Raw genomic sequence first — 139,837 nt, forward strand, 5'->3', positions numbered from 1 at the left:
TATGAAAAACTCCGGAATGTAAATAATGAAAATATGCGCAATATTACGTCTCTTTGTGCAAAATTTACATTACAATCTTCAACACAAGTCCCACACTCATTAGTTCAACTTAACGACTTCCTGTAGTCACCGATTTATGGGTATAAAATTACAGGACGCGTTTACAAACCACAGCGCAGCCAAAAGAAAGACCATTCGAGACTGTTCACCAGTTTATACAGCGTTTATTTTATGGGGAGATTAACGTATTTACAATGACAGGCAGACGATCGCCTTTAATGCAAACATCGTGTATGATTGGCTGTTTGACTCTCCTCCTACTCAACCCACCCTTTTCTTTTCAATACTGAAAACAAAAAGCTGGCAATCGCCGAAGAATAATTTACATATCAAATTTTACAGTTCGTTCGTGTAAAGTTCCAAGTAAAAAAAAAAGAAGATACGTAGACCACTGTTTAAAGGCATACTGACTGATGGTGCGCGTTATTTTACACAGCATAGGGTGCTACACACGTTACCCTGTCACAAAAGTCAATAAAATCTTTCTCCATGAAATCTTCACTTTGCATGACATCGTCTTCGGAAGGGAAGTATTGCATGCTCTCTTCTTGATGGATCTCGGTTAAACTCAACTGGAAATGCTGGCTTTTGGCCAGCCGTCGCGGACAAAACCTGGCAGGCGCTGGAAACGGATCAGGACCGTCCATGAGGCCGCCGCGGGCGTTTTCTAGCATGCCGAGGTACGAGTCCATGTCCGCGATGTCCATCTCGCAGTCCGAGCCGCTGTCCGTGCCCACAGAGTCCGATCGCATATGCATCATCTGGTACTTCTCATGCATGAGGAACTGGTTGGTGTTCCTCGGGGCTCTCATCCCCGGCGCCCTATTGCCTTGGTTGTTTACGGGACGCAGTGACAGTCGCGGTCCCGGCCGGTTCCGCCGTCCGTAGGGCAGGTGATGCCCAGGTCTGCACTTCTTCCCCCACCTCTGCGCTTTCCTTGTGCACTTGTGCCAGTTGCGCTTCGCGTCCCCGGCCTTGCAGTCCTCCAGGGGTTTGCCGTCGTCGCCTCGCCAATGACACATGAAGCCCCTGCCGCACATTTCGTCCACGAGTGGCATCAACTGCCAGGCTCGAGCTGTCCTGCTGCCTCCTGCGCTCATTCACATAATCTGCCCGGCTGCTGACAGCTGGTGCTGGGGGGCCAAACAAAGAGCTTCTCCCTCTCTGCTGACAGGGTCTGGGCCCGTCGTGGCTGACCACACGACCACCCCGCGGCAGGACTAGCCTACCTTTTGACGATCCGCTGCGCTTTTTTCTTCACCACGGGCTTTTTGTAGTACATAGCCTGGTGGTGCGCCTCCTGCAGCACAGGCAGCTTGACCCCCGCTCGGCGGCTGGCTAAGGCGCAAATCACACCCCTTTTTCTTTCCTCGGCTGTTTTTCCGATTTTTTAGTAACAACTTAAGTCACAGAATATTAAGCCGAGAATCAAAGGCAAAACAAGGGTGATATGTACCATATACTAAGCTTCATTTACAATTATAAAGACTAGCTCGAGCTCACTTATTTCTGTCAGTTACCAATAATTTTCCCCAAGCTGTACTCCAATATATATAGAATGGGCAGGTTCATCTGAGTCGGACGCATAGGGGTGTCAAGTATTCTGATGAACAAATTACTAAATGTAAATACCATTATATCCGCTTAAATTGTTAAGTAAAATACTCAGTTTTATTTTATATTACATATGGAGTACACTAATGTCACATTGTTCAGAGGTTATAGATTGACTTAATTAAATATAAATTTGTGTCCTCCCATTTCTGTAGTGGCTCGATCTGTTATTTTTTTGGTCCTTCCGAAGAGCCTTCACGTTAATCTCACGTAGCATGCTCTGACTTTTGTGCGTAACCCGTGCGATTCCCTGTGTAAATTGCTGTACTAGGTAGTGCAAGTACCTATCTGAATAACAAGAATCATGTTTCCTAGCGTAAGTGTATTACTTTTCCAAACAACAAAAAAATTATAGTATCCGTCTGTTACGCGCAAATCGACGGAACATGTATGTGTGGAATAAAATGGTTGTTTTCAACATTAAAAGCTCTGTATAAGCCTGTACATGTTCCTAAATACGAAATGATTGTTTTCGTGCAAGTACAACTGGGCATAATCACGTACAGTAGCAGCCAAACCGAGCTAGTTACGTAGGGTAAGGCCATATTTTTGTTGTGAGTCAGTCGCCTGCAGCATATGGGTTAGGTGAAAACCGATGCTTTTCTTTGTAAGCAAATTAAAGAATACACTTTAATAAGCATAACTGATATCAGAATCATGTGTAATGTGTCAAATGCTTTTCAAAATGCCCCTATCAAACGTTTCAATTATTAATCAAACCAAATATCATCAAAACAATAGGCAATATTGTTCACCATAGTGTTCCTGTGGTATGGTTTTTAAAAAATCTTTGTGCAACCTGTTTTGCTAAAAAAAAGTAGTGCAACCACAAATAGTTAAAATGTGTAACTTGTTAACACGTATACATATCAGTGTGTGCTTCTCAATTACTTTTTGCCATAAAAACAGAAACGGCAAGCTGAGATCATCATACACTACGACGGTATTTTTAAAATTTCATTAAGGAATAAATTATATCGTGAAGTAAAAGGGGAGAATAAGGCTGACTGGCAGATTCAGTGTACAGTGTACTGCAAGATGCCAAGCTTGGACAAAGGACGATGTAGAGCAAAGTTGTGCTTTATAGGTCAAACAAATTTCCACTTACACAGCTGATTGGCCGAACATGGTTCCAGCATGGTGTAAAGTAAATTTTATTTTGAGAATTGTGTAACATTTTCTGCATTTGATCTGACCGCAGGTGTTTTACGGCAGAAAAAAAAACAACCTACATAAAAAAATAACCTTAAAAGTTGCATTTTCAATCGTGTTTTCAATTCGCAAGTAGAAATGTATTTCTATAAAGTTATTTTTTCCAAATCAAGAAGTAATTTGACTGTTCAGATGTTCCTGTATAGGCCTACATTTAAACAACTCCATTAACAAACAAACCAACAAACCATGACCTAAAACAAATCTCAGTGAGGATAACGATGACAAGAAAAAAATAAGTAATTATGATAATCGAAAAGGCTGTTACGTTAAATGTTTAGTAAAATATATATATATATATATAAATAAATGAATAAATATCGTCCAAGTACAATATCCGTGTTATCCAGGGTCACGTGTCTGTTAAAACATAGCAGAGTTATCAATATGTGAAGTTATGTCATTATTTTCATAACCTGCTTTTAACAAAAAATCTGTCAAATTATTCCAAAAAGTGTGATTTGTCATCGCGCATAATTAGTATCTTTCTTTTTTATTTTTGTCCTTTCATTTTGTTAGCGTCCGCATAAATGTTTCATTACATGTAGCATATTTGCAATGCTAATTTATTGCTAGATTTATTTTGGCCCAATTAAAATACATATTTACATCATAACTGTTTCCCAGAGTAGTACGTTTCTGTCGCCTGTGTCTGACAATATCGATAGGCCTATATCTCATTAATAAATTAATATAGTTTTTGTAAATAAGCACCAAAGTGTTAAAAGCTTTTTACTTCCGGGTACTTAGGGTGCTACAGTTATTAATCGCCTTAAACTGTAGTGTCTGGTAATCGTATCGAAACGTGTAACTCGTAGTTGTTAAAAAACGGGCGTGGAAGCTAGTTTTAATTACCACCTTAATTCTCGCGTTTGACCGATATCTACCTAAAAGAGATCGAGCAACGAAATTAAGTACCATATACTTGTAGGTCTACCTTAACACAGGATGAATGATTAGAATGGCATAAAGATCTTAAAAACTGGTTTTTAGAGTTTTTTATAAGTATGTTAACAAACGTGCCCGAACTTCACTATTGTCTATGCACATCTAAATAATAATTCAAATCTATTTTTACTTAAGGTATTGGATACGTATTCCACAGAACGCCCCGGGCATTTAAGTAATTGGGTTATTTTAGTATTTTGCTATGATGTATGTCGCATTCAGAGTCCTTACGTTCTGCCTTTAACAATGCCATTTCTCAACATATGACATTTTTCATTTTTATCCTTTAATTTTCTATTGGATATTTCTCACGACGCCACTTGAATTGCACACACGCTTAAGGTTGTAGATTCTAAAAAAAATGTATAATCTGCAGGTGCTAAGTATGCACAGGCTGTCTGACACGCGCCTTCATGCCTTAAGTGGGCCGAAGGTGCGAGTGACGCGAGGCGACGGGTCGCTAAGTGCGTGTCCCGCTGCAGACGCTGCGAATAAAGTTTCTAGGATTGAATCATCCTTCAGCACAACAAAGATGGAACTGGGAAGGCCGTAATCTTCTCTCCCACCACTGTAACGAATACAGAAGACATGTCATCCAAGAAATTCCCCGCGTTGCCCGCACTTTAACTTTCTGCACATTGGGCGATGATGGACGCAGCCGCCTTCCACGACGAGCCCGTCGAGCGGAGGAAGGTCAGCATTGTGGGCTCGGAGCTGGTGGACAACTATACCGTACGTCCTTAACCCGGTGCATACGATTCAGCGCCTTTTTAGCAGGTCTTACTGCTTATATATAACACATCTGTGGTTTATTTAGTAAAATGTGTCCGTTTAATCGGGTTAGGGTTAGTGGCAGTTTACCAGTCCGAGAAAGGCTTATTTATGCACTGCCGGCATTTTCCGGCGCAGGGAGACTGACAGTTTTACTGCTAGCCTTATGCACGTAACAGTACACATTGTAAGGGGATTAGCCGTGCGGTATATTTTTTCGTATGTATTTTAGATGCAGTCACGTAACTGATGATCAACGTAGGCTCCAAATTTTGCACATAAGAATATGTGAAATGTAGCCTGTACACAGTTTGAGGGAGGTGTTGACGTGAGCTGTGCAGCTACATATCGTGCAGTTTAAAAGTCCAAATATGAATTTAAATGGAAATATTGCAGTGCAATGGGTATTTCAATGTAGGCATTTCAGATCGCTTTGTTCAGCAGATCTGGTTCACGTCACTCATGCACTCTTTCCCCTTTTCCCTAGGGTAGTTGATAAAGGTTATTTTATTTATACCACTGCTTCATATTATCGCTCACCTATTGATCCATGCATCCATCCATCCATCCAAAAGTATTGCTTGAGTACCATTTCCTGTTAAAAGTCTTGGCATGTAAATATTTCTTTAAAGAGTCTTCTATTATTTTAGACATATTATTACGGTATTTTACCTTTTTTTAAATGGGAGTTAGATTTGAAACTATCTTAAGAACTTCACTGTATTGTTTATCTGTTGTTGTTTTTATGTGAGTTGTGTCTGTAGGAGAATATGATTTATGTAGAATAGAACAGCTCTAAGACATGACAGCATTATCTCCGTGCCACTTTCTGTACTTACTTAAAATTTAACAGTCACCTTTGTCCGCTGTATCAGCAAATTATAAATGATTACCATGGGAAGTCACCAGATCTCTGTGCTTAATGATATGTTAAGATGTGTTCCAAACTGGATACTGTTTCTGTTTGTCTAAAGTCCATTTTTCTGGAAATTTGCTCTGTTCATAATCAAATAGAGATGCTGCCTGTTTTTTTTCCAGGTGTACATCATTGAGGTTATGGCGGGCTGTCATCAGTGGACTATAAAACATCGTTACAGTGATTTTCATGACCTACATGAAAAGGTGGTTTGTCAATACACGCTTTAGACTATGTGTCTTAGATATTGACTTTATTTAAAAAAAAAAAAAAAAATGTAAATTAGTATCATACCGGTATGGGTTTTTTTTTTCTCCCTCTTTGCTCATTTTTTGCTAATGGTTTATTCTTTACTCCACTTTGGTAATAATATATCGCCAAAGGGTCATACCAACTCTGGGAGGTGGGAGTTGCTTGCCATGGTGATTCTTTGCTCAGACTCGATGCAGTTATTTTAATTCCAAGTCACCTCGTGTTTTAGGTGTCAGATAAAAAGCATTTCCAAGCCTATAATTGTGTATCTTAGGTATAGCCTCACTTCACACTGTTTTAAAAAAATGAATTATGAGGTTGTTGTAGGCAGCGTACTTGTTGATTGAACTTTATTCTGCACCTTTTTTTCTCCTCCCTAGCTGACAGCAGAAAAGAAAATCGACAAAAACTTGCTACCGCCGAAGAAAATGATTGGCAAAAATTCCAGAAGCTTGGTTGAAAAAAGACAGAAGGATCTGGAAATCTACCTTGAGACCCTGCTAGTGAAATTCCCTGTGGCGGCGCCCAAAGTCTTATCTTGTTTTCTGCATTTCCACTTATATGTAAGTGTGTTTTTTTTTCCGATTCTTGCCTTATGATCGCATCCGCTTCAGTGGGTATTTTTAAACTGACAGTGTCCCCAGTAATCCGTGTTGTAAGTTGTTGACTATATTTACCATAATGTTCAAGAACGACAAAGTCTATCAATCCTTAAAAATATAGACATCTTCTATTTAGTAATATGTATCGTAGTACAACTAGCTGATTTCTTTTGGTTGTGTACTAGTGCAGTCTCCATTAATAAAATAAGAACATAGATATCATATTATAAAGTAATCCATATTGGCTGCTTGAGCTTCTGTCCAGTCATCATCACACAATGGCTACTTCAATCAGACAATCTCCACATGACAGATAGATTCCTGCTGGCTGGTGCTCAGCCAAACATGCATGTGATAGCAGTGAAGAGCAATAAACATGGAATGTCCTATGCTTTCCATTATTGCCTTGAGTTCTACCATACAAGGTGCATAGTCAGCCTGGGGATCCCACTGCCCAGAAGTGGACACCATCTGCTCTTCTACATTCTGCCTTGTGTTTCGTTTAACTGCCGTTATTGCTTTTACTGGAGGGTATCTTTCTGTGGCCTCTGGGAATCTTTCATTATGTCCAGGAAGTTTATTTGCATGACTGAGGAAGCTTAAGACCACAGCAAATATGTAAATTCAGAAATCCGCATAAAGCGGTAGAGAGGGGGGGGGGAGTAGTAATTAATTTATGCAGCATGTTTTGAATGTTCAGATGTTCTGCTTTGCACCCTCTTTTCAGGAAATAAACGGCATCACAGCTGCATTGGCTGAGGAGCTCTATAACAGAGGTATGTCTGGGAGGGCTTCCTGATATTTCATTTCAGCTTGATGTGAGTTGGCTTTCCGTCTCTGCTTTTTAGCAGCCAGTAATTGACTGAAAGGCAACGTTTGTCTTTTCTTTCACCGTGAGCCCTTGTGGGGTCCAGTCAGTTTTTAAATGTCGTCGTTAGGTGGCACAGCGATTGAAGTGCTGCTTTTGTAATGCCGAGTTGCTGTTTTAAGTCTCAGAATTGATGCCTTCCTTTAAGGTGCTGTTTCAGTAATGCTGGGCCTTGTGCCCATGACCTTCTGGTTTCAAGACGCTGTACTTAACCAGCATGGGATTATTTTAATAATAATAATAATAATTTTTAAATATTATTATTATTATTATTTGTAAGGGCCGATTCAGAATGAATTCTCCGGTTTGCCCGGTAAGGACCATCCAGAAGCTGCAGTGTCCCTGTTCTCCTCCAGGTGAACAGCTCCTGTTGGCAGGCGAGGTGTTTCTACTGCGCCCCCTACAGCTCTACGCTGTCACCCAGCAGCTGCGACTTGCCAAGCCCACGTGCGCCAACGGCGATGCCAGGGCTGACCTTGGGCACATACTAGACTTCACCTGTCGACTGAAATATCTGAAGGTGAAGCTACATTCTTGCTCAGTGTAAAACTGGGCTTTCCATCCTTCCCAATCTGGTCCTCAGGGACCCAGAGTAGGTCCTTGTTTTTGCTCCCTACCAGACTGTCTACATTTTTGCTCCCTGCTCCCAGACTGTCTGTGGGTCTCTGAGAACCGGATTAGGAAACCCTACTTTATTAAACTAGGGACCCCCAAATGAAAACAGGAACCCCCCCTACCTCTAATGCCAGATCACATACCTAATAATTCTATAGCATTTTTCATACATGAGATGCAGCTAAAAGTGCTTCATATATGGGACTGATATTATTATTATTATTATTATTATTATTATTATTATAAAGAATAATATTTACATTTATTTAACGGACGCTTTTATCAAAAGCGACACCCTTGAGAAACCATGGTCAGCCAGTCCCTGGAGCAATTGGGGGTTAAGGGCCCAACTGTGACATCACTCTGCCCACCCTGGGATTTTGAACTGGCGACCTTCCAATCGCAGACACAGCATCCAAACCCATTGAGGCACACACTGTCCCTCACGTTAGTAACCCTAATGAGCTAAGGACAGGAGCAGGGGGCTTGAATATTGAATAAGCAGACGCATCAGTTCTGTAAACCCCAGGCTGGAAACCCCTGGTTTGAGCTTTTAATAAAAGGATATTTATGGTAGGTTAGTGGTGTCGTCTGCACTGAGCATGTCCTGTTTCTGCTGGCAGATACCCGGCAGCAGAGGGGTAGTGGGCTCCAGCAACATCCAGGAGCACCTCCTCCTCTTTGACCTGTCAGTCTTCAAGTCCCTTCTACAGATTGAGGTGCCACCTCTTTCTCCGGTTCATTATTAGGCAGCAGTCGAAGGCACCGCTTTCCCATCGTCGTTGTCGCTATTGCCATTGCAGATCAATCAGTGCGAGTCCAGGCAGATCAAGGGCCTGCCGCTGTTAAGGCCAGCACTGGTGACCATGAGCGTGCACCACTCGGCGGCCTCCATGAAGGTACGGCCATTTTGGATTTCAGCAACATGAGGAAGTCTGGTGTAAATGGGCGAGGAGCGTTTCTGTATGAGTGGCGAGTTCAGCCCTGTGGGGATGACTGTTTGCTTTTGGTCTCAAGCCACATCCTTATTTAATTTAGTGTTTTGCATTTCTAAAGCAAGATTGTTATGTGTTGCTTGACTCGCTTAAACAAGGTTTAGGAGGGGTGTGAATGTGTTTTACCATTGTTGAGGTGCCACTGGATGAGACTGGTAGCTAATTTTTGCTAAAATGTCACTTGTATGATACCAGTGGGCTCAGTGCTTGAAATTTAGAGAAAAACAAGGAGCTGCTGGAACTGCGTACCGGGGAGAACCGGCCCACTTTAAGCACTGAGTGGGGCCCCCCATTGGGTTTGGGCTGTGCAGGCACAAACGCACACCTGTCACACCTACAGGATATCCTGGTTCCCGAGGCCTCCGAGTTTGCCCAATGGGAGGCAGAGGGTGTGGCCTCAGACTGTCCGGTTACTGCCGTCATCCCAACCTGGAAGTCGCTGACCACCCTGGATATGAGTCGCAATAGTTTGCAGTGTATAGACGACTCAGTGGTGAGTGAGGGGTCCATTTTGGCAGCGCAGGGCTTGTTGCGCTGATTCCTCTGAGACACAAATGGCATTGTTCATTCATTTGGACTTTCAATGGATGGGTGTTATATTTTATGTCAATGGTCTTATAGGGCAACCACATCTTCATGGTTTCCTCACAATGCCTGTGATTTTATGGTTAGGGGTCAGTCCCCTTTGGCATTACATTTGTATTTTACACATATAAATCACTTATTTAATTTAATACAGTTTAATTTAATTTAAATTACATACATTTTATCCAAAGTGACGTAAAATTGAGACGCAGCACCTGGACCTTAGGGGTTAAGCCCCTCAATAAGGGCCCAGTGGCGTCATCGCTTCCAGTCACGGGATTTGAACCATTGACCTTCTGATGACAGACATGTCCTCACCCACAGAGCCTCGCCCCACCCGCTTTTCTTTGGATTCACACATACCCGGTATTTTGGGAAACATAACAAGTACTCTCCTAATAACATACCCCACCCTCTTTAATCATTTTATTACTTGCTGTTTATTGTCAGCGTTTAAAGTTTAAAGATGTTCCACTCTCTGCCATTTACAGAAATTAATACCAAAAGTGGAATTCTTAGATCTAAGTTATAATGAGCTGACGATGGTGGAAAACCTCCAGGTAAGAAAATGGTCTCTTAAGTTTCATTTACCTCTCGTCGTCCATTCAGTGTGCAGTATGTCAACCAAGTGTGCAACAAATACCAAAAATGTTACTCCAGAAAAAACCCACAAAAAATTGCTGAAAACATTGTAATACAGGCACTTTTGTTCACTGTTTAATGAAATGGATGAGTGAGACGAATTGTAATTTTACATAGTGAATAGTTGTTAATTATTGCTTTTGTTAGTAGTATTTGTTAGGGATTCCTCTGTTAGGAGAGCAATTTTTAAATCATTTATAATTCTACCTGCTTTAATATCCCCTTGATCTTTTATAACCACATTCTCTATGGTCAGCTGAAACAAACCAAGACCTTGTTTGTATTTTATTGTTGGAATCATCAGGAGGGAAGTCCCTGATTTTAAATGTGTTTAAACTCACAAAGCCCTGAATAATTATGTTGAAGTGCTCACACTAATCAGTCTGGGTCTTCCTCTCCCTGCAGCATTTATATAATCTCATTCACCTGGACCTGTCCTATAATAAGCTCACTGTACTGGAGGGTGTGCATACCAAACTGGGAAACATCAAGACGCTGAACTTGGCAGGAAACCAGCTGGACAGTCTGTCTGGCCTCAATAAGCTTTATTCCCTCGTGAACTTGGATTTAAGCAGCAACAAATTAGCACAGGTACGGTTTTGCTGGGCTGTGTGCACTAAGCAGGGATTGTGAGGTGAAGGCCGGTGTGTGTAACCACAGCATACCACGTTTACTCTGTTGGGCAGGAATTCACCCAGAGACTGGGTTTATTTCGGTCTATATTTGCTTTATTTTTAAAAACACATAATACCAAGGCTCTGTTGTCCCAGTGACCAGCTAGACTCGAGCTTAGCTCAGATCAGAGTTTGACCAAAATCACTTCAAAGAAACGACCATTGTTCATGTTCATATATACTAAGCATATACCTAATAATATTTTTGCAGGAAATATTTGTGTTTAGTGACTATTAGCTGTTTTCCAGTTCTTTAACCAAAATAAACAAAAATACAAGCAGGATCACCTGTTTTTTTCTCACAACTTATAGAAGGTGCCATTCATTTTATGCAGAGCTAACACAGGACGAAGGTTAAAATGCCCCACAATTTTTCTCTCACTGGCAACAGCATCACTTACACCCCAATGTGATAGCAGCCCCTCGCGTATCACAAGCTGTGGCGAGTGTGCAAAACAGCCTAAGCTAATGACTCCCAAAGCATCCATTGCCTTTTTCATATTACCCGTGTTGTTTCACAATTACGTGCAATTTATTTTGCGGGATTTTCCGCTATATGCTACTTCCACCTCTTAAAAAAGACTGAAAATCCCTCTGCTACGAGTTGTTGCGTAAAGTACTTCCAGATCGTAACCTTCTTCTCCGATGTACTCTCCTCGTACTGCAAAAGGTATGTGCATGATATCACAGCAGGCGAAAGTCACTGCGCTCACACCCACTGAGTGGCAAATAGACTGAGTGGCAGCATTAGCGCAAAAAACATATTTAAAATGGGAATGACCTGTTGTGCAATTGATTGCAGAAATTGATTTACCAAGAAATAGGGGCTTTTCATAGACTACTGAAAAGTAAGTAAGTATCAGATGTGTATCGGTCATAGTTGTTCAAATATCGTATTGGTGCATCTCTATTTCTAATGCAAATAAAAAAAAATGCCAATGTTACCACTGAAGCAATGTCAATATTTTTGAGGGAGAGTTAATGTCTTGACTGAAAAAACTGCAGAGATGCCAAAATTCTTTGCCCCAGCTGTACATGCTCTTACCATGAGTGTAAGTTTCAGGAACTATATTACATGGTTTATCCCCAATTCCAGAACATTGTAGGGTCTCGCCCCACTAAACACTTACCAGCTCATCTACCCGACCTACCAAATCTAAGCTTCAATAACCCCTCTTTAGAGGCATGTAAATCTGTTATGATTGTAGCTGTTTGGGTATTCCTGTTATTACTGTTATTGTCACGGTAACTTGAAAGCTTGCTGACGACTTTCGGAACGTTTTCGCCCCAAATTCACACGGAAATCTCATTGCTGCTTCGCAGCTCGAGGAAATCAAAAATATCGGGACTTTGCCGTGCCTGGAGAAGCTCAGCCTCACTGGAAATCCCATGTGCATCATCCCGGACTACAGGACCAAGGTTCTGGCCCAGTTCTGGGACAGGGCTTCTGAGGTAGGCGTTTTGTATCCGCGGCACGCCGGTGACCCCGGCGCCGATGCTGAGGGTGACCAAGCTCACCGGTGCCCATTGTAGGTGTGCCTGGACAGCACCATCACCACGGAGAAGGAGCTGGACACAGTGGAGGTGCTGAAGGCCATTCAGAAAGCCAAAGAAGCCAAAGACCGCATGGCCAGCAGTGAGAAGAAGGTACACCCCCTGCTGACTGGCCGGACAAGAGCGGCAGCTCGCGCTGAAATGTCTGTCAGAATAGCAGGACAAAAGTTACAGCTGAAAGGGAGCTTTAAATAAAAAGAGCTCAAGTTAGTCTAAGATTATTATATCTGCATAACAGACAAATGGTGAGGCTTTTTTATAGAATTGTCATTTTTAGTGGTCATTTGTGTGTTTTAATTAGTAATTTATTCTTTGGTATAATTTGATAATTTTTAGAGGTATAGAGCTGTTACTTTCTCACAAACATTTCAGCTCGTCGGTTATGAGGCACTTAATGGTAGTGTAAGCTAAATGGATGCCATTTTTGGAACGATCCATTGGCAGGTTGGCAGACATTCCTCACGTTTCTGAGTTGGTATGGCCTGTCTCGACCTGTCCTGGAAAGTGATCTTAAGGACTGGATCATGATGTCACCCCCTGACCTCAGAGCACTCAGTTGCATTTTCACTGGGAACTAAACCAAAAACTTGTTAGTTATTGTTCTTTGGGACCTTTGCTAACAAGTAGTTTTACAGCTTAAGTTCTTCACAAACCAGTTGTCGATGCCACTGGCAATTATTATTATTATAATTATTATTATTATTATTATTTATTATTATTATTATTCCTGTGGTAGTTATAACGAGCTTCAGGCAGGTTTTAGTCCCAGGAGAGTCTCTTTTAGAAGGTTTTTTACAACAGTAAAATGAATAGCTGCATGAATTATACAGCTTTCGATAAAACCACTAGCATACATTAGCAATACATTGACACTTAGGCAGAAGTACTGTTTGACGCATGCACATGCAAAAACAATGAAACATTTAAAAAGATGAGTTTCCAGTTCCCAGTTTGAAAGGGTAAGTGGTTTGGCCTTAAGGAATGTGGGGGGGGATTCACTGACTCGTAACTTTATATTGATAGAGATACAGGGACATGCTGTCCTAAGATAGTTTCACTCGAAAGAGGATCTTTGAGGGGGGGATACCATGCAGCTGCCCCCCTCCCCCCGATTTTTCACGTTGAGGTGACCTCCCCCCCGTTTGTTATTTCATATGGTACGGTCCGGCAAGGCTTTAACCTCGCAGTGTTCCTGGTGTTTGAGGCTTTGGAAGCCTGATTAGACTCTCTTTGGCTTGTTTCTCTGAAAGCCAGTGTAGCATTCTGACGGCTAGCAGTCTTGCTGGTGTTTTGCTTCCCTGAGCTCTGGCCTCGAACCTGTTTCCACATCCTCATTTGTTGGGTCAGCCATGCTGCTTTGCTTGTTGTTTCCAGTCGCTAGTGACCTCAAACTCTGCTGCTGTCTCCCCTCCGTGAGATAAAAGAGGCTAAAGGTCCCACTTTTCTGCTTTAGTTCTACTCTAGTCCTCTGTTTCTTTTTTTCTCACCAGATCTATTAATAATAATAAAAATTCAGGCATATTTGAAATCTTATTGGCCAAATCTTATTTTTTATTCTGTTTCCATTATGGTTGAGAGAAATTTATATTAGTATCTGTAAATCCCTTTGGAATAGTGTAGCTATGGTCAGCTCTGGCTACAGTGCTCTTTCTGAAAGTCACTCGGTTTTTCTTGAAAGGGGGCTCATAGGCCTGACAGTTGGCGTTTTTTAGCAGACCTGCCCCCACAATCCTCCCCACCCCCATCATGGCCCCAGTCACACGGCGTCCTTGAAGACTGCTCTTGCACTTTCTCTGCTAGATCAGTGAGGACTCCAGACTCTCCGCGGGTGGATCCCCTTCGTCTTCCACCTCCTCCTCGTCCTTTCTTGCTGCCCCGCCCCCCTCTCCCCCTCGGCCCCCCCCGGCCAGCTCCAGCCAAGGTAATCATGTATGTATCTGGCCGCCGGGCGGGTTGCTGGGCGGGGCCCACTCCACACGTGCCAGACCAGGCGTTTCCATGCCGACCAATGCTGCATAGTCACCACCCCCTCCACCCCGCGGGCCTTCACCTCCTCTTACTCTAATAATATTTTACAGCCACTAGGCCAGGGGTGGGCAATCTTATCCGCAAAGGGCCGGTGTGTGTGCGGGTTTTTGCTGCAACTCCCTAATTAGATTACTAATTAGAGGACTGATTGGCTGAAGAGTCCTCACACCTGGGTTTGAACAGCTGACCTACAGGTTATCCCAAAAACCCGCATACACACCGGCCCTTTGCGGATAAGATTGCCCACCCCTGCGCTAGGCTAAGTTAGGAGGTGTAGTGGTTAAAGTCTCAGAAAGCAGGCCTTTCTTTGGGGGATGGTGCATGGCTCAGAGGGTTAGGACGCTGTGCACATGCTTTGAAGGGTGTGGGTTTGAATCCCAGAGCTGACAGAGTGATCTCACCTTAAAAAGCCTCTCACCCCCATTCCTTATGGGACTGTCTGATTCTGCTCTATCAAAAATGGTTTTTCTTTAAATAAAAGCATCTACCAAGTAAAAAAAAAAATAAACTTCTAGTCCTGGCTACTTTGTCTTTTCCACTCTTTTTGTGACCTTCCTCACTGTGCAGCATTGATCCGCTTAAAGGTGTCTCCCTCTCTCTCCTGCCTCGTACTCATGGAGCAGATCAGCTGTCAGTGTAGATATGCCTCATTTTCCTCTGCCATAGAACATCCCTGTAGCCATGATAAGCTGGAAGCTACTTAAATAGGGAACAAATTATCAGTGTCTGTGGTGGCAAAAATCATTGGCCAACCTCCTTTGAACACTGGGCAGGAGAGACATGTTTCAAGGCGAAACGGCAGTTTCCATTCGTCTGCATTTCATGCAGGTCACATGACCTTTACTGGTCACTCGTCTGGCCGGAGGCTCTAGCATGTGTTGCTAATCTTCTCTCTCTGTTTGCCTGTGTGTTGCATTTTCTTTAGGTTTCCTATTTTTAAAACCTTACAATCACTTTCCTTTTAAGCAAAATATTTTCTTTAGCTGCCTGTATACACTTTTTAGTGGAAAAACAAGCATGTTCGCATACATCTAATTATATAGTTAACATTATTTATATTATAAGATTATTACTGGAATATTTCACATTATTCTTATCAGTGTTACCATTATTACCTCTGGCCAAAATGCAAGTGTCAGTTAAAATAGCTTTGTTTTGCTGTTTTGGCCAGTCGAAGCAGTATGAAGCAAAAATTGCAAGAAGGCTTCTAAAGAGATCTTACCTGTTTGGTTTTTTATGGATATCTATGGGGTGGACTTTTGCACTGAATGATCTGCTGGTATCATGTGCTCCTCATTTACTCCGTTTCCCTGAAATACTCCCAAACTTCATTGCAAACTTTGGTTTACGCCTAAAGTCAGGGTGTTCTGCTTAAACGAGTCCCGTTATCTTTCCAGAATTAATTTTTAAAGAAGAAATGGTAGTTACCAATCAAATACTGACTCCTGTGGATTCATCAAATACCCAGCAATGCAAATTTATAGAAAACTCTTCTTGTGAGGAAACACTACAGGTATTGTAATTTAAATTCGCTGACTTAACAATGTGATAATCAAGTAAATGATCTCTGTGTACTTGATTTTATATCGTAAATAATTTTCTATGAATATGGCTGTGAACATATGTCACATGATATTCTTTCACATATTGCCATTTCCTTTCAGATTACACGCCCACTTCCTTCCTGCTTTTCAGTTGAAATTGTCAGTGATCAGCAGATTAGGTATGACTGCCAGTCACCCTGTGCTGTGTGTGTATGTTTTTGAATAATCGACACTTATTTGATTTTACTTGACATTGTGTGTGTAGAGCCCCCATCCCTTGGAGCCCCCATTCTGTGCAGTGGCGTCTCTGTGAATGTGGCCGGGGGGGGAGGGGTTGTGTTTGTGCCCAGGCCGTTAACTGGAGCACCGGCGCCCCTCTGTGTTGTCTTTACGCCCAGCTGCTGCCGCTGTGCGGAGGACCGGGCCGGCTGGGTGGGCGGGGCCAGCGCGCTGGTGCTCCCCTTCTGCCTCGTCTCCTACGCCGCCGACAACCTGGAGTTCACGGTGGAGTTGTCATCCCTCGTGGTGAAGGCGGCACAGGAGCTGGGGGGGAAGGAGCCCCTGGAGAGGAGTGAGAGGAGTGGGGAAGAGGCGGAGCCCGTGGGCTCCTTCTCTGGGGACGGCTATTTCGAGGTGGGCCTGGGCCGGCACGAGGATGGGCTCGGGGGCCCCAGCGTGTCTGAGGAACCGGCGCAGGAAGCCATCCGCATCAACAAGGTGATCTGGGCTCACGGCATCCGGGTCGGCCAGAGAGACAGGCAGCTGATGGCCTGCGTCGTCTTGGCGGACCCCTGGCTGGTAGTGCTCCGGGCTCGGTACCGTGAGCAGCCCTGGAACATTCCGGACCTGGTGGCCGGCCTGGTGGTGGAGCTGCTCGCGCCCTGCACTGACATCGAGGAGCTCCGCTTCGAAGTACCGGAGGTGTGCCTGTCGCTGAGAATACGGGGCAATGATGGAGTCCTCTACCTCTTATCCGACGCCCACAGTCTGAGGGACATGCATTCTCTGCTTTCTGCACTGGCATCAAGTTGTCCCTCCGAGCCACCAGGGGGCGCTGTCACACAGCAGAGCCTCATTCGGCAGCTCCTGAACTCATGGGAGTATGAGGAGAAGGACTGTACAGTCAAAGGGGCCTTCCTCGCTCACCTCACGCCCCCTGCAGCGGAGGCACCCGACTCCTCTTGGTTCCTCAGCCCCCCATATTCAGACATTCTGTCAGATGCGTGGCCCCCAGATGCGGACGGCCCCTCGGGCTCCATGCCTCTCATTCTCTTCCTCACCCCCCGTCACCTCTGCATTCTCAAGGTAGATTTCCTCTCCCTTGCCAAGGGCCCCATTACCGCCTGCCCCCCACGCTCCTCCATGAGGCTGATTCGCCTCCCGCTGGCCTCCGTGCTCCTGCACCCCCAGCAGAGCTGCTGCGGCTCCCAGGACAGCCACGCGCTGGAGCTCATGGTGGGCCCGGAGCCCGTCACCGCCGTCTTCCTCCTGCCCCACGACAAGTTCGTCTTCCTGCGGCAGTTTGGACAGCTTCGTGCCAGCTTGAGGGACATCAAGACTGTCGCCTTCCTGCAAGCGGCGTCCTGCCACAGGACTGGTGCCGGTCAGCAGGCTCCCTCCACGTGGACCAAGAGAGTGCCAGTGAACAGGTACCAGAACACTGAGGAACATTCTAGAACAGGGCTTCCTGACCCCCAGGCAGTATTCCTCTGGGTCGCAGAGCGCTGGGGTTTTAGGGGAGAGGTTGATTAATTTAATAAATTTACTGTACATTTCCAATCCACTTCTTTTTCACAACCCACATCATCAGTGCCCCCCCAAAAGTCTATCATCTTTACTGCAAGCCCCGCCCCCCTCCCCCACCTTTTTCCATGGTCGACAAACTTTACTGCACACATGCTATATAAAATTAATGGTGGGCATGCTAACTGAAATGTTAATTTTAATAACCACTAATCCACTAACTCTGAAGTTTAATTCGATAATACTAAATCAATAAGCTGATAAACCACAAAAAAATAATTTTGTGAAAGCTAATGATAATTAACTTTTATTATATGAATTTAGCTTCAGTTTGGTTTTGGGCTCTGAAACCCTTAAAAACATACCTAGAGAGCTGAAATTTTAACATCTTTAGCAATTTAGTTCTACAGGGCTGCAGTGATTACCTGGGTGTTTAGGACTTACCCAACTGAGGGTCACTGGATTGTGTAAGGTCTCTGCAATACATTTTCTTTCAATGATATTCTGTTTGTGAGATATAACAGTTTTTGTCAGAGGAGTCCTATTCCGCCACTGGCTCATGCTGACATTTTACCCTTAATGAAGCCACTTGTGTACTACAAACATGGCACTGTTTACCCGGAACTAGGAATGAGGGTCTCGGCTATTTACTGGTCTACAGCTCTGTCAATCAGAACCTGGAAAACAACCAGGGTTATCAACCCAATCATGTTTTGTGTTTACATGTAGTCAGCCATCAGTATGCCCTCAACAGATCGGAGCAAATATGTGTGATGTTAGGATTTACAAAAGTCTTTGACTGTTAAACTTTATTTACTTTAACTGTGGAAAAAAATGTTACGGGAGTATGGGAGCACAAAAATGTTAATCCGCTAATGAAAAAGTTCCCCCCGCTAACAAAAAAGAACCCCCCCAGTGCTACAATACATTGGTTATGTAAGTGTATCTATCTCTTTGTCTCCTCGTTGTGCTAGAACATTCCAGTACATTCCAGAAAGCCATGGTCTATAGTCTTATGAAATGAAATCTGCCTGACTAGGCTAAGCTCTGTGAAATTATTGTATTAGTAAAGGTACCACTGTGGTTAACTAAATGTTCCGATGTCACCAGCTGTCCCCTTGTCAGCGTCCCCCCAGGTGTGCAGAGGCCCCGGCTAACCCTGTCCCTGCTGTACCCTGACGGCTCCCTCATCCAGAAGCTCTCCGAGGAGAACCGGTGCCCGTCTCACCTGGTCCTCTCCCCGGCCCTCTGCTTCCTGGCTGGCCTGCGGGGGGAGCAGCTGCTCGAGTTCTTCTACACCAGTGTGGCTGAGGTGTGGTCCATCAGTGACGTTCAGCTCTGTCTCATGAACAAATAACAAAATCAGTGATCAGCCTATCCACAGCTGGTACTGATGGTTATTGGGGCAGCACAGAGGCTCAGTGGGTTAGAGGATCAAATCCCACTGTGTGTGTGCAGTTTGCATGTTCTCCTTGTTGTACCAGTGTCCTTTTAGGGTGCTTTTCCACCACACCAAGTACGGTACCTTTGGTGCGGTACTTTCAGTACTCTCGCTTTTCCATTGACTTCCGGACGAGTACCAGTACCGAAAGTTTCAGTACCGAAAGTGCCAAACCAGCTGGGGTACTTCTTTGGTATTTCTGTACTTTTGGGGTGGGACTTTCTTTGGTTATGCAAATAGCCGCTGAAATACAATACGAATGCCACCTTGAAAACAGCTGCAAACCTCAGAAAACTACGATAACCAAAGTAAAAAAAATAAATAAAATGCGATCTGGACAGAAGAACAGATACAACAAGAAGATCAGGATGGCGTGACAAGAAATTTTAAAAGTGTTTGTTTTATATACTAGTGATGTGATTTTGTTGTAATAAATATTGGGGCACTGATAAAACATATATATAAACTTATAAATTTCTCACAAACCTGTCTTTTAGTGATTTAAATGGCAAGGATGAAAATGATTGATTGTTTCAGGGAATGCATGCAGCGCTCATGCAAAAGCAGTGGAGGTAAACTTATTTTTAAAATTATAAGAATCTAAGAAGCAGGAATAATAATTAAAATGGCAAAGCTTGCTAATTTTCTTTTTCCTATGAAAAATTTTAGCGAAAATGTAACCCCCTGCGCTATAATGTCCATACAGAATTGAAAGTAAGAAAAAGCCTTATTTTAATATAGCTGATTAGCAATGTAAGAACTGCATATGCATAACATGTTGGTATTAATATCGCACATCGTCCAGCCCTATAATATACTACAGCCATTTTTCGATTTCAGTACAAAATACTCCGCCCCGTACTGTGATGTCATTTGGCGCCGGTACCAGTTTTTACGGTGAAAAACCAACACCTTGAAGTACTTTCTCAAAGTACCTAAAGTGCAGTACTTGGTGCCATGGAAAAATGGCCTTACAGTCCAAAGACATGCTGTTAGGCTAACTGGTGTCTCTGAATTGCCCAGACTCCATGATTGTGGTGCCTGTGTGTGACCTGTGTGTGACCTGTGTGTGACCTGTGCTGGACTGGCTTGCCATCCATGGTGTCCCTTGTCTTTTACCCTGTGCTGCTTGGGATAGGTTCCAGGCCCCCTGCAGCCTTACGCTGGTTAAGCAGACAGATCTGCAGATGAATGGATGGATGGATGGGTCCTCAAATTAGGTTAATTAGGCTGCTAATTTGCTGTCGTGTGATCGCCTTTGATCTGTGTGTTCCATTACGAAACGCGCAGGTAGAGAACGAGGAGCTGAAGCACATCCTGTGGTCGTCCGTGCTGTTCTACAAGATCCCCGACGTGGAGACGACGGCCTGCATCCTGCTCTCCACCAAGGCCGTCTACTTCATCCTGGACGACAGCGCAGCCGTGCTCAGCAACGAGGCAGGTGAGGGCCGCATGGACGGCTGCAAGGCCGCTGTGCAATACAGGTGGCGGCAGTGTTTACCACCATTCACACCATGCATTCGCATGGAGCCCTTGAGGTTTGGGGCCCCCTGTTGGCCACAAATAGTCATTACATTAAATATTAAATAAATTCCTTATTTAGATGCTGAAACGGCTAGCTAGCTGCGATCTTCTGACTCTATTGATTTGCTAACGTTAACATTACATGCAAGCAGTGACTTTTTGAACAGGGCAACCACAAACCCACCCCTGGTTACGGGACAGTGGATGTGATGCGAGCTAGCAGGATGTTCCGAAACAACACCTATGTGTGCAATGTTGGTGTCCCCTGCGTAGCGTTATGGAACTGGCGCCCCCCAGAGGACAAGGAAAGCGGCTTCATCATCTCCTACTGCCTGTCCATGAAGCTGAAGGACCTGCAGAGTGTCAACGTGGGCCTCTTCGACCAATACTTCCGGGTGGTCGGTGAGTGGTGTCCCCGCCACAGAACGTTCTGGGCTCTGAGTGTCGTGCGGACGCCGAGGGCCCCCATCTTGTGTCGTGTCATGTCGGCAGGGCCGTCAGCCGACCACATCGTCTCCTGCCTGACGAGGGATGGCTACAGCACGCACCGCTTCCTGCAGCAGCTCATGACCGTGCTCTCCTTGCTGGAGAAGGTGCCCTCGCCTGAACCCTCCGAGCTGGACTTCTACACCCAGTTTGGCAAGAAGAACACAGGTATGGGAGTGTGGTGTGTGTGACCCAGCTGCATATCAGGTACTCCGTTTAAAAAAATTCTTGTGCATCTTTTAGAAGTTTTACATTTCCTCAGTTACTACAGCTAGATATTTTAACTAAAGTGTTTTTAACTGGATGTCTCAGTAGGTAGCATATTCGTCTCATGCCTCTAAGGTTGAGTCCGAAACTTATCTCCAGCTCTGCTCGTGTGGAGTTTGGCGGTGTTGTACGGGTTTCCTCCCACCGTCCCAAAACATTTTTGGGTGACTCTAAATTATCCTCAGTATGTGTCTGTGGGCCCTGTGATTGGCTGGCATCCCATCCAGTATTTCCCCTGCCTCACACCCCATGTGTCTTAGAATAACCTCCAGACTCACTGCAGCCCTGTACTGAAGAAATGAAGACAGATGACTTTTCATCACACACCTGCTAGAACAGCCCTCAGGCCCCCGCAGATAGGCTGTGCTGTTCCCCCCACCTACACCTCTTGATTTTACTTGTCGGCTGATTATAAAGCCCTTGATTACCAGGCTCGGGAATGTAGGTCTTGGGCTGAACCAAAAATGTGGACTTGTGGGGGGGGGGGGGACTGAGATCTATTTACTTGCAGTACTTTTTTCGTGCAGGACCCATGGAGATTTTGGTGAAAGTCTAATTTGTTAATATGCTGTTATTTTCTTTCTGCTGCCCTAATTAACAAACAAACGGATGTTTTTTGGTAGGCAAAATGGAGAATTATGAGCTGGTGCACTCGAGTAAAGTGAAGTTCGTGTATCCCAGCGAAGAGGAGATTGGGGACCTCACCTTCATCGTGGCAGGCAGGAAGGGGGCCCCTGGACACTCGCTGGCCTTCAACATCCTGCTGTACGTGCTGGCATTCCAGGTGAACGGGCCCGGCCCAGCCTCTGAGGGGCCTCCGCACCTGCAGGCCAAGACGCTTGTCCTCACCAGCACCGACGTCTTCCTCCTGGACGAAGACTACGTTAGCTACCCGCTCCCCGAGTTCGCCAAGGAACCACCACAGCGGGACAAGTACCAGCTGACAGATGCGCGGCGCATCCGGGACCTGGACCGGGTGCTGATGGGGTACCAGCCATACCCTCAGGCACTGACACTGGTGTTCGACGACGTCCCCGGTCCGGATCTTCTCTGCCACCTCACCATGGACCACTTCGCCGAGGAGGAGGCTGGCGCCGCCAGGCGGTCGCAGTACCCCGGCGTGGACGAGAACGAGGTGCAGTGGTGCGTGTTCGTGCCCGGCACTGACAGCCGTGAGCGGTTAATCTCGCTTCTGGCCCGCCAGTGGGAGGCGCTGTGCAGCAGGGAGCTGCCGCTCGAGTTGACCGGCTGAGAGAGGAGGTTCACATTCCATAAAAAGGGAAAATATCCCCAAAGATTTTTCACTAACCCTCATTCTTATTTATGATTTTTTTTGTACTGTCTCCTCACAAAGCATTCTGGGAAGTTGAGTCCACAAGAGTTAGATATTTATTGTTTTTTAATTATTATTATAATTATAATTTTTTGGTCTTCTTGATTAGCTTGTCCCCTTTGCTGCTTCAAACCTGTGTTATGTCGCTGCTATGTACAATCTGCAATATGTAAATTATTGAAAAAAAAGCATGTTTGTCCATGTAATCTAGACTTTCTATTAAAAGAAACTGTATTTTATTCTAAGTATTAGGTTTATCAGAGTTTATGATGAAAGGTTGACCTCTTCAACCTTTTAAATTTTTTTTAAGAAAAGACAAATGTATGTTAAAGGTTAGGAGGCGTAGTGACTGAAAGGTGTGTGTTTTACTGACGAGTGTGTGCATTTAAAATGGAAGAGGATGTCGAGGTGAAACTGAAAGACTCACTTCCTATGTTTACATAATAATCGCATGTTAACACCTTCCAGGTCAATGTTTTCGAATACAGCGTTTTTGGCTCAGTGCATTGATTGGGATTTAAACATGCTTTTTTTAAAAAACAATAATTATTATTATTGGCATTTAAAGTCTAATAAACAGAGATGAGTATCTATGAAACACAAAATAAAGACATGCATTGCATCCCCTCCTCACTTGTGATGTGGTGTCTTGTTTGCTCTCGGCCCTGTTCATTGACTTTCTGTGCCTGTCTCTGCCTTCGCCATTCACATGCACACAGATAAACGGAAACAATGAGGGCACTCTGCAGTTTTGGAAAACTGGCTGCACTGTAACTGCTCTTGTCCTTTTTTTTTGTATTTTGCTGAATAACTCGAGCGAAGAAAAACAAAGACAGGAAGCTTTTTCTTTTTTTTTTTTTCCATCTGGCAGATACAGGACCTCCGTACGGTCAGCTACAACCTCATCACTCGGCCATTTCCTGTCTGCTTAAGATCCAGCTCCTGATGTGTATTGACCGAAAGTCAAACTGTGCTCTTCGCTGGATGGCTGATTCTGTGAGCTTCTAAAAGGTGTAGGACGATTTGTAAGGTACTGGTCGCTTTGAGGATCTCTTTTTTCTGTAGGCTAGGTATTTAAAAGCGGATTGTGTCACACCAGTTTAATTCTTCTGAAACCCAGGATGGGGCACCAACCTATGACAGGGCGCACACACACACATACACACACACACCATTCACACCTATGGGCAATTCGGTAACTCCAATTAACCTCAGCATGTTTTTGGACTGTGAGGGGAAACCGGGGTACCTGGAGGAAACCCCACAATGACACGGAGAGAACATGCAGCCCCCGTCCCAGACGTATGAGGCAAACAATGCTCACAATGCCACCACCATGCCACACCCTGCTTTCAAACACTGAAGTTACGATTCATTTAAAGATGAGGTCATTCATCATAACCAAGAATTGAAGGCAAAGGAACTGTCTGGATGGGATGTCAATCCATCCCAGGGCTCATACACACAATCATACTCTCCAGGCGACTGTGAGACAATTTGCTTTGTGTCTTTGGCGGGAATCCTCACAGCATAGAAAGAACGGACTCCAGCCAAAACCCCCAACCCCAGAGATGTGAAGCAGCAGTACTAATCAACGAGCCACTTTTAATGACGTTTCTACAAGCGCTTCAGGGATCCTGTTTCAAAAATTCTGCCATCTAACTTTCTGCCACTAGAAAAACAATCTGTCAATACATACGACAAAAAGCTCAACAACTGAATTGCAGGTATTCGACGTGGACAAAAAAATAAAATGTCTTCCATCCATCGAGACTGTGTCTATGACACTGGGTATATGGTATAAATAAAAAAGGTACAAACATGGCACAATGAAATGTTGCCAAGCTTGACAAACACAGAGTCCTTCAAAACAATTAACGTAATTGCAGTTGAGTAACAGTTTATTGTTTCCAAGCATGTGCTGATTCGTAGGGCCAATCAGTTGACAAACAAGGAAATCCGGCCAGACACAGAGGCAATTCTGGGGAGGAAATCCGTTTTTGTTCCCCCTCTCAGTAAAGGATGTTTTCCTGCAGTCATTTTCCTGAAATCCATAGCAATGACGGTCTCCTGTCCCTGGGCTGCCCGGGGGCCCGGCCTCCCCCTGACGCACGGGACCCCGTTTGACCTCCCAGTCATGAGCCTGCGGGCTCCGGCGCTGGTGGGTTTGTGGGCTTCAGCCGCCAGCCGCTCCGAGATCAACATGCGTCTCCTTCTTCTTCTTATTTTGGGATTGGTCATGTCGTTCAGCGAGGAGCTCGAGGTAAGCCAATAGGCATCCTGCTTCTCCTCTTACCCCATGATAATTCTTTCTCTAAAAGCCCGGCATTCAGTTTTTAACAATTTTTATTTAAAAATGTTTTTTTTTTCCCCAGTGGCTGGGAAGTTGTAGCTGATAATGATTATTGTTTATATTTTAAGTTAAAATAAGTTCGTTGTCTTTGCTTCCATCATATTGCTATTATGGTGAAAGTTTTCATAGGAAACCGGAATTAAAGTGGAAAAGAACACAATTTTAAATAAAGCATAGTGGTATTATGTAAACACCACATGAGGTTGCTGTGTGACAGAGGGGGTTGTGAGCGGGGTGACCGGTATGCTTACGGCCCCCAGCAGGACCCGAACCCCCCGAACCGCTGCGACGAGCATCGAGCCATTAGCGCAGTTACACCATGCACTTCCTGTGCCGCCTCCCCAGCCATGACCTGCCCCAGGGGCTTCAGGAACACCAGCGGGGACATCGGGGACAGGGGCTGCAGGTGGCACTCCGGGCCGGAATGTTAGCTTGGGGGTGGGAGAGTGTCGTTTTGTTCCTGTATTAGTGTGTTAGTGTATGTTGGTGAATTGTTGTGTTAAGGTGTTTGTGTATTAGTGTATCAGTGTGTTAGTGTATTAGTATGTTTGTGTATTAGTGTGTTATGCTGTCAGTGTATTTTTGTATTATTGTGTTAGTTGAAGAGTGTGTTGCTGTGTTAGTTTGTTGCTGTTAGTGTATTAGTGTGTTACATTATTAGTGCGTCAGTGTGTTTTTGTATGTGTTAGTGTATTAGGGTGTTTGTGTATTAGTGTGTCAGTGCGTTAGTGTATTTGTGTATTAGTGTGTTAGTGTATCAGTGTGTTGGTATGTTTGTGTATTAATGTGTTACGTTGTCAGTGTGTTTGTGTATTATTGTGTTTAAGAGTGTGTTGCTGTTAGTGTATTAGTGTGTTTGTGTATTAGTGTGTTGTTGTGTTAGTTTGTTTCTATTAATGTGCTGGAGTATTAGTGTGTCAGTGTGTTTTATATTAGTGTGTTACTTTGTTAGAGTGTTAGAGCTGTGGCATGACACCTAGACCCTGGTGAGTCGCTGACACACTCACTTAGGCTTGGTACCTCAGCTCTCAACAAATAAAAACCTTGGATAGATCCGTCATGGTTCATTCCTTCTCTGTGTCATGGTGCCGCTATGTGATGCAGTTACACTGTGAGCATCGGGGGGCGCCTGCGGGTCCTACCCGGCTGCCGGCACACCTGTGAGAAGAGGGTGTCAGAGCTCAGATGCTGCCCCAACTTCTGGGGGCCTCTCTGTCTGCGTGAGTGGCTCGTCCCTCTTCCAGCTTTCCCTGCGATGGTTTTCAGACGTTAGCTGGGGTCTCGACGCCCCTGACATGATTTTTTTTTTCACAATTCCCCAGCATGCCCCAGCTGGTCAGGTGAAGCATGTAATGGGCATGGCAGCTGCATGGATGGAGCCGCAGGAAACGGCACATGCGTCTGTGATGTGAGTCGTGCTGCTGTTTTTCTGTGTGCTGCAATTTAAGTAGCATAGGAAAACTGAAGCTATTTTAGCATAGCTACTTTTGGTTCATCCTGTTCCGCATCAAACACAGGAGTTTATATCCTTTCATTTCCATATACATTTAGAAGTCATGTATCAATCTGCTTTTTCATGTGAGTTTGTCATTAAATGACTAGTATGGAGCGCACCTTTAGTTTCTTAGTGACTATACCACCTGCTGTCTGTGTCACTAAAGTTCAGTCTATGTTATGGTCTCCTCTGCTTGCTCCTTGCAATCCAGGAAGGATTCAGTGGATTGGCCTGTCAAGACTGTCAGAAGAGCAGTGCTTACGGGGAGCACTGTGATTCAGGTGGGCAGTGGCTAAAGCATCAATATAATCCAAAACCAGTCAAAATTAAGATTATATTCCTGTTCATGCTAGCATTAATGACCCAAAACCCAGTACAAATCATCTTGTATTTAGGTACTTATATATTCTGCCAATCTAATTCCTATTAGCAATATTTAAAATTATCATTATGATTTCAGGAGGATGATTTCAGCTATCAGTCACTGTTTCCTGTTTCCATGTAAAAATATAAGCAGTTGGGCAATAATTCAGTGGAATCAGCAGGACATTAGCATCAGTTGGCATTACATGTTTGCCAGCTTATTCCTCAGTGCAGTAGCTTTCCATTCAGAAGCCCTCTAGCCTGTGTAATATCGCTGAATCTGGATGGATCTCCACCTCTTCCCTGTTGCTCACCTGCTGTAGAGTGCAGTTGTGTCCATGGACAGTGTAACAAGGGGCCGAGAGGGAACGGGGAATGTTACTGCCAGCCCCCATACACAGGATCAAGATGCGACACAGGTAAAGAACCCCCCCCACACACAAGGTCAAGATGTAACACAGGTAAAGACCCCCCATACACAAGGTCAAGACACAACATAGGGAAAGACCCCCATACACAAGGTCAAGATACGACACAGGTAAAGACCCCCTTACAGAAGTTCAAGATACGACACAGGTAAAGACCCTCCATACACAGAATCAAAATGTGACACAGGTAAAGACCGCCCCATACACAGGATCAAGATGCGAGACAGATTAAGACCCTGTACACATGAGGCCATGATACGACACAGGTAAAGAAACCCCATACAGAAGGTCAAGATACAAGACAGGTAAAGACTGCACACACACAAAGCCTAGATGCAACACAGATATAGACACATAAGGCCAAGATATAACACAAGACCCTGCACACACATGGTCAAGATATGACCCAGGTAAAGACCCCCCATACACAACATCAAGATGCGTTACAGGTAAAGTCCCTGCACACAAGGTCAGGATGCAACACAGCTAAAGACCCCCCCTCCCCCCACATTGCGCCATTTTGTCTTGTTTGCTATAAATCCTGGGATTGGCACAGAGATTCCCCTTTGCAATAATTGATGTAAATGACAAAAAGGTCTGGATAGGTGGATTTTTAGAGTGTGGTTTTTGGTTTGCTAATACAATGTCAGTCTTCTGTGTGCGTTTTGGTATAGACCAGTTGTTAATGTTTCACTGTATCCATGTCTTTCAGTTACTGAATCCTGCTCAAACTGTCCCACTAACTCTTACTGCAAAGGGAATGGCAGCAACGCAGTGTGTGAGTGTCTTCCTGGCTTTAAGACGAATGGGAGCATTTGCGCAGGTAATACTCTTAAAAATAAGATAACAGGCACCTTATTGATCCCATGAGGATCTGCAACAAATTTCTGTCAGCTGTATATAAATGTCCATGATAAAAATGTGTCAGTTAGTGTTTGTCCAGAGCTTCTTAGTGTGTTTTGTCCAAATGTTACTTTCTTTAGCAGCCAAACCTTCTCCTGCCCATGTGACAGTCTATCAGGTGACAATCTCAGCATAGCAACTTCATCGCTTTACATCTGCGATCCAACGTGCATTTAAATAGCACATTTGAAATAATATTTTTATCACTATCACGCTAGTCCTTCTTTAAGCGAATAAATGTTTTAATAGTTTTTCAACTATGTCTCGTGTTGTGAGGTATTTGTGTCCGCGACACATGCGCTGAGAACGCGGATTGCACCTACCTGGGTGGGAGGGGCCCCCAGTGCAAATGCAAAGTGGGCTACGAAGGAGACGGCAAAGTCTGCCTGCCGGTCAATCCCTGCTCCGTGGACCACGGAGGCTGCCTCGCCAACTCCACCACATGTGTCTATGTTAGCCCGGGAAAGGTGAGCCGCTCTCCATTTGTATGTTCTCAGCCAGCAGTCTTAGGGACATTCTGAATGCTGTTGGATACTGTAGATCATCTTCATCCATCCATTCATCCATCCATCCATCCATCATCGGTCCATCCATCCATCCATCCATCCATCCATCATCGGTCCATCCATCTATCTATCTATCTATCTATCTATCTATCTATCTATCTATCTATCTATCATGTACAGAGGTCTCATACAGCAGTCAGAAGTGAGGGCCTGAGACTTCCACTCTGGCGTCTTCCATAACCACGTGTCAGTCTGTATTGTATGTAACTTGGCTGCCTTGTGCTGCCCCCCGACAGTCCCGCTGCGCCTGTAAGGGCACAATGGGAGGGTCCTCACCTTCAGAGGGGTGTGCCCCAAGATCCGCCTGCACAGATATGACGTGTGACAGCGGCGCACGCTGCGAGACAGGCCCCGACGAGCTGCCCAGGTGACTGGGGGGGGGGGGGTGGCTTTTGAGACTCTTATAATTCATATAAGCCGCGTCGGGCACTGGGAGATTGGTGCATTTCTGTTCCAGCTGCACTTGCGGCGCTCACCAGGTCGGCGATGGGAGGCGCTGTTTTGGGAGCATCATGGAAAGGGTCCTGGAGCTGGACAGGAGTGGGAGGCAGAATGGAGAAATCACGGGATCCGTGACTCTTTTTGGTAACAGGCTTATGCCGGCCAGCTGGACTCCTCACGATATCACGAGATGCAGGATGTCGCAAAATACAATCAAGATAACATTCATGTGGCAGGGTACACTGTGGACAGAATGCTTAATATAAATACTATATAACATAAATAAATATTAATAACCAGACTTCTCGGCATATTGCCTGCCTTTACATTCATTTCAAGCTTCTAAATAAATGATGGGGTTTATCTAATTATTCATGCTGTTGTGTGCTGTTGCAGAAAAGGGCTGCCAGATTACACTTAGCAAACACGGTCCGTTTACTGCCTTCGTCCCACTGCTGAGAGCAGCACCCACAGTAAGAGCAGATTCCCTGCCGGAACTTTGCTACGATTACGCAAGGCTGAGTCTTTGTAACCGGACGGGAGATTATCGTAGTGCTGCTACATCCTACCATGCTTGTCTTTGTAATAGGGAGTCTCAGAGAGTTCCTTCTGCAGACACCACCTCATCCTCGGGCAGCATCTCCTTAGAGATCTGCAGGGCAACAATTTCTGGACCTTTGGAGGAGATGCCGTCAGGTTCAAGGAAGACAAGGTGCGGCCCACGGTGGAGGGGAGGAGGTCCTGCGTCTGCTTCAGATCCCAATGCGAACATCGAATGACATTTAATACTGCTGACGTTTGATGTTTCGGTGGGGAAATTGTTTTTATATCTTGACAGCAATTCTGCCTCATCCGTGACCCGGACATCTTGTACTCGATAATCCAGAGTGACATTCCTGCATCCAATGGCATTATCCATATCATTGACACGCCAATCACAAACACTCACTCAGATGTCACTTCTGTTCATAAGCAGGTAAAGCAGCAGAAATCTTATCTTAATGATCCACTGCTTGTCAGAGAAGTTTGCAGGAGTTCATATTCACACGCTCATCTTATTTCATGTTATTTCAAGCTTGCAAATGAAACCGTCGGGGAAATTATTGCTCAGGATCCAAGATTCAGCCGATTCCGCTCACTGCTAGACGTAAGTGTCACCGGGCCATCAGGAAGTGCTTGGCGGATGTGTGACGGTGAGCAAGGAGACTGAGGGGACGTTGTGGACACGTTGATGTTTGAGCTGCTTGAGTTTGATGAGCCCCTGAGCAGCATCCTTCTCTCTCTGACTCCTCAGAGCTGCAGTCTTCCCGTGTCTTTGCGGAGTGCTGGTCCCCTCACGGTGTTCGCGCCCACAAATGAGGCCCTGGACCTCTTTCAGGACGGCACTGTAACATACATGATCACCCATGTGAGTGACCATTGCAAACCCCACCTGTATTGGTGAAAATCAGCTATTGGGACCAGAAGCATTAACTGATTACCTTCTGCTTCACAAAAGTGTCACTAAACACGTAAATGTGAATGCAAATGTGCAAATAACAGTACAATCATCATTCTTAATGTTGATCCATTGAAGTGCATTGCATTACTTATTTAGCTGTCCAGAGCAAGGTGAGATACATTGATTTCAGGCCCTGACAGGCTCACACCACTGGATCCTTTACTGCAGATCCATTAGCAGCATCGGCTGCCTCCCATTCTGACTAATACAACCATCCTGACACTCAGCCGTGTTTGATATTGCTGTGTTTGGCAAACCGTTAGCCGTAAGGTCGTGTTCTAATTCTGAAGGCGCAGCACAAGCTACAGGAGCTCCTGAAACACCACATCTTCTCTGCAGCGGCATCGGTAAGATCACCACGTCTGGTGTGCTCATCTGGGCCAACCAAGGCCGTAACTTTGGCTGGAACATTGGGGGGGGTCGAGGTCTCCACCCATTACAGGGGAAACATGATTATTGGGGGGGGGGGTTATATTGGCTGGATCTGATTATTGGGGGGGTCATGACCCCCCCTAACCCCCCTGATTAGTAGCTTCTCATCAAGGATGTTCTATTCCACTGAAGGGAAGTCCTACAGTACCACCTCACTCAACCACCACATAAGACTGAGATATTGTTCTAGCAGGGTGCTCAATGAATTCATTACATTATCAGATTAAGCCTTTTTCTGATTTGGCTCTCTTACATCAATGCATGCCCTTATCAGTAAACTGCCTTTCCAGGTTGCATTAGACCAGCTGGCCAGCATGTCTGAATTAGAAACGATGGCCAATCAGATCATAAGGGTTAATGTCACCAATGACGTAAGTAACTCCATTGCTTTCGAAAAAATACTTTAGCAATGAATTATAGGAGTGTCAAGAACGATAAAGAGTGTGGTTTTCTCTTCATTTACTCTTTACACCCTTGGTTGCTTTTTTTCCAAAGGGAAGGATGTTGCTTGGAGACAAAGAAGTGATATTAGGAAGCAGCAGTATCATAGCATCCAATGGGATCGTCCATCTGATTAATGGTGTTCTTGTCCCGCCCTCCATTGAGCCCATCTTGCCCAAGCGGTGTGACGTCACTGAGAGCATAATCACCACGGTAGGTTAAGAGTCTCCCTGTACAAGCTGGCATTGAAGAGTGTCTCACCTTTAGACAGGTAGATAGGGCATTTACAGTACAATGTCGATTTACAGTACCAGAAAACATACATTTAGACAGTAAAAAAGACATTTAGACAGTAAAACGGTAACAATAAATAAAAAATGCGAAACATTTTTACTAGGGCTATTCAGGTGAAGTAGCTTTTTCAAAGAGACTGGGATGTGAACGAGCAACCTTTTGGTTAGCTTAGGTTAGGTTAAGTTCATGCCCTTCCTATGTCGTTCCCATGGTTATGGTAGATGACTGATAACTTGGCAGGAGGCAAGTATTTAAGTGACTTAATTTGTGAGTACTGGATTTCCGGTGTAATTAACACAAATAGGCAGTAATCCAGACACAAGATACGCGACTATAATAGATAACTGTTGAATATCAGAAGAATCTATAAACAGCTTTAGATCAAAGTGTCCCATAAGGAGCTAAGAGAAGTGGGTCAGTTAATGTCTATGTATGACTTCTGCTGTGTATCATAAACAAGTAATGTAAACTAAATTCCTGCTGGCTGTTCAGGGTCCATGTGTGAGGTGTGACCAGCTGTCTGAGACCCACTGCCCATCTGGAACCACAGAACTGGTAAACACAACCCAGACACGTCTGTGGGGGCTAATACTCTGTGGTAGAACCTGGTGTGTATGGACTCGGGGGAGGCAGTATGGACTGGGGGGGGGACTGGGGGGGTGGCTCAGCAGGTTAGGCCTTCATGCCCCTGATCAAAAAGTCACCAGATTAAATCCCATGCTTAGCAGAAGAGCTGCATCATCATCAAGCCCCTGATTGGCCCTCAGGAGAACAAGTTGGGATATGCAAAAAAAACACATTTGGTGTGTCTAATATTTGTACAAATAAAGCTTTATTAGTCCAAAGATGCCCTCTAAGTGCCTTCTTATCCAAGAAAAGGGAAACTTAAAATCATATTTTGTGAACAGAGGATGAAGAAGAAACAAGAAAAAGTCATTGTTATGTTTGCTCTTTATTCACAGAGGAGTCATATGGTGGACTGTGAATACCAGGCTTCTTCTTCAAGCTCTGCTTTGAGCGTCGGGGGCTGTGCTAAATATTGCAACCTGACCCGGATGGTTGGTACCATGGGGGGCCCTTATGCAGCCCAGGAAAAGGCCTCACCTGGACAGATTTCCAGCCTCTACCTGTGACTCTCTTGCTCCTTCCAGAGAGCCGAGTGCTGTAAGGGGTTCTATGGACCGGACTGCAAGCCCTGCTCTGGAGGCTTCCAGGAGCCCTGCTACGGGAAAGGGACTGTAAGCAAGTCCTCTGCCTGCCTCCGTGGGAAATCCTCTCTGTCTACCCGAGAAGGAAAAGGAAGCGGGGAAACTGACTGCATGTTTCTTCCTCGTTCTTGAGCAGTGCCTGGATGGGATTACGGGGAACGGGACCTGCAGCTGCAAGCCGGGCTTCAAGGGCACTGCGTGTCACATCTGCGCAGACGAGGCCAAACACGGGGAGGAGTGTGATGAGGGTGAGCATAGCGGCTTAAGGAAAGTGTGGCCAATTTACTGTATCACTCTGTCTCCTCAAACCCCCAAAACTGTCATGCTTATTTTATCTATCTTCAGACTTGTTTCTTCCTCTTGCAGTTCACTCTAAGTGCATGATATGACAATGCATTACAGTATAGTAATATTTCCTTACCTCCACTCCAGGGGTGTATAGAGAGGTGGGAACTTAGGGGCACTGGCCCCAAATGAAAGCTGATTGGGCCCTTCTCCTGTCACTCCTCGATTCAAAACAACATAAATGAAGGCATGATGTGCCCCCTCTGCTTCAAGCTCCATTATTCTTTAAGAAAAAAAGGCAAAATTACAATGAAAAGTGACTCCAGTTGACTCTAACTGCATGATATAACAAGGCATTACAGTATAGGAATGTTTCCTTACCCCCACATATTGGCATCTGGCCTCCTTCACAACATCAGAGCTCCTTTGAAATGGAACTCTGTAGAGCTGCTTCATGCCCATATGGTTACTTCTTAAGACGCGGTCAATGGTGGTCAGGCTCACGTTGTTGGTGCTCCTAAATATACCCTGATCTGCGAGCACTGCCATCCTGATTTCACCCTAAATATGCCCTGATCTGCGAGCACTGCTGCCCTGATTTCACCCTAAATATGCCCTGATCTGCGAGCACTGCTGCCCTGATTTCACCCTAAATATGCCCTGATCTGCGAGCACTGCTGCCCTGATTTCACCCTAAATATGCCCTGATCTGCGAGCACTGCTGCCCTGATTTCACCCTAAATATGCCCTGATCTGCGAGCACTGCTGCCCTGATTTCACCCTAAATATGCCCTGATCTGCGAGCACTGCTGCCCTGATTTCCCGCAGCCTTATGCCATTGTTTGCCACAACCATGTTCACAACAGATGCCTCCATCTGAACATTAAAAATTATCCCTCTACCGCTAGAGAATGCCAGCCTTTGGATTCTATAAAGAATACATGTAATGGGAATGAGGAAACAATTACATAAAGTATATCACTGAAGATATTTCTGTAGATATTGTACAGCAACATTACCTGTTCTCCTGTCGAAAAATCCTGACAATGGATGCAACAGTGCTTCTGTTTATAACAGGTTGTACTCTTTGTCCAGCCTCTCTAAGTGAAAGGCCATGATTGATAACGTGATCAATAACAGTTGCCCGAATTTCTTCTGAAACTCGAGCCCTTCGAACTACACCTCCACCTCCACCTCGCACACGGACTCCTCTTCCTCGGACCCCTCTACCTCTCACTCTCACTCTCACTTTCATCTGCCTAAGACCTCCTCCATCCATGCTGGTAAAGAACAACACAGACGTGGCACCTTTTAAGGCCTAATTGAAGATTTGTGTGAAACAGGTGCTTCAGTGATTTCATACTGATCTAGGTAGTTTCTAATAGTTAGGAATAGGTGATTTCTGTTTGGTTAGCATAGCTAAAACAATGGAGTTTGGACTGCTTGAATGACATCCGTGTTAACTGTTTTGCAAAAGGGTGGGGAAAATGTGTCAATTGAATGAGAAAGGGTTAACACATTTGCCAAAAGGTGTCTTCTGCTCTGCTGAGATAATGATGATGAAAACTGAGTGGATCCCAGTTTCTTTAAGCAGGTCAAAGCAATCAAGAAAAACTGTATACAAGTACCTTCATAAAGGCCCATGATAGGAAGTACGGAGAGGTCTGACATTTGTTTTAATTTTTGTTTTAGTGTGTTGTTGTGTGCACTTAGTTTTTCATAGTGTCGCTGTGTGCCCTGAGTTTGTTTTTATTTGTTTCAGAGTGCCGCTGTGTGCATGGAGTCTGTGACAACAGGCCGGGCAGCACGGGGATCTGCAGAAAAGGCTCTTGTCAGCAAGGATTTTCCGGGGAGTTCTGCGATAAGACAGTCAAGCCCTGCGACTCTGATGGCACCTTCCAGATCTGCTACATTCACGCAGACTGTGATTTCTCTGGGCTCCACCCAATGTTAGTTTCCTGTGTTAAAAGACTGTTCTAGAAGCAGAAGGCATTGTTTGATTACTGCATCCATCCATCAGTCCAGTTGCTGTGCAATATTTTATTTCATGGTTGAAAGGCATCTTTTTATATCATATATACTACATGTATATTTTATATTCATTATATTAAATTTTATGATAATATATTATACCGAATATTATACCACTTATATAATAACAAAAATACTTAATATGCTTTATATATTTACTCATATTCTAATGTATGCATAATTTTCTTTGGAAATATCACTCACTATTACATTTTATTGGATCTACTATGTACGATAACAATAACGGCATTCTACTCTTTTCTATTCTGCTCCATTCATCCATCCATCCATCCATCCATCTAACATCCTTCTCCTAACTGCCTTTGAACTGCAGGTGCGTCTGCAGAGCAGGGTACGAAGGGGACGGACGCTCTTGCACCCCCATAAACCTCTGCCTCAGTGCCAGCCGAGGGGGGTGTGATAAAAATGTAAGTCTGACAAGATCTGCACACAGAAAGTGTTTCTCCTCTCTTCCTGTTTCTGCTGTGTTCTGCTTTCCAGGATACATATGCCTTTCCTGTTTTTGCTTTGCTAAGTACCATGAAATATTCTGCTTAAAATACCAAATTTGAAGCCCCCTACAGAGGTCCTCTTATCTCTCCTCAGGCCCAGTGCATTTACGCAGGGCCTGCAAACGTCTCCTGTGTCTGCAACCAGGGCTGGACTGGAGATGGGACGTACTGTGTGGAAGTTAATAACTGTTTACTGGAAAGTCATGGTGGTTGTCATGGAAACGCCAGCTGCATTTTTGTGGGCCCTGGGGAGGTAGCTATAAGCACATGATTTTAGCCTGACAGAAATTTGCCTTTTGGGATAAAACGGCACCATACAAATCCAGTCTTTGACTGGCAGCTCTTAATTACTTAACCCCGAATTAAGACAAAGTAACATAAGATAAACTTTGTTCATCCCAGCAGGAAATCCTTGTGCATACAGCAACAAAAGTATATTTTGCATACTTCAAGTACAGACAAACATATAGTGTCCTAATATCTGATTTAAATAGTTAGTCATTAAAATGTATGTGAGAACCTGGTGAAACGTATTTGTGCGGCACGCGGAAGATCCTTTTTATCTTTTTAACATTTTGGGTATAATGCATGTTTACGGCTTCTCAGTTTGCTTCACGAATGCTCCAGCAAACACACATGCAGCCTGCTTTTTGTTTCTGTTTGCAGCACGAATGCATCTGTAACAGAGGTTACCAGGGCGATGGCATATCCTGTGACATCATCAACCCCTGTTTGATTGACAACGGAGGCTGCCACATGCTGGTTGGTGAATCCATTTAGCCTCTCCTGACTAGCAACACCTCTCAGCCAATAGGAGCAAAGTGCAAAGACTGGAGTAATTGACCGGTTTACCATGGCATCAGTACTCTATTGATTGCATTGGTTTGTTGTTTGCAATGGCTAATATGAGACTTTTGCCACAATGGCCAAAGCATTAGCAATGTGAATTTATAAATTAATTTATAAATGTCAGACATATTTTGCAGGGATTGCTTGAAATGTCAACTCATAGATGCTCACTGAGGAATTTCCTTCCAATCAGGCTTCTTGTGAGCTGCGGGAAGGTGGAACGTACATGTGTGTCTGTCCAGCTGGCTACAGTGGAGATGGGACTATGTGTTACGGCAGCATATTAATTGTTGGTGAAAGTCATATGCCATCTGTTTCATGAAAATTATTTCGGACGTATATTCTGCCCAATAAATGCCAATGCGTCTTTGTAATTTTCCCTAATGTATTTGATTCAGGAGCTGGATGCAAATTCAGACTTTTATCAGTTTAATGACTTCATCAAGGTATACTGCTTATTTCCAATAGAATTTCATTTAGAATTGAGTTCATTGTATTCAATTTGCATGGATTTTCAATCGTTCACTGTTTCCGATCAATAGCATTACATTGCTCTTTTTTTCCCCTTAAACAGAAATCCTCTCCATTGAACCTTAAAGGCAATGTAACAGCACTGGTGCCATCAAAAGATGCCTTCAACAATCTAAATGATAATGAAATGAAGTTTTGGAATGACCCTTACAGGCTTCCGTATTTACTTAAGTAAGTAGCATAGCACATATCAGCAAATTATCCAGCAATTGCTGACAGTATATTTAGCTCCCAGTTTGTGTTGCCAGGGTGCACTTTTTAGAAGGTGCTTTTTCATATGAGGACCTGAAGAAGCATGTAAATAAGGATCTGGCAACCCTCAACCCTCAAACTAAATGGGGAATAAAGGACCAAAACGGGGTATGTTAGCTAATGTTATTATTTTATTGGTGTTATACTACTTTAATTGATGCTGTACTGTTTTTGTTTTTTATTCATGCCACTCTACTCAAACAATTAAGCGACAGTAAAACTGCACAAAAACTTTCTCAAATTTGACGTCAATAATTGAAAATTGCCTTATACGTTACTAGATCAGTATTTTACTGAAGAAGTTTACATGATAATGTGGATCACCTCAGAGACTGAACCCAAAATTTATCAGTCTATCTGTCTTACATGGCATGAATGTGCCAGACCTTATATACAGTTTTTCGCGTTACATTATCAACATTACATTGAACATCACAGTCATTACTGGTATTTACTAGGAGCTCCTGTTCATTAATAATCATTGACTATAAAATGACAGAATGTCACATTCTTCTTCATCAGGTATGAATGTGTTTTTCTCTGTCTCTTCATTTTACATTTTATTTTCCTTGTGCCATTTATCTTCGTCTATTGTGTACATCAGCCTACACAGTGTGTGGATTTGGACCAAGTTTGTGCCAATTAAATGTCAGTGAAATTCCTATTTGTCAGGAGGTCATGGTACAGAACGCAAGCATCATCATCCCAGACATCCCCGCTACGAATGGATACATCCATGTCATTGATAAGGTATTTCTCTGCATTTCCTGCCAATGTGATTACTCATGCACCCTGTAATATTATAGTTTTGTCTGTTGTTTGACTGAGGGAACCATGCAATACTGTAATTCCAATGCACTTGTGTTGCTGTAACTGCCAATTTACATCTACATATTTGGCAGTAGTTTTGGTCCAGAGCAGAGTACAGCGAGGTAAATAGCACATTGCAAAAACACCCATGTTGTCTGGGAGTTAACTATACATAAGTGCAGCTAGCCTGAGCTTACAATGAATACCAAGTCTAAGCAGTTTTTGGAGCAGGAGCTACAAACAGCTACAAAACTACACGTAAAGTAAGAACCTAATAAGACTATGCAAAGGCCAGTAAATGCAACATAAGAGCGTTCAAAGAACAATCGGGATAGTAAAGGAATTCATGGAACAGATGGATTTTGAGGCATTTCTTGAAGGTGAAGAGGAAGTCTGATGATCAGATGTGGTTCATTCCACCATCAGGGAACCACACAAGAGAACCATTTGTGTAAATGGCAAATAAAGATTCAATTCAATTCAATTCAATTCAATTCCACCTTGGTAACTTGATGATGCAACAGTGATGTGACGATAATAATGACAAAGGTGAGGGACTCTCCTCAGGTTCTGACGCCACGGCTCTCAGACCTGCCCCAGGCCCCCCCCACGTTGATGGAGCTACTGAACCAAACTCCAGCTTTCAGTCTTTTCAGGCAGGCCACACTGGTAAGATGAAGGTTTTACGGAGGTGAAATGTCACTGTCCTTTCCATTGTACCATGTAGCTTCTGCATTGCCATGGCCACACAAGCACCTCTAGACTTACGTAACACTGCCTCACGTACATCCAGACTGATATCTGAGATACTTAGACCTTATGGAAGCATTAATGGACAAAGGCAACATACATTGAAAATATATTTAAACTTTATGTTTTCACTTACACTACATGGACAAAAATATTGGGCCATTATACCTACAGGAACTTTTATGACATCCCATTCTAAATCCATCAAAATGGAGTTGGTCCCCCCTTTGCAGCTATAACAGTTGCCGTTCTTCTGGGAAGGCTTTCCACAAGACTTTGGCATGTGTTTGGCACATTAATAATTCCCTTCTCTGGAACTAAGGCGCCAAACCAAACCCCCTGAAAAGCAACCCCATACCATTATCCCTCCTCCACCAACCTCACAGTGCAGTCAGGCAGGTAACGTTCCACTAGCATCTGCCAAACCCAGACTCATCCTTCAGAATTCCAGACAGAGAAGCATGATTAGTCACTCAACAGAACATGTCTCCACTGCTTCAGAGTGACGGTTTGCTTTACACCACTGTGATGCTTAGCATTGTGCTTGCTGGTGTGAGGTTTGCATGCAGCTGCTCGGCCATGGAAGCCCATTCCGTGCAGCTACCATTTTTTTACAGGTTTTTTTACAGGTTTTGTGCTGGGGTTAATATCAGAGGAAGCTTGGAACTCTGCAGTCACTGAGTCAACTTTAACATTCTATTCACCCACTCTGTTACTTTACGTGGTCTTCATGGCTGAGTTTCTGTTATTCCTAAATGCTTTTGCTTTGCAATAATACCACTTACAGTTGACCATGGAATATCTAGCAGAGAAGAAATTTCAGGAACTTTCTTGCTGACTTATTGGCATCCTATGACAGTACCACACTTGAATTCACTGCGCCCTTAAGAACGACCAATTCTTTCACAAATGTTTGTCAACCTGACTGCATGGCTGGGTGCTTGATTTTATACACCTGTGGCAACGGGTCTGAATGAAACACTTGAGTGATTAAGAGGCATGTCCCAATACTTTTGTCCATATAGTGTATCTTGTATGTGTTCTTTAGTACATATTACATTTTTGACTTATGTGTTTTTTGCTATAAGAATGAAGGATTTTAGAAGGTAAATCTGACTTATGTATGGGGTTGATAACTGCCTGTGTTTGTGATTATGTTAAGTGGAAACATTATTGTTATTTTTGGATAGCTGTACAATCTGACAGACATCATCCAGTCACAGAAATATACTCTCTTCGTCCCACTTGATGATGCCATCAGGAAACATATGAGTGAGACGAATTCTACAGGACTGGTTTGTCAACTTTACTGATTATACCAAAATTTATTTCATTGGTTTGTTTGAGTCAGCACTTTTCCATGTGGTTACTAGTCACGGTTTGAGTTGTAATGTAATGTTTCACTATTTCAACTTTGTTTATCAGCATTTGAAAAGAGTTTGAACTATGATTTCCCACCAGGATGAAGGTGCCTTCAAGTATCACATCATTGTCAGTGAACGGCTGTATCCCGATGACCTCAGGAACGGGACGGTGAAGAGCACGCTCCTAGGCCCCGCCCACCAGATCATGTTTCATACTAACCATCAGAACGAGGTGCAGTTACACAACATGACCTCCAGTTCACCGGAGACTTAGCCACTTGATGCCCAGCACTGACTCTAAGCATGTGCTTCACTACCCGTTTGCAGATATTTGCTAATGAAGTCGCCCTAGATGGAAACTTCACTGTAACCAAGAATGGGGCTGTGTTTGGTATTTCCCAGCTCTTTGAAATTCACAAGAATCGCTGTATCAAAGATGCGATGATAAAAATCAGAGTAAGCATCTCGCTTCCGCAGCAGTTATTTAATTGAAATGAAGTTGTGTGCGACACCGTCAAGTGAACTAGATCTGTACTTTTGTTTTTATATAACTGACATCACTGGAAACTATCCAGTGCGCTGAGCTTGTATTGTATGTTTGAATCCCTCAGGGGAAATGTGGATCCTGTGAAATGTCCCCAAGATGTCCACGTAACTCCATTCCTGTAAGCTTATTTCTCAGTAACGATCAGGTACTCAGTCGGTGATCTCCTTGCTGTCAGTTAAACTTTGGCGGATGCATGGCTTTGCAGGTGACCCTTGCATTCCCATCTAACATGGAACCGAACTGCAATTACGGGAAACAAGTGAAATCTGTATCGGGCTGCATGACGGACTGCTTCAGAAAGGAAAAGGTACACGTGGCTATCATCACTGCCCATTGCTGATTGAGTTGCGGTCGGACTGCGATGCAGCCAGATGAACTCACCCTGTCCGCCCGTGTTACAGGACCACTCCTGCTGCCCGGGGTATTTTGGACACGGCTGCTTCAAATGCCCTGGAAAGCTGGGTAACTGGTGCTCGGGTAACGGGCGGTGCCAGGATGGCACCTTTGGCAGCGGGGACTGTCTGTGTAACGAGGGCTTCCATGGGACGGCCTGCGAAACCTGCGACCCCGGGAGATACGGCAAGGACTGCAAGTCAGGTAGTAACGAGAACACCGGCTACCATCTCTATCCCCGTAGCTGCCTTCGTGCTTGAATCCTCCGTGTCTCTCAAGAGGCTCACATCGATAACACAGCCTTCCTGAATCATCATATTCTGAGCTATGATGTACTATGTCGCAGATTGTGGTCAGTCGATCAATGAATCAAGTAATCAATCAATCATAGATTCATTTGTCACATACACAGTTGCACATAAACACATTCTCTCTATAAAGTGCAGGGAAATGCCTGGTTGCCTGACTCTAAGAAATAAAAGAATATACATTAAACATTAATCATAAATATCCATAAATAATGTGTGATTAGCAGTAAAGTGACAGATGGTACTGGAAGGAGAATAAATGAGTCAGTATTTAGAAATTCAGGCTGTAGAGTTACTGCATGATGCGTTGGCTGTAGATACAGACAGGTGAGAGGAAGCTTGGGGGTCACAATGCAGGGGCAGCCAATGTGCAGCCCCCCCTGAGAGCTGGGGGTTAAGGGCCTCCCTCCAGGGCACAAATGGTCATTGGTCTGCCAGCCGCAGGATCTGAACCACTGATTTTCTGACCTCAAGCACAGAGGCCTAAACCCCTGAGCCACACACCTCCATCAATGGCAAGCAGAAGCATCCAGAAATAACTGGGCACTTTTACAGGGAGTTCCACTAGTTTATAGGGAGTGTTAATTATAGCTTTAACATGTATCTACTGTGAGAAGAATGCTTGTTTGGCTGGAGACCGTTGCAGCTGACTGGCCTGAAGCCATCGTGGTGCATAAATATTATTATATTGAAATATTTGTCAATGAAGCATCATATGAGATATATTTTGTCTCGTTATGCAGTGTGTAACTGTGGAAATGGCAAGTGTACTGACGGCCTGGATGGAGATGGAAGGTGCCTTTGCTACAAGGGCTGGAAGGGCGTGAACTGCTCTGTGGGTGAGCTATGGCAGGATGACTGTGAGAACAATATTCCATAAGAGAACTTCATTTTGTTCCTGTTTAAAAGATTTTTTACCTTCATTTCTGGACTCAATTTTCTGATTGAACCTCATTTCTGATTGTATCCTGATTGTAGGGATTTCATCTAAATTACTATAAATTTATGAAGTGATACCATATCTCAACCGGGTGTTTAAAACATGACCCCACATGTAAAGTATCACAGAGAAAACATTTTAAACACTATAATGGAAAAAGCTGCACTGTTAATCAATTTTTGATACTATTGCCATTAAAATATGTTCTCAGTGGGGATTATATGTGATGGAATGAAAGGGGATCTGTCCGGGAGATCTGTAATATGTGATGGAATGAAAGAGGGGATCTGTCCGGGAGATCTGTAATATGTGATGGAATGAAAGAGGGGATCTGTCCGGGAGATCTGTAATATGTGATGGAATGAAAGAGGGGATCTGTCCGGGAGATCTTTAATATGTGATGGAATGAAAGAGGGGATCTGTCCGGGAGATCTTTAATATGTGATGGAATGAAAGAGGGGGTTTGTCCGGGAGATCTATAATATGTGATGGAATGAGAGAGGGGGTTTGTCCGGGAGATCTATAATATGTGATGGAATGAAAGAGGGGGTTTGTCCGGGAGATCTATAATATGTGATGGAATGAAAGAGGGGCTTTGTCCGGGAGATCTATAATATGTGATGGAATGAAAGAGGGGGTTTGTCCGGGAGATCTATAATATGTGAACATTTCTGCCATGCAGATAGTGACAGTGCAGTTTTTCAGTATGTTTCCCCCAAATATGAATAAAGCAGGTTTGTAATTAAAAACTAAACAGATATTATTTTCCATTTGCACAAGCATGAGTACAGGTACATCGGTATGCTACTTTTTGCATATCCCGTCTTACTCTCCTTTGAGACAAACACACACATACAGGGAGGCGAGAGCATAGCTTGGGATCAGAGTGCAGGGTCAGGGCATTTATTGGGGCCCCTAAGAACCTTTCCCAATGGGCCAACAGGGATGTGACTATTCTGCTGAGACTAGGGCTCAAACCGACAACCATCCGATCACAGGCACAGAGGCCTAAGCCATCGATATAAGATAAGATAAGATGTTGATTCCAGGGGGAAATTCTGGTGCATGCAGCAGCAAGGTATATACGGTGCACAGATAAAAACATATAGACAAAGGTCACAGACATAAAACACAGTATGAACCGGGGGCATGGCTGTGGGTGCCTTTGGACTACGCAGTGTAGATTTATTGCATAACATCCCTTGGGTTTGCTGCTTGATACTTTACGCGGTCGCTGTGTGCGAAGCTGTTTTCATTGCCCCTAGATCTGCTATGGGTGCTTGTTCAGATTCTGAATATATTGTCTAGTAGTAACTGAACATAGGGGATTGGTTTGATTGTCATGGCTGTTGAGGGTTGTCAGTATGATGACACAGCAGGGCAACGTATAGCAGAACACTTTCTCCTCTGTACTGCACTGTAAGTGCTACTGAGCTATACTGGATTGTGTGGGCCACCAGATTTTATTCTGGTCCAACTGCTACTTCATTTCTGGCGACACCACTGGTGTGAACATAAATTAAGAAAGTACACAATAGACAAATAGAATATTCTAAAACAGAAAATGAAGGAAATAAATAAGTACTGGATAACAGTGGTGAGAATGAAAGGGGCTGTGACCTAGGCAAGAAGCATTTTAAATGTAACTTAGTGTAACACTGTTTTTTATCTGTTCATTCTCCCTGCCTTGGCCCATTTCCGCCTCGCTCTTTCTGCAGAGATAGCGTCGGACGCCTGCGGGGGTGTCTGTGATGACAATGCCAAGTGAGTGCGCCTTTTCTTTCCGGCAGTGACAGGTGGAATGTCATTCTGACACTCGCCCCAAATGTCTTTTCGGAAGTTAGCACTCGAGCAATTGATGCTGCAGGAAATGATGTCAAGAATATGCCTGGACATCATCCAGTGCTTTTATTGTCATTCCTAAGCAAACATTAGCAGTATGGAAGTGGACGCAAGTCTGCATGCCCACAGAATGGGAAAACGTTTAATTTATTTCAGTCCTGCCTTTGATTTATTCAGGCACTGCACTACACTTTCTTATTTTACTTTTACCATATTTAATTACCTGCTATGAAGTATTTTTTTTTATACTATATTTCGCTATATTCAATTACTTGTCTATATTACCATCTTTCTCTCTGTTAAGCACGTAGGATTGCTTCAGTGTATGAAATGTGCTATATAAAAATACCTTTACCTGCCTTGCCTGAATGCTGCGGATATATCATGCACATACAAAAGGTCACCTGAACACTATTTTCATCTCTTTTTTGAGGGATGGGTGGTATGTAACAACCACATTAAAAGTAACCAAGCAATGCAGAGCATCTCTCTCCACCGACACTAACAGATCTTCGTCGTCTTGCAGCTGCATCACCGACGGTCCGACATTCCCTCCCACATGCTCCTGTATGGCTGGTTACCAGGGCAACGGAACCTCCTGTCAAGGTGAGCTCGAGTTATGGCCTTTGGACTTTAGGGTTAGACTAACTAGGGTTAGTGTGTGGCTCAGTGAGGGAGCCTGTGATCAGGAGGTCAGCTGACTGAGCCCCATGATCAGCAAAGCACCCACATTTACATTGGGCCCTTGAGCAGGACCCTTCATTTCTGCAAAATGTCCAGGGATGCTGGATGAATGACTGAACTGGCACCCTGACCCCAAGCTTCACTCTCACCTCTATATGTGTGTATGTGTCTTAAAAAGGAGAGCAAGGTGGTATATGTGAAAACAAACAAATGAAATGTAATGTATTACCACTGTTTTAAATTCACAACATAATGCAGGAATTTGATTTTATATCTGACTTCCATGTTCAAATTGCTACAGTGCATGCTGTCTCTTGTGCAGTGACTGGGCGCTATAATTCTCTTCAGAACAGCAGTTTAGTCAGGGCAGGCAATGGCAGCTGTGTGTAAGAGCAGTTGCTCTAAGGCGGTGGCCTCTGGATGCGTACTTGTCACACACAGAGATTGACCCCTGTGTGGAGAGCAACGGCGGATGCTCGGCACATGCAAGCTGCGTGAAGACCCTGCCAGGGGAGCGGACCTGCAGCTGCCTGGATGGCTACAAAGGGGACGGGGTCGTGTGTCTGGGTGAGTAACCAGAGAGCAGGGTCATAGCCCGGGGCTTCAGGACTGCTAAAGTTTGCCTGTTTGGAGGCAACAGATCCCACCGTTGCTCAGTTGAAGCATTCTGGGGGTTGTTTGGCTTAGTGGGTTGCGAGTCTGTCCCTGTGATCTGAATGTTGTGAGTTTAAATAAAGTAATTTCACCACTAGGCCCTTGAGCAAGGCCTTTAACCACCAATTACTCCATGGACTGTCTGGTCCCACTTTTAATTGTTCATCACTTTAGATAAAAGTGTCTGCTAAACAAATAAATCATATTTAACAAACCTGCAGACCGGTACTGCTTTAGTACAGTGTTCCCCCGACCCAGTCCTTGGGGACACACAGTCAACATTATTAATGCCTCTTCCAAGAAAAAGTATCCTACAGGTAATTAAGGCAGAGCTTGCCAGAGACTCTGAGCATTTGATAAAGAGTCACAATTATGGATTCGCTATTTCTGTGCCGGCCCACAGAAATTGACGGCTGTCTGGAGAACAATGGGGGTTGTCACACAAATGCAGACTGCCTCAAAACTGGGCCGAACCAGGTGAGCCAAGCCCATCCCCTGCTGACGGATGCTCAGATGCACAGTCATGCTCCTGTAGTGTGTCACATTTTGTCATAAATGCACCGTGTTTAAAGTGGTTATAAAAGACAGCTTTCTATATCAGTTGTGGCTCTCGGAGCAGTATGATTTCACTTAGCTCATCATTCCTTGGTTCACAGGTTGCATGTAACTGCATGACTGGTTATTCTGGAGATGGACACCAGTGTGAGCCAATAAACGCATGCAAGATGGTAAACAATTCATTTTATATTACATTTTAGGTGCCCCGGCTCAGCTGCCCCCCCCCATTACTACACAATACCTCATTGTTGTAAATAACTCTTTTATAAATAACTCCTTATTGTGTTGTACTGTATATATTGTATTTATTCTTACATTCCTTGCACTAACATGCACATTTATTAGCACATTCATGCACTGATTGTGTCGGCCAACTATTGGCCATCGGCCAATGGTTAAAGATTAGTTAAAAATGTCTCCTGTGAGGAAATATGTTAATGTTAGTGAAAACAACGTTAGAAATGTATTGCTCTGCTAAAATTTTACGAAGAGGATCTCCTAGCAAACATTTCAACACAACAAATTTGATTGCACACCTGTGAAGAGTATGAGGAGTTTCTGACAACTAAATCCGTTCCGATAAAGAAGGCTGCAGTACTGCCGAATAATGTTAGTCCATCAGAAATACAGGCATTTGATAGCGAAAGAAGTACATAGTACGAAATCAAAAGGTATCACTCAGAAAATTACGGGGTTTATCATACTTGATGACCAGCCCTTCTCTGTTATAAATGTTATAAATGTAACATTTACACTGGGAATGACCAATTAGTTGGTGATTTCTTACCAAAAATAAATAACTTTTTCATATCTTGGAATGTAATTTTTTTATTTTTAAATTTATTTAGGTGGAGTGTCCCTTTAACCTTATTTGTTCAGAATCTCCCAAACAATCAATATCGGTATCAGTGTCAGTTTTAATTTAAAAATAATTGGCTATCTGTATCGGCCAAAAATTTCCTTACTGGTGCATCACTAGGCTGTATACAATACCAGTCAAATGTCTGGATATATCTACTGAAAATCATTTGTTTTTCAACTAGATAATGACCATAAGCATACCTCAAGGTTATGTAGTAAGCATTATTTTGTGATGAAGGAAAGAGACGAAGTGCTGCAACAGAAGACCTGGCCCCTACAATCCCCCATCCTAAACTCCATAGAGTTGGTTTGGGATGAGTTGCATTGAAGAGTAAGAGCAAGTTAGCCAACTTGTGTCCAGAACTTGTGTAAACTTCTTCAAGGCTTTTGGAGAAGCATTCCAGATGGCTACATCTGGAAGCTGGTTGAAAGAATGCTAAGAGTCGGCAATGCTGTCTTCGGATGAAAGGGTCTAGACCAGGGGTGCCCAACTCCAGTCCTGGGGGGGCGGAGCCCTGTGTAGCTTAGTTCTTTCCCTGTTCCACCATACATGATTCAGCTCAAGAGCTGTGTGGTAATTAGCACAATGAGTTGAATCAGGTGGGTTAAATGAGGGGAAACCCAAATATGTGCAGGGCTCTGGCCCCCCAGGACTGGAGTTGGGCACCCCTGGTCTATAATTTGGGAAAATGTTGAGGTGTTGAACACTTCTCTTGGTTGTTGCAATGCTTCATATGTACTTTTACTATAAGTTTTGCTATAAGCTAAACTAATAGCTAAACTAGGGACAGGACAGATGCAGGACAGAGATTTGACTGGTACTGTATTTCAACGAACTGCATCTAACCATTGTCTTGCTAACCTGCGTCTATGGCTGCTGTCTGTATGAGACAAATTCCTTGCGTGTGTCAACATACTCAGCCAGAAAACCTGATTCTGATTTCTGGTGCACAGACGATGACTAGTATACTCAAAAGGGAAACTGCCTCCAGTCCAGGCCAGATGCCCCTAAAAGCAGAGCATGGTCAGTCAGAACATCAGAATCCGGCCAAACTGAGAGAGCAGTTAGGACACATTAACAGGAGCTGGTTCCTGGAGAACGGGCCCAGCTCTGGGTGGAGGGCTGTAGATGTCCCTCGGACACTAGTAGATTTTGGAAATTTACCAAACCCAGGACAGGACTTGAGAGTATGGAGAGTATGGAGAGTATGGAGAGTATGGAGAGTATGGAGAGTATGGAGAGTATGTCAACGAGCGCCACCATCATGTTGCTGCTTCTTGGTGGGCAAGGAGGCACCTTGAGCACCAAACCAGAAGCCTGAAGAACCGGAACAAGTAAAACTATGACAGAGAAGTAAAACTCACTAGATGTATCTCCTCCTTGCTCTCACTCCCCCAGAACAATGGTGGCTGCAGCCCAAATGCCGGCTGCACATACACCGGACCCGGTGAGAGGGCATGCGCCTGCCAGAGAGGCTTCGTAGGTGACGGCCTGACCTGCAGAGGCTCCCTCATCTACGTGAGTCGTCTATCCCCCCCCCCCCCCTCCCTCGGTGCCTCCAAGGGCACATTTGACCAGTGGGAGGTTTGTTCTCACAGTATCTCATCTCAGAGCATTTTGGTGGTGTGCAGCTCAGCAGGTATGGCTGTGATCAGACGGCTTCCAGGTCGAATCCCAGCGCTGGCAGTCTGATGTAGTGATGTCACAATACCAAAAATCATGACTTTGATATGATACCTGCATAAAATAATCCAACACCAATACTGAAACGATCCCACAGCGAAAAACTATAACATCAAGAAAATGAATGGATAAATAGATGATAGGGCACGGAACTTAAAATTATTTGCTTCATATTAATTAAATAACATATTTTGTCAATATCATTATAATAGAATAAAATATAGCCTATTTTGTCATAGGCGCAGAGCTACACTGAACATGTTTTAACTAAACTAAAATTATTCAGTTGTAGCTGCTCAGCTATACAGCCATTGAACATGCTTTAATACATTTATAACCCTGATAATTGGATTATTGTAAATCATTAGATCAAGGTCATGGTGTTTAATGATATTTGTACTTGCACTTGCTGCCATGGGTCTCTTGTAATGGTGTGACGTTTGAGAATGATTAGTTTGCGAGAACAAGTCCCTTACAGGAACTATATACTCACATTCACTTCCCTGCAAAGATTCGTTCTATTCGTTCTTCCGCTTTTCCTCAGAAATATGATGTGAATACTGATTCCCTCTTCAACTATAGCCAGTTAGGGTCAGCATCTAAGGGCGTGGTGTAAGCGAGCATATAATCGGCTGGAAACTAAAACTGGGACCGAAAGTATATGCCAACGGTGAACGAATGACTGAACTGGTTAGTGAGTCGATGAACGAGACAGTTTCTCCACTTCTTTGGGTCTATCGTTGTCGTTATGAACGAGATACCTGAAGGAATGAATGAGTTGGTGAGCAAGTCGGTGAACAAGAGACTCAGATAGGTTCCTGAACGAGAGAGTTGTACCTCGGTCGTGACTGAAATACACCATCTACTGGTGTAGTATATAGCCTACATGTGCAGTGACTTTTTATATGCTGCAACTGGATTTTAGAGATTTTCACGATTTCAAATGATTTAACCAAGGTTTAGTGTTAGTGTCTGCACTCGTTAGCTGACTATTTGATGAGCTGTTTGTGTGTTTGTGTTTTTAACAAATGTGAGTAGCTAAGGTACAGTGTTGAGAGTACAATTCAATAACAAATATTATTTTTCTCACATAATTTATTGGTGGTATTTAGCTTACTCCTTAGCACTATTTAACCTAAATAATGGGCTATTTTGACATACTAGAACACAAGTGTTTCAGATTTGGCAAAGAGGAAGTGCTTTTTGTTTACAACGAGGTGGTAAACAAATCAGAACGAATCTTTTAGGTGAACTGAATAAAACTAACTGTGTCCCAATAAAGAGTCATTTCGCCCATCGATACTCGCCTGTCTGTGAAAGTTGCAGGGTGAGAGAAAAAAAATGGTTGGCAGGGAGAGAGAGAGGAAGCAGAGCTGCTGCTGAGCTGATGCAACTCACAGGGATACTCTTAAGTACAGATACTAATAAAACGGAAAATAGTGTTGTTTCTGATGTCGGTGGGTACTACGGTACTTTTTCAGTGTCATATACTGTGCAACACTAGACTGATGCCGCTGTTGGGCCCTTGAACAAAGCCCGTAACCCCCTCCCCATGTCTATCTTGTATCCTCTCAGGAGGTCCGACGTCACCCCCAAGCCTCCTGGTTGAACAAAAGGCTGGAGGTAAGAGTGACAATACTCAGCTCCAAGCCAAACCGTGACTCACTCTATACAGAAGTTACTCAGTTTACTCAAGAATATACTTATTTATTCATTCTTATTTTCACAGGATATGAGGATTGGCGATTTAAAGCAAAAAGGCCCTTTCACATTATTTGTCCCACATGTGGATTATATTCAAAACTTTACGGTATCTTCTTATTGTTTCTATACATTTTCATGGCACATTACTCATTTAAATTGATTTTTTTTTTGTTAGAAATATACTGTTAAAAGTAAACAAGTATTTAAAATTGATTTAATCTTCCTCATTAGATTTTAAATCTAGTGTCAAAGGTCTGAGATTGTGGATCTGAACTATATGTTCATAAGTATTAACAAACAGCATTATAATTGGTTGGAAATGATGCGACTGTTACGTTAAAACGTTCGGTTCCCAAGGCATTGTGTATTGGCAGGTCGAGCCCTGGATAAACAGTAGTAACCTTGACGACCTATTGAGGTACCATATGATTGGCTGTAAGCAGCTTCTCCAGTCCGACCTCCAGTCTGCGAGTGAGGTGGTCACGCTTTCTGGATATCGACTACGCATCAGTGTCCGAGAGGTGCTCTTTCTGTCCCCTCCGAATCAATATGAGCATCGTTATGGATCCATAAGAAAAATGACATTTTACATTGAAAATTTAATGGACTCTCTCATTTGAACTTAGGGCTCCTTGTACATAAATGAGGACACGAAAATAGTGAACAGCGACTACATCACCACCACTGGGGTTCTACATTTCATCGACAAGGTTCTCACCCCATATGACATCGGGAACAAAAGCAGAGGCCTACCTGAGACAGTACGTTGAGTACAGCATGTCACGGCGATGTCTATGCCACTACAAATACAGGCAAAACTCTGGTGACGAACCTGCGGGGTTGTTTACATTTCAGCTGAATGTCACGGCGGCAGCAGAGGCCTATGGTTACACCGTATTCGGCAGGCTCCTCCAGGTGCGCCCCCCCCCTCCGTGTCACCGTCTCATTCCCGTGTCCGCCCATCAGCCAGAATGTTTGCTGTTCGCAGATTTACTTAGCGCTAAGCTGTATAAAGCAGGCCTGGCTGGTAGACGTGCTGTAACTCAACAGGGGTGAGAAAACAGATAAAACATGAATAGAACATTCCAGAATTAGACTAGACTAGGGAGTGGCATAGCGGGGCTGTGGGTAGCACTGTTGCCTCACACCTCTGGGACCAGGGTTCTGACCCAGCTCCATGTGCCTGGAGTTCTCCACGTTCTGCATGTTCTCCATGTGTCATTGTGGGGTTTCCTCTGGATTCCCCAGTTCCCCCCCCCCCCCACACAGTCCAAAAACATGCTGAGGTTTACTGCAGTTACTAAATTGTCCTTAGAGATCATTGTGTGTGTGATTGCTGCGACGGTTTAGCGCCCCCTCCTGGGTTATTCCCTGCCTTGCACCCATTATTTCCAAGATAGGGTCCGGACCTCCAGAGGATCATCACATTGGCCTCGTTAACACTTAATCAAAGGAAAGGCCCCCATGTGTGTTTCAAGGCGACGCCCTTTGGCGGTTAACCCCGCTTGTGTGTGATGACAGGAGGCCGACCTGACCGCCATGGTGCAGAACTCTTGGCACCATCCCTTCACCATGCTATGGCCGAGGGATGCCGCCTTCAGCGCCCTGCCGGAAGAGAGGAGGGGGTGGCTGTTCAGTGAGGAACATCACGACAAGCTGGTGGCGACCGTCAAAGCGCACATCATCCGCGGAGCAAAGGTAGCTATAAATAAATACATTTATTAATCTTGAAGGAGATCACAGGTTTACAGTAGCACAACTCACAGACAGCAAAAAGGGCATTTAGACATTAATAGTAAAAATAAAATAATAAACGACAATAAACAGTAACAGTGCTAAGACTGTTAGAAAGTATTGCGTGGTAAATAAGAAGTATTGCAGTAAATAAACAGTATTCCAAGTTGGGTTAGCAGTACCTTCTGTGACTTGTTTTAATCCACTTATCACCATTTTTTTTTCAAACTATAAGTAACACTTTAAATGCAGTGAAAAATGTGAAAAATGCTTTGTTAACATTCCCAGCTCCCGGCTGCATCTTTGCCCATGAAAGGCTCTTTAAGAACAATTTTTGGCTCGACTATCTCATTCAGCTGTGACAGAAGAACAGTCGTGAGTATTATCAGGGATGGGTCTGCTGTCTCAGGGGCCCCACTCAGAACATCACATTCAGGGCTCCCATCTCCCCTCAGATGTCTCAAAAACTGGGTCTGGACCCAGCTGATTATGAGAAAGACCTTGGTGTGTATGTTGATGCTTCCATGTCTCATTCTCGCCAGTGCGGGGAAGCAATAAAAAAGGCCAATAGGATGTTGGGGTATATCTCCAGGTGTGTGGAGTTTAAGTCAAGGGAGGTAATGCTAAGATTATACAATTCCTTGGTGAGACCTCACCTAGAATATTGTGTACAGGTTTGGTCACCATATCTTAAAAAGGACATAGCGGCCTTAGAAAAGGTGCAGCGTAGGGCCACAAGAATGATTCCTGGTCTTAGAGGAATGTCGTACGAGGAAAGGTTATTTGAGCTAAATCTGTTCAGCCTCAAGCAAAGGAGACTGAGGGGGGACATGATCCAGGTCTATAAGATTCTAACAGGTTTGAATGCTGTTCAACCGAATAGTTACTTCAGCATTAGTTCAAATACAAGAACTCGTGGCCATAGGTGGAAATTAGCGGGAGAACATTTCAAACTGGATTTAAGGAAGCACTTCTTCACACAGCGTGTAGTCAGAGTATGGAATAGTCTTCCTGATAACGTAGTGCAAGCTGAATCCTTGGGTTCCTTTAAATCAGAGCTAGATAAGATTTTAACAACTCTGAGCTATTAGTTAAGTTCTCCCCAAGCGAGCTCGATGGGCCGAATGGCCTCTTCTCGTTTGTAAAGTTCTTATGTTCTTATGTAACTAAATAAATAGCTTACGAGTCAAAAGATGGTAGCTAGCTGGTTTTCAGAACATGCTGCTTCAGCGTCACCTAAATAAGGTGTTTAGTGTAGTGACTGTTTGCGGCCAACAGGGGGCTCCAAACCTTGGGGGCCCCAAATAAATATGTGGTTTGAGTGGTGGTGAACACTGCTGCTGAATATTTTATTGTTGCTTGTTATTCTTGGCTGCTGCTGTGAAAGACCTGGAGTCTGGCGTGACGAAGTGTGGAACGATGTGGATCATATGACACTTGGTTATTTTTCTGAAATCTGAAAATAAAAAATTCATATGTATATAATTTTTGTTTACCTCAAGTGCTCTGTCTGTCAGGGGGATATTTTGGTAGATGACGGAAATGCCAGAGTCATAGAGCGCCACCTGGACTTCAACGTGGGAATCGCACATGGCATTGACCAGCTTCTGGAGCCGCCTGGTCTTGGAGCTCGCTGTGATACTTTTAAAGAGAAAAAGATTAACGTGAGTCTGTGCTCAGGCTTACATTTTTAGATCTAAAAGTGATCTAAAAGTTTCTGACTTTAAACAACATAAAATGTCCTGTCTTCTTAGGGTCTATGTTGGATGTGCTGGACACGTCCCAGATGTCCATTCGGATATAGATTTACTGTGAGCTTCCGGCATGTTTAAATGAATAAACTATGTTCTAATTATTATACTGTTTTGCATATAGCCTGAATGTTTCTTTGTGAACCTGATTCCTGCAATATCTTTTCAGGGTGAAACCAAGCCATGCTCTATAGACAGGATTAGCATGAAACGCCGGCCTTCTCATGAGGACTTCTTTAGGGCATGGAGATGCCAGCCTGTCTGTGTTAAAGTGCAGTGGGTCCCTCAGTGCTGCCAAAACCACTATGGCAGAGACTGTCAAGGTGAGCTGCTTGACTGTGCTAGTGTCCAGAAGGTTGTGAGTTCGATTCCCATAGCCAGCAGAGTAATCGTATTACCACTGGGCCTGTGAGCGAAAAGGAAGTGATGTGTGGTTGTTCCAAGCCTGTGATTAGAGGGTTGCTGGTTCAGATCCCATGGCCGTTAAGAGTCCTTGAGCAAGGCCCATAACCCCAACTACTTCAGGGACTGGGTGACCCCAAGCTTTCCTCACTTGTGCATCACTTACATTTTAGGAAGCTGTACATTTCAGTTAAAAAGCAGATTTTAACTTGAATTATTATAATATAAATTTAAATCAGTGCGTATGCATGAGTGTGTGATGTAGTTCTAATATATTATATGCTGATAAAGGTTTTCAGCGGTGAAAGCTATGCTAGAGAGGTATTTGGCGACTGTGCAGTGAGAGCGTGCTGTGTGTTGCAGTGTGTCCAGGGGGCCTGGAGGCACCGTGCAGTAACCATGGAGTGTGCAGTGACCGCATGCAAGGCCAGGGGACCTGTGTGTGCCACGCCGGCTTCACGGGAACTGCCTGCGAGCGCTGCCGGCCGAACTATCACGGCGCCAACTGCACGCGTGTGTTTTAACACCATAGCACTAAATCTAACACCGAGTAGCTACTTATAGTCGGAAGGCTGTAGGTTCAAATATAGTCCCTACTGCTATATCCTTGAGAAAGTGCTCAGCCTATATTGCGTCAGTAAAAAAATCCTGCTCACTGACCCCATAACTCGCTCTCACCTCTTTTACATGCGTGTCTCATTCTGGCTGAACGAATCTGAGATTGTTTTTCGGGCTTCCAGAGTGCATGTGCTCCCCTAACGGCACATGTGAGGATGGCATGGAGGGCGACGGCAGCTGTTTCTGTCAGGAGGGATGGACGGGAGCCCGGTGTGAGGCAAAATTAGGTGAGACACACATACACCCACACACACACATACCCACACATACACACATACACCCACACACATACACCCACACACACACATACCCACACATACACACATACACCCACATACACCCACACACATACACCCACACATACACACACACCCACCCACACATACACCCACACACATACACCCACACATACACACATACACCCACACACATACACCCACACACATACACCCACATACACCCACACACATACACCCACACACACACATACCCACACATACACACATACACCCACATACACCCACACACATACACCCACCCACACACACACACATACACCCACACACACACACACACACCCACACACGCCGTGCTGCTTATCAGGCACAGCAGAAAGAAATCGGAGTGAATCACACCACATATAACAGCCAGCATTCGTGTGACCAGTGGCGTGTTTATTATTCAAACCATGCATTTGCATGGGGGCCCCATGGTTTGGGGGCTGCCTGTTGCCCCAGACTGTCATTACACTAAATATTAAATAAATGAGGAAGCACTTCTTTGCACAGCATGTAGTTAGAGTATGGCATAATCTTCCTGCTACTGTAGTGTAAGCTAAAACCTTGGGTTCCTTTAAATCACAGCTAGATAAGATTTTAACAACTCTGAGCTATTAGTTGAGTTCTCCCCAAACGAGATTGATGGGCTGAAAGGCCTCCTCTTGTTTGTAAATTTCTTATGTTCTTATTTAGGTGATGCTGAAGCAGCATGTTCTACTAACCAACTAGCTACCATCTTCTGACTCTACTCACTAGCTATTTATTTAGTTTTTGAAATATTTCGGGGGGGGAAACAGAAACAATAAACCCGGCCCTGCATGTGGCATGGATTTTTTGTTTTAAAGTGGCCTGTCAGTGTGATTTCTTGATTTCGCGACAGAAACGGAGCCACTCTGCAGCCCCCCGTGTCACGCTAATGCCGTCTGCCAAGACGGCAACACGTGCGAGTGCGATCCGTCATACGAGGGCGACGGCTGGAACTGCACAGGTGACCAGCCGCTTCATCTCCGGGCCTCCAAGTCTGTCGGTCCCCATTAGCGCGTTAGCAGCGGCCCTAACCCTAACCGTCTCCCCAGCTCCTGATCTCTGCGGCGACGATAACGGAGGCTGCCACGAGCACGCGAGCTGCTCCCAGACCGGCGTAAACGTCACCTGCCTTTGCGAGGCTGGTTACACAGGGGACGGCTACGCCTGCTCGCCCATCAACAGGTGCATGGAGGAACCAAACGGGGGATGCAGCGATTTTGCCACCTGTTTGTATGCGGGGCCCGTAAGTAGCTAGCTTGTGCACATTTTTAATTATTCACCTAGTCAGTGTTAAGGTATCTTTCACTGTCTATTTCAGACACATGATGCAATTCAGTCATACACTGAAAGGAAATATCATTCTCTCCCTGTCCCAAATTAATGCCTTCATTACAAAAAAAAACAGCTACTTGCCGATTTTTATGGCAGAAACTTTGATGACTCTTGTCAGAACAAGAGGGTGTGCCAGTGTCACCCGGGCTACGTGGGAGATGGGATCCAGTGTCTTCAGAAGGTGGTCCCCCCTGTTAGCCGTTGCTTAGAGGACAATGGCGGCTGTGACCCAAAGGCTGATTGCAAGGACTTGCATTTTCACGGTGAGATTTCTGTACCTTTTTTTAGCATAAGATAAGATTCTTCATTGTCACTGCACATAGAGCAGGGAAATGTCATTCATCAGCCGACCGGCCAGCAGTACAGCATATACGATGCTCATAGACCAGATTTATAAAGAAACACACACGGACAGACACAGTACACAAAGAAGTATGGGGCCAGAAATACAACAAGAACAGTTCAGTAACTGTTAATATGCTTCAAGCTGCTGCCACCGTGATTTGGAAACTCCTGCTTGAAATGCTTCCCTAACAAATCCCAGGTGTGAAGCTTTGCTCTGATTGTCTCTCAGGAAACACAGCTGGAGTGTTTCACCTGAGATCACCACTGGGGGCGTACAAGCTGAACTACACGGAGGCTCAAGCTGCCTGCCGGGCTGAACAGGCCTCTCTGGCCACCTTCTCCCAGCTCTCAGACGCCCAGCAGGTCCATCCGGCAGCCAGTTCATCCACCGCTCATCATTAACATTAAACACTTACTGGTTATCGATGAATCAATCCAGACAGTAGAGAAATGATGCAAAGCTCCTCATCATTTCCTGCTGCTTTTGGTTGCTCCTCTGAGATACATCACCACCAATCTGCTCCCTTTTTAAACAGTGAATCAGTTACCATTCTATAAGACACTTTAAAGGCTAATTGCAACCATGGCAACAACCCTAGTACCTTATTTATACTCTCCCAGTCTCGGCAGATGAATGCAAGTACATTAACATTTATTTCTATTTAGCAGCAAAGTACGAGTGAGGCAAATAGCACAATACCACAAACATACAGTAGGTGCTGTCAAGGAGTCGACTAGACTTAAGTGCATCTAGGCTGAGCTTCCAGTGAATGCCCAGGTATAACTGTAGCAGTATCAAAGTATGAACTACACTGCATCTTCCAAACAAAGCAAGACTGCTATTCAAATCAGCAGAAATTGCAGCATTAAGAACATTTGGGGAACGTGAAGCAGTATCAGGCTATTCCTGGAGCAGAAGGCTCTTGGAGGTAATGAGGGGGTTAACTGGCAGCTGGAATGCTAACCATGATCTGACTTATAACGACCAGCCTGCACACTGACTGATTGAGCAACAAGAAAAGGCCTGGGTCCATATTTGCTCTATAAAAGAAAAGTGTGTCTTACTTATAAAGATGACACTATAACCATATCTTGTGCCATCTGTCTGCAGCTTGGAATGCACCTCTGCGTGGCAGGATGGATCGAAGGGCAACAAGCCGGCTACCCCACCAGATTTCCATCACCCAAATGCGGAAACAATCACGTTGGTGTCATGATGTACAAGAGTCCCGTGGCTCTGAACAGCACATATGATGCTTACTGCTACAGAATTCAAGGTAGGCAGGAAGACATTTCACCAAACTCCCCACATTTTCAGAGTCACTAATCGGCCTTTGGTTTTTCGTAGACGTCACTTGTGATTGTGGACCTGGATACATCGGTGACGGCCTCTTCTGCCATGGACACCTGGCAAGCGTTGTGGCAACCAACGACAATTTCTCTGTGTTTTACTCTGTGAGTGTGTCACCTCCAGTATTTACAGTGCAAAGGTGCAGTGAAGAGTTCTGACTTCCCCCTTAATTCTCTCTTTCCAGATTCTGCTAAATTATGCCAACTCCTCCCCGGCAGCAGCGGCACTCTTGAATTTATTGTCGTCTCACTCAACAAACATCACGCTATTCATCCCACAAAACGCTGGGTTCCACGTGAATCAGGTGATGTTTCGTTTTGCTCAAGCTTATTGCAAATGATGGCTGGGGGAGGGTAAATCAAGAAATATTTCCAATGGGGATTTAATTTATTTCCAGACTTTGTCATGGAGAGATCTGGAATACCACATCTCTGCTAACAATGGCGCCCACTTCTATGATGATTTAGAGCATGGAATGCTGGTCCCTTCTCAGTTAGGTTACAATCTTTCAGTTGCTGTATCATCACCAAACAGAACCCTGGACTCTGTAAGTGGACGTGGAAGTTTATTATATTTTCTATATTACACACACACAAAACAGATTTTCCCCATTAACCATCTATTCAACTTCCATCTTTTTCCCAGTCACATGGCTGGTTTTTACTGAAGCGATTCCACACCAAATCTGGAATAGCATAGCATCAGCAGAAATTTTGCATGTTCGCCACATTAAAATGACATGTGATAATGCTTAAACTGTAATAATACCTATTCGTACAGGCCGCCCAACTTCCCGAGAAACATGTGAATGACAGGCTGATTGTAGACTGGGATATTCCAGCAACCAATGGGATTATCCATGTTCTTGAGGGGCCACTGAAAGCTCCACCTCCACCAGTAAGAACCCATGATTCACCCAACCACCTCCTCTCTTTTCCTGAGTTACTATACATAATACAGCTTGGTGCAATAATAAGAAACAGTACACAAAGAGAGTTATATACAATTTATCAGTAGTGATTACACATTCGAGAGCTACTGGATAGATTTAAAACACCTTCTAGTCACTAACCTCCACTATCCTCATAGTTTCTCCACTATAAACATACATTTATATAAGTAGTGTAGAGCACAGGGTTTGTTTTAGTTACAGAGAATCCCGGAATATGGAATTCTGAGGCCCTGCTAGCTTATCGACGCTGAGAGCTGTGTCATCACTTGGTATGTCTTTGTCTAGGTCCTGCCTGCAGAGAGCCCAAGCAATGCTATGTCACATTCCCATGCCGGGACTGTCATTAATGCTGTCCTCGCTGCAGCTGTGCTCGCTGCCTTCGGAGGCCTTGTGTATTACTTATACAAGAGAAAGAATACTGGCTTCCATTTTCGTCATTTTCAGGTTACCATCACTGCCTTAATACCTCTTTCTGTGGTTTGAGTTTTCTTAACTCTGAGTTTCCTTTTTTGGGTTACCTCAAAAATAGCACACTGGTCATATAGATTTCTTGCAAAACTTGACTTGTACTCCTTTGATGGTGTTGGGTTTCCCAAAAAAAAGGCTGCTTTTGGTACAGTCTGTAACCATGTGATTATGTGGCTCCCATAACAGAATGAGGAAGACCAGGGTGGCCCCAGCAGTACAGAGGCAAAGCCGACATTAGTATCCATTCCAAACCCTCTATACAGTGGCTCCATGGCCTTTGCAGAACCTTTTGGTGTGAGTGTAATCACATTTTTCTAGGACAGATATTAACAGCTATGACTGTTTCTCAGTAACAGTTTAGGATTAAATTGTATAACGATCAATGAATCTAAGTTTTTCCACAGAAATGTGTTAATACATAAAGAAAAACGTATGCGCATAACAATATGTACATTTTTCCCTGTTTCAGGATTTTCCCAATGCTGATTCTTCAGACATCCAGCATATGTGTAACTAGGTCAGACCTTTAATCCTCAAAACACACAAAATTTTGTACTAAAAAAACATTTCTAAATAAATGCAACAGCTACTGTGTTTTCTTGTTTGAGTTGTTTGTATTCTGTGTAACATCGTGAAAGCCATACAAAATGGGAAAACGTGTCAACAAATTCCACTTCTAAGTAGTGGAATTACCCATGACTAAAATTTGTAGTTTTCAAAATGTACAAGGAAACAAATTTTAACTAAGGTTAAAAATGTGATACATTTTACTTAGAAAACAATGCAAAGGTCATTTAATAAGAACATCGTAAAATAAATAGATATTATTTTATAGTAGAGGTGGTAAGTTCAGGTCCAGAAAGTACAAATCTAGACCAAGGTTTTGTTTCAAAGCACCAGTTTAGCATAAAAAGAGTCACAGTCAGAGTACTCAGCTTCAAAACTACAAATTTTTGTCATAAGTAATTCCACTACTTAGGATTTGTACTTTTTGGACCCGAACTTTCCACCTCTGTTTTCTAGTTAATCGATTGCTTAAACCACAGGTGTCAGACTCCAGTCCTGGGGGGCCGGAGCCCTGCACATTTTTGGGTTTCCCCTCGTTTAACACACCTGATTCAACTTCTTGTGCTAATTACCACACAGCTCTTGAGCTGAATCATTTGTGGTGGAACAGGGAAAGAACTAAGCTACACAGGGCTCCGGCCCCCCAGGACTGCAGTTTGACACCCCTGGCTTAAACAGAGGCCTAATTAACATTTGCTTCTCGATTCACCAAACTGTACAATCCTTTATGATGGAAAATGTACAGAAAAAATATGCATAACTCATGGTTTCAAACAGAAGACTCGCCCCCCATGAAATCTTGAAAGCAAACACAACCTGGGATAAAAACTGATTTAAGTACTTGATGGAGTTTGTTAGAGGCGGGTTTATTAACAATAGCTCCACCGTCTCAACAAACAATTGTATATACGGTAAGATACGGAGTTATTTTGCACAATCCCGTTTTCTAAATACGATAAATTTATAATGACAATAATAGTACTGAGATCTGTTACCACTGGCTACGATGGGAGAAATTTTAAATCAGTTAAGTGCAGTGGGTTGAATTGTCAGTGATCGTACTTAGGGTTGAGATATATTGAATTAAGTTGTTCTGGGCACCCAAGTTCATTTGATCACAATCATTGGAACGAACAGAGAAAGCCGACTGAGTCAGCAACAGCTGTCGCAGTAATCACACCGTGACGGGTCTCTGACGGGCTTCATTTATTAACTGAATCTGGGATTGAAATCAGTCCGTCCTGTATTCTCCGCTGGTATTCCCTCTCAGACTGCTTTCTCCGGTATACATCGTCTGCGGGGGCAAATGAAGACTTTGTCAGTTTCTCTTTTCCTCAGCTATTACCACCACGTCCTTAATTTACTTCCCGTACATGATAAAGCGTATTATGTACATAAAAGCTAGAACGTTGTCTATATAAATATATAGCATTTGTTATATTAATAAGCGTGGCCGCGTCTTAAGCCGAAGCATTATAAGCAGTCAGTCCTCTACTTACAGAAGGTTTCTTTTCCAATCCTCACGTTGATCATAATCCACTCCATTACTCCTCCTAAGCAGAAAAAGAAAGGTAAAAATCTGTATGTCCCAAACCGGCGCTTGCCGGGAACTAGACTTAGGATATATTTTATCCTTTGACTGTTCCCCAGCATTTCGTTAGTGCTCTTATGGCTTGCCAGATAATTGGATGGGTTTGGTTACCCACTCGTTCATTTAAGTGTTTGTTATATATATATTCATATGAATACGTGCTATTGGACAAGGTCCAGCATGAGCCTGGCAATTAGGTGAACGTATCTCTGGTCAATACTCTGCGTTTAGAGGTTAAATTCCAGCACGCCGTCCTCTGGCATACCCAATGTGATAAAAGTCCGCGTACCGGGGAAATAGCATCGCTTTCTGATTGGCTGGATGAATACGCGTAAATTTTTCGTCACAGCGTTGTCGTGCTCTGGATGTGTTGCATCGAACTCATACCGGGTCTTTGTTAAGCTTCATCACAGTCGTTCCATAACGCTAACTAAACTATACATGCACCTTCCCCTTTTGTTTATGCCAGGATGTTCATCGGTACAGATATGCAACCATACTCAGTAGCAGACAACAAGGGATTTAGACAGGATTTAGTTCATCGTGATTGTCATGCAAAATTTTTGTTTTTATTTTAGTTATTTATTTTTACAATGTGCAAATAAGTGTCTCTTGGATATTGTTTTTCAGACACCTTGACAGGATCTTTGCCATTGAGTTACAACTGTTCGTTGTTGTGTCTCAAATTTTAATGATAATTAATTTGAAAATAAATTCTGTTCTCTGTGCTGTACTGAAACTGCAGCAAACTGCAAACCCAAAACCGAAATTTGTACCAGATTGTGAATTTTGTGCATTATTACACCCCTACAAGATGCTATTGCTGCCCCCCCCCAATAAATAAATAAATAAATAAAAATTGGCAACAGACAGCGGTGAACTGAATACATGTTTTGGTTTCTCTGAATTTAAACCATCTGAATGGAGGAAAAGATGGGTGAAAGATTAATCATTTGGCTGCATTACTTTTTTTGTTGCTCAGTGGACTAGGTTTTGTGTGCTTATGCCAAGTTTTGCACATGTACACTTACTGAGCACTTTATTAAGAACACTATACAGTACTAATATTCAATTGTTTACATAGCACCTTTCATAACATTTGCCCCAAGGTGCTTTACATGAGTGTGTTGTAATATGTCCTTATACCATTTATACAGAATAATTCAAAAACAGGGAAAAGGGAAGATGAAAGAAAGAGACCCAGATGACAACAGAGGACAGGAGCCAACAATTCAAAAGTATGGAGGATGTTAATGTTATAGACGAAAGAGTGGGCCTGCTTGCTAAAAGCAATGTGTAAACTGTGGTCATGATCAAAGTCCATCAATGAGTCAGTTCTCTATGCCGGTCTAAGTGGGTTAGCAGATTGAAGGCTGCATCTACGATGTCACACATCCATGGAACTGAGCCAGCACTGTAGCTCAGATGTCCCTGGTCGAATATGGAGTACCGCAGAGATCAGTTCTTGGTCCTATATTGCTTTCACTCTCTACATGCTACAAGGTAACATAATGAGAAAACAATGTTAATTATCATCCCTATGCCAGTGATACCCACATTTTGTCTAGGGGCATGTGATTTGAAGATATTAGATTGTGAACAATTAAAGTATTTCCATGATCTGCCTTTATAGGGAATTCATTGGTATCATGTTACAGTGCACATTCTGTCTGTAGCGGTTCTATGGCTCATTCATGCATCTAAATTTGTTTTGTCGGTCAAATCTTTTTTGACACACAAATAAGCTGGTAATGGAAAACAGTAGGCAAAGAATTCGACATTGGTAATATGGAACTTGTTTGGATTTGTTAAAACCCACATGGTGCAAACAACAATTATTTGCAAAATTTGCAAAGATATGATTTGCACGTCAGATGGCAGCATGATGAATCTGTCATGTCCTGCCCTGCTTGATTCTGCTGTTTCTACTTGTCCTTTATTAGCCTTGCCTCTCGTTCCTGCCCTCCTGTGATTCACTCCAGCCACCTCTCCCTTGTTAATCCATTGTATATAAGTTTCTCCCTGTCTTGTGATCCCCAGTTCCGTCATTGATGCTGTTTCTGTGTTGCCTGTGCCCAAACCTTCCCTCATCTGATCCCCCAGGATCTCATTTATTTGTAAGTTCAGTTCTGTTAATAAACTTTCTTTTGTTTGCCCTGATTCCTGCTTCCAAGTCCTCAGTTCCACCCTGTGCCTTGACAACCCTTTTCACCACCTCAAAAGAAAACACTAGAAAGAGTATGCCGAGTAGGATCTTCTTTTAGGATTCAATACCTTTATAGGGCTATGTTTTTTTTTTTATTGGGTAATTACTTTGGTTGTACTATTAAGTATGTTGCAAAATAATCTTAAAAATGATCATGAAAAAGAATTGTGAAATCGTGATCCTGCCTTTAAAAAAAAAAGTGATGACATTTTTGTGATATTGCCCACCCCTAATTTCAGCTACAGCTAGTGACACCTGATCTATTGTCCCTTTAGCTAATTGCTTTAATGAAGTTATGACTTGGATGACTGAAAATTTTTGCCACTCAATGGAGAGAAAACTGAGGTTCTGTTCAGAAGCAAGTCCACAGAGAGGCCTGCTATAATCTCTGCACTGTGCTCTGAGGAGCTAAACTTCTCTCTCAGCTGCTCAGCCAGTAGCCTAGATGTCACCTTAGATATGAGCCCTTTGTTCAAATCGTATTTGGATGTTGTATCGATGCTGTTTCCTACAGCTACATAACATTGCTAAATTATGACATTTGTATACAGTAGTTTAGTCTGCTGTTGTGCTGTATTACCTGGGAGCACTCACCGCACATTAAATATTAAACAAACATATTCAAAATGCAGCAGCTTGAATTGTCACCAGGAACAGGAAGTTTGGACAAATAACCTCTGTTCTTAGTTCAATGCTCTGGCTTCCTGTTAAGCTTGGGACAGACTTCAAAGTTCTGCTACTTCCATATAAGGCACTCAAAAGTCTAGCACCTGCATACCTAACAGAACTAATTCAAGTTAATAAGCTGCATCATACACTCATATCACAGAATGCAGGCTTCCTTGTCATTCCACATATAAATAAAGTAATAACTGGCAGTTAAGCCTTCTGCTACAGGGCCCTTATGTTGTGGAACTGTTTGCCCACTCATTTTCAGGATGCTGAATTAATCTCAGTCTTCAGTTTACCTTACCTGCAATTTAACACATAACACGCTGTAACTCTGGCTGCTGGTGTTGCCGTACATGCCCTATGGGTCTACTGTGCTTGTCCATTACAGTTTTTCTCAGTCGCTTTGGTACATTTCTCGAAACATCCATAACATTTGCAAAACAGTAAGTGCATTTCACAAAACAATTCGTACAAAGAGCACCACATGATGGATTACCTTGAAAAGCCTGCAACTTTCTCAAAAACCTGAGTTCATCCATCAAAAGTGAATATTTATGTCACTGAACTTCTCAGTGCCACCAGAATGACAAATCCCCGTGTCATTGTTCATGAACAAGATGGCTAATGTTTTGATGACAAGGATGCACTTCTTCTGTATGCCAAATATAAATTTCAACAATACAAAGTTACACATACTATATACAGTGCCCTCCACAATTATTGGCACCCCTTGTGAAGATTTGTAAAAAGGGTTAGAAAAAATCTACCTTTCAGTGAAGTAGCTTCATCTCACACTGAAAAAATTATGAATAAATTGATTCAAAGAAAAACAAATCCTTCAACAAGACATTATTTTCAATAAAAACATTATCACGCCCGGCTTGTACGATCCTCCTGTGTGCCATGCCCCCCTCGTTAACCTCGTGTGAAATCCCGATGTCATCAGCTGTTTCTTGTTATTTCCAATTAGTCTTGTGTATTTCAGTTCACGTTCAAGTCTGTTTCCCCAGTCAAGTCATTAACGTTACGTGTTTGTGTGTCCTGCTTTGGATAGATTCCAAATAAACCCTGCATTCCCGATCTCTCGTCTCCCTGGTCCTCCTTCCGCGTTTCCCATCGTGACACACATGTGCCACGATTATTGGCACCCCTGCATTTAATATTTTGTACAACCTCCCTTTGCCAGTATAACAGCACTGAATCTTCTCCTATAACATTTTATAAGGTTAGAGAATACAAAGCAGGATATCTGAGATCATTCCTCTTTACAGAATCTCTCAAGATCATCCAGGGTCCTCGGCCATCTCTTGTGCACTCTCCTCTTCAGCTCGGCCCACAGGTTTTCAGTGAGGTTCAGGTCAGGGGACTAAGATGGCCTTGGCAGAAGCTTGATTCTGTGATCAGCTAACCATTTTTGTATAGATTTGGACAAGTGCTTAGGATAACAGTCATGCTGGAAGATCCAAAGATGGACCAGTTTTAGTTTCCTGGCGCAGACAGTAAAATTTTGATTTAAAATGTCCTGGCATTATGTCCTTTGAGTCCATAATGCCATGTATCCTAACGAGGTTTCCAGGGCCTTTGGAGGAAAAACAGCCCCACAAGATCACAGAACCTACAACATATTTTAGTTGGCATAAGGTTCATTTCATTATAGCCATCCTTCTTTTTACACCAAACCCACCTTGAATGTTTTTTACCAAAAAGCTCAATTTTTGTTTCATCAGACCATTGAATTTTGGATCCAGTCAAAGTTGTAGTAGTCTTTCGCGAACTCCAGGTATTTACATTTCAGGTAACTGACCAAAAAAGATTTTTTTTCTGGCATACCATCCAAATAATCCGTTAGCATGAAGGTGGCGTCTGATGGTTTTTTTTGGAGACGTGGTAACCCCGAGATTTTACTTTGTCTTGTAATTCACCACCAGTGATTCTTGGGGATTTTTTGCATCTCTTACAATCTTCCTCACTGTATGTGGGGGGAAAATAAACTTGGGTCCTCTTCCAGGCAGGTTTGTAACTGTTCCAGTTGTTGTCCACTTTTTTTATTATTTCTCTAACAGTAGAAATCGGCATTTTCAAACAAGTAGCTATTTTTCATACCCATTCCCTGACTTATGAAGGTCAACACACTTCTCCCTCATTTGATCTGTGTTCTCTTATCTTTGCCATGTTGATGGATAACTGAGGGAATTTGGGATCCATGTCACCTCATGTTTGTATCCCTGTTAACCAGGAAAGTCATGGATGACAGCTTGAAGGTTCCTTTTCACTCCAATCAACTCAAAGATGTACAATTTACAGGGGAAACATGCTTCAGTTACATTGTGTTCACTATAATTCCCAGGGGTGCCAATAATCGTGGCACATGTGTTTTTGTTAAAAATAATTATTTCTCGATGATGGATTTGTTTTTCTTTGAATACATTTATTTCAAAGAAAGGCTGGATTTTTCTCATTTTTTCAGTGTGAGATGAAGCTACTTCACAGAAAGGTAGATTTTGTTCTAACCCTTTTTCCAAATCTTTACAAGGGGTGCCAATAATTGTGGAGGGTGCTGTATATACTGTAACACACAAACACATACATATGTATACATATGTATACACTGTAAGTATGCATACTTTTGTGTGTGTGCTACAGTATATGTCCAGTATGTAACGGTATAAAGTCAAAAGTGAAATACTGTAACATGAAGCAGGGCAGTAAGTATGCAATACAATACCAGGCACATTGTTGAATTACATACCTGTTGTTTCTATGAGACGTTTAAATGACTGAGGACATGGTTGTTCTTGGGCGGCACGGTGACGCAGTGGTTCACGCTGCTGCCTCACAGCAAAAGGATCTTGGGATCAGTCCCGAGTCCTTTCTGTGTGGAGTTTGCATGCTCTCCCTGTGTTCATGTGGGTTTCTGTCGGGGGCTCTGGTTTCCTCCCATAGTCCAACAGTGTGCAGGACAGGTTGACTGGCGAGTCTAAATTGGCTGTGTGTGTGTGTTTGCCCTGTGGTGTGTTGGTTCCTGCCTGTGCCCATTGTTCCCTGGAATAGGCTCTGGTGACCCCAGTTGGGATTAAGCAGTGATGGATGGTTGTTCTCCCAACATTCAGCTGCATCCTTTAACTAGCTTCAGCCATTGTAAGGCCATGATTGAGGAAGGGGTGATCACTGGTCAATCTAATGCTTTAAATATTCTCCTCTATTGGCAAAAGTCAAGATTCAACTGAGAGACATTCATCAGCTCAGGACATATTTATATTATATATATACGTATATATACAATGAAACTCAGAATATATGGAATGAAACCCGATATGTATGGAATGAAACCTGATATATATATACAATGAAACTCGGAATATATGGAATGAAACCCGATATATATACAACGAAACTCGGAATATATGGAATGAATGTCGATATATATACAACGAAACCTGATATATATGGAATGAAAGCTGACATATATACAATGAAACCGGGAATATATGGAATGAAAGCTAATGGTATCGCCCTTGGTGAACAGATCGAGTGAACGCTGAAAACTGCCTAAAAAGTATTATTTTATTTTTTTTAATTATCTTTGTCGTTTATATGATGAACAATTTCTATCTTTACACCGAATGTCTGTAAAATTTACATTTTGAAGAACTGCTGTTTGTACGCTAAAAGCTAAGATGATATTGAATGAAAAGTATGATATACAGTATATACACACATATTGTGTATGATTGATAATGTAGGAATCAGACGAGCAGACGAGTCCATTTGCATGACTGTGCCAAAGTATTTGCAATTTGACCAAATGAATGAGACTTTAGACTTATGATGTGGACAAATAACTTGATCATGTTGAGGTTGTACAAGTAGTTATGAGAATTTCATTTCTGATCTGAGAAATGTACCAAAGCAACTGCGAAAAACTATAATGTCTCCCTTTGCTCTCAAAACAGCCTCAATCCTTCATGGCATGAATTTCACAAGATGTTGTTCCTTCGAGATTCTGGTCCAGGCTGACATGATTGCATCATGGTACTTCTGCATATTTTTCAGCTGCACATTCATGCTTCCCATCTCCTGTTCTACCACATCCTCAATGTGTTCTATTGGATTCAGATCCCTGTGATTGGGAAGGCCAGTGAAGAACACTGAACTCACTGTCATGGTCATGAATCTAGTTTGAGATGACTTGATTTGTAAGATGCTGCATTATCATGCTGGAAGTAGCCGTTAGAAGATAAATTGTGGCCAAGAAAAGATGCACATGGTCAGTGTAGGAATTATTAGCTCAGGTAATTTTTAATATCTCCACCAATATGTTTGAAATTAATTCAAGTTTAATTAATTATTATTTAATGCTGATTATTAACCAATCGTTATGCCGAATGGTCGGCTCCTCCAAACTCAATTGCGGTATCCCTGTGAGTCTGTTAATGTGAGACTTAAATGGGATTCACTAATTACCAGTATCGCTTAGTAACCTGGGTTAGAAGGCTCGTCCAGCGAGCTGCATCACCAGGTAATGTAAACGATTGGTAGCGAAGCTCCCCTCACGGCAGATGAGAGAGAGTCTCGCGATGTTTCAGGCGAGTTTGAGGTTCAGAGCGTGTAGCAAGATCGCACAGAGGCAGGAACTTAGTGTGAGTACTCAATGACGGAGGCTGAAGTTGTGTAAAAGACATGCATTTATTCCTAACTAACACTACAACTAACATAAGACAGACATTACACCTAACACAAACAACAAACACGAAATAACGGAATAAAACAAACGATGTAATTATGAAAATGCAATGACCGGATTTAAATGAGTAACCTTAAATGGGAAATACTGTTCTGCAAAGCAAGCACAGTTTGTGGAAACATGACCCTAAAGTCTTATAGCAGGTTAACAGAACAGCTTAAGTTGTTAGAATGAAAGGAAGTTGGTTTACTTGGTTGAAGAGTGGGGGGGGGGTCTTGGCAGTTGATGGCAGAGCTGCTGAGCTGATGGCACTCAGGAATGCGCGGCGTTTGGAGCAGTGGAGTGGAGCCCCTTTGGATTCTCTCTCCTGGTGAAGCTTTGTCTTGGGTGCTGTTCTCTGTTCAGCTGGGCCTTCACCGGAGGGCTTCTTGTGGGCTTCTCTTCTCCCAGGCTGATGGTCTTTTCTGCGTGGCTGATGGTCGTTCTGCGCTTGATGATTTGTTTGCCCCGGCTGATGTTCTCCTTCGGGCTGATGGTTGTTCTCTGCGAACCTTTGTTCTGAGGTCCAGGTTTTTATGGTCTAAAGTTCATGAATAGGGATGACCAGGAATTCGACTCCTGGCCCAATGGCTGGCCATTCATTTGGCGGGCTTTCGGAAGGGGGTCTGTATCAGTCCTTTTGGGATTTATGGCCCGACTGATTCTCCCTTTACTGATGATTTTCATTAAGCTGTTATAACTTTTGATACATCCACTTTTATGGTGATCACTGACCAGATTTGGAATCAGGGGTGATTAACAATCAGTTTGACACCAAACATGCCATACCAGCTTCACAGGTACATACCTCATACCATCTGTATTAATTGATTAAACAATTAATTATTTTATCTATGTGACTGATTCACATCAGTATATGATACAAGTGTTTTGGGTTGCACCTCAACAGATGTTACACTTTGTGCAGACATTACATCAAATATTCATATTACAAACATCACATCTTATCCATAGATAGGCGTGGCCATTAGTTTGTGGTAATATCAATATAAGTTGCACATCTGGACACAACATATCTTGATTGGTGTGGCTTATTCTAATTGATCTTCTCCAAAATGGATAATGTACACCTTAATTCAGTTCTTTTTAATATAGCATGGTAGAACAAGGAAACTTGGTAACGGTCCACCAAGATCAGATAAGGACCACAAAGGAATGTTGGAAGAGAAGGGAGGTTGTTAACAAAGAAGACTCTCTAAAAGATAAGACACATTGGTTACACTCACTTTCCAGATTCTTCTGGTATACCATGAGAACATATATACAATGGTAGCTATACCTATCTATTTATTTAAATTTATATGTGTTCAAGTGCAAAGGGGTAAAATAGGTGATACTCCGTGAACATGGTTATAAGGGTGGCACACAAAACACTAAGATTGTCTAAGGACACATACAAACATAACCTATCTGTATATTGAGACTAGTAGTCTTGAGTAAATCAATATACAGGGTATACAAAAGTCAAACTTAAATGAAACTTCCTTTAGGGTGTTCGTCTGTTGGGTGAGTGATATGTAAGGCAGAGTATATGGGGAGGGGGATGTGTGCCAAGTCGAGGGACCCCTGTCCATTAGGTCCGCTCTGCTTGTCTGTAGGTCCCTAAATCTTTGGGCAATAAAAGTTGGAGTGCTGGCCTCCCTTGTTATCTGTGTGTGTGTGTTTATGTGTGTAACCCCCCTTTGGTGCCTCTCGTACCAGGCTCGGCCTTGTCTCAGGCCACCTGGAATTTAGGCCCTGTGATATGTGCATGTGTGATCCTACATCAGCAACAATATTCAGGTAGGCTGTGGCATTCAAGCGATGATCAACTTGGGATTAATGGGCCCAAAGTGTGCTAAGAAAACATTCCCCACACCCTTACACCCGCACAACCAGCTTTGACTGTTGATACAAGGCAGGATGAGTCCATGGATTCATGCTGTTAATGCCAAATTCTGACCATACCATCTGTGTGCCTGCAGAAATCGAGATACATCAGACCAGATTATGTTTTTCCAGTCTTCTACTGCCCATTTTTGGTGAGCCTGAGCCCTGTACAGTTTCAGCTTTCTGTTTTTAGCTGACTGGGAGTGGAACTCAACACGGTCTTTTGTTGTTGTAGCCTATCCCCTTCAAGGTTTGTGTAATCTGAGATGCTTTTCTACTCACTACAGTTGTACAGAGTGGTTTTCTGAGTTACTATATCCTTTTTTGTCAGCTCAAATCAGTCTGGCCATTCTCCTCTGACCTCTCTCATCAGCATACTGTTTCTGTCCACAGAACTGCCAGTCACTGGATGTTTTTTTGTACCTTTCTGAGTAAACTCTAGAGACTGTTGTGCGTGAAAATCCCAGGAGATCAGTAGATGCAGAAATACTCAAACCAGCCTGTTTATGACCAACAATCATGCCACAGTCAAATTAACTGAGATCACATTTTTTCCCCATTCTGGTGTTAGATGTGATCATTAACTGAAGCTCCTGACCTGCATCTGCATGATGTTATACATTGAACTTCTACCACCTGACTGGTCGATTTAAATAATTGCAGGAATAAGCAGGTCTACAGGTGTTCCTAACAATGTTCTCAGTGAATGTATATTGGTCTTTACTGTATACATATAGTAACTGAATGGCAACATTGTTATAAATTCCCACTTTGAAGTTCACAATGTATGGTTTTTGTTGAATGAAAATTAGTAATTAATCCCGTGATAGTGGACTCGCCTATAACGGAATATCTTCTATAATGGACAAAGTCCGCTGGTCCCAGCCGTGCGCCTTTATGAACATGCAGAAAAAGCATCGGATTTTCGCTTATAACGGACAGACAGTTTGGTCTCCAAGGCTCCGCCCACAAGGCGCGTGGCGTGCCAGTGATATCCAGTGCAGATACCTAGTCCATATTATTAATAGTCACGCATCTGGTCAGGTAAAGTTGGATTACTACATGTACAATATAATAATCTATACCACAAGTGTGTCTGCTGGGGTGTGGCATGAGTTGGTGTCCTGTAGTTGTGTTCTGGGCATACAGCAACTCTGGATGTAACGGACTTTGGATATAATGGACTGTTTTGCCAGGTCCCTTGAAGTCTGTTATAATAGGATTTTACTGTAGTTACTTCATTCAAAAGTTATTCAATTATTGCATAGAAACGTATTCAGTTACTAGGGAAAATATTTTTTGCATTAACATGGGAACATGGTTAAATGATAGCATTCCATTTAGTCCTATTAACAATATTTAAATTATTACATAAGCTAATGTGTGTTTCAATGAGGTGCATGTTTTTTCAATAAACTTTGATTAATTCAGCATAATTGTTTGGCCTATTGTTACTGTTTCTGTCGTGTTGTCTACAATTATAAACATCTAACTTTTTTAATCAGTTAAATTGTGTGGTATATGGGTTTAAACATTGTGGGTTATATAGCTTAATTGGGAAAAATTATCAGTAGGCTAAATGTCGAATAGTGATCTAATTAACATTGTTTTGTTATTGAAATACACTGCACAGACATGTTGAATCAATATTCATTAGCGATACCGCTGCGACATATGCATTGATGATGGATTTTCAAGCATCATGTAGATGTTGTGTCAATGCATGTGTGCTGTCTGGATAGTTATATTATTTTAGTGTTGCTGCTGTGACACAGTGCAAGACAATACAGCTGGCAAATTTTGTGTATCACTATACCTAATATCACCCATTCATTGCGCCACCATAAGGTTGGATGATGTTAGATCATAACCAGAATATTAGGGGAATAGGCTGCATTTGTCCATTAAAAATTTCACCAAGACAAAAGTAACAAGTACTGAGCGCATTCAAATTTTAGTACTTTTAATTGCGTTATTTAATTTGAAAATAATTACATTACTCATTACCGCTAAAAGTATTTTAATTACAGTAACTTGCTACTTTGTAAGGTGTTACTACCAACACTGCTGGTGCAATGGTTTAAGTCCTAAGTTAATTTTCCAACTGACTATCTGGCTGTTTACAAGCAATAAGCATTTGGAAGATGGATGGATTTTTATTACCATATTCCCCAGAAATTAAATAAATCTTTACACCTGGTCATTGGTCCGTTTGTCATCCTATTCAATTGGATTTTCACACTTAGTTTGTTACTTAAGGAGCATCCGTAGTATAGTATAGTATAGCCGTGGGACAACTCTGCCTCCAAAGCGCTGCTTAGTATTGTGTGCTTGGAATCTGTAATCAGATCTCTCCCACAGATACTTCCACTGGGTGTGTATTACTCTTTGTATTGTTTGGCATTCTTTGGTAGAGTTATAGTATTGTACTCAAGTGGTCACTTTAGATAGATCTCTGTGCTCTACTTTAAATTGCAGTTGGTGTGTGATATTTCTACACAGAGTTTTATTATCTTCTATAATTACTGTCACTGGTTGATTCCTAGGTAGCAACATTACTGCAATTCCTGGCCAGGATTAGCACACACTGGAGCACTAGTACAGGAGTACTGGGCATTATGATCAAAGGACTGGCTTTCTGACTAATCACATGAGTCAGTTAAAGTGGAGGTGATAAGCTCCATAATATCATACCATGATAAATCACCTTGCAGCCTCTCAGTTCATTGAACTCCATCAGTCCCTGAGTTGAACTGACCAAACAAGCTGATAATAACCTTGCAGATTCTGTGTTGAATGAGACACACTAAGTCGGTGTCCCTGAACTGAGCTGACCAAACAGACATTGTCACAGTCTATAGCTGCACTGCAAGCCCTGAACCAAGATGATCACACTGTGTTTCTGTATATTGTATAATTGGCTAGAGCAATTTTTCTGTGCAACATCAAAGTCCAGAATGAACAAGTTAAAAGTCTGGAAGGAACCCATATCTAAGGACTCTATAAATAAATATCTAAATTAAAATGATTTGGATATTAATTTGCTTCAGGCTTTAAGGTTCAATGCAATTTTTCAGAAGTGCAACCTACATACTCACTACCTTCAGCTGCCCCAGTGAATTCCATCACTGGGCCAGTGGGTGGTTTTCCTTATAAAAATATCAAACCATTCCTCACCAGTGTTCTTAAAGAGATCATGGGGGAAAAAAATATATTTTTAGTTAGCTTCCTATAAACAATATTCTTTAGCAATCTGTGATGTAGTGGTGAATTAAAGAGGCTCTATTATGCTTATTTTCACTGTTCATAATTTCATTTTTGGGGTTAAGAAAGATTTACATGCATTCATGTTCTAGAAACACACCTTTTCCTTCACTGTCCATCTCTATTCACTCTTTGCTCAGTTAGAGCTTTAAGTCCCACCCCTGATGAGGCCAGTGTGCTCTGATTCGTCTGCTTGCCCTACATGTTCCACCCTTCTCTCGCAGTCTGTAGTTTTTTATCCTACCAAACGAGTTACTGTTTGCCTGGGATCAGGTGTGGTTCATCAGAGACCTGGTAGGATTTATAACCTTCTGGACACTGGCACTCCAGGATCAGGGTTTCCTACCCCTCCTATAGACAGATCCTTGCAGGTAGTTGGCCAATAAAGATTGTGTTACGAGGTGACCTCATCATGTCACAGAAGTAAGAGCTGGATCTCCAGTGAGGTGTTTCAGGCAGATTAGAGAAGAGTGGTTTCTGTGGTGAGAGTTACTCCCTTTGGTGTGCACTTTGGGCCTTAAGACTGTAGACCATTTACATACACATAAATCTAAATAACATATTAAACGAAATGGAGAAACTCGAAAAGCACAATACTGCACCTTTAACACTTATAAACCAAGGTTATCTGCTAGCAGCATTATGACATGTTGTTAATCTGTGTTAAAACTTCTTTATCAAGATTTGGGTTAATTAAGTGTCTAATGAAGTCAGTTAAGATATCTCTAAGGACAGTGGGTCTCAACCTTTTTGCACGACAACCTAATCTTACCATACCAACTCAAATGCTACCCAATATCAAATATAATAAAATCCAGTTATAACGGACTTCAATTGACCTGGCAAAACAGTCCGTTATATCCAAAGTCCATTGTATCCAGAGTTGCTGTATGCCCAGAACACAACTACAGGACACCATTTACTCATGCCACACCCCAGCAGACACACTTATGATATATATTATTATATTGTACATGTAGTAATCCAACTTCACCTGACCAGATGCGTGACTATTAATACGACTAATGTCTACGAAGCACGATGCAACCTTTGTAAAAAAGTCATCAAACTGGCAACAATGGGCTCTAAAGCCATTGACTCACATATCAGGGGAGAGAAGCACAAGCGTTTTGTCGACAGTCGGACAACAACTGTCCCCTTTCAATTGTTTGGCAGTCCTGCAAGTACAACCTCTACAGATGGGCCTACACCCGCTTTGGCAGTGTCTCCAGATCCCCTGACAAGCAACGTCTTCAGTACATTCTCCTCAACCGACACACTGAAAGCAGAAGTGCTATGGGCTTTGCAAACGGTTAGCCGACATCACTCCTATACGTCCAATGAATTACATTCACACTGTGGTGAGCAATTTGCTGGGACACAGTTAGTAATTGTAGGAAGTTGTGGCCCACATACCCTTCACAAGTCATTCAAGACTGGTTGTGAAGTGTGGATGGTGGAGAAGGTGCTCAAAGCACTACATTTTCTTTTCCACTCTGCACCAGCCAGAAGAGAGGACTTCACAGCTGCAACATCATCCTCAAGATTCCCTCCACCTTTCTGTGGCCATCGGTGGCTCGAAAATTTGCCAGCTGTCGAACGAGCATTGGAAGTCTGGCCCTCCATTGTGAAATATGTGGACCTGGTCAAGGGCGTAACTTTGGCTGGAACATTGGGGGGGGGGTCGAGGTCTCCACCCATTACAGGGGAAACATGATTATTGGGGGGGTTATATTGGCTGGATCTGATTATTGGGGGGGTCATGACCCCCCTAACCCCCCTAGAAATTATGCCCATGGACCTGGTGAAGTCAAAATAGGTGAAAAATCCAGGGACATCTTCTTTTGAGTGCATTTGTGAAGCCCGAATGGATCCCCTTCTTCTGGCCAAACTACATTTTTTCATGGCCCTCTCACGAGCATTTCAACTATTTCTGGCTAAATACCAGACAGGTGTTCCCATGATGCCCTTCCTTTGGAAGGATTTGATCTGGGTAAATATTCACCACCACAGTAACAACAGCAATAAATAATCATGCAAACACGCACATGTGAACTTAACTCTAATTTTATGTTCAGACTCTCCTTCAATGCTTCATCATTCATTTCATTACCTAAGACACTGTTAAAGAGTCAAAAGACAGATCAAAAGCTATTGCATTTGTTATCACAAAGTCGTATTGGGGGAATGCATTATTTTCATGGATGTCCATTATCTCAAAAACTAGAACCAATTCAGCAAAAGTAATGGGATTTTTGAATTCAGCACCCTCAAAATACCCTAAATCCATTCAAAAAACCTTGGCACCTGAAAAAAATATTTTTTTTGTAGACCTGTGTAATCAATCAGAGGAGGTTGGTCCAAGCAGCTATGATTGATAATCTCTCTGAACCAATTGTTTTTTCTTCTGCCCTCTGAACCTTTTGAGTAAGTACAACTCCCACAGGCTAGTTAGGGCTGGTGTTGGGTACCAGCACAGAGGAGCAGAAATACATCAAAATTTATTTTGATACAAAATTAAAGCATCATCTTAATTTTAAGCAGGAATTGGCCATTTGGTTCAACACAAGTGATCAACCATTGGCTCTAATGACTATTCATTAAAATGTCTGCAAAAAACGAAATTTTCTCCTTATATATGCACAAACGTTCTGCAAACATGACACCATCAAGCATACATTATGGGAATAGTATGTCTTGCATTTTCAAAATACAAAAATCCTGAACATCAAAGTATTTTGATACAAATTGCATAATCATTTTTATGAAGTCATACAAATTACAGTAAAGTTTGACCTCCAGGGTGGGGTGCTGGTAGAAGAATTTTGCGACCAAGGTGACAGGGAGTAGCGGTGAAATATATGCTGACTTGATGGTGCAGGGTTTCAGGGGTAGAACTTCTTGCTGGTTAATTTTACCGTTGCTGAATAGTGGAACGCTAGATTTCTGGGACATTGCACATCATCCGTGGGTGTCAGGGAGCTGGTGTTGATTTGCAGGAGACTCCCAGACCTTCTGCTAGAGGTGGGATGTAATTCTTAACTACTCCTGCAATAAGACAGTGGAGGTAGGAGAAACCTAAATTCATTGCTGGGCGTGTGATTTGTCAGGAAATGAAAAGGAGCCTAACACACTGTAAGCATGGACTTCCTGGAGGCAAAAGGGGAGAAGAAAACCATCAAATCATTTCTGTTTATTATCTTGAACACCAAGCTAATCAGTATAATAAGTGAGTATGCAATTAGATCTTCTCTAATCTTTTAATTTACAAGAATGTTTTATGGTGAATGTGGATGTATCTTTTGAGGCACCCTGTATATTCTCATTTGTTCAGAGATGGTACTACTTTCATAGACTCTGTCACCTGTTCTGATAGTTATTCTTAATACTTGAATTATGTTTTGAAGGCGTCCACCTCTGAGATGTTGCCCTCTCAGGCCCCTTCATTGTGAGCATTAGATTTCCCACCTCCACTGATTGAAAGTGAGACAAACCCGATGAAGACCACACCACTCTGCAGCAGAACCCTGAAAGTCTGGATGTTAATCTCATGCAGCAGTGACCTATTTAAGGCAAGCCAAGAGTGAAAACCTCCAAGAGACATGCTATACCAGCCAAACGGTTCCCTTAGGACAGGCAATAAAGAGTGAGTTTGCCTTTTTTTCTCCTACTGGCTGAATTTGAATTTTCTAATAAATTCTGCAGCAGGGGTATAACATTTCCCAAACACAGAAGAAAACAGGAGTTCATTAAGATAAATAACAAAAAATCAGAGTGAGGAATTGAATCTTTTCCAGTAGACACATTTAAAAGATTTTTAAACTTTTGGAGTAAACAGTGGTTGGTATCTACTCTCCAGTCTTCAGTTTACCTTAGAAACAAATGAGGTCTGCAATGGATCCTTATTCTCACGACCAAAGCCTATTCAGTCAGTGCACCCAAAGCTCTCCACAAGCTAGACTAAAACCCGGACTTTGACACCCATGTAAACTGTCAGCTCATAAAATAGAAAATAAGCATCTTACTTCAGAAAGGACAACTGAAAAATAACGTGTGGGAAAACATTCATGCGCCGTCGAGGCTTTTCAGTGGTTAGCCATTTTTTACTAGTTACTTCCCTTCCTATTTGCCACATGCACTGATACAGGGAACATTACTGAAGTGAACTGCCTTCCACTGGACACAGAATCTACTAATAAAAATTAGCTGTCATTTCAGTTTGTGAAATTGAAATGGTTAGAAATTCAGGGCACGTGCTGTTGGCCAAACACGCAAGCATGTGCACTTGGGCACATCTGATTAGTCGTCAAACGTTTATGTGTGAAGAGGCACACTGGTCAGCTTAGTTAGTTCATCTAATGGCATGTCTTTGGACTGTGAGAGTACATGGTGGAAACATGGTGTAAACATGGTGTAAACGGGGGAACATGTAAACTCCACATACGCTGCAGTGCTAACCGCGAAGTGAAGCATGATGCTACAATGCTAACCACTAAACTGGCACAGCATCCTCCTTTATAATCAGATGGTACCAACCCATCCCCCCTCCAGCTTCTGCCACGACTGCTCCCCATAATAATGAGCTTGAGAAAAAGCTCACAGCACCAATGCATTCAGTGCTATAATAAAAAAAATAAATGGATGGGACAATCAATAAAAATGTAATTTGGATTGACATTCAAGAGGCATAATACAACATTCCTCTCTAGTCAGACATTTGGCACCTTCCACGTTACTCCATATTAAATGCAGCAGTGAGTGTGGCTGCATCCCCTTCTCTAAAATGGAGGCTTGTCAGTATAACACAGTAACGTGTATATTAAACTTCCAAAAATATACATTTCCTTTACATTCTAATCTTGTGTTTTACTACATTATCAGAATCTAGCAAATTTCTCAATTAATATAAAGGTCATTCCGCAAACAAATCACCCAGAAGGTCCCAGATTCCCCTGAAAAAAAATCACACGCGCTCCTATACCAAACTTATGTAGAAATTCCAAATATTGCATCTTGTAAATACTGCATAATGCAAAAATATGTTCCAGAACGAGCCATTTCACCCAACTTCTGACATTCATAGCTCCTTTGATACAGCAAGTACAGCTTTGAGACTTTGTGACAGGGACTTTTTCTGTAGCATTCAAAAATGTAAATTAGATCAGATGTATCTTACACACTTCTCCCCCTACAAAGCTCTGAAAATGGCCAAAAATTCAAAATGATGCCCCTTTCAACAGCTTCTCACTCAAACAGTATACTAGATTAAGCCTACAGAGTTAGAAGATGCTGTATGCTTTTTTATTTCTTATTACCGACCATTATGTAAATAGTACTCAGATTCTCAGTCACAGCAGTCATTAATTTCAATGCTGACTTTCAATACAGTCACTATGAAAGTATTACAATCTGAATACTATTTACAATGATTGTGTCTTTTAAAAAAGTTCTTGTGATTATTTACTACTCTGGTGGTAATGCTTTGACATGTTTTTGACAATCAATAAAAATGTTTAACTTGGGTAACACTTTACTTGAAACGCTCATCTATAATGCATTATAAGCACCTTCATAACGCATTATAAAGCATCCGTAATGCATTATAATGGTCGGTATAAGAATCAATAAAGCATTACAGCATTACAGCATTTTTATTGACGGTCACTGGGCATTATAGTGTTGATTTATAATTCTTCATAAGCTCCAATGAAACTATCATGTATAATGCATTATAGATACCTTCATAATGCATTACAAAGCATCCTTGATTGTTATACCAACCATTATAATGCATTATGGATGCTATGTATGGCATTATAGATGATTAAAGTTGAAAACAAACATACCAGAAAGTTGAAAACAAACATACCAGAAATTATTTTCATTTTGAATTAATTTATAAAGAGGTAGTATGTTCCTCTTGTTGTCTATGTGACAATTCAGAAGGAAGGAAAAAACACCAGATCATCTTCAGATATATAAGAATAAACTGTAAAAATATAAAAATGATGGTTAACTGCCCACGTTTGAATGAAAACACAAAAATAGACAATTCTGAGGAAATTTGAAAATTTCAGCTTGTTTCAAAACCATATTCTGACACTCTTATAATAGAAATAAATATGATCACTGCATACATATGGCTTAATATAAATGACAGGAAAGACTAAGAACTTTATCTAACATAGATAACTTTCTCAAATTTGATTAAAGCCAAATCATTTGAGTGAAAAGCTCTCAAAAGGGGGTCATTTCGTTATGTTTTGAATTTTTCACCATTTTCCAAGCCATGTAGGAAGAAAATGTTCAAGATACACCTGATCTGATTTACATTTTTGAATTCTGCAGAAAAAAAGTTAATCCTAGTCACAAAGTTTCAAAGCTGTAAACAAACTATAAACAAACAGGAAAAAAAACACTGAATAGCACCACAAAATAAAGCACAACCACAGGGACTAGAACTGGGGGATATTTTCCGTACATCGCTTAAATCATCTGAGATCAGATGCCTCATCTTGGATGAGTTAATGCTGGTAAAACTCATCTGGGATAAGTCGGTGTTTCAAAGGCAGATGTGTAGTAGATTAGTCTACTGTAGCTGGATCCATTCATCCGAGATGACTGTGCGCGCCCGAGCTGATTGAAAAGCCCATAGATGTTGAGTCTAGAAAACATAATCAGCAAGTCTTTGATGGCAAAAGCAGCCCAAACCAGAAAAGTTTGTAGGCGGAGCTGCACGTCTGTTATAGACGAACAAAACTACAGCTAAAAGTAGCCCTAGGGACCAAATTGTTTGTCTATTATAAGCGAGTGTTTGTTAATTTTATGTATATGAAATGTAGGAAATCTTTAACATTTATAAAACATTCCTTTTGAGGCTAAGAAGAAGAAGGCAGAGAAAACCTTTGGAAATTCTGAGTAATGAGAATATTAGTGTGATTTTTAAACTCTTTATAGAATTGTAATTTTATTGCGTATACATTACCTGCAATGGCATAAGCGCCTCTTTAATTGCCTGCACTCATAGGTGTCCGGGAAAAGCAATGAAAACCCGAAGAAAATATTTCAGGCCCAAACAGACTTTGCGAATTACCTGGCAAACTCGCCTACAGTATACAAAAAAGTGCCAAAATATCTCAAGGCGATGCACATTGTCTATGTGGCTGTGAGAGCCCAACGTCGCCTAGTTGGACTTCTACTATACGGAGCTAATAAATCTTTAAGATATAATATTCCATCTCGGCTGAAGCAGTATCTTTACAAAAGAATATCATCTGGCAACAAAAAAGGATCTAGGCCGATCGCGCAAAATCCTCTCAATTTGAAATTTCCTTCTTATTATTTGTGCACCGATTGCAATTCGTCGCTCATCCATGAATGGTGAAGCCATGACTGAACGGATTTCCATGCACGGACACTGATTAAGCGTGTGAGCTAATCCTTGTTTACACAGAACAAACCTGCTCCAAGCAGGTTTGAGGATTTGGATGTGCTGCTATGACAACACACCCAGCAAGAGTTTTGAAAAACCGACAGATCCAGGATCATGTCAAATCTTCAACAATTACATCCGGCTAAACAAGTAATCCACGTATGGGAAATACCCCCTAGGAGGGCCTAGGAACACAAACGGAACAGAATTAAACTGGACACAAATAGGATGAATAAAACTAAAACTCTAGAAAACAGAAAGCCAATAGACAGGAGGCTGGCCTCAAATCTATGACTGTAGGGTTACAGCCTTTGTACTGCATGCTCAACCCACTGAGCTATGCGACGGCCCAGGCAAGAAGGAAAACACACTAGGTACTAGTGCAATGACAGGGGGAACAGGATGGCTAGCAACACCTGCTGGCCAAACAGGGACCGAACACATAGCACAGGGATGGATGGGCACAGGGATAGATTATACTGATTAGTATTAATACTGATTTAGATCATTATATATGAATGTTTTGATGATAATTTAGTCTTTTGATTTGAATAGTTGTTTTATGTTTTTGCCATATTTTATAACTTCAATTCACACTTGTAACTGGTCAAATCCCTGACCAGCAAGGTACCATCCCCAAGCACTGCTCCCTGGGCGCTGAATTAGCTGCCCCCTGCTATGTCATGATGTCACATATGGGTTAAATGCAGAGGACACGTTTCGTTGTTGTGCACTGTGTGCTGTGGTGTGCCAACAATGACAACTAATTCTAAAAACAAACAGCAGTAATGTAGGAGTGGCAGTTTTTACACTGCAGTGTAAACAGATGCTGGTCAATGTATTGGTCACAAAAATTTCTTTTGATTATGCTTATTATTTGTATCAGACCAACAGGAACAAAATACCTGAAAACCATGGTCTTCACCTTGCTGCTTTATCCCATGTCGTTTTAAAAGAGCATTAATTTGCTTCATTTTAATGCCAAACATTGTTTTGTTTTTCTCTTGGGATTACTGGGTCTGTTGTTCCTTGTATTCCTGATTTTCCCCCACTTCCAGCACCAATGCAGATTCAGCAAAAATGTTGTTTATTGTAATTCGCTGAGATTTACACACAATGTTCACTTGCTGAGGTGGCCGGGGATGCATTTGACCACATATCTTTTATAGTGTAAATGATAATGTGTCCTGATGCATCCCTAACAAGGATGACATAAGACAAGACATCAATGTATGATATGGTGGTTGTTTTGGTGACAGCGTGCCACTGCTCGACAAAATGGAGAGGAACATTGATGTATGTGGTTGAAGTGTAAGTGAAACCAGATGCCTAATTTCCATTTGGGCAGAAGATTCAGTCCAAAGAAAACTAAACGACTCCTAACATAACTGGGCATTTTTGTTTTCTTAGCTAGCCCGCGCTAAACAAATCTGGAGCTTGTATGGTGACAGAGACTTACGTAATATCTGTATTTGGGGCCATTTGACTATCTAGAAGTGACACAGAAACTTGGAGACATATAACAGATCCTTAGAGATGCATGATAGCCAAAGGTGTAAATGGCTTTGTGTCTCGACTATCCACTATCATATTACATTTGTAACCAGCATTATAAACTACTGATATTTGACAAACTTGGTCTCTAACAGAAAGGCTTGTAATAGGAGTCAAATGGTGTAACCAGTTACACCATTTGACATTTCAGTTTAAAATCAAATTTGACAGATATTATCATGGACACTTATGTAAGCACATGGCTTTGGTGTGAATGTTCCAAACACAAAGTAAATACTCATTTTCAAAGTCCTGATTAAATTTCCTGAGGGGTCATACCATTTAACATATAATAAACACAGTAAAACTAAGCATACATGACCATACCCTAAAAAATGTCAAATTACCTGATATTTTAAAGAGAGTTACTAACCTTGGCATACAGCAGTCAGGGTCATCACTCATCAGGGGATTGTTTCTGTGATATTATTTCCCGTCAGATGGATTTCTTGCACAATATGAACAAAATGGCTTCTTGACACTAAAGGAAGTTGACCTGACAAAAGAGAAATCCCCAAATTAATTATAATATTCAGAACAACAGTTTTCCATTACTTTTATTTTGTTACTTCTAATAATTTATGTAACATTATGAGAAAGTAGTTGATAGGGTGGTTTATTGAGAGTTTCACCTTTTTAAAGCAAGTTTACTTATTTGGTACCAATTTTTACATTCACATTAACATTTTAGTCATATCACATTAACATTTGTGCCATCACCCCCCAGATATTTTCCCCAGAAAGTTTCCAGAAATTTTAGACTAGGTCCTCAAAAAAGAATAGATGGAAGTACTTTATAAGTTTATTTTCAAAATGTAATGCCTTTAAATTTAACTAAACCAAACATACGTATTTGTCAGTGTTATGTAGTGGAAATACATCTGGTAAAGTGGAAATAAGTCATGCAGGAACAGGTAGCTCATCATCAAAATACAAAAGCCGAAGGTCTGGGGATATTTGGATAATTCTACTTTGACATGACTAATCTAACCTGCACTGGGAAATTTCTACAGAATTCAAAGGTTCAAACTGAACTTCCCAAATGTATTGCTGTAGGGTTGACTTGTTTTCATAAGTAAAGACATTTTATGTAAATTCCTAGCAAAATCTAGAAAATACCAAATTAAGTACAGTGGTACCTCGGTTCTCGAACTTAATCCGTTCCGGACTCTGGATCGAATCCTAAAAAGTTCGAGTTCTGATCAAATTTTTCCCATAAGAAATAATGGAAAACCAATTAATTGGTTTCCGGCCCCTCAAAATTACACCTAAATACGTTTTTTTTTTTTTTTTTTAGCATTTAAACACAAAATGAACAGGATAAAACAAGAGCAGCATTTTTTTCTTAATGGCTTCCAAAACGATAAAGATCTTATCCCAACATTACCGCTGTCCTGCCCCTATCATCTGCTCCTTCCATGTGCCACGCCCCCTCGTTAACCTCATGTGGGATCCCCATGTGATCAGCTGTTTCTGGTTCTTGTCATTAGTCCTCGGTATTAAGTCCGTGTTTCAGTTTGTTTCCCCTGTCCGGTCATTGGGTGCGTTCGACTTGCTTACAGCACTGGCTTAAAGCAACGCATTCTGATCCTGATGCAATGCATTACGGTTAGATGCATTGCGACCTCTCACCCGGCTGCACAAACTGGAACCGCCTCCGTGACGACACACCTTTGCCCTTATTGACTGAAGAGTTTAGTTACACGCATGACGTTTGTATCCCAGGCAGTTCCGATGCATAATCTGCTATTTCTCCCGAATATCACGTAAAGCAGTGAGAACTGGTTTTCAGTTAATTTACCTGGTAAAATAAAGTTTAAATAAATGACATAAATGCTCTAATAGTACACGTAAGTTAGTGGTTTATTTATTGTTAGTTACTGTAATGTTGCGTTGCTTTATTTGGCTAATCGTCCAGTCTGTGAAGAAGGCATTCAAGTAAAAATTGCATTGTAGTATGACTCATTTCCTGGCGCGTACAATTTATATTAGGTCAGCGTTCACGGTTCGACTTCTGATATTCTGATCGAGTTCTAGGTCAAACGGGTTTGTTCTAGTTCTAGTGAGTTCGAGAACCGAGGTACCACTGTATTCAGAGAAGATAAAGGAAAGGAGGGATCTGTTTGAACAGGAACCTAAGAATTCCACTTTAACGATTAAATCCACTGGCTGAGTGAAAACAAATGTTTCTCTGGGTGAAAATTAAATTAGAAAAATACTGTTTATATATGCACATCTCATGGCTCACAATGGAAATACTGAGCCAGATATACAGTGTTGTGTGTACATAATTTCTCTGAGGATGCAGGACATCACATAAAGAAAATGAAAATAATTATTGAGTGGAACACCCACTGAAGTGTATTAACCTACTGCAGAATGGGCTATGATCTGGTTTCTACTGTTGATTGTCTATTACTTTCTGAAATGCACACCCCAAAGCAGCTGTGCAGTTCTTCCCCGTGCAATGTGAGATAGAAATTAGTATATCTCTGGCTGGAGAAACTACACTATATTACCAAAAGTATTGGGACACCCCAATAAATCATTGAATTCAGGTGTTCCAATCACTTCCATAGCCACAGGTATATAAAGTCAAGCACCTAGGCATGCAGACTGCTTCTACAAACATTTGCGAAAGAATGAGTCGCTCTCAGGAGCTCAGTGAACCGTGATAGGGTGCCACCTATAAGCCCTTTCATGAAATTTCCTTCGCTACTAAATATTCCACAGTCAACTGATAGTGGTAGCAATTGGGAACAACAGTGATCACAGAGTGGGGACAACGCATACTGAGGCGCACAGTGTGCAAAAGTCCCCAACTGTCTGCAGAGTCAATAGCTACAGACCTCCAAACTTCATGTGGCCTTCAGATTAGCTCAAGAGTAGTGCGTAGAGAACTTCATGGAATGTGTTTCCATGGCCGATCAGTGCCTGAACACACAAAGATTCCCATAAACACACTCCTATATCTTGTGGACAGCCTTCCCAGATGAGCTGAAGCTTTTACAGCTGCAAAGGATGGGCCAACTCCATATTAAAGCCTATGTATTAAGAATGGGATGTCATTAAAGTTCATGTGTGTGTAAAGGCAGGTGTCCCAATACTTTTGCCAATGTAGTGTTTATAGGACTACTGGTTCTCTGGTTATTACAGAATTGAGAATGATATTAAGTCTGGACAATGATGATAGGTGAACTTTGTATTGGCATGCTTGAATAATTACTACCCCCCCCCCCCCCAGGCATTTTTATTATACAGTTTATAAAAGAACGCTGTACCTGTATTTCCAATAGTTAGGGAGGGTACTTTTCTGTATCATGGCAACCAACATGTCTTGATCCTATAGAGGCCCTGATGCAAGAAAAAGGACCTGGAAAATCTTGCAGAAATATCAATGAAAAACAGGTATGACATGCATTAGTCACACGAATCTATTCAGTTCTTAGTGTAACTATGAAAATGCCCTTGGACAAAAGTCTAAGCTTAGGGCCAGCCTGTGTGTCAGATAGGGGGCAGGGGTCACAAAGGAACAGCCTGCAGACCCCACCTTCCCACCTGCCCCCCCCCCCACCCCCAAGAGAAATGAGACTGAACTCCAAAGGAATCACTGACATACAGTATGTACACCCACAAGAAACAAGCAACCTACGGTAAAAAAAGACTAAAATACACAAGCAGAAGTGTTCCATTAAAGGTACTTGTGGGTTCCCCTCCTGTCCATCTACTGAGCATGCTCATTTAGCCCCCCCAACAAGCAGCTGTGTAGCAGTGTAAATGTCTGGGCACCCATGTCCAAAGCGTTGTATTGTCAGCAATCCTGTACCACTCAGCTACTGTGTTTTAAAATGTAATATATGTACCCCAAATTCTCCTGTTTTGTATTGGCATGTCGTGCACCAGATCAGTCATACATATCGGGGTATTCTTGGTTACACTAGCTGGATTATATACCCTCTATACACACACATATGTGCGTTAGACCAGGATAAACCTTTTCAAATTTCTGTGCTGAGGTTGTATGCAACTGAGGTTACAAAAATGCTTTACTGCATTAAATGACAGCTTTTAAGCTCCATAAATGCCAGAGAATAAGAGGCAAAGATGGTTGCTTAGTAATTTCAAATAAAATCGCTCTGTAGCTGTGGTGGCCTTGGCTGCTTTGAGGGCCTCGAGTTATCTCCAGAGTAAATTTTCACATCAAAAATGTTGCTAAGATGCAGTATTTTCTTATCCTGTAGATTTATGTTAAGCTGCGTGTATCCTGTCCTATACGTCTGGCCTGACTCGCCCAAATGGTGAACTATTTGTGATGATTACAGCAATGTGCTGCATCGAAGTTGGTATTTAGTGCATGAAATGAAATATTCATAAGTAGAAAATATACAGGACTGTCACAGAAAATTAGAATATTGTGATAAAGTTCTTTATTGTCCGTAATGCAATTAAAAAAACAAAAATGTCATACATTCTGGATTCATTACACATCAACTGAAATATTGCAAGCCTTTTATTGTTTTAATAGTGCTGATTATGCCATACAGCTTAGGAAAACTCAAAAATCCTATGTCAAAAAATTAGAATATCATGAAAAACTATACTAGCAGGCTATTTAACTAATCACTTGAATCGTCTAATTAACTCGAAACACCTGCAAGGGTTTCCCTGAGCCTTTAAAAACAGTCAGCTTGGTTCAGTAAACTAAATCACAAGTATGGGGAAGACTGCTGACCTGACTGCTGTCCAGAGGACCATCATTGACACTCTCCATCAGGAGGGTAAGACACAAAAAGAAATCTCCAAAAGAGCAGGCTGTTCACAGAGTGCAGTTTCAAAGCACATTCACAAAAAGTCTGTTGGAAGGAAGAAATGTGGCAGGAAACGCTGCACAACCAAGAGAGAGGACCGCAGACTTAACAGCATTGTGAAGAAGAGCCGCTTCCAGAATTTGGGTGAGCTTCAAAGACAGTGGACTGAAGCCGGAGTTCAGGTATCAAAAGCCACTGTTCACAGACGTGTCCGGGAAATGGGCTACAATAGCCGTATTCCCATGGTCAAGCCACTCCTGAACTCAAGACAACGGAAGAAGCGTCTGACCTGGGCTATGGAAAAGAAGCACTGGACAGTTGCAGAGTGGTCCAGAGTCCTGTTTTCAGATGAAAGCAAGTTTTGTATTTCATTTGGAAGTCAAGGCGCTAGAGTCTGGAGGAAGGCTGGAGAGGAGCAAAATCCAAGTTGCTTGAAATCCAGTGTGAAGTTCCCACAGTCAGCAATGGTTTGGGGAGCTGTGTCAGCTGCTGGTGTTGGTCCGTTGTGTTTCATCAAGTCCAGAGTCAATGCAGCTGTGTACCAAGAGATTTTGGAGCACTACATGCTTCCATCTGTTGAACAGCTCTATGGAGATAATGATTTCATTTTCCAGCATGATCTGGCACCTGCCCACAGTGCCAAAACCACCAGTAACTGGTGTATTGACCATGGCATCACTGTCCTCGATTGGCCTGCCAACTCCCCTGACCTGAACCCTATAGAGAATTTGTGGGGTATTGTGAAGAGGAAGCTGAAACACACCAGACCCAATAATGCAGTTGAGCTAAAGGCCGCTATTGAAGCATCCTGGGCATCCATAACACATCAGCAATGCCACAGGTTGATTGCCTCCATGCCACGCCGAATTGATGCAGTAATCCGTGCAAAAGGATTCCCATCCAAGTACTGAGTGCATTAATTGACATTTTCAAATGTTTGATTTTGTTTTGCTGTTACAAATCTTATTTTTTTACTTGGACTGAGGAAATATTCTAATTTTCTGAGATGGGATTTTTGAGTTTTCCTAAGCTGTATGGCATAATCAGCACTATTAAAACAATAAAAGGCTTGCAATATTTCAGTTGATGTGTAATGAATCCAGAATGTATGACATTTTTGTTTTTTTAATTGCATTACAGACAATAAAGAACTTTATCACAATATTCTAATTTTCTGTGACAGTCCTGTACATGGGGGTAACATTACTATGGAAGGACATTGGCATACAAACTATCTACCTATCTATCTATCTATCTATCTATCTATCTATTCTATCTGCTTATCAGCTGTTGATGTCCTTACCTATCTATTTCCTGTTTATTAAATACTGCCTCCAAACTTTACCTTTGTGTACCCAAACATGCCTGAAATAAATATTGTGTGGAAACTTTTGCTTTCACAGAGACTAAAAACGAAACAAAACTAAAACAGCGGAGAGGAACAAGAATTTTCCACCGACAGCTGCTCTGGAGAGACCCTCTATTAGTCACCAATTACAAAAATGTCGACTTGCTCCTACTTAGCAATTGACTTTCACTGTACATTTTTGAAGGGACCCTCGACCACAAAACAATCTCACCTCATCCAACATTCAAGTTGACCTCGGGGAACATTGCATTCAGCAGCCATTATGGGATGCCATCCATTGCTTGTCTGCTGACCTATCTTTCCAATAGTATTTTGATGGGTTGATTGAGGCCCCACTCATCTTGAATTGTGAGGGTGATATTTAGGGTGTACTTACACCCTAAGTATCCCCCTCCCAACTCCCCTGTTGGTCTGCACTCACACTGCGCTTAACATTCTAGGCCTGAACACACTTTCATCATCACTGTGTGTCTTTTTGTGCAGAAGAAAACATAGGAATAAAAGTGTTATCACACAACACAATTGAGTTCATAATTGTCATTTTGTTGCTTATTTTGAGTTGTTTTGGGCACAATGACCCACAAACCTCTTATACAGCAGTCTGTGGCTCAGTGGGCTAAGCCTCTGAGCCTGTAATTGGAAGGTTGCCAGTTTGAGCCTGACCTTGGCAGAAGTCACATTTGTGGACCCTGGGGCAAGGCCCTTAACCCACAGCTCCATAGATGCTTCTGCCCTTCACTGCCAAGCTTGCTTTCTGCCATGAAGAACAGTTTTTGTGTTGCATCCAGTTGTTCCTGGATACTCTCATCAGTACAAATTTATAGCACTGCCATAGAACAAAGAGGTTCCTTTACCTCCATTTCTGTTAAATGTTTATCTCTACCTGATCTGCACAACCTACCCAATCCATTCCTTACAGGTCCAGTGCATACGCGTGCCAGTAATATCATCGTTGTGATGTCTGCATTCTGTGCTCAGGCACATTCAGCGATTCCACTAGATGCGAATCCTACTCAGCTCCAACTGAACCATTCCCGGGCCTGAAACTAGACTTTGGGGGTCAAGTGTGCTTGGGCAAAGCACAGATCAACTAATGTGAGTACATCCTTAATGCGTCACTCAGCTAAAAAAAAAAAGTCAGGGCATCTTTCATCGCTTTACCAGTGAAGTAGGGGTCTTCAAATCAATACTGTAGGGCGCTTAGGGAGACATTTTTGGTAGCGAATTGTCTTAGTTGGGAAGGTTTACATATTTTATATGATCTGCAGACAGACTTAGGCACTACTATGTGGAGTCCCGCTGTAAGTGAGACTGTGGCAGAGGTCAACCTTACCTGGACCATCAAGGCATTTAGTGTTATGGATAATACGACATTACACAAGGCAGGGACACCCTGGACTGGATGACAGTCCATGCCAGATAATCTCATTCTTTTTTTGTGATTCAGCAGGCTAGAGACCTGCATTCCCGCGGGACCCAATGCACCGAGTGCGGCGCAGGACAAGATTTGATGGGTGAATGCGGGTGCGGGCGGTAAGGTCCTCATGTATGTGCGGGTTGTGGGAGAATAGAATTAATCGCGGGACTCCCGCAAAATGGAATTATCTTAAAATTAATGTATTAAAAACAAATACTCTATTATTTATCTACTGCACAAAAGCAAGTGCAGGCTACCACCCTCCTGCAGCTGCCATTCCAGTTGACAAGGAGGTAGGTCTATAATAGCCCTAGCACTGAGGGTGGTATGTGGTTCACAGGGTTTAGACTCGTTTTTTTTTTTTTATCAGTAGGTCACTGGTTTTAATCTCAAAGCCATCAAAGTGATTTCACTGTTATGACCATGGAAAAAAAACCTTAACCACCCCCATTGCCCCACGGGGTGTTTGACCCTGCCTTTGCAATTGAATATCACTATGGATAAATTAATTGCATATTGTAAATTAAATGTACTCTTAGAAATTACTTTTCAAGTTTTGAAGGCATTTGTTATGATCAGCCATTTTCATTTATCTGTAGATATTACTTGCTATTGCAGCACGCACCAAAGTACATTCAAAAGATCTACCAAATACAGGCGTGAACAAATTTGTTGGTACCCTTCCAGAAAAAAAACAAAACAACAATCATCTCTGAAATAACTTGAAACTGACAAAAGTTTAATGTCATCCCTTATTGTTTATTCCATATTTAACACAAATCAGACTTTGCTTTTGATTATTGATTCAGTTTAATATTTTATATAATTAAGCAAATGAAAATGGCACGGACAAAAAAAGATGTTACCCGTAATTTAATATTTTGTGGTACCAACTTTTGCAGCAATCACTGCCAAGACGCGATCTTTGTAATTCAGTGAGATGTCTGCATTTGTCAACAGGTAGTTTGGCCCATTCTTCCTAAGCAAACTGCTCAAATTGTCAGGTTTGAAGGGCGTCATCTCCACACTGCAATTCTGAAATCTTTCTATGGATGCTCAATAGGATTAAGATCTGGGCTTATGGAGGGCCATTTAAGAATAGCCATTTTTTTTCTCAGCGATTCTTGAGGGCTTTTAGCTGTATGTTTTGGGTCATTATCCTGCTGGAGGACCCATAACCAGCGACTGAGGCTGAGCTTTCTGACCCGGGGCAGTAGGTTTCGCTCCAGGATGCCTTGGTAGTCTTGAGACTTCATTGTGCCCTGAACAGATTCAAGGCTCCCCGAGCAAGATGCAGCAAAGCACCCCCAAATCAAAACCGAGCCCCCCTTTCATAGTAGGTATGGTGTTCTTTTCTTTTAAAGTTTTATTTGTCCTTCTGTAAACATCGCGCTGATGTGACTGGCCAAAAAGTTCCAGTTTTGTCTCATCAGCCCAAAGGACATTCTCCCAGAAACTTTGGGGCTTGTCAACATGCCTTTTGGGGAATTCCACTCTGGCTTTTTTTCTGTCAATAGTGGAGCCCTCCTGGGTCTTCTTCCATGGAGCCCATTAAAGTTCAAAATGTGATGGATGGTAAGATCAGAAAGTGACAAACTGTACCCTGACCTTGGAGCTCAGCTTGAATGGTTTTGGATGGTTTCCTTGGCTCTACCATCCGCACTATCTTTCTGATCAACCTGGGGTTGCATTTTCTCTTGTGTCCACATCTTGGGAAGTTGGCTACAGGCCCATGAACTTTTTAATATTGATCACAGGAATATGAAGCTGCTTGGAGACGGTCTTATAGTCTTTACCTTTAACATGGTTAACTATAGTCTTCTTTCTGAGCTCCTCAGACAGCTCTCTCCTTTGATTTATCTGGTCCATGTTCAATGTGGTGCACACAATGATACCAAACAACACAGCAGCATGTTCTGTCCCTTTAAATAAGTCTCTTTAGGGGCACCAACAAATCTGTCCATACTATTTTAGCATATCTTTGTAAAATAAACAACAAATCATTTAATTTCATAATGTTATTGGTTTATCACATACTAAAGGCTTTTCAGGAGAAATGAAGCATTATTTCAATGAGCTGTAAGGATACCAACAAATTTGTCTGTATGTGAGCAGGTATTTCAGTCATGCAGTGCTCCTTGGCAGTTGATGCTCTCTTGAAGCATAAAGGTAAGACTTTGTAAAATCGCCAACTTCACTACTTTCAATGCCAGGTCAGATCAAGGTGAAGGAACTTCTCAAAAGATCATGTAGAATCATTTTCCATTCTAAACAAAACTTTATTTCAATGTCTGAACAATAATACCAAATATACAACACTGAAAGAATAGTTTAAAAAATTGTTCACAGAACCATGCCTTATGACCATTTTATTTAAAAAAAATATATTAAACAGGAAATGAGTCCATCCAGAACTCCTATAAAACACTTCCTACTATAAGTGACCTGAAAGAAGCAGTTTATTTCTGCCAATTGTTACCATATTTTGTTGCTTTGCCAGTGAAAATTTCAGTTATTCCTTCAGAGATCTATACGCTTAATTTAAATTCCAAAGCAATTTAAGTGTTACCTGTAATCTCCTCCCCAGCCAAGCAACAACAATCATTTGAGATTATTCTTTAACACAAACATAAATGAACAATAATAAAAAAAGATGTATAAAATGTAACACTACATTTTGGAATAAAAAAAAAAATACAGTAAATCTTAAAGCACAATGGTTTTATTTCAGGGGTCATTAAATTACTTTTTTGTCCTATTAAAAAAACAAAAAAAGTAATACTATAGGCTCTGACTACTTAGAAGTTCCTTGTCCTGTGGCCTGTACTACGAAGCGGGGTTACTGGCTTATCGAGGTAACTTGTCGGATTTAAGGTAGCACCGTTTAAATGGACCTCATATTCATTCATTTACATTTTGCCCAGACTACCTTAAATCTGACAAGTTACCCCGTTATGCCAGTAACCCCGCTTCGTAGTACAGGCCACTGGAGTCTTTAAAGCACAATTAAGAATGCAAACATGGTATTTGCCTCTAAACTCCAGAACAAATCACTGATTGAGGGGGGAGAAAGTTAAATCAGCAAAAGCAGAAAACCATTAAAACAGCTTCAGCAAAAGTTGATGCAACACATCAATCCAATTGTAAATTTGTTCAGAGAACAAAATGGTTTGCTTAATTCTGCCCTGTAACAAAGCACCCACATTCAAGACATACCAAAAACCAAAACAATATATTTAAGGCCGCATACCCATGCTTAATTTCTTTGAGTATCTAAATGGGTATGTCTAAGGATTAGCCCCGGCACACTGTGTATACATTTCCATAGACAATGCATAGTACTGACATGGCTCTGTCAGACTAATCATCAACGTCAACAGGGGTTACAAACTGTACATACACACGTGCATCTGTGTGTGTATTTGTGCAACTGTGTACAGTCAATTTGTACAGGTGCCGAACTAGGGGTGCGGAGGGGGCAGGAATCATCCAGTGCCAAATCCAAATATGATCATACTTCACAGAGACATATAAAGGTTATTTTAAAATTCGACTCTTGGGTTATATCCAACTGATGCAAGGTATTTATATACAATAAACCTTGAAGACTAGTCAGGCTCAGCAACTTTGTCTTATACATATAAAAATATACATTACAAAACCAACCCAAATAGCAAAAGCAGGTGAGTAGTTCCTTTAAAACTATTAAACCACAAGAGGTCTAATTTGTATCACGGGAGACAAATTAACTTGTAAAATCTCCTGGGCTTTCAGTCTTACTTCTTCGTCAGTGGTCAAATCATCCACTTTAATCACCTTAGACCGCAAACTGCTTTCCTTTGGTCGCAAGTCCCGTGGGTCTTCCCTAATCCAGATGGACCTGGACATATCCTGGCCCACTGAATTACCAAGAACGGTCACATGGTCCCTGTCCCTCCAATCCAGCTTATCTGACCTACCTACCCTTAGCGGGACCATTTTGTAACAGCTGTCATTCTTCTTCAGAACTCTGCTGTTCTCGCACACCGCTGTAGATTTTCCAACAAGGAATGTGTCCGCCTTCTCCAGATTTTCCAAGGCAACTACTTCAGGTGTCTTGCCAGCACTCTCCAGGGGCTGAACTGGGATCCCGGATCGTGCCTCCGGTGGGTGAGAACTGGGGGCAGCGATGCCCCATGGAGCCAAATCTGAATGAATCTGCAGCCTTGCAGTGTGGCCACCTGAGGGGCCGCTCATATTCGTCAATTTCAAGCACTGCTGCACAGGACTAGCAGTCGAATGCAGTGATGTGGAATGGATCATTTGCTTGAGGGACTTTTGCGAGAGGTTTGTTAACAAGATCTTTGGCTGCTTCTTTAAAACAATTTCAGTAGCTGGGCTCAACAATTTGTAACCAACTCCCCTCTTCTTCAGCACAGATTTCCGGCCTCTTTTCTTAGCAGGCTTCTGAACTTTAGGAACTTTGTTGTCGAAGCCTGGCATTTCAGACTCACTCTCTACCAGAAGGGGTGCAGCTACACATGACTGGTACCCATAGACATCTTTGCTTTTTAGCACTGTGGGTCTATGGCCCTCATCCCAGATTCCTTGAAGGAATGACTTAAGCTGTGTCTCAGTCTCTGAAAGATCTTTTGACATGGGGTTGAACACCTTCAAAGCCTCCAGAAGGGTTATTTGTCCTGCTAAGGCCAGTCTTGACCAGGAATTAATGGCCTTGTCCACAACCTTCTCGTCACAATTCATGGCATAAGTTAAAAGCTGATCTGCATAAAACGCCTCAACTGGAGGAGAATCCTATAAAGAGAACATAAAATGGCAGTTTAGTTTACACAAGGCGCCAATTAACTGAGATAAAAGTACTAGACTTTAATTCACTCTTGAAAACATGCTTCAAATAAAAATATTTTCCATTAATAGTATAACAGCAAGTACTATACAAGTTGCCTTGAACATCAGAACAATTTCATTGATTTATTTATTGATTTATATTAGGCCAATGTTTTTACGCTCTGGAAATAATTATTTGGAAAGGGACGACTTTTGCAATGAACCCCAACTAGCCGTTTGTGAGATAGAACAAGGATTGCTAGATTTTACTAGCTAAGGATTTTTATTTGGAATTTGACATACATTTGAATATTTATAGCTGTACAGCAAAATCAATACAGGAATCACAATACATCAAATACTGAAGTATAAAAATGCATTTAGATAATATCCCACAGCAAAAATGAGCTTCTTTTCAGAGAATGTTCAAACTCCTACAACCAATTCATATTATCACGAAAACATTTTCATTTCATATTTTCACCCCCCCATTAGAAACAGATTAATTACATGTTAAAACACCTTTATTTAGTAGTACACACAAGTTGGCCGAAAAACAAATATACCTATTATTGCCAGTATATATTCAGACGTCCCAACATTGAAGAAAGTCTTGATGTACCCACATTATGCCAAAAAAAAACAAACACAAAAACAGTTCATATACGTGTGTGGCCAAAAACATTTTGGATAGCCGACTCATTTGTTCATGTCTACTGAATGTATACCTGAAAATAAAAACCATTTTCAATAGCTCAATATACAGTCTGGCAGGAAAAGTTTTAATGAATTAAATTCTGACTTAGGGCTGATCAATTAATTGAAAATCAATCAAAATTGACATTCAGAACCTCTGATGTAATCTTGCCCGTTTTGGTTACTACTTTTTTTTTTTTTTTTTTTATCTGTTTATATTATATAGGACACATTTGTATAGGAATGATTCTGTCAAGCTTTTTAATCCATATATGGGGTTGATCACTATAACCGTGATCACTACAAGCGGTTTCCACTGTACCATCAATCGGCTTCAACGCTAGCAATATTTAAAAATACAGTGGAACCCACTTATAGTGATTATGGTTATGCTGATCAACCGCTTATGTGAATCAAAAAGCTTGGGACAGAATCATTCCTGTACAAATACTGTTTAAATAATTCACTTATAGTAATCATTCATTTTGGGTCTTTTTTTATACATGACAACTATTGTGGCAATTTAAAAAAAAAAATTTTTTTACTTGCCTATTTTGCCTTCCAGTAACCCATCTGCTTCTGGCTAGCTACGGGAGGCTAATGCTGCATGCACAGAAAACATGACGGGAAAGAAAGTAATTTTCTCTCAATTATGAATACAGAATCAAAGTTTTATCATAAACTGCCAAAAACAAGTCCATGAGATGCAGTAGCAAAACTAGTTATATTTTATGTACAATGTGTACTGCATTATAGCACATTTGAATTACACAGTTCAGTAATTTAATTTGTGCAGTACTGTAATTTGAAAAGCATTTGAAAAAACTATACTGTATTTTGAAAGAGTCAATAATAATAATTCAATAATAGCAATGCTGTACGTTTTATTACCTTATATTCACGTAATAAAAATACAAATGTAAATTAGATTCTAATCTGCCTGAGCAAATCAAGAAAAATCTGTTATAATAATCATCTGCTTATAGTGATCAATTTCACCCAGACAGACGTGATCACTATAAATGATTTATGTTTGAAAGAAATGCAAACTATTTATTTTCTACTTCTTAGGGAATTTGCTTTTTACATGAAAACTAAAATGTTTTTCATAAGATATTTTCATTTCAAACTATTTGTGCTTTGATTTCAGTTGTTTGAAATATTCAATGAATGACCATAAATGGTTAATCTGTGGGTCATTTCTTCCATTATTATAAAATAAAGATAGTCTTTCATTAGAAAAAATATCCCAGTTTTAATTAGTTGAGCATATTTACAGTACAAACCTTGTCAATGAAATAAGGGCAAAGAAAAACAAAATAATCGTTCATTAATCGTAGTCAAGGTAAAATGTTCAATTAATCATGATATTGATTTGAGGTCATATCACCCAGACCTATTCTGACTGTAAGCATGACCTTGAAAAGAATCATTTCTGATTAGGCATGCATCTAAAAATAAAATGACCCATTTACAGTAGCTTAAAGTCTGGTAGTAACATGTTTAATGAATAAATAAACCAAACAAGTAAATAGGCAGCACAATCAATAAAACATGTTTTACTCAGTTTGGAAATATAACATTGCTGTGCCATTTTGACACTTCACCCCACTTGCAAATACACCTCACACATAGGTTTCAGATTGTCAGTTTAACTTAGGTGACATTAACACAGAGTTCCGGTGTTAGCTGCATTTCCATTCTGCAGCTTGGCTTTATAGTTAATATGAATACTACGAAAAGTTTCATCTAACCATCTGCAACACACGGACAATAAAACCACCTTAAATGACTGATGAACAAGCAAAGTAGCTTGCAAATACATACCAGGGTTTGAAATTTAGCATGGAATTGCAGGTATTTTACTTATTCTCGCAGTCCGCTTTTATAATTTTAGAATTTCCAGCTTTGTTTTGCCGAAGGGTGCCTAACATGCACAGACTCAAAAAAGTAAAACACATATCAGATATATGCTGAAAACAACATAGCCAGCAGCTATGATACTTATAATATCATAAGTTCTTCATATACTTATAATATGAAGAACTACCAGCACTACCTCCCCCCATATAGCAGTTGATGACATCATTGTATATCACGTGAAATAGCCAGAGAGATTGAGGATTGTTGTGTATGTGTATTAGGGTTGTAAATCACATCTTTCCTCGCGATACGATACAATATCGATTCCTTAAGCCAACGGTTCGATTTTTTTTAATGCCTCAGAAATTCCCACGAAATGATACGATACGATTCGATTCAGTTCGATACTGGGGATTGTAGTCGAAATTATGAAATTTCACACAATCCTTTACATTTCAATGAAATGCTCCACATTTCCCTTCTTCGGAATAGCAAGGGTAGACTGACAGATGAGGCAAATGCACTTCAAATATGACATGGTGGGGAAAAAAAAAAAACTTGGTCCAGCTCCCCCATTCATTTTTATACCCTTTCTTAAGTTTAGTAGAAATAAATTGGAGGCTGACTAGGCTTATAATTAATGGACAAGGAGCAGGTATATGGAATGGAGTTTTCTGCAACGGTTACAGCTGTCCCGATCGAGTTAAAGTTAAGTCACCTACCAGCCAATCAGAAAATAGCATTTGTTGCATGTGATCCCGCTGCAAGCACATCATTACTTGAATGCGCACACATACGGAGTGCAGAGAAAGTTGAAGTGGCAGAGAAAGACCCGATGAATGTGATAGGCAGGGCGCTAAAGTCACACACTGACCATGAGACACACGCTGCACCCCTAACAGATATAATGTCACTCCAAACCAACCAATAACAAAACGGCTTGTTCAAATAAAAGATTAGTAAAATAAAAGATTTGCACAAAGTATGAGCGGTTCAGGATACATTTCACTGCATGTTGTATCTGTATAACTATGCATGTGACAAATAAGGAATCTTGAATCTTGAAGTGTTATGATGTTTAACGTATTTTTGTTGTTGAAATTAGAGCTGACCGATTTGGGTAAAATATCTGATTGGTGAGAATGACTGTCACACAGGGAGCATGGCATGAATTTGCAAAACTATTCTCACAACAGTTTTAATGTATATCCTAAATGGCAGCCTTTGCGATTTGTTAATCACGTTGTTTCAAATGATTTAAAAACATGTTAGTATCAAAAAAAAGTATTCTTCAGGAACCAGTATCGAAATCAAGGTATCGTTCTGGTACTGATATCGAATAAAGAATAAAGCCTTTAAATGACTGATACCATAAATTACTGCCATCAGATGTAGTGGAGCATTCGGAAGTATACATAATACAGCACAAAGTCAACACTAAGGCTGGTTGATATAAACAAATTTTGACTCCTCGGTACAAAATTTAAGCAATAAGAAAATGATAGTTTTTTTAATAAGGAACATTGCTTGATGTCACACATCACATAAATGAAGGCAATTGCAACCAATTATATAGTCTTAAGAATGGGCAACCTATACCCAACAAATGGCCAGTGAATTTGAGTTAACGGAGCACGGCACATGCTACCATTTTGGTAATATGTAGAAGATAAGCACTCCCTCGGAAGAAACTTCAAGCGAAGAAAGCAACTCAACAGCCACAGCATCTTTTGAAAAAGGAGATATTTTGCATACACAAGGTAAAAAGATGTCTGGAACATTACAAAGTGTTTATATGCTATATTGCCAAAAGTACTGGGACACTAGGCTTGCCACGATAGACGGTGTTGACGGTGTTACCGGTTTTAAGACGCAACACCGGTGACATCACTTTTCCACCATGATACCGTCCTGACATTTATTTCTTTTTTTTAAAGACTGCTGACTTGTCATTTTTGTAGCCTAATGTCGTTTTGGAAGTTTTTCTTTTATATTCGTTTCTTGTTCATTCGTTTAATCTTATTTAAAACTTTATTTATTTATCTTTCTATTTTATTTTCTTATTCGTTTTAAAAACGTTCTAACATAGGCTACGTAATAAACGTTCTATGGTTGTTATTTGTTTGGTTCCAACTTCCACAGTTTTTTCAGCCTGTAGCATTGTTGTGTTTTTGTTGTGTTATGTTAATAAGAGTTCTGTTTAATATCAGTGATTTTTTAATTGTAGTTTCGTTGTCGACCTTTCAAACAATTGACGCCGAATTGCCAATTCCCGCAAAACTAAAAGTGAAAGTATAATACCTACGCATTTATAAGCTATTTAAAAGCAGGAAAAAAAGAGGAAAAGAGGAAACCCCCACCCCCACGGTGATACCGGTATTACCGGTGTTGTCACATGTCCATTAACCGGTGGGGAAATTTCCTCATCGTCACAACCCTATGGGACACCCATCCAAATCACTGAATTCAGGTGTTCCAATCACTTCCATAGCCACAGGTGTATAAAATCAAGAACCTAAGCATGCAGACTGCTTCAGATGTAGTGATGTAAAGCACACCGCCACTGGACTCTAGAGCAGTTGAGACATGTTCTCTGGAGTGATAAATCATGCTTCCCAGTCTGGCAATCCAATGAATGAGTCTGGATTTGGCGGTTGCCAGGAGAACAGAACTTGCCTGACTGCACTGTGCCAAGTGTAATGTTTGGTGGAAGGGGGATTATGGTGTAGGGTTGTTTTTCAGGGGTTGGGCTTGGCCCCTTAGTTCCAGTGAAAGGAACACTTAATGCTGCAGCATTAAAGCCATTTTGGACAATTTCATGCCCCCAACTTTGTGAGAACAGTTTGGGAATGGCCCCTTCCTGCTCCAACATGACTGTGCACCAGTGCACAAATCAAGGTCCATAAAGACATGGATGAGTGAGTCTGGTGTGGAGGAACTTGGCTGGTCTGCACAGAACCCTGACCTCAACACTTTGGGATGAATTAGAATGGAGACTGTGAACCAGGCTCTCTCATCCAACATCAGTGCCTGACCTCAAAACATGCTCTTCTGGAACCATGGTCAAAAATTCCCATACACAGACTCCTAAACCTTGTGGACAGCCTTCCAAGAAGAGCTGAAGCTGTTATAACTGCAAAGGGTGGGCCAGCTCCATATTAATGCCTATGTATTAAAAATGGGATGTCACTAAGTTCATGTGGGTGCTGCTGATAACAATACTGGAACACAGGGCTAGACAGTGAGTGTGTGAACTGTAAAATGCATTTAGGAGCATGTGGGTGGATAAATAGTATTGAAAATTCAGCCCAGGGAGCCTCTGTTTTCAAAGGGAAAAGGTGGATAACAGCAACGATGAAAATGGCTATGTCCAAATTCAGGGGCTGCATTGTTCTAAATCCAGCAGCGCGACAAGACTGTCCCATTTTGAAGGTTCCTTCAAATGCAGTTTAGAACTGCATCTTTTTTCTGCACCTGCACACTTGCGTCTGGGAAACTTCACAGCCCAACATATCCCATAGGATGAGTGCTTTGTGACTTAAGGGGAAGGGAGGGAACAGTTGGTGACGGCCAGACCGTCCTATTTGACAACACTTTCCATTCAACCTTCAAAGACTGTTCACTGAAGGTATATACATAAACATCTTTAATAAATTGTTTACTTCTTACACAATTTTCTAAGTTTGCGGAGAATAGTAATGATGACGTTTCCATGCCAATGTGTCATAAAAATCTGATATCTCGATATTAACAGCAGTTCTGATATAAACCTCAGATTTAACAGGTGAATGCCGTTCGCACGATTCAATCTGATTTTCTGGTGAAGCAGGGAGAGGAGTGCTTTGTTGTTCACAATACAGTGACACAGTGTCTCATTCTGCACTGACACGCTTTTTGATATAGTTCTTAGGTCGAACACTGAAAGAGACACTAGTGTGACAAAATCATATTGTAAGAATCTAGTGGAAGATGTTTGTGACCCATACAAGCAAGGCTACGAAGTAGAGCAGTCCGAAATATACTGAAGTGGAATGAATGTGTCAGCTAACAGCATATTAAGTAGAGGACTTTTAAAAGAAAAGAAAAAAAAGTTGAGCACTGTATAGTTCCATGTTGGTTTCAATTAGTAAAAGGCGAGTTAAAATCTCGCTTTTGGCCCTGCTAGTAAGCATGACCCACATAATTAACTTTGAAAAACAGTCCTTTCGTGGTTCGAATTGGGTGTGGCTTGGTTCTTAGTGGCAGTGGAAAAGTGGCATCATTGTTCTTTAATGTGTTGACCAGGGTCACGATAAATTTCGCTGCTTATGTTTTTGTGCCATTTGTTTCAAAATTTCCATTTATGCACCTATACAATGCCTCTGCACAGTTTGCAAAAGATCTGACAAATACTTATCAAGCTTATAAGACTGTGTTTCTGCCCTTCTCTTAGAAATCACTGCTTCAGTTTTTGCTTGATTTGATCAATTCCAATGGAACGGATCTGCAAAGATCCGTGAAATACTTTTTGAGTTATCACATTAAGTAAAAAAACTGAATGCAGAACTTTTTCTTTAATAGTAATTTTACTGTGTATTAACCTTTGTCCAAATCACTAAATCTGTAATCTGAAACTGAATTTCAGAAAGACACATGATACTCTGACCAATTAAGGCTTAATTTATGAATGCACCCATTAACAATCAGCTAGCTAATGGCTACTTTTAATCATTGATCCATATTCATATACTTTAGTTAACTCCATTTGTGGGCTGCAGGCCGCTAAGCACACATAACATACCTGAGGCAATGACAGATAAACTACAAGTTAGGCAGTCGAAAACTGTGCATTTTTCCATATGCATGTAATGGACTTTCGCTAGATGTTTTAACAGATTGCTTGTGTTTCTGCTCTTACATACAAAAGACTTGTTGCACTTGTAGCAACAAGCACTGTCAGCATGGACCCTACTGAAATGTAACCACACTATTGAACATTTAGTTCTCTCCGTCATCATCACTAAAAGCAGGGTCTCTGTGTGTTGAATTGCTGCATGTGAGAGAGAGAGCGAGAGTGAGAGTGAATGAGTTGCCCCATGTCCCTCCCCTCACACACAGACGCCGAGACAGATCTCTTTGTCCCGCATTAAGAACAGCGAAAATGCATTCAGAAATCATAGCTCAGCTTGTGAGACAAAATGTGCGACAGAACCATTTTTGTAGCAATATTAAATAGGAAATCTATTTTCTCAATTTCTTTAGTACCAAAAACAGAAGTGATAACATCAGAGCTTACTGATATAGTTTTTAATAATTTAGCCTAAGGGCCCATTTAATACTGGGTTTCGGTACCCATCCCTAAAAGAAACATTTCTACCCGAATGTTCGACACAACTCTGAAACTACACCTCTTCATTAATTTCACATTTACACAATCTTTCCCAACCAATTGGGTGGCTAACTATTTTTAAATATTTTTTAATTGTCTAATGTTCATGTCATTAAGAATATAAATGACATTAAATGTATTCCCTGGAGAGGGAATGCGTTTGGTTCTGGAACTGGTCCGCTGCAAGAGACAATTGTTAAATGTAGGGCTGTCAAAATTAACGGGTTAACGCGGATTAATCCATCATCATGATTAATCTGATTAAAATTTTTAACGCAATTAACCCATCTGCAGCGCAGAATGACTCAAAATCCCTGAAATGTCTCTGGCAACCCATTTCGGGCAGTTTTGGTGTGTTCCATTTGCCCTGGGAACTCGTATTCCGAGTCGGATTCCGAGTATTGAAGCCAGAAGTGATGACATATCTCGGAGCAGCACAGAGAATCCCGAGTTCAGAATCAATTAACCGGGCTAGAATTGGATTCCATGATTAGTCTGATTATTTGTCGGATTTACAGTAGTTCGGGCTATTGTAAGTCAACGAAGATGAAGACCATTTTAACTGAGGTACCTTAAATACGACAAATTGTCCGGCTAAGCAAAAAATCTTGCTTTTTGATATGGGTCCATGGTATTGCACTTCTTTGGCAGATGGAATGCATCCGACTCGTGTTGAAGATGTTCAATAAACATGTTAAGTGCATATATATTCCCTTTTTACTTGAGTCTGCTTGCTCATGCAAAATGAAATGTGATTAATATAGATTAAAAATGAATAATATTTCATCGTGATTAATCTAAATTAATCCACAGCAACCCTGTGATTAATCTGATTAAAATTTTTAATCGTTTGACAGCACTAGTTAAAAGTGAACTTTGTTACATTTGTTTTACATTTCCGTCATCACAAAATCAGTATACAATGGTGAATTGTTCAAAACATTGCTGTTTCTTTTGCTGTACAAATTTAGCAATTTTTAATAAATCACATCTATAATATTGACTTGTTCAAAGCAACGTTGCAGTTTTCAGCTCAAGAATATTAATTTATAAACAGTACATATCAGAAAATAAATGTTGTGTTCTTTATTTTTCTTTCTGAAATTAAAACTACTGATTAGAGTTAGGGCTGGGTGATATCGTATCGATATTGCATAGCGCATTCGCAATAATCACCAGAGCTTCAGATGACAAAGCATTTGGCCGAATGCTAGCTTTTCGGTGCTATACGGACATTTATTTATGCCCACAATTTGTTAAGCAGTTTAATAGTATGACTAAAATATTAATGACGCATTGTTTGACGCCCAAAAGTCGTTAGTATAAATACGGCATATCCTCATGTTTAAACGTGTCAGACTTTGAACTGCAAGAAGTACCACCACACCGCTGACGTCTTTTTACCTTGTTTATCCACAAGATCTCCTCTTTTAAAAGATGTTATGGCTGCTCTTCTTCACCGGGACTGCAGTGCATATTGCACTGAGGTATACCAAACCGTAGTATACCAAAACAGTATTATGTGGTGTGCTCCGCTAATTGAATTTAAGAAACAAAGTTCATGCAGATTACTAACTTTTGGGTATCACATTTAAGCCATATTACTAATCTTCTTACCAAATTATGGGCATAAATAAATGTCCATATAGCACCGAAAAGATGATGTCCGGCCAAATGATTTGTCCGTCATCTGAGGCCCTGGAAATTATTAATGTGCATGCGTGATATAATGTCGATATGATACCGCCCAGCCCTAATTACAGTTAAAGGACCGGATTGATAAGCAGTATCAGTAAGAGTAGTAGTGCCATTAAAATCTTAATGATACCCATCCCTAATTTATTAGCTTCCAGTTGATCCATCCAGTAATTCTAGAAATTGCACAAGTTGTGAGGTGGAGGGGGGGTATGGATTAGATGGGGAGAGTGGGAGACCCAGGGATGTCCCAGGTTTCTTATTTAGTCATCGCCTTTTCTTGTCAACTGTCCCTAGTCGTTTGCAGTTTTAAAATTAAACCACATCAGAAATTCTATTTTCTTGCTGTGCCAAACTTACACCAAACCATGAAACAAAGACTGAAATGTGTACCATACCATGAATTCTGTTTACCATTGTATCCCTAGTCTTCAACTCCGTTGCTGCTCTCTTTGAATATTGATACATTTTAAATATCCACCAGCATACTCATCAGTAAAAAATGGTACCGGCGCCAAATGACATCATCAGTGACCACCCCTGACTGACAGCCCAAAATTAAAACTAACAGTTGAGGCTGGAAAATACGGTTTATTATGTCAGCTTCTATCACAGTATAAGATTCAGTAAAATCCAAATCATGCTGCCATCAATTACGTTTACGTAGGTACACTTACTTTGGCTAAGAATTAGCTTACTGCTAATTCAGTCTTTTGAAAGCAAACAAATTAATTATATTTTTTGATTTTCAAGCAGCATTGTTCGGTGTTTCGCATGTGCCACATTTCTTCCAAGCGGCTTGGTATTCCGGGCAATTCAGTTTCACTATGTTTTTCCTGTCTATCAGGAAATAATGTTTCCCCTAATATTAAAGCAAAGAGGTATAAGAACATAAGAACTATACAAACGAGAGGAGGCCATTCGGCCCATCGAGCTCGCTTGGGGAGAACTTAATAGCTCAGAGTTGCTAAAATCTTATCTAGCTCTGATTTAAAGGAACCCAAGGATTCAGCTTTCACTATGATATCAGGAAGACTATTCCATACTCTAACTACACGCTGTGTAAAGAAGTGCTTCCTCAAATTTGTTTTAAAATGTTCTCCCGCTAATTTCCACCTATGGCCAGGAGTTCTTGTATTTGAACTTAATGCTGAAGTAACTATTCGGTTGAACAGCATCCAAACCTGTTAGAATCTTATAGACCTGGATCATGTCCCCCCTCAGTCTCCTTTGCTTGAACAGATTTAGCTCAATTAACCTTTCCTCGTATGACATTCCTCCAAGACCAGGAATCATTCTTGTGGCCCTACGCTGCACCTTTTCTAAGGCCGCAATGTCCTTTTTAAGATATGGTGACCAAACCTGCACACAATATTCTAGGTGAGGTCTCACCAAGGAATTGTATAATCTTAGCATTACCTCCCTTGACTTAAACTCCACACACCTGGAGATATACCCCAACATCCTATTGGCCTTTTTTATTGCTTCCCCGCACTGGCGAGAATGAGACATGGAAGCATCAACATACTCACCAAGGTCTTTCTCATAATCAGCTACCTTTATTTCAGTAGGTCCCATAAAATACTATTTCTGCTCCCTACATGGAGTACCTTACATTTGTCTATGTTAAATTTCATCTGCCAGGTATCGGCCCAGTCACTAATTAAATCAAGATCCCGCTGTAGCTGCTGAGCCGCTAGTTCAGTATCTGCTACACCACCCACCTTGGTGGCATCTGCATATGTGAAATGTATGAAAATCACTCAGGTACATTATTACATGTGAATACAGTAGATCGTCACGCATAATATAGTCTTATAAGCAATACTATACCGTTTTCATCAAGAAATATCTTTATCCAGCGAATTAAGTCATTTCATTTATTATCTGTAAAAACAAAAAACATAGAAAAGGCATGTGATGTTTTAAAATTAATATACGGCTTGTTTACCTCAAGAGCTTCATAAAAAGACATGAAAACAACAGCGAAACCGTGTACAAATCAGCGTGTGACAGGGAAAACATAGGGAAACTGAATTGCCCGGAACGGCAAAAACTTTTTTCTTTCGAATCGTGCCATCAAAATCCCACTGGATCTGTTCATCCGACCATATGGCGATTAAAGCCTGTGTTTCCTCGTTTGTCCATCCTTCCATTTTACTTTTTAATTTTTTTTTTCTACTGCTTTTTATTTTGTTTCTTGATGTGATCGCTCTGTTTGCTGTGTGTTTCAAAAGATGGTGGTTGTATTTTGTGTTTCAGCGGCAGGCTATTAGCATAACCAATCGACAGCAAATACTAGAGGTGTAACGATACGCGTATTCGTATTGAACCGTTCTGTACGAGGCTTTCGGTTCGGTACGCATTACAAACCGAACGTTTCAGAAAAATACTTTTATCCCTCTGGAGTCGACGGCATCGTCAGCGATGCCGAGTATCTTTCTTGTCTATTTCAGTTCATAACTCGCTGAAATCTTATTATAGAAACATGAAAAAAACGCTGACTAAATCCGTAATCGGTCTTCTTTTCAAAACGTCCATTGTCAGAAGTATTAAAGTTTTTAAAAGTAGGCTAAATCAGCAAGAAAGTAAACCATGTCACCTTACTTTGATTTACCTGCATCGGGGGCGTATAGTACCGCTCTCACCCGAAGATCGCTATTCACATTCTAAATAGCCGCATTAGCGTGTATTCAAATCGCATTCGCATGGTAATTTTATTAACAGCGCAACGGTGAAACGCGATCCAGAAACATTCCAGTCAGAGCCATAAAAGGGGGGGAGGGACGTGGCCAGGTGACAATGGCGCATTCATACACATGAAAGTTGCTACATATTCAATGAAAGGAGCCAGAAATAGTGACATGAGTTTGGTTTTTCTTATTTATAAATCCAACTGAATGTTGCAACTATACCATTTAGTCATCTTCATGTAGCCAAGACTTTGTTGATCAGATATCTTGGATCAAAACAAACTGCCAGCTTTGCTTACTATGTACTTTTATTATGTGTCTGCAATTATTCCAAGCTGCATTTTGCAATGTCTATACTTTGATTTCAAATTACAAACTTAACATAAATCTGACATATTTACAAAGTACACTAAGATTAAGATGAGTTTAATGCCAAAACAAATATATAAGAAATAATTTATTTGCCATGAATTAAGTTTATGATATTGAATGAAATGTGTGATCCTGCCCCAGTCAGTGAAAGTGTGTTCCCTACCCCTAGACTCCAGAGGGTTATATTTGAAAAAAATAAAAGAGAATAAAGTGTGTAAAATATAATATTTTCAGTGCTACTACGCTCAACAAGGCAGCCCAAACGACGTGACAGGCAACATGTTGACTGCCCCTCCCACCCTCAAACACTACTCCAGTCAATCAGGCATTTGCTGCACTAGCTCGTTGCAAAATGGCTAGTAACGTTAATGCAATTATCAGACCAGAAATAGAGGATCCTCCTATAACCAACAGGTCTGGAGTTTGGGAGCACTTTGGTTTCCCTGTAAGTTATGAGGGTGATGGCAAGAGAGTGGTGGATAAAATGTGGACACACTCATCTTTCTGGAAAAAAAAACTTAAAAATTGATTGAAACCGAGTTCCATATAAAAATAAAATTGTTCTTTTCTTTCTATCAGTTTATAACTACTACAAAATTACATTAAAAATTTTTTATCAGGAGCTTTTTGGTTTTGGTTATAAAGGAGGTTTTGTTTTATTTGCTGCTGAAAAGAAACCTCAGAAGATGGGTGAAGAATAGCTTCATCATTGTTTAAAGTAAAAGAAAAAAACAAGATCATACTTTTTTGATGTTTTAATAAATAAAAAAGTGAAAAAAATCAAAGAAATTATCTGGCATTTTTTTTTATTTTTGCTGTACCGAAAACATACCGAACCGTGACACCACTGTGTCGTATCGAACCGAACCGTGATTTTTGTGAACCGTTACACCCCTAGCAAATACGTTTGCAAGTCCCACCCCCAAAGTACCGAATTACCAAAGTACCCCAACTGGTTTGGCACTTTCGGTACTCGAGATTTCGGTACTGGTACTCGACCGGAAGACAATGGAAAAGCGAAAGCACCGAAAGTACCGTACCGAAAGTACCGTACTTTGTGCGGTGGAAAAGCGCCCTTACTATTTACTTAACTAGCTAGCTACCTACCTCAGAGTCCTAAACATTAATATTTCAAAACTAGTAAATAGAGGTGCACCAATCCGATATTTAGATCCAATACTTTCTTATTTAGACTTTGGCAGTCTCTAAAAAGATAGATTTAACATGAAATAGGAGCTTATTTTCTACAGTCAACCGTACGCTTTCCCGTTTCAGATGTGATTTTTACCACATTCAAGCTGAATGCTGATAGTGCTACTCAGTTTTTTGCTACTCAGTGGGTGAGAGCGCAGTGACTCCCGCCTGATGTGACGTCATGTGCATACCCTTCGAAGTAGGGGGAGCATAAGAGCATCAGATAAGGGGCTGACAATCTGGAAGTATTTTAAGCTTTTATCAGCAACTAATAGCAGTGGTTGCAATCTTTGCAAAAACAATCTTTGAGAGGTAGGAGTAGCGCTTAAAATCACAATGCAAGTTATCTGAAAAAAGCAATGCATGATTTGGGAGTTGCTGGCTTGAACTACTTTGTGCACTCGCTGCAGCATGTGATACATGAAGGGCTGCTATTGCTACGAAGTGACACTGTGGCCAGTGGGAGAACACTGTGGGATATTTTAAACATTCGCCACTTGCTTATCCTCGCTTGGAAGATATTCAAATTGAACTGCAAAATACCTCAAGAAAGCTTAAAACATGATGTATAAATGAGGTGGAACAGTACTTTATGTATGCCTCTAGCAGCCCACAAATTGGACATAGAGTTTTTTGTTTGTATTTACTAGCAGGGATGGGCTGATCCACATTTTTTCAGTTCTGATCTGATTCCGATACACAACTGCCAATACAGACACAGATTCCAATACAAGAGCTCTTTTTACTTTAATACTTGAATATAATAAATATGTTACATATTTATTTATACTTTATACCAAAGCTAGCAAAAAGAACAACTTTTTCGCGACACTTCCGACGGATTTTCCCAAAAGCCTTGAACCGCAAAGATGCTCTTAACCATCAAAGCGAGCATTCTGCCCTACGAAACAGGACAAAAGACTAGTATCACTATATTCGCACACAGGGGTTGCTACTTTGTGCATCTAATAGCCAATTCATACTTTTCCGTGTGCACTTTCAGTTGCAGATGAGGGGATGTGACGTAAATTTCATCATCATAAGGGGTTGGCCATAGTCAGTGCGCATGTAGCCTAGATTTTTATGTCTATCGGAAACTGTGCACATCCGTGTTCATCAAACACACATGCGCAAAATAATATATTAGGTAATCCCAGTAGGTGGCAGCGTGGACTATCACAGGTCAATGACAAAAGGGCAGAAGAAGAATAGTTGTTGTTCAGATCAAAGGTACCCACATACAGTGGTACCTTGGAACATGAACTTAATTTGATCCAGAAGGTTGGTCGAGATCCAAGTCAAATTTCCCCACAAGAAATAATGAAAATAAATTTAATCCGTTCCAGACCCCTAAATGATTGCCTACTTAAACCTATCCATCTACTTAACTAATGATAAAAAGCATTAACAACCAATATTAAATTAAATACATACATAAAAAACCACACATACAAAAGCCATAAACATGGGGAGGAGGGACGGAAGGGTTATTGTTTGGAAGGGAGAAGCAACTCGGTCCGTAAAAGTTTTAGCAGATCTTTCTTGTCGTGTTCCGAGTTTTTGGTTGAAATGTGGCTAGATTTTTCTTCACCAACCTATTCGAGGTCCAAACTGGTAGAGCTGAACAATTTTTAGTTCCAAGATTTTGGTCAAGGTACAAGTAAAAAAAATTGACAGATCTGTTCGATGTCTGAGTTGCTCAAGTTATGAGGCGTTCAAGGTCCAAGGCTCTACTGTAGCTAATTTTTCATAATGTGCAGACTTTAGATTGAGGTGTACGGTATTTTAAAAAGCCGCAACATTCAGGCATTTTGAAATCTTGGTGATAAAATTGCTGAGCAGGGGGAGGACCCAGCTAATTTTCTTGTAAGGATTTCAACATACTACAGTATGGCGTGTAACCGAAGTAACGCCCAGGCCTACACTAATAACTTTAAAAAACTGTTGAATTTTTTTTATACCCATATCACTACACTGCTTGTATTTGTTGAAATACATCTGCCCTCTCCTGGTCTGGTGGAATATTACTGCTGTATGCATGTATTGGCCATGACCATCCGCAGCCAAATGTAGTATGAACACAAGCTGCCCCCGTCACGCCCGTCCGCAGCACGAAAGCGCATACGGAAAAGTGAAGTAACTAGCCTTAACAGCAGCATGTGAGCGCAAAAGTGTACCGGAAGGAGGGGTACCATAAAAAGGATTTTGCCCCCAACAATTATAATTATAATCGATTAAAATTCGCAGAGCGATAAGGAGTCCTGGACAATACGATTTGCAGAGTGGAGGAGGGGATCCCCCAAATTTCGCTGAATGGGATAGGGGCGTCTAATTTTGTCAGCAACATTTCATAACACCACGATATACCGTATTACAATAATAAAAAAAAAAGACCAAGCCGTCCGTCAGCCCAGTGTTTAAAGACTACCATTTTAACTATTCTTATTGGATGACCCTTACAAAGTCGATAAGCATGATTGGCTGCTAAAGAAAATGCCGGGATTTGATTGGTTACCATCAGACTAGTCACGTGGATTCAATACGTGCAATTTAAAACGATATGCGGCCAATAGCCAGCGGTAAACGTATAGTACAACGATAGATAAAACGAAGTTACTCCCAATACTTCAGTTAAGTACCAATCAGCGTCCAAGAAATACACGAAGCGCTGGATCAAGTCATTTAATCAGTTACCCAACATGTGCTTCCAAACAGGCAGTTTAGTTATTATTACTGGGAACAGAATGACAACTTTACCGCTTTCATAAAGGCTGATTAACTAGCTTGTTAGATTTTTTATTCGATTGACAAAAAAAGGGTAGCCAACTACTTCACAATACGAATCTGTCCTCAATACAGGTAGTTGACGTCATTAAAAACACTTAAAACAAAGATAGTACCATAATACCAGCTGGTATAGCTACAAGTGACTTGAAAAGGCTAGTAACATCAACCTATCTCCGAAAATATCTGCGTAAACTAATGACAAACGAATTCATCTAAACTAACTTATGTCCCTGGCAATCTCCGCGAACTGTGGCCAAAGGCGACCCGTGTCACGGAACGGGTACCGGTAATAAAAGTATTTTTTTAAATTATTCTTCCCAAAATACACCGGTTTCATCAAATAATGTCACCAAATGATAGTCGTCTTACCTTCCTGCGGCAGCTATCTGTCGCGGCTTTTCAGGGAGTGCGCTCTGACTTCATTTGCCAGAAAGTTCCCGTTTAAAATACCAGCTGGCAGCGATACACAAAGCAGCGAGGACGCGCAGCAGGAAGACGGGACCCGACGACACAGCTCGCCGCCGTGGCTTCACCGTTTCAGCGTGCACCAATTGGTTTACAGACCACCAGAGCCCAAAGGAGACCAAATCAAAATGGCTGCTACCTCAAAGTGGGGGGAGCTGTAAAGATAACAGGCAGAGAGGATAGGCGGGGATATGTTGCGTAAGGAATAGGAAGGGGACGGCGCATTACTGCGGAAAACGCCTAGAAAATGGCGTTATTATCTATATAAGGAGAAATAGGCGTCGGTATTGTCCGCCCGTTGGTTTTTGGAAAAGGAAAAGGGCGTGGCCAAAACAACAAGTGGGCGTGGAAATTTTGATACGCAAGACTATTTTACATATATTTCGATTTACGACGTCTGATTGGATCAGGACAGCGACGAGTGTGGTTGACGTAATACGCCGGAAATTAGTGCAATTTGATGGCGCAGGTGTGGTTTGAATAGGCGGGGTATGATGTCATTCGGGTAAAACCATAAATTATGAGGTCATACTCGAGTCAGTTGACGCTGTAGAACAAAATAATTTGTAACATGCTTATTTTTTGTTTAGATTCCTGTATACACATTTTGATTTGAAAAATGTCCTATCCAACCACCCTCTATCCTCTCTGAATTATTTTCAGAATTCTAATATTTGCCATGTCCATAAATGTGTTTTCTTGGTGGCACAGGTATACAGTTTAAACATACTGTAAAGACAAAAAAATATCCAGATGCACAAAACAATAAATGCGGTCAATATAAAAAGTGTACACACCCCTGTTAAAATGCCAGGTTTTTATGATGTAAAAAAACGAGACCACAATAAATCATTTAATTTTTTTTCCCACCTCTCATGTCACCTATAACCTGTCCAGTTCAATTGAAAAACAATTAGGGGAAAAATATATAAAAAATAAAAATCATACAATAAGCTGGTTGCATAAGTGTGTACACCCTTAAACTAATACTTTGTTGAAGCACCTTTTGATTTAATTACAGCATTTGGTCATTTTGGGTACACACCTGCCATCAATTAAAGTGACTCTGATTAACCCCAAAGTTCAGCTGCCCTAGAAGAATTTTCCTAACATTCACTCAGTAGCATCCTACAGTAAAAGCCATGGTTTGCAGAGAGCCTATAAAACATAAAAGAGATCTCGTTGTTGAAAGCTATCAGTCAGGAGAAGGGTACAAAAAAATTCCACGGCATTTCATATACCATAGAACATAGTGAAGACAGTCATGAAGAAGTGGAGAAAATATGGGACAACAGTGATGTTGCCAAGAACTGGACATCCCTCTAAATTTGATGACAAGACAAGATGAAAACTGGTCAGGGAGGCTGGCAAGACACCTACAGCAACACTGAAGGAGCTGCAGGAAATTCTGGCAAGTACTGGTTGTGTATAACATGTGACAATAATCTCCTGTATTTTCCATATTTCTGAAATATGGGGTTGGGTCGCAAGATTGAAGTCTTTTCTTCCAAAGAAAAACATCCAGGCCCAGCTCAATTTTGCAAAAAAATACATCATGTCTCCCAAAAGCATGTGGGAAAATGTGTTATGGTCTGATAAAACCAAAGTTGAACTTTTTGTGTACAAGTCCAAAAGGTATGTATGGGGCAAAAACAACACTGCACATCACCAAAAGTGCACCATACCCACAGTGAAGCACGGTAGCGGCAGCATCATGCTTTGGTGTTGTTTTTCTTCAGCTGGAATAGGGCTTTAGTGAAAGTGGAGGGAATTACGAACAGTTGCAAATATCAATCAATTTTAGCCCAAAACATTCAGGTGTCTGCTAGAAGTGGAAGATAAAGAGGAATTTAACTTTTCAGCATGACAATGACCCTAAGCATACATGCATATCAAAAAAATAATGGCTTCACCAGAGGAAAATTAAAGTTTTGGAACGGCCCAGTCAGAGCCCAAACCTAAATCCAATTGAAAATCTGCGGGGTTACCTGAAGAGGGCTATGCAGAAGAGATGTTCTCACAATCTTTCAGATTTGGAGCATTTTTGCAGGGAAGAGTGGGCAAATATTACCAAGTCAAGATGTGGTATGCTGATACACTCCTACCCAAAATTAATGAATGATGTAATTAAATCAAAAAGTACTTCAACTAATTATTAGTTTAAGGGTGTGCACACTTATGCAACCAGCTTGTTGTATGATTTTTATTTTCTATATTTTTGCCTGCAACAAATTTGTTTGTTTTTCAATTGCATTGGACAGGTTATGGGTCACATTAAGAACAAAATGCCTTATTTGTATGGTCCAAGTGCATCACAGAGTCGCTTTGTGAAGTGCAGTCGCTGGTGTACAAGGAGTTGTGGAGCACCAGTACCGAAGAAGATGGGGTTTGAAATGTGGCTGTCATGGATCCAGTAGCAGAGGGATGGCTGGATATTGAGAGTTTCTCAAATAATAGATCATAGCTGATAGTGTTAAATAAAGAGCTGAAGTCCACAAATAGAACCCAGACATAAGTCTGGCAGTCTAGGTGTTCCTGAATGTATTGCATGGTCATGTTGATGGCATTGTCAACAGATCTATTTGATCTGTATGCAAACTAGAGGGTCTTGGAGAACTTCGGTATTGGTTTTGAGAAATTGTTGGGTGATATTCTCAAAGAACTGCCTAACCATATACTGTAAGTCAGGGCTACTGGGCTATAATTATTCTGGCAGGAGATTTTTTTTTATTTTTAGAAGGATTTAAAGCAGGCAGGTACTGTGCATTGGCTCAGACTCTGATTGAAGAGGTCAGCAAAGACAGTGGATTAGCATTATGTCTATGTCAGGGTCAGTAATGTCCAACTCTGCCCTTCATGTCTGTTCCCAGTTTTGACCAGCAGGCGTCGTTGGTCATTCCACCTTTCTCCTCCCTGTTTTTCATCCTGGTCTGTTTTTCTTTCTCACCTGAACCACCGCATAGCTCGACACCTGAGCATGTGGTTCAGGGATTGAGACCCTTCCAGTCATGGGTTTGAGGCTGACCTGGAACCAGCCTTACCTGTTTTGTTTAATTACTGGTTTTCTGTTTTCCCTAGTTCATTAGTTCTTTGTTTACCTATTAAGCTGTCCCTTGTGGAAAAAAAGTATACTTAAGTGTATGTTTTTAGAAGTATATTTAGCACAAAAAGTATGATTTTAAGAAAGTGTATTATTTTGGGATGTCTTATTACAACTTAAATGCATTTAAATTACAATTAATTACTAATTGAGTTCATTAAAAACACATTAAGTGCTACTTCTTGCATGCTTTTTTGCCCATCTGAAGTAAAGTTGTAATTTAGTAGCATTACAAACATAACGGATTGAAAAGATGAGAAATACACTTGAAATGTATTTTAAATGTACTCAGAAGCATGTATATATTTTAGTGCTATATCATTTAGATTAGAATTTAACTACAAGTGAACTTAAATCTATTTAAATTTTAATTACCCCATAAATAAAATATTGACACTAAATATGGTACTTTAAGTATACTTTTATGAAATTAAAAATATCTTAATACAACTCAAATGTACACTTAATTAATGCTAAAAATCTACTTGTAATATACTTGAAACATCTATTAAGTGTTCTCTAAGCTGTATGAAATTGACATGCTCTAATGTACTAAAATTGTTTGTTATGTCTTTTGAATGCACACATATCAACTAACTGCTGCATGTTTGCATATTACTGGCAATTTTTTACCAATTGAACAATGTCAGTTGCCAGCCCAGAAAATTCATTGCAAGAACAGACATGAAACAAAAAACAATGCTTTGAATATTAAAAAAAAATATATATTTTTTATATATTTATTATGCACTTACAATTATATCTCTGAAATTGACATAGGCTTAAGTATCAAAAATAACAAAAACCAAACAACCAATAAGATTTAAGATATTAAAAGATTTTAGAACAGTAAACCCTCCACAATGAAATTTTCAAGTGTTCACATGAGTGCAAGTGATTTCAAATGAATACTATGGGTAAAACAAACATGACATCAATTATCTGTCATTAAATTAACACCAAATGGAATTCAACCAATATACTTCCTGTTTGGAACTTCACGAACCATCTCTTTGTCTTTTCACTTCACTTAGTCTTTATTTAGGTTGTCTTTCAGTCAATGTCTTTGTTTCATCTCTGTCAGATGTCGTGTGTTGTCCAGTTACTCTCTGTCAAACAATTGTCTTTACCAGCACCAAGATTCTCCTTAACACTTTCCTGAGCTCTCCTTGAGTAGGCTTCATTGTTGCACTTCCTTCTTAGGATCATCCTGATTTCTGATGGTGATGTACAGTACCAGGAAACTGTGTTATCACTGCATCTAGAAACAACATGGTAGATGATATAGAATTAAACAGCAACAATGTTGAAAAAAATTACTGTGATGGTTTATAAAGTAAGCTAAATGATTTTAATAATGGATTAGTTGATAAGTTCTTAATATACTGTCTGATTTAGAAAAGGCACATAAGCAAATCCTAATAAAATGCACATTAAACTGACATTACTTGGATGGACAATAAGCATATTATAAGCATAGTAATTTATCGTGTATTGATAACATAAAGCTTCGTTTTAAAATGTACCAACATACCAATGAGTGCATTGACCTTTTCAGAATCCAAAGGGGTTTTGCTTATCTTCTGTCCAGTAAGGCTTGACATTGCTAAGGTCTCTCTTCCAAAAAACACAACCGCCAACTCTTAAAAGTCGACCAAAACTTCTTTTTGGGATCATCAGTCCTCCAGCTATGTTTACTTGTCCAAACAATTCAACATACAATTTGGTTTTATTAAGGAATTAAGTTATAATAATGAGAAAGTATCTTATAATAATGACATACTAAGTCATAATAAGAAGAAAGTTTCTCATTATTATGAGATGCAATGTTAAAAATGAGAACATTTCTAATTATTATCACTATTTTTTTTTTCTTCACATGGTTCAAACGGGCTTCCATAAAAATTTCATGTAGCTTCCTGGAAATTTGATAAGTCCTGACCTGTAGGCATCCTTACCATTTCTGCTGGTCTTGAAACCGCAGTTGAAGGCTGAACATCACTGGAAGAACAACTCAATGAGTGTCACACCCCGATCGTGCCGATCCTCCTGTGCCATGCCCCCCTCGTTAACCTCATGTGGATTCCCAGTGCTTATCAGCTGTTTCGAGTTGTCTTCGTTAGTTCGGTGTATTTAAGTCCACATCAGAGTTTGTTTCCTTAGTTCTGTCATTGTAGTGTTATGTGCTGTTATGGTGATTCCGTTTTCGTCTGCCCTCTGTGTTTCCATGTTAAATCCCTTTTACCTCAGTTTGTTTCTCCTTCGCCTGCTTTCCCGGTCTGCACCTTACCTCTCATGAAAATGAGGGTGATGGTAAAGGACAAGTCTTAACTGCTTCTACCAAATCCTTCAGCGTCTTCATCACTGTTGAGACAAAAACATACCATACACCACTTGCCGGTCGGCTGAATAAATTGGACTGGATTTGATAAAGCTTTAGAAAACCAGCCATGAAAAAATGAAAGGCTGTCATTTTCCTTTGGCATCAGAATCCATTCACTTCCAATTATTTTCTAAGAACATTGTAGCTTGAGGAATAAGTAAAGTACTCAATTTCTTTCAATACCTTATAACTTTTTCTTGGGTTTGGATGCAGCACAGCATTTGTAGACTCCTTATATGGAACCTTAGTACAAAAAGAGAAGGAAACTTTTGGTTGGATATGGTAGTGCTGTAAACACAAGAGAAAGTATTGCTGAATTTTGATATTCTTCACATTGTTCCCCTTTAAATATTTTCAGCATTAAATGGTTATAACCACAATTTCCTTTATCAGGATAAGCATTTTACCAACCTTGCCTTTCCTGGTACTCTTTGTTTTCACTGCATTTATGTTCTCTATATACAGAGATTCTGTCCACAAGAAGTGATATAATTTCAGCAATTGTATTAAACAACTAGAGCAATGTAACTCCACAAATAGCAGACAACACTCAAATGAGGCGAGGTCATCTGTATATGTAAAAGTCTGTTGTTTGATTATGACAAATTAGATAAAATTTCTTGAACCAACACCTTACAAACACTGACAGTGTATAATGGCACAAATATGAATGGAATTTAATAAATGTTAACATGGGCTGAAATATTTACTATTTAAAAAATATTCTAACCACGGTGTCTTTTCTTCTCCACATATATTCGCATGAACGGCACTTGACTGCGTACGAAGCATGTATGTACAAATGAGCATAGTTACTAACAACCTTGAACCCTCGCTATCAAAATAAAATTGCAAATGCTTTAAAATGGCAACCAAAACCTAAAAGACGTGGAAGAAAACCAAAAACTACCATTCAAATGGATCGAAGAGTAGCCAAAATTTCAAAGAATCAGCCAATGATCACCTGTGAGTACTGTTACAATCAGATGACGCCTATATGAAGCCAAGCTATCGGCAAGAAGCCCCCGCAAAATCCCATTGCTGAAAAAAGACACATGATAATTGCTGGTTGCAATTTGCCAAAGAACACACTGACTGGCCTAAAGAAAAATTGCCGCAACATTTTGTGGACTGATGGAAGCAAGATTGTTCTTTTTGGGTCTAGTGGCTGCAGACAGTTTGTCAAATGACCCCGAAACACTGAATTCAAGCCACAGTAAACTGTGAAAACAGTGAAGCATGGTGGTGCAAGCATCATGTTATGGGGATGTTTCTCATACTACGGTGGCGGGCCTATTTATCACATACCAGGGATCATGGATCAGTCTGAATACCTCAAAATACTTGAGGAGGTCATGTTGCCTTATGCTGAAGAGGAAATGCCATTGAAATGGGTGTTTCAACAAGAAAAGACCCCGAACACATGAGCAACATCTTGGTTCCAGACCAACAAGTTTGACATTATGGAGTGGCCAGCCCAATCCCCAGACCTTAATCCAATAGAAAACTTGTGGGGTGACATCAAAGATGCTGTTTTTGAGGCAAAACCCAGAAATGTAGTCCAATCAGGCTGGAATACATGTTCACAGGTGCCAGAAGTTGGTAGACTCCATACAACACAGATGTGCAGCATTCCTCAGAAACAGTGGTTATACAATTAAATATTAGTTCAATGATTCAAAGGAAAGCAAAATCTTAAAACATTTTTCAGTTCATAGTGTGAATCTTTGAGTTTGTAAAGAAGAATGTGGACACTTCTATTTTTTTGAACAGCCTAATATTCCCTTTCCTTCCCTTTCTGTAAAAGAATAACACAAATGTGATGAATTTCTCTTCTTGTTTTGATTTGGAATAGAATTTGTAGTGCTCCCAATGCATTAGATTGTATGGAAATAAAAACTATTATAAGGATTTTCAGCTTTATTCACTTTTTTAGACACACTGCTATTATTCTGAACACAACTGTATACTTACAGAATGACGAGATCCACTAAAAAAGCTTGGCAGCGCAAAACGGTAACTGTCATTTACTTAAGTGTTTATTATTACACATTCCATATAATTCATTATGTGTCTTTTAATATTCCAGCATGTACACAAAAAAGGGTAAATTTCTTATAGTTCCAACAGAATCACAAGATTCTACAAGACACCTTAAAGAAGAAGTAATAACACTTATTAACACTTATTAATAAATTAACACTTATTAATAATGTATACCTCTCCTGGAGCCGACACCCTATCGTGGTGGAGGGGTTTGCGTGTTCCAATGATCCCAGGAGCTAAGTTGCCCAGGGCTTTATGCCCCTGGTAGGGTCACCCAAGGCAAAAATGTCCTGGGTGAGGAACCAGAAGAAGTGCGGCTCATCAGACCCTTTATGATGAGTAAAAACATTGATTTACGTTTTGCCTCGCCCGGACGCGGGTCACCAGGCCCCGCCCCCCCCCCCCCGGAGCCAGGTCTGGGGGTGGGGTTCGATGGCAAGCGCCTGGTGGCCAGGCCTGCATCCATGGGGCCTGGTCGGGCATAGCCTGAAGGAGGCACGTTGGTCCCCCTTCCAATGGGCTCACCACCTGTAGGAGGGGCCAAAGGGGTCGGGTGCAGTGTGAGTTGGGCAGTGGCCGAAGGTGGGGACCTTGGCGGTCCGATCCTCAGCTGCAGAAGCTAGCTCTAGGGACGCTCATGGGGCGCCTGTACATTGGGGTTTACCTCGGTGGACGAGAGGGTAGCCTCCTTTCGCCTTTGGGCGAGGGGACAGGTCCTGACTGTTGTTTGCACTTAAGCGCCAAATGGCAGTTCAGAATACCCACCCTTTTTGGAGTCCTTGGAAAGGGTGTTGGAGAGCGCCCCTCCTGGGGACTCTCTTGTTCTGCTTGGGGACTTAGAAATCCAGGGGACTCATGTGGGCAATGATAGTGAGACCTGAAGGGGCGTGATTGGGAGGAACGGCCCCCCTAATCTGAACCTGAGTGGTGTTTTGTTATTGGACTTTTGTTATTCTGTGCTCGTCACGGATTGTCCATAATAAACACCATGTTCAAGCATAAGGGTGTCCGTATGTGCACTTAGTACCAGGACACCTTAGGGTGCAATTCGATGATCGACTTTGTGGTCATGCCATCGGACTTGCGGCCGCATGTATTGGACACTCAGGTGAGGAGAGGGGCGGAGCTGTCAACCGATCACCACCTGGTGGTGGGTTTGCTCCGCTGGTGGGGGAAGCCGGTCAGACCTGGCAGACCCAAGCATATAGTGCAGGTCTGCTGGGAATGTCCGGCGGAATCCCCTGTCCGAAGGAGCTTCAAGTCCTACCTCCGGCAGAACTTTACCCATGTCCCGGGGGAAGCGGAGGACATTGAGTCTGAATGGGACATGTTCCACGCCTCCATTGTGGAGACGGGTGACCGGAGCTGTAGCCGTAAGGTGGTCAGTGCCTGTTGCGGCAGCAATCCCCGAATCTCCGTGAGGGATGCCGTCAAGCTGAAGAAGCAGTCCTATCGGTCAGTCCTTTTTGGCCTGTGGGACTCCGAAAGCAACTGATGACTACTGGTGGGCCAAGAGGAACGTGGCTTCAGTGGTTGCTGAGGCAAAAACTCGGGTATGGGAGGAGTTTGGTGAGGCCATGGAGAACGACATCTGGACAGCTTCAAGGAGATTCTGGTCCACAATCCGGTGGCTCAGGGCAGGAAAGCGGTGTAGCATCAACACTGCTTATGGTGGGGATGGGGCGCTGCTGACCTCAGCTCGGGACGTTGTGGGTCGGTGGAAGGAATACTTCGAAGACCTCCTCAATCCCACCGACACGCCTTCCAATGAGTAAGCAGAGTCTGGGGACTTGGCGGTGGACTCCCCTATCTCTGGAGTGGAGGTCGCTGAGGTGGTTGAAAAGCTCCTCGGTGGCTTGGCCCCAGGGGTGGATGGGATCCGCCCGGAGATCCTCAAGGCTCTGGATGTTGCGGGGCTGTCTTGCTTGACACGCATCTGCAGCATCACATGGACATCGGGGGCGGTGCCTCTGGATTGGCAGACCGGGGTGGTGGTCCCCCTCTTCAAGAAGGGGGACTGGAGGGTATGTTCCAACTATAGGGGGATCACGCTCCTCAGCCTCCCTGGTAAGGTCTATTCAGGGGTGCTAGAGAGGAGGGTCTGTCGGATAGTCGAAACCTCGGATTCAGGAGGAGCAGTGTGGTTTTCGCCCTGGCTGTGGAACAGTGGACCAGCTCTATACTCTCAGCAGGGTCCTGGAGGGTGCGTGGGAGTTTGCCCAACCAGTCTACATGTGCTTTGTGGACTTGGAGAAGGCATTCGACCGCGTCCCTCAGGGAGTCCTGTGGGGAGTGCTCCAGGAGTATGGGGTGCTGGGCTACCATATAAGGGCTGTTCGGTCCCTGTACAACCAGTGTCAGAGCTTGGTCTGCATTGTCGGCAGTAAGTCGGACTCGTTTCTGGTGAGGTTTGGACTCCGCCAGGGCTGCCCTTTGTCACTGATTCTGTTCATAACTTTCATGGACAAACTTTCTAGGCACAGCCAGGGCATTGAGGGTGTCCGGTTTGGTGACCTCAGGATTAGGTTTCTGCTTTTTGCAGATGATGTGGTTCTGTTGGCCTCATCAGACCGTGACCTTCGGCTCTCACTGGAGCAGTTTGCAGCCGAGTGTGAAGCGGCTGGGATGAAAATCAGCACCTCCAAATCCGAGACCATGGTCCTCAGCCGGAAAAGGGTGGAGTGCTCTCTCTGGGTCAGGGAGGGGGTCCTTCCCCAAGTGGAGGAGTTTAAGTATCTCGAGGTCTTGTTCACAAGTGAGGGAAGGATGGAGTGGGAGATCGACAGGTGGATCGGTGCGGCATCAGCAGTGATGCGGACGCTGCATCGGTCTGTCATGGTGAAGAAGGAGCTGAGCCAAAAGGCAAAGCTCTCAATTTACCAGTTGATCTACGTTCCTACCCTCACCTATGGTCACGAGCTGTGGGTAGTGACCGAAAGAACGAGGTCACCTATACAAACGGCCAAAATGGGTTTCCTCCACAGGGTGGCTGGGCTCTCCCTTAGAGATAGGGTGAGAAGCTCGGTCATTCAGGAGGGACTCAGAGTAGAGCCGCTGCTCCTCCGCATCGAGAGGAGCCAGATGAGGTGGCTCGGGCATCTGGTCGGGATGCCTCCCTGGTGAGGTGTTCCGGGCATGTCCCACTGGGAGGAGGCCCCGGGGAAGACCCAGGACATTCTGGAGAGACTATGTCTCCCGGCTGGCCTGGGAACGCCTCGGAATTCCCCCAGAGGAATGGATGAAGTGGCCGGGGAGAGGGAAGTCTGGGTTTCCCTGCTTAGACTGCTGCCTCTGCGACCCAACCTGGAAAAGCGGTAGATAGTGAATGGATGGATAGATGGATGGATGGAATAATGTATATTATATTTATTGTATTTATGTTTATTTTTAATGTATTGTTACCTTTTAGTTATAAATATGTGCAAACAACACTGAGAAATTAGTGGAGCATTCAGTGAAACAATGCAGACCTAGAAAAGCATATTTAAATGTAATGTTACCTAACATTAGATTTCTTAGGTGGAAAAGCCTTTCAAAAAAAGCAGAAACATGCTTGAAGAATGCAAATGATGAAATCAGAAATCTTTTTTCTGAAATCCAGAATAGCAACAATTTAAGTGAAAGGTCAGAACACTTAAGTGGAAATGTCAGAGTTTTTGGTGCCCCTTCTACAGACAGTGTGCCTGAATCATACATTTGTGCCATTAAAGAGTTGATTGGTGTAAGACAAGTAGACAAGTGTTCTAGATACTTTCGTTTCCTAGTCCATGATACTCTGTATCATGCAGAATGTGGCACCAGGTTACAGAAGAGAAATAATTCTCTTGTTGAATTGCAAGATGGAATGTTACGCCATGTTCTATGCCTTGTAGCCTTTGAGCCAGCCAGTGAAAATCACACATAGAAAAGACAGTGCTGTGTGGTGGTAAGAAACCTAGTAAAGTCAGGAAAGCGACTTTGCAGAGATGTTCAACTGAACATCACATCCAAGTTTCTGCATGAGGTGTCCCAGTCAATTGATATTTTTGCAGTACATGCTGATTCTTTGAAAAGTAAATGTGTCATAGTAAAGGAAAAATATTTGTTATTCCACTACCAAATAATGTGGAGAGGGACTAAAATACCTTAAAATATTTAAGATGGGGGTAACCAATAAATCAGATGGGAAATGACAGTGGTTAGATTTCATTGTAAGCAAGGTCTGCAAGATAACTTATGTTCTTTTGGCTTTTGAAAGTGTAATATAGAGTAACAATGTCCATAAAAAGTGAAATGATTGGAAAATTGTCTTCTGGGATGTGTTTTGTTTGTATTCATTGCAGCTGTAAATCACTTTAATAGAACTATTCCTGAATTCACTATTGTTTGGTATTTCAAAGCTGTTGTGCAATACAAAACTGTAATGATACAGTTATGACAATATACTTTTATGGCATTTAATACTGCACTGTGGTGTATAAGCAACTTTTGTATTGATAGAAAATTGTTATGTTGATGAATTATACTATTGAATAAAGCAATACGTCCTAAAAATAACTGATTTGTGTGTTTCTGTGTGATTTGTATGTTTTTGTATTTATTGGTAATATTAAAAATTGATTGAAAGCATATGTTAAATTAAGCATATTAAAATTTGTAATTAAATCAATAACCCAAAAACTCATAACTACTTAAGTTTACATTTAGTAAATTTAAGAAAAGTGTTTTTTTAATAGTGGAATGTTACAGTTCACTAAACAACATTTAAAATAAAATATACTTTCTAAAAAGTGCTCCAAAGTACATTTAAAGTACTTTGACATATTTGTTTAAAATAAACTCTTAGAAAATGCACTAAAATGTCATTGATAAGTGTATTCAAGGATGCCATAGAGTACTAAATCATGCTTAAATGCAAAATACACAATTTCTAAGTACATAAAGGCATAATGAAAGTGTATTTAAAAAAAAAATTATATAAATAAATAAATAAATAAATAAATAATGTGTGTGTGTGTGTGTGTAAGGGAAATGCATTTTATTACAATTGTAGTATTCAAAGCACATTGTTAATGCACCTTAGCATATCCCCCCCCCCCACAAAGGGTGTCCTGCTTGGTTTGTTTTGCCCCTGGGGGGGTGTTCTACGAAGCAGGATTATTTTGACAAGTCGGGCTCATTTAAGTGGGAGTTCCGTTCCATCAACGTGTCTTAAATGAATCCCCGCTGAGTTACCAAGGTAACTTAGGCGAGTGAGCAAGTCTGCTCCAGACCACGAGTACTACGAAGCGGGGTTACTGGCTTATTGGGGTAACTTGTTAAAAGCAGTAACACTGCTTCGTAGTACAGGCCACAGGTTAACTGTCTTGCTTAGTTAAGCGTTATCTCAAAGGATGTCCGACGTGTGGGAACAGATTACCAAAAGATCGTTCCGTCGGACGAATTTCCGCGCTCTCACTACTCATGTCATGTAATCAATATAATAAAGCCTATGTCCCCAAAAATCACGTCTTATTTTAGTAAATTCCAGAATAATTTAAAGTATGCCCATATTACAAAGGTCAAACATGAAATGCAATGACTGAAATTGAAAAAAAAAAAATCTGTTAAAATAACATGAACAGGAAACATTTTGTTTAGGTCACAGTCTACTTAGAAAATGTATTAGTAAAAAGCAAAGACAAGATACGGTTATTTGTGCAGAACATTAAATACGGATGCAATCAAAATAATTTTACGGAGATCAAATAATACAAAACAACAATATACAGTAAGAATGACACATTAACTTAACCCAGAAGATTCCCCGTTGGCTATGGGGATCGAACCAGGAACCTTCACGATGTAAGGCGACATCATAAACAAACTGTACCACCGTGCCAGGTATTTGTAACATTTACATAACTTACGCATTTAGTCTGTCTGCAATTCTTTGCAAATCCAACTCCCTGGTTTTATTTATGGGCACGGTATTGCCTTTTTTAGTGATTACATCTTTGTATTCTTCATACAGCTCCATCAGCAGCGTTTGTTCTGCAGCAGAAAAAAACATCGCTCTTGTTTTACAGGCTTTCCGACTCATTTCATCGATCTATCGTTCATCCATTCATCTGGGCTTCTTAAATATCTCGGGTGTGCGCACTAAGTGAGACTGTGCAAATCTGTCTTGTATGAGCCTTGATTAGTTAAAGCTGAACTGCGTTTGTGGAACGACATGAGGCTAAGTTTACAGATGGCACTAGTTTGAGTCTAACTTTTTTTAGAAAGTCTGGCTATCTTTAGCTACTTGGCTGAGGAATACCCCCACTTGCACTTTTGTGTCGTGTTATAATCCTAGTGTTGTATTCCTGTGTTAAGGTTCCCTAATGTATGGTGTTTTAGTTCCCCAGTGTCTTGGCTGTATGTTTATTTGTTTCACCTGTTGCCTGCTTAATTGTTTCCCTGTGCCTCCATTGATTGGTTGATTGGTAACGTTCTTTGTTGTCTTTGTGTACTGACGTGCCTGCCCTTTGTCCTCTTTAGTACTGTCCCACCGTGGTCCCTTTTATTTTGTGTTTTCCCAGTGTGTTCTGTTTTTGTTTAATAAATCCCTTTTGTCTTGGAGTGAATCGTCCACCTTCTTTTCCCTGCCTGCACCATACCCGTGTTGGTAACAGTCCATACTGCTTACTTTTCAAACTACAATGATCTCCAAACTTGCAGGCATTTTGACATCATTCACAAAAGTATTTACATATACACTGCAATGAGCGAAAATGTATATGACGTTGCTATTAGCCTACGTTGGGCATGCACGCATTGACACAGTGGCCAGTAAATTTGTTTCTTTGACATAAATGTGCAGCAGACATACTGTAACTGTTACAGCTAGGCATGGCACAGGCAGGAAAGGAGTGATGATCCACGGTATGGCTCTACGCAACAAGGGGTTTGTTAACAAAACAGAAAAAGGTAAGACTTGAACTAAATGGAATGGAACAGGGCAAACACCAGGAACAGAATTAAAGAACAACCAAGACTACAGATAAGTACAGATAACAGACACAGGGAAGTAATTACAATGTCTAAAAACGCGCAATAACATCATCACAACCTGAGACCTCTACAAACCTAACAAACACAATGACTCTATAAGGAACAGAATGAGGGCAAGCACTTAAATACATAGATAGTGAAGACTAACAAAGCACAGGTGTGGACCATCACAAAAATTTACCAATCAACCAAGGTGCAGGACAACAAGCAGGTGAAATAAATTGCCAATGAACAACACCAGGGAACATAAACACGGAGGGCTGACTACATTAGGAAAGGCTAGGAACATATACAAGCAAAACCAAAATCAAACAGGACACAAGCAGGGCAAACCAAAACAGCGAAGCAAAAAACTAACAACAAACACTAAGAAAATAGAAAACCAAGAAGCAAGCAAAAGAAGCCTGCGACTGGAGGGTTTCAGCCTCTGACCTGCATGCTCAACCCATTGAGCTACGCGGTGAACCACAAAACAAGGAGACAAACTAAGACTGAAGGCTACAAGAGGGAAGGGGGGAAACAAGATGACCAGTGACACCTGCTGGTCAAAATGGAATACACTGGACAGGGTCAGATGGGCATCGGCTCTGACTATAACATGCTATTTAACTGCATATTGGTCAACAATAGGGAATATGTCATGGAAAGCAGCTCCTCCATATCTGCCACATTGGTATACTGTTTACTTCCGTTTAGGATGACCAGGTAACCAATCAGTAGGGATGTAGCGATGGACTCAACTCACGATTTGATACAATTCACAATTCTGAGTTCACAATACGATTTTCTCACGATTTTTTAACAGAATGAGCTGCAGAGAAATTTATTTAAAAATATTCCTTTATCTTTTTAAACTGTGCAAAACGTGTCTTCTTCTTAACAGTGCAACTGAAATCGAATAAAATACTGTTTTCAAAAAATCCCAAATCAAAATAAGTAAATAGAAAAATCTTCAAATAAATAAACTAAGGCTTGCATGTGCATCTTTTTAGCGTGGTTTGCCCTTTTAATAATCTTCGCTCTGGCGGTGGTGAATCGAGCTCACTGTGTGCCGGTGGACATGCTGAAGCATGTTCGTTGTGCTATTTGTGTATGTTATGAGTCTTTTACAATGTTTGCACGCAGTTTTTGTCTTGTCTGTGGTTTTCTCTCCGTTTTCGTATGTGATTACCGGAAATATAAAATGCTGCCATTTTAAGATCGGGCTGTGCGCCCTCAAGTTCAAATTCGCTCACCATCTTGTGTTTGGTCAAATCCAAAAATGACATATCACGTCGTCGTGTATATGTAGTGACATCTGACGTCAAACTGACGTCATGAAATCAAATGTAATATTACACAGTTTTTCTGTTAAGTAAAGTACTGTTAAGTACTCCTAAAATAGCGCTTCATTTTCCACATTAGCCGGTTTAAATTGTCATACATTTACTTAGATTTTTAACCGATTCGCGATTCATTGTTACATGCCTACCAATCAGACAATGAGATAAGTAGGGCCCAATTGGGGCAGTTATAGAGTCTGCATTTTCAAAAGTTTACCTTTTCTTTCATGCTGCAATGCTAAAATGTAGTTTTCAAACCTATATGGCTGTGACAGCATTTACAAAAGTCTTCATTTTTGGTGGCTGAAAACTCCGGACTCAGGACTCAGGGGTAATGTGGATGAAATGCAAAAAACTGAGACTAATGTCCAAGTCTTTAAATGAAAATGTAGCATTGTGCACATAGCCTAGTGAGATGCAAACAGGGCCAGCTACCTTCCTGATCTTTTGTTTCTTGAAAATGCATCTCACTTTTGTCACATCTCGAAGGGCGGGGCACAAGACCTAAGTGGAAATCAACTCTCCACCCTCACCATCCTATATAAGGCTCACCCGCTCGCACACCCAGTGTGAAATATTGTTGCCTCCATGCATCTTACCAAACGTTCTTCTAACCCTGTCTCTCCTGTGTGAATCCGACTGTTTATTCCTGCCCTGCCTGTTCCTGCCCTGCCCGATCCTGCCCTGCCTGTTCCTGCCCTGCCCGATCCTTCCCTGTCTGTTGCTGCCTCACCCATTCCTGCCCTGCCAGTTCCTGCCTCGCCCATTCCCTGCCTGTCCTACCTGTTCCTTGTCTTGTGGATCATTGTAGGACTGACCTTTTGACCACTGGACTTCCTACACCTGCCTTACTGACTACACCTATTGCCTCTCGTTTTGGATTCTGTTTGCCTCGGTACTTTAATAGAGATCTTGTTCTCCTCCCCCTCCCCTGTCCTTCCTGCCTCCTGGTCATGACAGAATACTTTGCCTTGCAAATCATGGACCCCATACAAACATCCCTTCTGGGAGGTGTTTGATCACCCCGCCATGGGTCATAGCCTAGGGGACCACCTGTGCAATCTTTGCCAGGGCACGAAGACAGCCAGCAACTTCTCCCTTGAATTACAATTATTGCAGTGGGTCTTAGGTAGCCAGGTGACTGCAGTGCGCTGTGCCCTGAGCTGCAGGATGATCTCGCGTCGCGAGGGGAGGATCTCTCATTTGGTGAGTATGTCTGGCTCTCCATTACTTAGGATAATACCATCTATGACCCCTGCCGCCACCATGGTGGCCTCAAAGCTCAAGCAGCCAGCTTGAATCTTCCCATGGACAAGCAAGAGTCCATGCAGCTTGGCCGCACTCTGCTAACTGCAGTAGAGAAGCAACAGCGCTACCAGAATCGCCTCTGCCTCTATTGCGGAAAGCCCCAGCTCATCACGAAGACTCCTTTGAGGTTGAACCTTTGGTTTTTCTGGGGATTACTCAAGCCGTTATGACGGTTCCAGTGCTATTGTTCAATGGGGAAAAAGGTTGTGGTTAACGCTGTATTGGACTCCAGGGCTGCGGGAAGTTTTATAAATTGCTCCCTCGCTGATTGTTTAAATCTCCCACTTGAAAAACTGTCCACCCCTCTCACAGTGCATGAGATAGATTAACAACCCCTCAAATTTGAGAGGACCATGCACTGTACAGCCTCCCTGATGCTACAGGTGGGGCTGCTGCACAGAAAACAACTCCAGTTGTTTGTTATAACTTCCACTTGAGATCCCATAATACTGGGATATACTTGGCTGAGAGAACACAATCACCATTCGGGTGAGCTGTTCTCCTGGGACCTGTACTACAAAGTGGGGTTATTGACTTATTGCGGTAACTTGTCGGATTTATGATACCACAGTTTAAATGGACTTCATATTTGTTCACTTACATTTTACCCAGATTACCTTAAATCAGTCAAGTTACCCCGATAAGCCAGTAAACCCACTTCGTAGTACAGGCCACTGGTCTCCATTCTGTTTCCAGCAGTATATGTCACTTCCCTGTCAAGGATCTTTCATTGAAAGCCCAGAATCAGAGGTGCTCACTGTGATTCCGGCGGAATATCAAAACTACCTGAATGTGTTCAGTAAGTCCCGATCGTTTCAGCTTCCCCCCCATTGGTCCTCCATTCAGCTCCTGGAGGAGGCTCTGCTTCCTAAGAGTCATCTGTTTTCCCTGTCCCGACCAGAGCAAGAAGCGGCAATCACCTACATCGAAGAAGGCTTGTGACAAGGTATCATCTGTCTGTCTACATCACCAGTGACCTCCGAGTTCTTCTTTCTCAAGAAGAAGGATGGAGGATTACGGCCATGTATTGACTGCCATACCCTAAATGATATCACGGTTAAATGGAGGGAGCCCTTGCCTCTAATCCCCTCATCTTTTGAGAAATTATGCGCTGCAGTGATATTTGCCAAGCTAGGCCTGCAGCACACATATAATCTAATACGGATTAGAAAGGAGAACGAGTGGAAGACCTCTTTCATAAATCACACTGGACAATATGCATATTCAGTGATGCCTTACAGACTAGCCAATAGCCCGTCTATCTTTCAAACGTTCATGAAGTATTTACTCCTCATCCCTTGAGCAACATATTCACCATGTCTGAGAAGTACTGCTGTGGTTGCAGGATCACAGCCTATTTGTAAAAGGGGAGAAATGCGAGTTTCACCACCATTCTCTTAAGTTCCTTGGTTACCTCATTCAACCCGGAATGGTGGCCATAGATAAAGACAAGATTCAAGCAGTCCAGGAGTGCTAACATCTGTCAAAGGTTCATCTGGAACTTCTGCTTGGTTGCCTCTCCTCTGACATCGCTGATTTGTGAAAAAGGCAAGGTTCTCTGCTGGACTCCGGAAGCCACCGCTGCCTTCAATAAGCTGCAGAAGGCATTTCACTTGGCCCCAGTCTTCCGCCAGCCCAACCCAGAGTTCCCATTTGAAGTGAAAGTGAAAGGTATGGTCCTCCTGCAGAGACATGCAACAACAGGTCATAAGTACCCGTGTGCCTATTTTTCCAAGACGCTCTCTCCAGGCGATTGCAATTACAATGTGGGGAATCAGGAACTCCTGGCCATAAAGTTGGCCCTGAAGGAATGGATCCACTGGCTCGAGGGAGTTAAACACTCTTTCATCGTCTACATTAACTTAGAGTATCTGCAGAATGCTAAACGATTAAATGCACGGCAGGCTCATTGGTCCCTATTTTTCACCTGCTTTGGTTTTAAAGTATCGTTTCTCCCCTGTTCAAGAAACCAAAGAGCTGATGCCCTATCCCAGCGATTCGGCCCATCAGACTCCAAGGAACATCCCTCCTTGAACCTGTCTCCTTCCTGATTAGTGGGACGGGTGGTGTGGACACTTGATGAACGACCCAGGCCACTTATTGTCAGCAGGCTCCGCCGCCCAACTGCCCCACTGGTAGGATCTGTGTGCCCCCACAGTTTCAATCTTCCGCAATCCAGTGGGTCCACACCCCACTCAGCTCAGGCCATGCTGAAGTTTCTGCCACCTTAACCCACCCAGCAAAAAGTCATAGAAAAGTTGCTGAAAAGATGACTTTCTCAGATGTCTCTAAAACATTGAGATTTGGTTGAAAAGTGAAAGGTAAAAAGTCATCTTTTTTGGGTTGTTGAAAGGCGTCTATAAAAAGATGTCCTGAAATTATTATTATTGTGATAAATGAATATTGTATGTATATACACTTACAGTGAAAAGTCTGGACAAACCTTCTCATTCAATGGATTTTCTTTATTTTTATAGTTTTCTACATAATAGATTAATATTGAAGACTTCAAAACAATGAAGAAACACATATGGAATTATGCAGTAAACAAATAAGTGTTAAACAGACCAGAATATGTTTTATATTTTAGATTCTTCAAAGTAGCTTCAAAGTACCTTTTGTGTTGATGACAGCCTTGCACACTCCTGGCATTGTCTCTATCAGATTCATGAGGTATTGACCGGGAATGGTTTTCAATGAACAGGTGCACCTTGTCAAGAGTTAATCAATGCATTTGAGACCATCAGTTGTGTTGTGCAGAGGTAGGGTTGGTACACAGTTCTACACAGTGAATAGCCCTATTCAACTACTATTCTCTTCCACATCATGGCAAGACTTGCTCTGCTTTCTCCTCTACTCCTATCCACTTGTAACACTTTTGATTTTTCATTGAAGAATCACAGTCATGCTCATCCAAGTCTGTGTGAGTGTGCAAGCACAATGGGTGCCATGATGCTACAGAAAAACACATAAACCTGGTTTTTACTTGAGGTGTCCGGCATGGAAGGAGTTGATAAGCTAGAGTGAGGAATTACAAAAGAAATGTACGATTCCCCAAGATAAGACCATAAAACACGCAGATGGCCACTAGTTCCTGGAAAGAACTTGCACACAGTACTTTACAACATAACTGTTCTTTAATATAAAATTGATTATATTCAATAATGTAAAGGATTTGGGTGAGGTATACACAACACAACACTCATCATGATAACTCTTTGTTAGCTGCAATATATTTTCATAACTATATTAGAACTACATGTTCTCGCCTGCTTCCCCACTCGCCCGTACGACGCTCACGAAACAGCCCATTCCTCAATGACTGTTTTTGGTCTAAATAAAGGCCATAACAGGCCAATCAGATTTAACCCAAAAAACAATGGCTATGAACGTTTGGTGCTGGGTGGGAAGGGTGATTTCACGATGAGACTGGTGGCCTGGCTAGCAAAAAGACACTGAACAGTATGTGGCCTCCTGTAGCGATCGCTTCCAGCTCAAGTTGTCTAACCAACCTCTTTCTGAGCTGCTCCAACCCTAAACCCATTCCGTCTCGACTGTGGTCGCATTTGGCCATGGATTTTATTACTGACCTCCCATTGTCCCAAGGCATCGACCTCGTCTGAATTCATACCACCTACAGCTACCCAGCATGTATCGAATCGCTCCAACTTTTCATGCCTCACTGTTAAAACCTGTATGCTACAGTTCTGCACATCCCCACATAGATCATCCTGCCCCCTCTGACTCCACAATATGGTGGATAATGTGTACATAGCTCGTGCCCTCATTGATTCTGGGAAGGGTGCTAGGAAGGGTACAGTCTTGAAGACACTCGTGGGTTTCTGCCAGGGATGTTCTGGACCCTGACCTGACTGTCACTTTTCTTCGGGACTGTCCCCAATGAACCCCATCCTCGGGATTCGCCTCACCAGCTTTTTCAGCCTCCAGGAGGCAGCCATCAGGAAAGGTTCTGTCACATCTTGAAGGGTGAGGCACATGACTTGCCTGTTCCTGCCTCACCCATTCCTACCCTGCCTCTTCCTGCCTCACCCATTCCTACCCTGCCTCTTCCTGCCTCAGCCATTCTTGCCCTGCTAGTTCCTGCCTCTCCCCTTCCTGCCCTAAGTTCTTCTGCCTGTCCTGCCTGGTGTTCCTCTTCATTGTCTTGTGGATAATCGTACAACTGACCTTTTGGCTACCGGACTTCCTACACCTACTTTCCCCGACTATAACTATTGCCCCTCAGTTCGGATTTTGTTTGCCTCAGTAAAGATCTCGGTCTCCAGCATCTGGATCCCCTGTCCTTCCTGCCTCCTGGTTGTGACGACTTGTTAGTCAAGGATGATGAGAAGAGGGGAAAGGGGGGTCATGAGCGCCTTTGAAGAGAGATCTGGCAGTGGGGGAGGGGAGAGACAGACAAGGTGTCACCAGTTGGGAGAAGGGGAGGGGGACAGCCTTTGTTGACCAAACCATGCCGTACTCTGCCCTCAACTACATTAGAATATTGTGATTGGCTAATGAATGAGTATAACCCAGACCCCGTTCGTCATGCTACTGAAGTAAATGCATGTTTACAATAAATTGCAATTTTCATTTTTATGCATGATTCTAAATAAAAACTCTAATGGATAAAATTGATTTGTCTCTCAGTTTGTATGTCTGCAATTGATTATGCAAGTAACACTGCAAACAGTGTCAGAAACGTTTTTGGGACATACCTGCTAAATCATCAGATTTATGGAAATATATGCCGATATGTGTCAGTGTAACAACACAATGTAGGTTATACATAACATTTGACATAGCTAAACATGCCTATTTCTAAGTGCTGCCTTCTAATGTAAAATAATTGTCAGATCAGGTCCGCAGTTCGTGTACTAGTGGTAAGATAGAAAAAGCATCTTGTTTGTTGATATCGCCTGATGTCACGCTTCTCCAGCTTCAATTCTTATGCTCGGTTCAGAGCTGCACGTCATGATGCTTTTAATGTGTGTTATGTTACCATCAAATGCTAGTGGAATTAGCACACACAAACACTTGCTTAATTTGCATTATGAATCCATTCCATTCAGACGTTCTGTAATACTTTTTCAAGTAACAGGTTGGAAGTTATTTTATTGAGAATACATCATATCACCAATTTTTTCTTGTCTCTGTGCATTTCAACCAATCAGATGGTGGTGATGCAACCAGCTCAGTTTAGTTATGCTTTGGCCCTGCTAGTGAGCAAGGTTACAGCTTGGGTACAGGTTGCACACTTTTTGATGGAAAACCGTCTCTTTGTGGTTCGACTTGGGCACAGCTTGGTTGTTGGTGGCAGTGTAAAAGCACCATTAGGACCTCAGCACCACATTATCATATATGGAATAGTATTAGGGCCACCTAAAAGGAATAACATTATAAAAGATTTTGAGATTAAAGTAGAAAATTAAATGGTAGAAACATGTCAGTGACTGTAATATACACAGTTCAAAAAAATTAAAGGAACACTTAAATCAGAGTATAGCATCTAGTCAATTAAAGTCTGTCCCCCAGGACACCATCCGTTGTCTCATTAGGAGGATGCCCTGACATTGTCGGGCATGCATACAAGCACGTGGGGGCCATACAAACTACTGAGTACGAGTTGCTGCGATGAAATTTCAGTAAAATGGACTTGCCTGTCATATTTTTTCACTTTGATTTTCGGCGTGTCTTTGAATTCAGCCCTCTGTAGGATGATCATTTTCATTTCCATCAAACGATGTGGCATCCTTTCATTCCTAACACATTACCCAGTATATCAGTATAGATTTCCAGCATGATTTTTTTCCCCATATATTTGTAGGAGATGAGTCTCTTACATGTCGACACCATACAGATGCCTTACATTCGGATGCTTTCTGGGTTCATTCCACACAAAATGAAGGCTCACATCTGCTAGGACATGGTTTCCCAGACTTTTCAGTCCACAACCCCAAAATCAAAGTGCCAGAGACTCAATACCCACATTAGGTTTATATTAGTGGTCTCCAACTTTTATTACAGTGTGGGATGCCAAATCCCAAAAGTATATTTTGCTGACCCAGCAGCAGGGGGGGTGGGGGCTCGGTACTAACAGCCAGTTGCAGTTAAGCTTAAAATGGGATATCTGTCACATTATGTTTACATACATATTCTGCAAATCATTTCACAATCACCCTCTGTGGTAACTGCTGTGCTAGGAAAAGCTATCTGTAGAATTCAACTTTTAACTTAAAAGCTGCCTCCCCAGCTCTTTATTTATTTATTTATTTTACCTACAATGACCCCTATAAGCCATCCTACAATAACAACACCAAGCGGTATTAATAATTCAAGGATAATACTCTCAAGATGACAGGTAAATTTCCCAAATTTTCTTTAGGATCAATAATGGCTTTGGACAATCAGGTCAGATTGGGGAACATGCACTGGTGCACCTACCACATTGCGAAACTCCTCGGGATCCTGGCCGAGGGCCCCCCAGGCAGACACACGATCCAGTCCCACCCTCCAGAAATGGCCATCCATCTGCCACATCCAGGTGTTACGTGGGCGTCTCCTTGGCCTGGTCCAGCCGCTTGGGTCCTCAGCAATGAGTATCCTGTGAGCTGGATCACCCTCAGGGAAACGCGTCACATGGCTATAGTGCTGTAACTGAAGCTCCCTCACAATGCAGGTAATGTGCCTCATTCAGGACTTCTGTAGCAACCGCTCGTTCGACACAAAGTCAAACCAGCGGTACCCAAGGATTCTCCGAAGAGACACAGTACCAAAGGAGACCAGTCTTCATCTCAGCTCACTGGATAGCCTTCATGTCTCCCAGCCATACAGCAAGACAGGGAGCACCAGGACTCTAAAGTCTTGGACGTTCTTCATCTTGCAAAGATATCGGGACACACACCCCTTTCCAGCGACCTCATGACCCCCCATGCTCTTCCAATCCATCTGCTGACTTCATAGGAAGAGACACCAGAGATGAATGTCGCTCTCAAGGTAGGTATATCTCTCGACAAGGTCGACACTCTGATGGCTGTGCCTAAGAAGTCATTAAATGCCTGGATTTTGGTCTTTATCCAGGACACCCACAATCCCAGACACTCAGACTCCTCCGCTCAGTCTCTCGAGAGCCCCGGTCAGAGCCTCCATTGACTCACAGCATCATCAGCAAAGTCAACTTCAGTAAATCTTTCTTCACCAACAGATGCCCCACAGCTGCTGGACCCTACGACCCTGCCCAGCACCCAGTCCATACAAGACTGGTGAATCAAAAGGAACTTTATTAAACTTAAACAGGGAATGGAACTTAACCAAAAAATATGAGGGATCAAAATGAGAAGGCTGGACTGGAAATGGAAATGGGCTGAAAGGAGGAGTGAAGTCAATGACTGGACTGGTAAACACAGGACTGGGAAGTATGTATATACTAGAGCAGGGGTGGGCAATATTATCTGCAAAGGGCCAATGTATATACAGGTTTATGGAATAACCTTTAGCTCAGCTCTTCAAACCCAGGTGTGAGGACTCAGGCCCGGCGCCAGCGGAAAACAAGTTGGGGTGCAATTGAAATGCAGAGCGGGGGTGGCGATTTAACTCCCAAAATATGCACACTGTACAATTGTTAGTTCTACATGATAACAACTGTTTGATCACGCACACAAACACGCTATTGTTTAACAAACCCTAGTTAAACATTGCAACTGTCTCTTTCCAAAAAGCCATGCATGTTTGATGTTCTTTACTATTGGCATGTCTGTTAAACCCTTTTACTGTGTCTGTAGCATGTTTCCAGTTGCTAAAACCCAAAGTTGTGAACACGGAGTCACTCCCTGCATATTTTCAACATGGAAAACAAAACGCAGAGTCTGCTTCAACAGAATATTCCAGCCAATCGCGCCCTTCATACCAAGTGGATAAAAATTACCTAAGACAATCGTTTTTTAACTGCTGTTTCTTCGGGAAGTCTTAAGAGCTGGCCTATCATTGCCCAGGTCTCCTGGCTGAATGCTAACGTTACCTTTAGCAGGCTGAGAAGGACTGTCAGTAAGCGATAGTGTCTGGTCAACCAAAGTCGTTTTCTCTGTCGGCATTCCTATGTTGTCCTGACTGGCTGTTTTTTCAGTGCCGGTTGATCCACAATCCTCTATTGTTTTTTTCCCCAACCATTTTCTGATATCCATTTTGTCCATTTTCTATGTTAGTTTGCTCCCGCTCACCCAATTGACCAATCAAGTGCCTGGATTTGAAAATCTAGTCTAGAATGTACCGACACGTATGTAAAATATAGACTTTATTTTTTTTAGCTAACTATAATGGTCTAACTTATATATTAGTATTTTAAAATGAATTTTTTTATTTTTTTTTAATTAAAAAGTTCAATTAGGGCTTATTTTAACAGAGGGGGCGGCATTATCCCTCTGAGGGGGCGACGCTCCCCCGTGGCGCTGGGCCTGTGAGGATTCTTCAGCCAATTAGTGCTTTAATTAGTAATCTAATTAGAGAGTTGTGCATATACTGTACAGCGGCCCTTTCTGGATAAGATTGGCCACCCCTGTACTAGACTAACAAAGGAGCTAATGAGAGGCAGCTGGGAATGATTAACATGAGGGTTAGGAACGAGAGGTAAGACGAATGAGTAACAAACATGGCTTGTAGGTTCACGCTAGGGAGGAGCCAGGAGGGTCAGATGAATATAGCAGGTAGGATGTGACTGTCTATCTATCTAATGCAATGTTTTTCATTTTTTCTTTTTTCAATATTTATTTGATGGAGATGTAATCATATTAGCATCAGCTAGATGAATCCTTTATACAATACTTTAGCAAACACCTTAGTAATGTTGTTAATGCAGCAATTAATGTGATTATTTTTTGTTGTATAGATTCCGCAGTTAATCAGATGAAGGGTGTGATAGCCAGTCCCACTTCCTCTGACATTATGGTTCCAAGTTTAAATACCAGGTATGTCTCATGCGTGGATGCAAATTACATGGGGAATGGGGGAGTTGTAACCCCCCCCCCCCCCCCAATAAATTAAAACCAGCTAATACAACCGCACCCCCCATAATCATGTTCCCCCCTAAATACATGGAGTCCTCAATCCTCACCAATGTTCAAACCAAGGTTCCTAACTGAGCAAAATGTCCTGGAAGTCTCTAAGTGGCAGCCATGAAAAGAACTGTTTCGATTCTCTGAAATGCTAAGGGAAGGTGCTTCAATGCATAGGGTACTCAGGACCATCCTTCTGGCAGGGGTCGGGAACCTGTTCCATGGAGGGTCAGTGTGGGTTTTAGGGA

The 139,837-nt window shown here is 41.9% G+C and overlaps 4 protein-coding genes and 2 long non-coding RNA genes across 21 annotated transcripts; 2 read left to right on the top strand and 4 right to left on the bottom strand.

Annotated features, from left to right (window-relative positions):
- The first annotated feature begins 4,279 nt into the window (after positions 1-4,279).
- nisch (nischarin) lies at positions 4,280-23,303 on the top strand. Of its 8 annotated transcripts, none has more exons than XM_072715578.1 (21): positions 4,282-4,566; positions 5,644-5,727; positions 6,154-6,336; positions 7,103-7,151; positions 7,600-7,763; positions 8,482-8,577; positions 8,662-8,757; positions 9,194-9,346; positions 9,930-9,998; positions 10,486-10,671; positions 12,078-12,206; positions 12,288-12,401; positions 14,109-14,229; positions 15,734-15,849; positions 16,001-16,059; positions 16,279-17,529; positions 18,734-18,935; positions 20,355-20,505; positions 20,862-20,990; positions 21,081-21,242; positions 21,965-23,303. In XM_072715578.1, the coding sequence occupies exons 1-21, from the start codon at positions 4,480-4,482 to the stop codon at positions 22,591-22,593; spliced, it is 4,230 nt and encodes a 1,409-aa protein (XP_072571679.1). In that variant the 5' UTR covers positions 4,282-4,479; the 3' UTR covers positions 22,594-23,303. The 8 variants fall into 8 exon arrangements, 6 of the variants coding, with proteins under 6 accessions (XP_072571676.1, XP_072571678.1, XP_072571679.1 ...); XM_072715579.1 differs by having other exon boundaries at positions 4,283-4,566; positions 18,749-18,935; XM_072715575.1 differs by having other exon boundaries at positions 4,281-4,566; positions 20,862-21,242.
- On the bottom strand, positions 15,798-18,989 carry LOC140592300 (uncharacterized). Its single transcript, XR_011992668.1, has 2 exons — positions 18,852-18,989; positions 15,798-17,604 (listed from the first exon to the last, which is right to left on the bottom strand). It is a non-coding gene; the product is annotated as an uncharacterized lncRNA (long non-coding RNA).
- Positions 23,304-23,906: 603 nt separating the features above from the next.
- Positions 23,907-60,510, top strand: stab1 (stabilin 1). Of its 3 annotated transcripts, none has more exons than XM_072715573.1 (69): positions 23,909-24,937; positions 25,288-25,433; positions 26,132-26,247; positions 26,350-26,435; positions 26,734-26,803; positions 27,209-27,304; positions 28,026-28,136; positions 28,493-28,683; positions 29,019-29,149; positions 29,240-29,367; positions 29,620-29,696; positions 29,813-29,935; positions 30,062-30,199; positions 30,299-30,370; positions 30,518-30,631; positions 31,015-31,071; positions 31,447-31,527; positions 31,652-31,810; positions 32,384-32,446; positions 32,854-32,949; positions 33,043-33,129; positions 33,236-33,347; positions 35,147-35,333; positions 35,750-35,843; positions 36,022-36,180; positions 36,594-36,689; positions 36,970-37,065; positions 37,175-37,222; positions 37,351-37,478; positions 37,556-37,667; positions 38,232-38,309; positions 38,937-39,038; positions 40,310-40,414; positions 40,581-40,715; positions 40,811-40,939; positions 41,095-41,148; positions 41,236-41,337; positions 41,432-41,627; positions 42,475-42,570; positions 44,390-44,435; positions 45,040-45,119; positions 45,639-45,764; positions 46,255-46,328; positions 46,508-46,579; positions 48,670-48,789; positions 50,530-50,577; positions 50,684-50,764; positions 51,033-51,179; positions 51,285-51,419; positions 51,514-51,573; positions 52,180-52,356; positions 52,681-52,767; positions 53,910-54,056; positions 54,147-54,203; positions 54,313-54,466; positions 54,909-55,058; positions 55,286-55,390; positions 56,322-56,429; positions 56,518-56,711; positions 56,919-57,063; positions 57,375-57,508; positions 58,257-58,422; positions 58,494-58,600; positions 58,681-58,800; positions 58,894-59,043; positions 59,277-59,393; positions 59,734-59,892; positions 60,103-60,210; positions 60,386-60,510. In XM_072715573.1, the coding sequence occupies exons 1-69, from the start codon at positions 24,734-24,736 to the stop codon at positions 60,431-60,433; spliced, it is 7,797 nt and encodes a 2,598-aa protein (XP_072571674.1). In that variant the 5' UTR covers positions 23,909-24,733; the 3' UTR covers positions 60,434-60,510. The 3 variants fall into 3 exon arrangements, 2 of the variants coding, with proteins under 2 accessions (XP_072571674.1, XP_072571675.1); XM_072715574.1 differs by having other exon boundaries at positions 25,291-25,433; XR_011992665.1 differs by lacking the exons at positions 58,894-59,043; positions 59,277-59,393; positions 59,734-59,892; positions 60,103-60,210; positions 60,386-60,510 and having other exon boundaries at positions 23,907-24,937; positions 58,257-58,600; positions 58,681-58,721.
- uqcc5 (ubiquinol-cytochrome c reductase complex assembly factor 5) lies at positions 60,511-62,354 on the bottom strand. Its single transcript, XM_023799636.2, has 2 exons — positions 61,983-62,354; positions 60,511-61,777 (listed from the first exon to the last, which is right to left on the bottom strand). Exons 1-2 carry the CDS (start codon positions 62,134-62,136, stop codon positions 61,686-61,688), a joined length of 246 nt encoding a protein of 81 aa, XP_023655404.1. The 5' UTR covers positions 62,137-62,354; the 3' UTR covers positions 60,511-61,685.
- Positions 62,355-93,667: 31,313 nt separating this feature from the next.
- Positions 93,668-113,655, bottom strand: ccdc71 (coiled-coil domain containing 71). Of its 2 annotated transcripts, XM_023799635.2 has the most exons (3): positions 113,274-113,655; positions 97,482-97,535; positions 93,668-96,203 (listed from the first exon to the last, which is right to left on the bottom strand). In XM_023799635.2, exon 3 carries the CDS (start codon positions 96,150-96,152, stop codon positions 95,115-95,117), a length of 1,038 nt encoding a protein of 345 aa, XP_023655403.1. In that variant the 5' UTR covers positions 96,153-96,203; positions 97,482-97,535; positions 113,274-113,655; the 3' UTR covers positions 93,668-95,114. The 2 variants fall into 2 exon arrangements, with proteins under 2 accessions (XP_023655403.1, XP_023655402.1); XM_023799634.2 differs by lacking the exon at positions 97,482-97,535 and having other exon boundaries at positions 113,274-113,654.
- Positions 113,656-117,225: 3,570 nt separating this feature from the next.
- LOC111837563 (uncharacterized) lies at positions 117,226-127,058 on the bottom strand. 6 transcript variants are annotated; one of them, XR_002836679.2, is made up of 5 exons: positions 126,787-127,058; positions 119,036-119,095; positions 118,428-118,833; positions 118,004-118,086; positions 117,226-117,730 (listed from the first exon to the last, which is right to left on the bottom strand). It is a non-coding gene; the product is annotated as an uncharacterized lncRNA (long non-coding RNA). The 6 variants fall into 6 exon arrangements; XR_002836677.2 differs by lacking the exon at positions 118,004-118,086; XR_002836678.2 differs by having other exon boundaries at positions 117,226-118,086.
- Positions 127,059-139,837: the final 12,779 nt, after the last annotated feature.

This window comes from Paramormyrops kingsleyae, chromosome 8 (genome assembly GCF_048594095.1).
Source record: "Paramormyrops kingsleyae isolate MSU_618 chromosome 8, PKINGS_0.4, whole genome shotgun sequence".
NCBI classification, from domain to species: Eukaryota; Metazoa; Chordata; class Actinopteri; order Osteoglossiformes; family Mormyridae; genus Paramormyrops; species Paramormyrops kingsleyae.

Excerpts from the sequence above, each read along its gene's own strand:
- nisch (XM_072715575.1), top strand. The coding sequence starts at position 4,480 with ATGATGGACGCAGCCGCCTTCCACGACGAGCCCGTCGAGCGGAGGAAG. Across the intron at positions 10,672-12,077 it reads GCAGCAACAAATTAGCACAG|CTCGAGGAAATCAAAAATAT; the intron begins GTACGGTTTTGC and ends GCTGCTTCGCAG. Across the intron at positions 17,530-18,733 it reads AAGAGAGTGCCAGTGAACAG|CTGTCCCCTTGTCAGCGTCC; the intron begins GTACCAGAACAC and ends CGATGTCACCAG.
- stab1 (XM_072715573.1), top strand. The coding sequence starts at position 24,734 with ATGACGGTCTCCTGTCCCTGGGCTGCCCGGGGGCCCGGCCTCCCCCTG. Across the intron at positions 31,528-31,651 it reads GGGTTAATGTCACCAATGAC|GGAAGGATGTTGCTTGGAGA; the intron begins GTAAGTAACTCC and ends TTTTTTCCAAAG. Across the intron at positions 59,893-60,102 it reads TCCATTTTCGTCATTTTCAG|AATGAGGAAGACCAGGGTGG; the intron begins GTTACCATCACT and ends CTCCCATAACAG.
- uqcc5 (XM_023799636.2), bottom strand. The coding sequence starts at position 62,136 with ATGCTGGGGAACAGTCAAAGGATAAAATATATCCTAAGTCTAGTTCCC. Across the intron at positions 61,778-61,982 it reads GATTGGAAAAGAAACCTTCT|ACGATGTATACCGGAGAAAG; the intron begins GTAAGTAGAGGA and ends TTGCCCCCGCAG.
- ccdc71 (XM_023799635.2), bottom strand. The coding sequence starts at position 96,152 with ATGAATTGTGACGAGAAGGTTGTGGACAAGGCCATTAATTCCTGGTCA.